The 123,512-nt window shown below is 40.8% G+C and overlaps 1 protein-coding gene across 1 annotated transcript; it reads right to left on the reverse strand.

Annotated features, from left to right (window-relative positions):
• Positions 1 to 3,948: 3,948 nt before the first annotated feature.
• Positions 3,949 to 107,611, reverse strand: maml3 (mastermind-like transcriptional coactivator 3). Its single transcript, XM_067498259.1, has 6 exons — positions 106,226 to 107,611; positions 56,419 to 57,159; positions 53,642 to 54,586; positions 11,479 to 11,739; positions 9,673 to 9,751; positions 3,949 to 8,132 (listed from the first exon to the last, which is right to left on the reverse strand). Exons 1-6 carry the CDS (start codon positions 106,601 to 106,603, stop codon positions 7,024 to 7,026), a joined length of 3,513 nt encoding a protein of 1,170 aa, XP_067354360.1. The 5' UTR covers positions 106,604 to 107,611; the 3' UTR covers positions 3,949 to 7,023.
• Positions 107,612 to 123,512: the final 15,901 nt, after the last annotated feature.

Consider the following 123,512-nt stretch of genomic DNA (forward strand, 5'->3'; position numbering starts at 1 on the left):
GAGCATTCACCCCACAGACTGATACTTCCTATTTAAATAGCTCACTGAAGCAGAAAGATAAAGCCATCCAAAGGTATTTAGAAATCTGTGTGTGTGTGTGTGTGTGTGTGTGTAAGAAAGAGAGAGAGAGAAAAGAGAAAGAGACAGAGAGATTTCCATGCTGTTTTATTCATGGCGTGAGACAGCTTAGGCCTTGCTCTGCTGTTATCTGGTGGCCTCCTACTCTTCCACCACCACAATGGCTCCTGCTACCACATTCATCAACTTGACACCACACACACACACACACACACACACACACACACACACACACACACACACACACGCATGCACACGCTTGTCTCTCTCACTCCATTCCACACTATCCCATCCCCTGCTCCCCACTTTCCCCCTCCATAAGTCTTTGCACTCCACATTTCTCCAGCTACATTTCTACACCTTATTACTCTCCAGGAAGGAGAGAGAGAGACTGAGTGATTCTTCTTCTCATCTCCCACTCTTTGTGACACATCATTTGTCGTACTGATTAGAGCCCATAACAGTGCCTCCGGAGTGTGTGCAAGGCTGATGGTGTGTGTCTGTAAGCGTTTGGCTACGGGACGAAACTGGATGTCATTAACTTGGCTGAGCACTGAGGAGCAAGGAAGACTGTTGTGTGTGTATGTTCATGATCCATCTCTACTGTGCAATATTTAAATTAGTAGAAACTCTCACTAAATGTACCGTTGGCATTCACAGCAAAAATCTCTCCCCAATGTCACATCTACACTGCAAATATTATTTTCTGAGCAACCCCAGGAGTGGTAGGTTGGTCCATTATTTTGCTCTAGATACAGATATCACAACAAGCATTGACTGGATTAAACTATGTCCAGAACAAATACTCTGAATTTGTTGATCCCCTTTACGATTTGTTTTTTAGTGAAATGTGTGAATTTATTAAGATAAAATGTGGACATTTGCTGTTATTCAGCACAAATACTTTAATAACTAACCTTTCATCGACTGTACACGATTCCGATTTTCAATTATCCAAAATGCAGAAATGACATTCCCATCAGCCTCACCCGAACTTTACATGTACTTTAATTCAGAAATATTAGCACTCTAACCTGCTCCCAGCATGTCCCAAAGTCCATACACACTAATTCTGAGCAGGGTTTGGGTGTGTTCACATTTGAAAAATTACAAATGTACTCAGCTTCAAACACTAAGCTATAGTCTATCGTTTCCTGTTAGTAGCTAAACAACCAGATATGTTTTTTAGTAAAATACTACATAACATACTATATACTACTGTATCATGTAGTTCTATATGTAATACTCTGCGTAGAATGATCCCACTCATTCTTTTAAATACGATGACCAAAACATTAGAACCACTCTTGTAATAACCTCTTCTTGTAATGCACTCCATTACGACGACACCACCCACTATGAGCTCACTAATAAACACATGGTAGAATCATAACCCTTCTTGAATGTTCCAAATTAAAAATGGGAAATAACTACCTTATAAAAGTAGAATTCATGGCAGCGCTGCATCAGATTCTATCCCGCAACTTCTTATTCCATCCTGCTGCTCTACTCATTGAGCCGCCAGGTTGTACCACAGCACAGTTGTACCTGTATCTGTGGTATCACCTCAGAGCTGCAAGCATGTAAACAAGTTAATTTCAATATTTCCATTTCAATATTCTATCGAAAGCTTAACAGAAAAGTGGGCCAAACTGAGCTCTAACTTTGAAAACATAATGCATCAAGTAAAAATACAAAAACTTACTACTGTCTCAAAATACCGTAATGATCTTTATTTTAGTTTTTTTTTGTCTGCTGGAAGAAATTCCTAGAAACTTTGGTACTATGTGATCGGCATTGGCATTATTTCTGACATTTTATACAACACATGATTAATTGAAAAGAGCAGTAGATTTAGTGATAAAGAAAATTGTTTCTTACAGCCCTGCAGCTATTCTAGTCTGATTGGATTTGTGTAGGGAACCAATGCATTTCAATCTGCCAGGCTGCTGCTACTATCAACAGTTGTTCTAGTTTTTCGCAGCACGGAGGAACACCTCGACATCACGCTCTTTGGGTTTGTTAAGGTGTGTACTGGGGGGGTTGGATTGGTGCAAACATCTCCAACTACACCCTCTCTCCTCCACTTCCTCTCCCCTCCATCACTCCCAGTCTTCCTCCTGTCCTGTCCTTCATCCTCCCTCTTCCACTCGTTTTTCTCTGTCTTAGGTGGTGTCGCTACTGAACATGAGTAATGATGTTGTCATCTCTGTAAGTCTCCATTTATCAATGTCAGATGGGAGAGAATAGGGAGGATATGTGTGCATGTGTGATGGTGGGTGGGGGGTAGAGAGCAGAGGAGAAACAAGGCAGCTAGGGAGATGGGAAAGGAAAGATGCCACAGAAATATGAGGGGAGGTAGAGGAAGGTGGCCACGATGAGGAGGACAGATGAAGAAAAGGGGCGTGGCGGACACAGGATGAGGAGGTGTGACTTTTAAAGAGATGGACTGTAAAAAAGATGAATTATAACACAACAGCGGCGCTGCGTGTGGTCTGCCTGTCGGTCTGTCTGCTGACACCAACAGGGAGCCCATGATTCATCGTCACTATTACTGCCAGACAGAATTAAGGCTCTGCTCTTTAGCATATGCAAGTCTAATTATGCAAATCAGGTCTGTTAGACAAAACATTACTCCAGCAGTTAGTCAGTCTGGTTTTAGGCGCTAAATGAATGTGTGTGCATTTGTCTTTGTCAATTTTATGACCCTAAAATGAAATGAAATTACTGCTTGTCAGCTACCAGGGTAAGTATCAGTGTTGTTGTATATACGCCCATGGTGTTGCATGGAGCCACAGACATGACTGAAACTACTCGACAATTGATACATTTCTTTAATTACCAGCTCGTTTTAGCTATACATTATGTAATTTTTCTTTTTGTTCATTATATTTACGTTTAGTCTTTAGTCCATGTTAATGAGATGAGTGTGTGCAAACATGTCCAGAGCACTGGTAGTTGCAGGGTTTGTGTTGGTTCAGCACAGCGCAGAAAACAAATATATGTATAGAGAGAAGTGGATACAGCGCCACCACTCTGCTTTCCTTCTAATGTTTGTCCCAGTATAGAAATGGCCCACGGGTAGGGCCAGAAGGAGATGTCCATAAAACTGTAGACAAGACTTGTAAATCTGAAGTTACTTTAATTTACTTTAATCTGTGTAAAGTCTGATTGGGAGCGTTTGTGTACAGCCAGCAGGAAAATCCCTCATGTGCAAGTGGAAGTCAAGCACCAGATGAACGATTCTTTGCAGGTAAAGGCAAACTAACTTTAAAGCAACTTTGTCTGCAACTAGGTGCCTCTTCCTTTTGTTACAAATAAACCAGTGCAATCTGTCTCAGAACACATTCAAGAGAAGACGTTGTGTGGAGAGGGGTTTTCCACCAGCTCTACGTTTAACTAAACTTTTGTTGTAAGACGTCCTTTATTGTGCGAAAGCAGAGCTGTATTAAAATCTCAAGGCTCACGCATTTTATCCAACATGCTGAAGAATTGTTTAGTTGCTGATACTTAAAATTTCTTACACACTATGTTTATATTTTCATAACTCACTTTCAACTGCAGGTAAATGAGAGGAAGTTGTTCTTTAACATCAAAATTTGGTGGGGGATAAATGAAAGTCTAAAAACTTTTAAGCACCAGAAGGCATTTTAACATTGTTAGTATTTGCTTGTTTGTTTAATAAACTTTTAAGTAGTTATTCATATTTTGTTATTAGTATTATTTTTCACTTGTATGTTTACTTAACCTTTGCTATATTTTGTTCCGTGTCATGGATTAATAACTGCTGTAGCAAATGAATTCACTGAACCAAAATGTTCATTTATTATGATCAGCGAGAACATTCTCTCTTTATTGTATCTTTTTGAAAAACAAACCAAAAAAAAAAAAAAAAAAAAAGTCTCTTGTATTTCTCTTTTGTTAACATTTCAGAATTCTGTACAGGATAAAAAGAAATAAGCACTGCTTAAGAACAAATCTCAAACTAGAAAAAACAAATTAAAAAATCCAAAAAAAGAGAGGAGGTTTACAATAAAAATTAGTAGTAAGACATTGTCTGAAGTGCAATGGCATAGCTCAGATGGGTTAAAGGTGAAACCAAAAGACTTCAAAATAAAAATACTTCTCCATTTTATCCAACAGTAAATTCTTTACAGAGTAGAGACTATTATCTGTGTATTTAAACCTGTAAAAACATATTTACAAATAGCCATTATCTTTTATATAATTTTTCTCATAATCACATATATGTGAGCACCAGTAAAAAAACAAACAAACAAACAAACAAACCAAGGAACATCAACAACAACAGTTTCTGATAAAATGTTGTCTACAGACTTGGTCCCGGTACATAATATTTGGAGGAAGCTTGCTTTCTCTCACTGAAGGGATTTCAAACAATGAACACTCATGAAGAAGGCAAAAGGTTCACAAGGGCTGTGACCTTAACACTATCGCAGAAGTGTTTCTCTACCTTTCTGCCTACAGTTTGAATAATGTAACTGTACACACTGCCCCCGATTCACTTGTCCAACACTCAGGAATTATATTTGAGCCGGCCTGGATGACTGGATTGGTACTGGATTGGTTAGATTTGGAAGCATGAGGTGTAGGGCACTGCACTATGTTTCCTGCACAAGGAAGCCTCAAATGATCTCCCGCTGATAAAACCGCTATAACCCCAAACATTTTGCCTGCCTTTGAGCTTTAGTCTCCACACAGTGACACGAAGGACTTCTGTTGCCCTAACATAATAATAACCAAAGTACAAAACCTCCTTGGTGAATGCTACCAATTGCAGCAACCCTTACAGCACAATGAGCATGGTGGTTAAAGTATGTATTTAAAGGGTTGGATTATACAACACTAACAACCATAAGAACAAATGCATTGATGGCAGGGAGTTCTTTAACAGAGAAGAAGGCTTTTTGGTTTGTTTATTACAGCATCATCCTCCAAAGTTTCACTGATGAGCTAAATACAAAGTGATGCACGTACAGACACACTTTCATTCATCTTTTAACTGTAAGGTGTTATCATATCAACAGCTACAGTATTAAAACCTATTCGACACATATTTATTACTCAAACATCAGGTTTAAAGAGTGGACAGCTTGCTCATGATTAGCCAAAGCCGCGGAGTAAAGCCTACAATTTACTCAGAGAAAGGGAGACACTGTTTTCAGCGGAAGCACTGGTTGTTGTAATGCTAAGTGTTGTCAGTCCGAGCAGCTGTCTGACGTTCCTGTAATCGCTGTAAAACAAATCGAGACTGGAGCAGAGGTTTGGTTTCCTAATAAAAAGCTGCAAAGGGACAACTTGTATTTCTTCACAGTAGTGTTACAGTATAGCAGAAGTACGTTCTAGTTTGGAGCGAGAATGTTTTATAAGCTGCGGTACATTAGAAGCCACAATGTAATGCAGGGCTATGGTGATTGACAAGTAGCTGTGTCACAACAGAGGGAAAGGCTCCGCGGCAACGGGAGGAGAAACAAGATTTACAAAAGACAACACAAACTAAAAGAAGACTAATTTAAACTTTTTTTTTCATTTTAATTGACAAAGACACAACCAGCATCAATGTTAGAGAGATGTGGGTGGGCTTTCGATGAGCTGTTTTTTTATGTCCTTAAAAAGAAGTCACTTGTGGTGCTTGAGTACATTCATTGCCCAGCGATCGTTTTGCTTCGTGTCAGCCTGATGCATGCGATGTGGTGTCACACAGGCAGAAAGTTTAATGTAATATTAGCTCTGGTAGCTGCCTCTCACACATCCGCTCATCCTCCCGGGCTGATGCTTGTTTATCTGTTTGTTGCTTTGTTATAATTTATATGTGTCTATAATTTATATATGTGTGTGTATACATATAAATATATATGTATGTATATATACGTATATACGTACACACATGTATGTATGTGTATATACGCATAAATACATACATACGCAGGTGTGTGTGTGTGTAAGTTTTGAATCCAAGTGCGTGCTTTAGCTGCCTGTTCTCTCGCTGTTTCTACACTTTTCACTGTTTTCTTTTACATGCATACTCGTCATCCACAACCACTCACACGGGAAATTAAAACCCCTGAAAAACAGCACCGAGGTCGGTTGCCTAGCAAAAGCACTAGAGGGCAGAGTGCGCTTGTGTGGCACAATAAAGGAACACCATTTGTTCTGCTGTGATGTTCACAATTTAAACAGAGAAAGGAGTGTTGAGAGCAAGGAAACGATTCTGGAGAGAAGGGAGGAGGATGAGAGAGGGAGAGATCAAGTGAAGAGAACAGAGTGAGAGAGACAGATTTCTGTGGCGCGCGTGTGTGTGTGTGTGTGTGTGTGTGTGTGTGTGTGTGTGTGTGTGTGTGTGTGTGTGAGAGTGTATGGGGGGCACAAATCTAAGAGAGGAAATGGGAGTGTTGAGAGTGCTTTCCACTCCCTTCAGCTCCTCACATAGTTGAGAGATCTGAAGCACTGAGCTGGGTGGCACAAACACAAATAAATTGCCATCTTGAGAACAAGTCTTCCTTCCCCTTCATCAGTCTGCAGTGTTCAATCAGCCAATACTAAAGCTTGGGCTCAAAGCCGCTGCGTGTATATGGGGCTCGCTTTCAAACACTGGAACATGAGAAAAATTCATTCGATGAAGAAAAAGGGAAACTAATGAAACACACCTCTTAATCTCTATATTGGTTTTTCATTATTATGCACGAGACTTAAGGATAGATCTCTCCATCTCTCTCTCTCTCTCTCTCTCACACACACACACACCCACACACACAGAGAACATAACACAAGAACTCATTTATAACCTTATTCATGTTTTACAAAACAAAAACATGCCAGTCAACATGGTTTCAACTCTTCTGTTGTACTTTCTCAGCTGTTAAAATTTGTCCAACACTATGTTTAGTTCATCCAGTAAAAACTCTGCTCCAGGTTCCCCGGTGGCTATTGGTTTTGGAAAAACTCCTCCATCCAACCATCGGCTGAGTCTAGCTCTGGCCCTGAGCCATCACCCAATCCAAAGGCTCCTCCACCTGAGGGCCCGCCCCCATATCCATAGGATGACATGTCCTGATTGGCTGTCCTCTGGTAGCCCTGAGGCTGACCTCCCACACCAACTCCCCCAGGTCCGTAGGGTCCACCTGCCCCTCCCCCTGCTCCTATTCCTGGACCCCCTGGGCCCGGCCCAAAACCCCCCATTCCAGTCATCCCCTGGCCCATCACCCCTTGGTTCATTCCTTGGTTCATGACCATAGGGCGGGGCTGGTTGGTCCTTGGCTGACCTCCCATATGAGGCCCCATCATAGGGCCGCCCATACTTGCTGCTGGGTTGCCCACCCTGGGGTCCATCCCTTGGTTCATCCCCTGGTTCATTCCCTGTCCTGGGCCCTGAAAGTGTTGCTTGGCCATACGTGGGGGTTGACCAGGCTGCATCCCGTAACCCTGGGCTGAGCCGAACCCCACCATGTCTCCTCCACCCCCTCCTGTAGTCCTTCCAACTCCTCCACCCATGGCCTGCAGACTCTGTCCCTGCTGTTGCGGCCAGCTACCTGCCGCCATTCCCCCTCCGCCTCCTCCTCCCAGCATGCTTTGCAGTCTCTGTGCCTGGGCTTTGGCATTAGGTGGGCCTTTGAGGGGTTGCTGGGTCATGGCGTTCATTAACATTCCTTGTCCCCCATAACCTCCAGCTCCACCACCTCCGGGGCCTGCAGGCATACCTGCAACCCCAGGACCTGCACCTGCCTGCCGGGGTGGCCCCCCCGCAGGGTTGTGCTGCGGTGTAAGACCCATGGAAGCTTGGACGCTTTGGCTCTGGTGCTGCTGCTGGTGGATCATTTGGCTCATAGAGGGGTTGAGCCCGTACAGGGAACCCTGGTTAGACCCCTGGCTGCCATAAGATAGGCCCATGTCGGTTTGGGGTCCCACAGAGCCTGCCTGCCCCTGAACAGAACTCATCTGGACCATTTGCTGCTGGTTCTGCTGCTGTTGTAGGAGGCGGGCAGCCCGAATGTTTTGGAGAGTCTGGCTCCTGGATGCCAAATCCTGAGGAGGACCTGAGAGAGAAAAAACAGCAGACTTAAAACCAAAGACAAAATTGTGCTGCAGTGAAGAAAAACAATTAAGAGTCATATGGGGGAGAGAATTCACCAAGGACCTGCACCTTTGTAAAAGAGCAATGGAACCTGTATACTAGATCCACTTAAATCACCAAATAGTGCATAAGACTGATCTAATAAATTGCTGTCGAGGGAAAGATATATGTTCTGTGACAACCTGTTTACTCTGGAAATGAATGCTTCTCTCCAAATTTCGTCTAAATCCCACCACAGTGAAAGAAAACGAACCACACTAAAAGGCTAAAACTACTTCCCCACATTTTCCTATTACAGACTCGGTAGTGTCAGAGCTGAGGGGGTCTGCTAGCATGGAATTGCCTCTAAATCCTCTAATAAACCACTTCTGACATCATTCCACTAATCCGTCACCTCACAGGTTGGACTGGAAGTGTAACAGAGGAGTGAGAATGAAGAGGATCACACACTCCAGACTGGTAAGTAAGCAGGTACTGCCAGCAGCTGGAGGTAAATGTGATACTGATAAACAGCCACAGTTATTCCTTGTATGACTTTACATATTTATGCGAAATATAAGAAAAAGCAATAACTCTATTATGCTCTGATTGCAGGTGATAGCACAAACACTGCATTCAAATCAGATGCGCTGCAGGGTGTCTGAACTTAACAGGTAGATTTCTAGGCCAGAGTTTCATGCTGAAGCCTCTTTCTCTCCACATTATGTCCTAGACTTGTAGACAGAATCTAAAAATGGGTTTTGACTTGACTCTCCTCCTCCCTCTCTGTATTATCTTCATCTCTCCATCATTCGCTCGTCTCACCCACTCATCCCTCTGTCTCTGTCTTTCTTCCCAGCCTCTCCCTTCCACCAACTAGACCATCTACCTATTCCTCTAGCTGCCCCCCCTCCCCCCTCCGCCAGCACCACCCCTCTCCCACTTCCCTCCTCTCATCCATCTCTTTGACTTCACCGGAACTCTGGGGGATCCAGGACAGACAAGTTGCCTTGGTAACAGGCAGAGCAGGAATATTCTATTTTTTTTTTTCCCAGAGAGAGCAAGTGAGAGAGAGAGAGTGAGGGGAGAAAGACAGAAACAGGCTGAAGAGCATCTTAGCACCAACTGATGTATCTGACAGAGACAGACAGAGAGGACAAGGTTTGGTTGCAGGGTGTTGTATGCTGTTTACATACACATTTGTGTGTTGGTGTGTTAATCTGTCATACGGCAGAGAGTAAACTGTAAAATCTGTTAAATGTCTAAATGTCTTGGCACTCTACCATACAGTATATACAATACTTGCTGCAGATCAAGTATGCATGTATGAGTATACGCCTGCTTTCCTTAACAATTTGGACACCTTGCAAAAAACTACATACCAATTCACCAAACACTGCTATTTTCTAATGTGGTCATAATTAAAATACTTAAGGATTGTGGTAAATTCTTGGCTTGGTATGAGTAAATGCTCTTTGCATACACTTGCACAGAAATGAACGCATGTGTTTTTTGAGTTTTACCTTGGTACTGATTGACTTGGGGGTATGGATTCCTTTGGCCCTGGCCCATCTGTCTGGGGAGATGCTGCTGCTGCTGGAGCTACACAGACATACACATTGACAAATTGTTAAGTATGGAATCTGTCATAAATTCAGGAATTGGTATGATAAAAAAACATGCTCATTTCTGAATGTAAGATTGTTACACCAAACTGATTAATTTACAGATTTAAAAAGTTTTACAAAAGGCAAACTGAAAAGAAGGCTGCACTACAGGCATTTAATGCCCGCGAGTCTATTGTCTGTCAGTCAATAGCGATGGTAAACTTGAATATAAAGTATAGAATGGGCACAATGTGAAAGTCACTTAGCATGAAAATCATGCATCAGATAGTCTGCATGGAGGGACTTGCACACCAGTGCTACCTACAATATAACAACACGTACATCAAGATGGAATTTTTGTTCCTCAAAACCTTGTTAGACTGATGAATTTGTGAGTGGTGGTGATATGAATTTGTAATTATCTGAGTCATATTCATTACAAATGGAAAAATGCAGCTTCATAATCACAGACTTTTTTGTTTTAGCTTTTCAGTTTGACAAATATTTAGCAGAATAGACAAAGATCAGAGAGACATTTGGTACATTCAATGTTAGATGGGTATGTAGTTGTGGCGAGACAGATGTTGGCACAAGGGAAGTACGACAGAATTTTGGTACAGTTTGGGTAAGACAGAGACAGTTTGCTAGAGTAGACAGATGTTGGTATATTCAAAGTTGTCAACATGTAGAGCAGAGCAGGGATAGATGCACGTACAGAATCGGTGAGACAGATGTAGAGAATAGATATATAGTTGTACAGCAGAAGTAAGAATATGATTGGTACAGTAGGAGTAAGACAAATGTTTGCCCATGTTGAAGTAAGATGGATATTTGGAATGGAAGTCAGATGTTTGGATAAGTAGACAGATGTTGGTACAGTCAAGGATAGACATATCTTTTTCAGAGGTTTCCACGGTACAGGTAGTTAGAGGTTGACAGATGTTGTGGAACAGTCTCAGGCAAATGTTTAAGTAGAGCACACGTTTTTGGTGTTTTGGTATAGCTGAGGTGAAACTGACAAATGCCTTTGTGTAGCAGAATTAGTACATTATTTGCATGATGCTCTCCACCTACAATGAAACGCAACAACTTTTTAAAAAATCATTATTAGGCAGTATCAAAAGCAGTTTGTGAATCTGTGCCTCAACAGGAGAAGGCGTTGCTCATTTAAACAGAAATATGATATCCAGTTAACAACGTACACTAAACCCCAGCAGGATGTGTTTCCTTTCAGACACCTATGTTTGTGAGTCTGTGTATGTTTTTGCAGATCCAATTAAAACCATCATAGTGGGTGGTGACTTCAAAGTTCACAACTCTTTAACACTTGATTCCCTCACAGAGAGAAAAATAAAAAGAAAACACCACATTATCACAGCAGGCGGCATGTGGCAAAGACACACATACACGTGTGCACACACAAACACGCACGAACACACACACACACAACAGATGAAAAGGAAGCAGTGAAGAGGGGGCTGGTTGGGGGTAATTATACATGCGACCAGACAACAGTAATGAAGAGGAGAGGATGAGCTTCTCTTGTTAGAACAGCAGACATGCACAAATCTACAGGTATGTCTAAACAAATAACCCACACACATTATCATTTATTGCATGACAGATAAATCACACAGGCCTTCCTGTTTTTTAATCACCACACAGACACTAACTTTATGCTATGCGCTAATGCTATTTATATGCTGACGTATAAATCCTCACCTGTTCAGCCAGTAGCTGCTGCTGTTGTCTCTGTTCTCTGAAGAGCTGCTGTTTCTGCTGCTCCATCATGTGCATGTGCACCCTCTTCTCCTGCTCCATTGCCATCATCTGCTTCATCATTGCTGCCTGCTGCTGGTTCCCCACGTAGCCTGGAGGTGGACCGGACCCCTGATTGGGGCCAACTCCCGAGGCCACGCCCCCAGCTGGGTGAGGAGGAGGGATGGCGCCCGGTGGTCTTGACATTCCCACCACACCTTGTTCCTGCACATGATAGGATGAGGGAACACTCGGTCAAATGGACTGTTAAGCACAAACTAAATTGTTCTCAAATTAAAAAAGGATCCTGTATTGATTGATATCGTTGTGATTGGTCCGTTGAATACCTAGCATACAATTAGTTAAGCTTAGCATAAACTCGGAGAAAAGCTAGCCTGCATATTTTCAAAGGTAACAGCTTTACATTACAGCTTGTTAGCCACAACTCCTGAGTTGCTAGATGCCCGATAACCATATATGATCATACATACATGAAAACTGCAAAGTCTACTTTAAAAACTAAAACTAAAAGTTATAATATCATTATCAGCATCTAACAAAACATGCCAAAATATGCAAACCCTCTTTATAACAAGTAAATACCAGATGATTTCACCAGATATATAAAGAACATATTCATTAGACTCCAAACATTGTAAATCTACAGTGAAGCCTTTACACAGTCTGTTTTAGGTATGTAACACAGCAGCCAAACATTTTGTTGCATAATACTAGCTTGCAAAGATAAGGTCCAAGTGTCTATGAATCAGAGTGAAAAACTATAAATAAAGAGAGGAGAGCCTCAAGATTTAGCACGTCAGGCCACCCTGAGTCCTCCCAACGGGGCATTGGTTGGTTCTCGCTGCATACATTATCTCTTCATTACCATATAAAGAGCACTTCCTTCTCCACTCAACCATATGCTAATCACTAATAGGATGAAAAGGCCTACTTTGGCCAATGGGTGGAGAGCATTTATGAATCTATTAAATGTTAGACAGCTGAATAAGAGTGGACATCGTTTAAGACTGCCAGTAATAAGAGGGGGGGAAGGCCTGAAGGAGAAAAAAAAGCAAAGACTGTTTGCACAAAAAAATACTACACAGCCACACACAGAGGAACAGACTGTGTACGACAAATCACATTTAACTGCAGGGCAAGAATGAAACAGCAAAAACAGGATTACAGTAGCAAACTGTAGTGTTGGCTGGAGCCTGTAACACACCACTATGCTCAATATGTTTTGAAAGACCCAAAGCCTCATAATCTGTGTTGAGGCTCTGCTCTTCTTAGAAAGGAGTTAGGTGGAGATAAACCACATATATTAGAGTGCAAAAACACCCTGTGGAGCAAACAGAATCGGCTGCTTAAGACTGGCTCACTAGACAGCCAGACTGATCAATGATCAGAGCTACGTGTCTCATCTCCGGTTGACATGTTCTTGCTGGATGGCAGCAGGGAAGTCGGACGATGCAAGAGAGGAATGGAGAGGGGAAGGAGAGGCGAAGTGGCAGGAAGTGACCAACGGGTGGCAGTGGTGATCTTTAACCGTATGTGTGTGTGTGTGTGTGTGTGTGTGTGTGTGTCTGTGTGTGTGTCACTGGCCTTCTCTCTCAGCAGATGGCTCAATCATGATGGTTCTGATCTACGATCTCTCCCCCCTTACCCTACCTCTTTTCTTCTCTCTAAACACCCCACCAAACTCCTTTTTCTACTCGTTCACTGGTTCTTTCTCTCTCTCTCTGTAGACAAGGGGCCCTAAGTCGTGTCCACATAATTGCCAGGGAAAGGAGGAATGGAAGAGAGGTAGATTACAAAGGAGAGAGGAAAGGAAAAGGCTCAGAGCATTAAAGATTTTGGTGGAGGTGGTGTGGGTGTGTGTCTGTGTTTGTGTGTGTGTTGCAAAGGGAGAAGTGGCAGCAGGGGAAAAACAGCAGCTAGCTGAAGAAATGATGGAAAAGTGTGTATAACCACTGTGGTGTTAAATAAAAACACCCAAAAAAGAAAAACACGAGGGGAAAAAGATAAAAACACAGCCGGCTAATTAGCAGTACGCTGAGTATTCTATGTTGTTAGTAGTTTTGTATAAAGGTATAGCAGGTATCCTTTTTAGAATGAAAAAGCTAATGAAATTAATTGACAGGAGCAGAAAAGAGCATGTGTGAAGAAAGGAGGAAGGCACAAGAGCAGGCCGGGAAGAAAAGCAGAGCAGATCTTGTTTGGAGAGAAAAAAACAAGAGGAAGCGAGGAGGAGATGAGCCAAAAAAGGGTGGGGGGTTGGGGTGGGGGGGGGGGGGTAGAGCAGGTACCCTGGCAACAGTTGCTGTGGCAAAGTAGCAGATGGCGCTCGGAGGAGCGGTTATGGACGCCGCGCCTGGTCACTCTCCGCAACGCCAGGCAGGACCCGAATAAGTCCTGCACGAACAGTCTGAATGCAAAGATTCTCAATTACTCTACCACTTTCTTCAACCTGTTCTTTGCCTATTCATAGGTCCATCCTCCATTCTCTCTGTCCTATCTCATGGATCTAGTTAAATAATGTAACAAAGAGCATCTCTTTTAGCTGTGCTGACCCAACTCTCAGTCTTTGCCTCTGTCTATCTCTCTCTCCACCAAGGCAACTTGGACAGTGTCGAGTCAGTCCCCAAACTCCATGCTGTTCAGGAGGGTAGGGTGAGCAGCTAATGAGAGGCAGTGGTTAGCTACTAGCCTCAAAAACAACAGTTCGGAGTCTGAGACTGCAACAGCTACTGTGAAAATGACACGAGCAAGGAAAATGGTAGAAGAGAAAAAAATGAAAGCAGAGGTGACAGTATCACAGGTTGTTCTACAGGGTGTGTGTGTGTGTGTGTGTGGTAGCGGCTGTCAGCTTTATTGAGTTAAGAGGCATGGAGCGCCCAGATTATTACATTACATGTGAAGTGAGCGGAACTGTGTGTGTGTGTGTGTGTGTGTGCATGTTTGTAAGTGAAAGAGACAAGGGGATGTTCTTTAAAGGTGTATCTGGACACACCAGTACAGCAGGGATGAAGTCACCTGCTCCCATGGTGACCATGCAGCAGTAAGATTACAGGCCGGACTCACTGCTATGAAATTACGCACATATGCGCAGTTAAATACATGCACCCACAGTTGAAAACCAGAGACAAACACGGACTACTACACCACTACACGAAGCCTTACAGCTCCTGCATGAAAGCATCAAGTGAAACACAAGCGGTGCCTTGGCAGCAGAGCACTGGCTGCCTGTGTTCTCTCTAGAGCGGCTCACATCTGTCACCCTCTTGTGTAAGAGAAGGGAAGGAGTGTGAGGAGGAGAGTGTAGCAGTAAAAGAGAGAAAACGGAGTAAGGGAGAAAAGGATGAGGAGATGCTTCATTAGACTCGGCTGAAATTATAGTGAGAAAGTGAACAGGAACTGCATCTCCCCACATTACTTTCTGCTTCTGCATGCAGATAAGCAGTAAAGCTGGATGCTGCAGCAGCTGGTGGTTAATGGTACCGATGCATGGTGTGTTGAACCTGTGGTTCTTGTTAGTGTGGCGACCTTGAAGGTCACAGGTTTGTTCTTTTCCACAGCCAGGACTTATCAGTGTCTGAATGCCCTTGAGTTTCACACTGGATGACCTTGTACATTGATCCATTCATCACCTTATAGACAAGCATTCCTGTGGCATTATTTACCTAATAACCTTTGCTCCATACGGGCTGGTAAGGCTCTATTTTATGTACTGGGACATCTTCTTGCTTACCGGTACTGCAGGCTGCTGGTACTGAGTTTGACCTGCCTGTTGAGATATGCATTCTGCGTGCAGGAGTGCAAACAGCAAAACCTCCAAATATACAATGACATATGAAATGCATGAAATCCTCACATTTGTATTTAGGAATTAAAAACATGACAATATTTTTGTTAAATGACAAATGAGATCATTATGCAACATCCTGACTAGGAAGCAAGTCCTGATCCAGTATACAACCTACATCAGCATGAAAGGGAAACATTTAATCTGCACTGGATTGTGTGAGTATGTGCAGCCTTAAGAGCCATAGTAAAATTAAGTATCCTAAAGCTGCACCTTCACCATCATCCTGCTCCTCATTGTAGTAAGTTCTCCCAAGGACTTTTATTGAGATACTGTAGCTCAGAGGGTAAAGATGGGGAGTTGGTAGGGCTAAGTGGTCCTCCTTTTGATACCCCACACAGGACATTCTACATACAGGGTTTGTGGACACGCTCATGTGTCAAAATGTAAGACAAAAAAGCAAGTTTAGCTTTGTTACTAACGCTATTAAAATACATGATCTGAAGTCTGGCTATATATCCAGTTAAGTAAACTGAAGAGTCTGTAAATAGTGATTATGGACAGTCAGCTGCTTTATCTGTTCATGTGCCAGGAATTAGGACTATTTTGTCTCTGGACTGAGCCATGTTTTATCAAACATGTTAGACATTGCCAACTTTTAAATAAAAGATAGGTGGTTATAATCTGAAAAGGCCATTTGTTATTAGTTTTTTTGTTTGGTTTTCCCACTAGATGCAGTTCATTTGGGCAGGTCTGAACGCAGCACGTGCAACTGCACTGTGGAGGGTTTAGACAAGACAATGTGATCCTACCTCAATTCGGCCCCAAGTCAGCGGGTTTGCTAAACGGCTGGTTAAATCTCCTTTTCAAAAACTGTGAGACAACTGTGAAGTGGATTCAGCATTCTGTTGACAGAGTTTCGCTTCATTTATTACCCAAATAGGCAAATGAAAAATGTAGTTTTTCGATATGGCAAGCAATTATTCACTCATAGGAATATTCCTTTCTTCCTGTGCTTATTTCCACTCCTGAATAATTTACCAATGAGTGGAGGAAACTATTCTCTTATGACTTGCTGTGATGCATTTTTATTACCTTTGATCCCTTTGTGAAAAGAAACCAAATTGAAGAATAAACAGATCAAGTTTACAAACTGGACCAAAGGTTTGAAAATTATAAACGTGCTCCCATTAGTAAGGTAAGTCACCATATAGCAAGAAAGAACAATGTGCTGCAGATGTAAACAACTGTTCCCACTTAATTTTACTTAATGTAGACAATGTAAAGTTGTAGAAATTTTACAAATGAAAAGGAAAAAAAACAAGAATGTTGTTTATCAGAGGTTAAAACTAAAGTATTATTCAGCACCTGCTGACTGATCCACATGCACATGCACATGCACATACATGCACACAAACCCTGAGCAGATGGTGGAGCCAGACCTCACAGTATTAAACTATCCCCACAGTGCCAAAGGTAAAGAAGACATCACTTTGACACACACACACACACACACACACACAGACACACACACACACACACACACACACACACACACACAAGTATGGAGCCAGTAGTTTAGCTACAAGTTTTTCATGTATAGAACACATCCACCTACCTTAACCCCACCCTCTCAAACACACACTCTTACACAGTTTCTCCCAGAAGAGAGTTATATTTAAACTGCTAGAGAGAAGTCTTGCTCCCCACAGAGGTCTGTTTAATCTGTGACATCTTTGCTATAAACCCTAACTGGCCTATTTCGGATTGTTCTCCAACTACACACACACACAATATATATATATTTAAGGGGCAGTGTCAAAGTGAAATACACACATCGCCTTACTGCAAACAACACACTGAATTAACAGGTTTTCTTTGAATCCTTTAACCATAGCCAAACCAACCTGATATCACACTGAACAACTATGAAATGCATGTAGGCATGCAGGAGTGATCAATTAAGGTAAATGAATCCCTGCAGCATGAACACTGTTTGGAAGCATTGTGCTTAACCAAGGGATTCCTCTGCACCTGCAGGATGCCACCCACAGACAGAACAGAGCCTGTCAGTTCACGCTCATTTGCAGTAGTTTAGCATTAAAATCCTTAAATTAAAATTTACCAAACAAAACTCTGATTCATTTATGAGTTTTAGACTTAGAGATAAGATATACATATTTAGATTTGACTAGATAGCTTATCTTGTACTAATGCCTAAATGATTGTACTACTTTGTGCATGCAGGTCTGTTCACATGCATATAAATATCACAGAGAATCTGCCTCCAGTTTAATTCACTGTTCCATTAATAGGATGTTATAGCTTGTGGCTGCCATGACTGACAGGTTTCCCAGCCTACACACTCAGTTGTATTGGTTTCTATGTGCTGACTTCACAACTGCTTTACCCAGTCTCCAACACCTAAGGAAGCAGCATAAATTCCAGAAATTGTACAGGTTATTTCACAGAGACTATGCACATCTCTTTAGTTTCTACCTTCTGCTCCCAATTAAGGCAGAACTCTAACCTTTTCACCTCTACAGCCCACCTACACTAAAAGTGACCAACAAGATGCTGTTGTGTGAAAGAGCAGGACAACAACTGATAAGACACTGACAGACCTCTTTTTGGATGATCCCTTTTAAGAGTTGTGCTTCAAAGTGTTTCTTGGTTCCAGACCTCCATCATAACCTGGTAAAACCAGACAGTTTTGCTCTTAATTCTGTGCAAACTTTGACTGAGAGCTCGGAATATCAACGTCTTATATAACTAGCAGAATATACATTATTTTGGCTAAGGTTTGGGGACGGTTTGAATAATACCTCAGTCAATTATAACAGCAATGTTTTTTCTGTTATAGGGAGTTTTACCTCTCCACTGTTGACTCATGTTTGGTTATTTGTTGAGTCTTTCTTTAAAATTCTGCAAGGTCTTGACCATAACATGCTAAGCGCCTTGTGATGATGATAGTTGTGATTTGGTGCCATATAAATAAACTGAATTTAATTGAAGGGTATTTCCACTGTGCCATATTTGGAGTCATTTAACAAAACAAATCAAGGATTCGGGGAAAACTTTACTCAAAATTGTATCTAGTACAGCATATAAGATACAGTCCAGAGGTGTAAGTTGGAGTTACAAAGATGAGGGTCAACTCCTCTAGTCACCACCACTTAAAACCAAATCTGTTACTTGTTTATAGATTTTTTTGTTCGAACTCTTATCACTCTTAAGCTTTTACTTGATGCCATACTCAAAGTCAGTCCATATGGCTTGGAAATGGGGTAATGAAACAGTAAAAACTTGATGCTGCAAAAACTGTGCCATTTTGGTCCCAAAGTTCATCACAGATATTTGGAGCTGCTTGACATTAAAGTACAGAGAACAACAAGAACTCAGAGCCACTGATTCTCTAGTTGTGTGGTATCGGTTTCTTATATATACACATGTTGAAAGCTGTCTGCACCAGATACATCTGGCTGAAAACTTCACCTGCCTGGATGGTGAAAATTCTGCTATCCGCCTCCTACTAAAGTGCAAAGAAAACATAGAGCTTCAAACCACCAGCTGACCTACAATCTGTCTGGGCTGTGAAAAACAGTTTTGCTGCTGTCATACTCCAATGCTTCACATAATTTAAATTACGTTTTGGGTCAGTCTGTTTTTTTTTTACAGACATTCCTGATCCTGTACAGGCTGGTGATTCCTTGAGCCTTTATTGTAGCACCTTCATCATGTCATAAAATTTGTTAATTTTAATGTTTTTTTTTTTTCCCAACCAAATATCTAGGAAAATGCCAATAAACAAATGTTAGCATGATAAAAGTCAAAGATAACATCAGAACCACCTCTTGCAGTAACATAATGCAATCCAGCAATACTCTACAACCCACTATGACTCAATAACAAACATATTATGGCATTATCACCTTTCTGACACTTTCAAATTAACAACTGGGAAATTATAACCTTGTTAGAATTCATGGCAGAGCTGCTGTACTGGATTGCATTAAATTGTACAGGTGTACCTAATGAAGTGGTCAGTGAGTGAAGTAGGTTGCTAGAGGACTGCTGCTGTTGGTATCAGATTGGGCTGAATGCTGTGATGACTTGCTGAGCGGTTGCCGTGTAATTTCGCTTGCATGAAAGCTACTAATCACTCCAAGTAGGGTCCCTTTACTTTCCTTGTCATCTCTTCCCATCTCTATCAAACTTAAACAATTTAGGCAACTTTTTGTACCCGTTCTAACTACTGTAGCAGGCACAAGTAAACAGAGCACATAGATCACCACTGTGTGTCATAGCCTCACTTTCTCTATTGAAAGTACATGTTATTCTTGAGCATGATATAAAATGCAGTACCAACAGGACTGATTTCATTCCTGCAGCCAGTGGTCATTTGACACCTGTAGAATGACACTGGAGGCTTTATACAGACACATTCAGAGAGTGACTTAAACCCAGCTAAATCCAACTTATTAAAGTGGGACATTTAATAAGGTGGCACTTACATATATTTACAATTCTACTTGAGAAATTACTGTTTTAAATAATTATTATAGGATGATTCATTGTGTCGACATTTAATCTAATCCCTGTGATAGGACAAATATCAACCCTGTGTTTATTGTTAAGCAGATTACAAGTCCCTCTTAAAAAGAAATACACTTTTGCTCTAATGAATATCATTATTGAGGTGGATAAACGGTCAGAGACAGAAGAATATGAGAAGCGCAGAGAAGACAGAAGACAGGAATAAATCATATTCATGACAACAATCCAGGAGGACGGAGAGGAGGAGGGCATGCAAGCGGAGCAAAGGGATGAGATCATTGGTGGCTGGGGAGTGATTGTGGCAAGCAGACGAGTGTACCACCCTGAGAGGGACCAGGTGCTACGGTAAATCACCCTGGAAACGGTCGCCATGGAGACTTTAAAGACACATGTGCAGACACTTGCACACGGGAAAGAGTTGAGAGGCTGTGTCTGAGAATGTGTGATGCATATGTGCATATGTGCATGTCTGCTAGTGTGTGTGTGTGTATGTGTGTGTGAGAGTGAGAGGTTGTTTCTGTGTAATCTAATCATGGCGGCTGAAAATGGTACATCTGAGTGACAACTACAGGCACAGCAGGTGGACTGCTCTTCTCTTTTTCTCTCTACAGTGTGTCACTCTCTCTTGTCTTGTGCACTTTTAAATCAAAAATCCCTGTATTACTACTGTGCATATGTGCACATATGTACTACATATGTGTACTGGGGGTAATATACAAATCTTATAGCTAGAAGTAGCAATGCACAGAGGGAGTGATGTGTGTGAATGCGAGATTATGTCGTCTCTTACCAGAGAGAATTCCCAACTAGAGGCTTTGAATTATTCACATCTGTGATCAGTGCTATTACACGGCTGTTAACGGAGGTAAAGAGAGCTTCCACACATCCGTCCATGCTCCCATCTCTATTTACCGCCCTCCCTCCTTCCCGTTATGACAGTAAACTGCCCTTTCATCCATCCAACAGCCTCCTCTTCAATTTCCTCCTTCACTGTCTTACCATACGCTGCCATTCCTTTTGCTCTCATTCAAACTATTCCTCCTTCTCTTACTTATATCATTAATTTAGTTCTTCCTTGTCATCTACATTTCTATCTTTAATTTTCTGTCTGGTTTAAGATGCCTCTATCTAGTTCCTAGTCTAGACTGCCACATGCCGTCGTTCCGCTCTTTTCTCTCTGTCCACCATTCCACTACATCCATCTTCCCCTCATTCCTTCCTTTATTCACCTCAAGGGCTGAACCTTCCTCTCCTTGCCCAGCAGCTCATCTTTTCTCCCACTTCACCCGCGCTTTCATTTGTTTTTCCTCTCTGTTTCACATTTGTTTTTCTGCGTCCTGGCTTATCCATCTGTATTCTTTCTGGTGCTAATTTAACGTCTGGATCTGTCCTCGTGTCGGTGGCTATCGTTCTGCTACGTCATCCCCCCCTCATTTACCGTTTTTCACTCTCTTCCAGTTTTCTTAGAGTCCATATTTACTGAACGGCTGTGTAACCTCCACCTCTCTTTGTTTCTCTCCAACCATCTACCTCTCTAAATCTATCTCTGCCTCTGTCATAGCCCCCTCTTTATGTCTTCTCCTCCTCTGTGCTACCTCCCTTTCCTTCTCTCCAGAGAAGCCATTAGGTGTTGCTGTAAGGCTATCACTCTTTTGCTCTCTCTCTTGCTTTTCACTCTTTTTCTCTCTCTGCCGTAGTCTCAGGGCAATAGACTCCTCATCTCTTCCCTTTTTCCCTTTGCCATTTCTCCTCAACCTCTCCATCTCTCTCATCCCAGGTTTCTTCAAGCATTCCCCTCCCTTCCTCACATCATCTGACTCCCGTCCTCTTCCATCCTCTTTGCCCTCCCACCATCTTGATTTCTCCACCCCTCTAACTACTCTCCATCTTTCCCTCTATCTTACTATATTCCAGCAAGATAATGTAGTGCTGCTGTGGGCTTATATACACTATACTGTCTACAGCTGCTACTTACAGGCTCACAGACATATTTAGACTAAGTCATAATTCTTTTCAATAATGCATTATAAAATATTGTAGACTATATGCCGATTCTCAGAAGCAGTGGCTGCAGAGAATAAACAAAACAAAACAACAAATAAATGATTAATCTACAGCTGGTCAATCAATTCACTCAGCAAATCTCTATTTGACCTAATGTTTGACTGCACACAGACAGAGGTTTAACTAATAGCTGCGTTCATAATCAATTAATCTGCAGTTCTTTATAAAGAAAGACAGAGAAAAGCAGAAAAATCTAACAATAGATCATTTGGAACCATCAAATGTTTGACTTTTTATTTTGAAAAATGACTCTCCCTGCCAAATTAGATGCTTCGAAACAAACCAACTAATTGCTAACGCTCAAAGTCGCAGGTACTGTTGTGTACACGATCGGCTCCAGGAACCTATGGTTGTGTTTTCAACCAACCGTAAGCCTTCAGGAATACATCTGCTGTGAATTCTGGCTGGCGTTTTTGCTCTGGAGAATGGATATAATGATACACAAATCCAATTTTCTTATCCACTTATTGTATTAGAAGCAAACATTCAAAAACCAGCCTGAGCACGCACACAAACACTATCTACAGAGCACAGCCTTTCCTTACTTTCCTTTGTCTCACACATTTCTACGCGCTGCACCTTCAGCTATCTCCATCGCCCCGGACTCTGCCCATCTTTGTATGCCATTAATCTTTCTCCTCCCTCCTTTACTTTCTCTGCCTCACCTCTTTTTTCTCTAACGCAGGGGAGAAAGAGCAAGGCCGAAAGATACGGAGACACAGAGAGAGAGAGCGAGAGAGAGAGAGAGAGAGGATGACCATTATCTAAGCCAGCATCTCCAATAATTCCACCGCAGCCTATTATCCACAATAGAGCCAAAATGGCCTTTGGTAATATGATGAAATCTGCCGTAAAAAGTAGAAATGGGACTAAAAGCGTCAGAGTGTAGAAAAACCTCCATTCCTCAGCTGCTTTATCACATTATTGCATTCTACTCATCTCTCTCTCTGTGTCTGCCTCCCACCCTCCCACATTCGGTGCATTACTGTGTCTTTCTCTAAATTCTCTCTATTTCAGGGATTTGGTGAGTCCCCTCCCTTCATCAATCACACACTCTGTTCCTATCTATTGCTCTTCTCATCTCTCACTTTCTCTGTCTCTTTAGCGTGCAAGTTTTGTGTCTCTCTCTCTCTCTCGCTCTGTCTATGTGACTCTCGCTGAGTGTGTGTCGATCTGTTTGTCAGATAACACCATGTTCTCCAAAAGTAGAAAATGGAAATTCCATTAAACTAAGTGTTGGTTGCAGGCTCATCCTAATGCAGCTAAATCGCTAATGCCACTACACAGACAGAGGCAGACATAGACGGGACTGTGCTTCCACATAAACACAAGAGAGAAAGGATCTTGCAATCAGTAGTGTACCACAAATAGGGACAGGAAAAACAGTTTGCAGTCATTGCTAACAGCTGCTGCTAGCGTGGGGGAGAGAGAGAGAGAGAGAGAGAGAGAGAGAGAGAGAGAGAGAGAGAGAGAGAGAGAGAGAGAGAGTTAGAGTGAGAATATGTGTACGTGTGTGAGTGAAAAACTGAACGGGAGAGAGGAGGGGAGAGAGCACACCGGCTCGATCCCCTTCCTTTTCTACCCTCCTCCACTGCTCTGTCCCAAGGGAGGATGGAGAGGTGATGTATAGACCCTCTCCTGATCACACGACTCAGCAGAACAGATGGACACAGAGAGAAAGAGACAGACAGAGAGAGGGTTACAGTGGTAGAGAGAACAAAAGGGATATGTGATTGTGTGTGTGTACAGTGTGCAAGTGCAGGTAGTGTGTGTGTATGTAGAACATGCCAACAGCTAATACATTTCACTCACTTTTGAAAATGGTATTCATTATGTTTCTCTCTCTCTCGCTCTGTGGTGGAGCATTTTCAAACAACATGCTACAGTAGTAGTACCACTACTGTGGCTGAAGAGGTTTTCCATACTCTGCTATTGGAATTATTGATCGACTTGTCAGGGCATACCTGTCACACTTGCCCTGGCTGACAGGCTAAAGCGCTGGCTCATTCTCGTTCAGCACCGAAACCAACAGCATTCACTTTATGATACCAGACTTTGATTGCTAGTATAATATTTTAGATTTTATAAAGGTTAATTCATATAAATAGCAGGACTCTGCCCAGTTAATGAAGCATTTTAGCTGCAGTGACAATCATCTCAATCACTGTACCACCAGTGGAAAGTCTGAATTTAATATTTCTTATTCTTATCCCTACCTAATTGTAGGGATGTCCTGATTAACTTGTTTTGGTCCTTATCCCAATCCAAGTCCACAATTATTATGTTAAATACTAAGGTTTACAGTATGACTTTCAATGTTAAACCCTAAAGGGCACTTAGGTCATAGATAGATTACTCAATGCCGTTGATTCTGTTGCCATGTGGTGAAATGTGTTAGGTTTATACCTGAAAGCTACACCTATTTTATGTTTCATTACAATGTTGGTTTTAAGTTACACTCACATATGGTAAGATGTACAATACTTGTATGTATCTTTGAAGCAGTTTTAAGTATTTTATGGTTCCCTTATGTCTTAATAATACATTGCAGATGCATCAGCTCAGGAAAGATCCCCCCCATTGGAGCAATAAAGTATAATGTATCATATCATTATTACTGGGTGTCTGCCAATACCAAGTCTGACCCAATAATTACATTTACCTAAATAACAACCTTAAAATGCTGTGGTTTTTCATTCTGTGAAACATTTGTCAAAAATTTGCTGCATTGTAACTCCCTTTCTGCAAGGTGAGTTATTAGCTAGCTAGTTGCTCAGAAGCAGGAGAATTTGTGTTTAAATTTCACTGGTATAGCTTGAGGGTTTGTGAGTAATTGTGAGTAGGACACATAGATGTTGGGTGTTGTCTGTGTGAGCTCTGGAGTGGACTACATTTTTTAGCAGTCATAAAAAGTGGCACTTGTAAACAAGCACTTGGTCATGGCCATGTATCTGTACATTCTCCTTTTAGCTTTGTTTTTGGTCTCTACCAGGTCTTGAGGGAAATATTTGGCTCTTTAGCACCTTTCACTGCTGAACTGCACTGACCTGCTAGTAGTTCACTTTCTTTGGTACTAGATAAGAGGTCCTTTAATACTGAGACGCTAACTGACTTTGTACAACTGGGGAAAATGTAGGTGGGTAATGATTCTCCGTGGGTTCATCCCTATGGACTTTGACCCTAGAATTCGTTGCTAAGGAAGAACACAGCACAAAGTAACAAAATGTGAAGACAGATTTCATCCTCAAAGACTGTCCAGTACATTTATAAAAGTCTACCGGTGTAGATAATAACAAACATGCAGTAAGGTTTAGTCTAACTCAACTGTGTGGGGCTCTGGGTGATGAGGCTGCCAAGCTGGACTAAACCGGAGTGCTGTCCACACAAAACTGAGCTGTAAATGCCAATTAACTTCCTTGAGACTACAGACCCTTCCTCCTGCCACCTTAGCGTTTCCACGAAACAAGAGGATTCGAGGAGTGGTTAAGAGTGGAGGAGAGAGCTGAGTGAAGGGTGGGCAGAGAAGTGACATGTAGAGAGATGGAAGGAAAGCTGTTGATAAAGAAAGGGAGCAAACAGTTCCCCTGAGGAGATGAAGAGAAGCGCCAAGGGGAGGGGGAGTATACAGGGGAAATTGTTTTATGAAGGAGTGGACAGTCGGTCAAACTTGAGGGAAAAATAGATGTGAAGACAAACACCGGCTATAGGGACAAACGACAGTGAGCCGAACAGGGGGAGAGAAGAGAAAACAGGGAGGGGAAGATGGGAGCAGAGTGGGAGGAAGGCACAGAGTGAGAAAACAAGCTCGACCATGTGTTTAAGTCAACAACGGCAGGAGAAACCTCAATAGAGAAAAAGGTGTGGGTGGGAAAACAATCCACGGGGAGAGAGGAGACAGATGTAGAGGGGAAACAGGCACTGTGAGATGTCGAAAGAGACAGAGAGTAGAAGGAGAGAGATGGCTCAAGAGACTCAAGAGGGAGATGAAGAGAAAGGAATCAAGACAAAGTGAGATATTTACAGAGATACAAGGTGGAAGAATGCAGAAACTTCCTACAGCTCAGTGATGGCGCTGACGGATGACAGGAGAAAAACTAAGGCGGAGTGGGAGGAAAGGGATGAGGTGATGGGTGGTGGTGGGAATTAAACGACAAGAAGAAAAACTAATTATTCTGTGATTCTGCTAATTAGCTCTGGCTTTACTGACAAGCTCTGCGAGGCACCAGACGTTTACCAAAGGATTCACACTACCCTGATGGCCCGGGTGGGAGGGACTGGAGGAGAACGAGAAGGAGGGAAAGATTGAGGGAAGGCGAGGTGGGAAGGAAAAGAGAGAAGGGGAGACATGGAGGTAGGCGGCAGGGGGAGGAAAGACAGATGAGCAGAGACGGATGGATGAAGAGAAGGGAGGGGTGAGGAGGTGGCAGTGATGTGGGTCTGGAGTTATCTGAAACCACTCCATCAGTGATAGAGAGAGAAGAAGAAAGCAGAGCAAACCCCAGGAGACAAACTTGTGATGTCTGTTTATCCATGCATTAAGCAGCTTTTACATAAACTAACAATTAAAAAGCCTCATTTAGTTTCTTACCACTGCAGATAATGCATATATTGGCATGTCAATGAGGGGGAGTCATCTTTAAACACTCACTGCAGTTTAATAACTGCTGCTTAGAAAAGAAACAGGGTGTTTGTGTAGTAAGTATGACGAGCGTTAGTTCATAGAAATAGGTCACATTTAATAGCCTGTCGTGAACAAAGTTTGATTTTTAAACACAAAAATGTGCATTAATTGAGCATTGTGTTTTCTTCTCATGTACGGACATTATTCTAAACAGCCAAGCCACGACTCCACTTTTAAGTGCTAGTAATTTTTTAAATAAGTGGTTCTTGATTATGAACTGTGCCTCTCTTGCTAACTGAAATGACAACTTCACATTTTGGTTAAATGTAGCTAGTTACGGTGGCTGAAAACGCCGTCTCCTTCTCACTTTTTAATGTTCTCTCTATATTTATCTAAAGCCTTCAAAAGGGTATCGATTGTGGTTTCCATTTTTTACATTAGCACCAAAAACAAGAATGAAGAAGAAGAATACAATTCTTCTTTTTAACAAAAAACTTATAATAATAAGTTCTTAAGCCCTTTTCATGGGACATGGGATTAGTCAAATTGCTGCCTTCATCAATTTATTAACGTGACAGGTTTCGGTAATTTAGACACTGAACATGTCACATTTATGTGAACGTTTGTCACAATTTATTTAGACCCACAACCATCACAGAGAATCACAATATGATTACAATATTAGCAATATGTGAAAGGTCATTTAAGTTTCAGTTTTGGTTTTAGTTATTTTAGTTAAGTGCTCTAAATAATCTGATCACAAAGATTAAACTTTTTTTAATGCTAACAACAATATATTTGTTTTAGACTGGCAAAGCCTTTGATTGCACTGTCCATGCCCACAGAGTTTGGAATTATAAATTAGAAGAAAATGTAAGAAAATATGTCTGACAAACACATCTCAATGAACAGATTGAGGGATGCTTTATAACATTATTTTGTGTCAAATAGAGTTGGTCATTCTTCCCTCATCTTTTCAGACCATCTGCTGTGGCTGCTGTATCTTGACATTTCTCTCTACATCTTTTTCCAACAACAAGTTGCAGCTATTCCCATTCATTGTGACTTTAGAAACCAACCTAAATATTTGTTGGGTTTCTACCTTCAATTTCTACTACACACCTGAAGTTACCTGAAGTGATTATGGTCAGGCTATTCAGTCTGGCCTAAGTTCTACACTTTTTTCTGGTAAAAAAAGTGACACATACAGTAAATGTTAGCAGGTCTGACCTAGTGAGATTGCCATCTAAGCCTTTATGGAAACAGGACCAGAGTACTCATTTAGACTTGAAAGCGACATTGGTCAGATGCTGTCGGATTAATAAAAAGCAGTGTGATGGCTCTTCTTCATAAGAGGGCAATAAGAACAATATGACTTTAAAAACTAATATTACTACTACAATCCCGTGCACAACACTTGTGCATGCTGTGAGATCCAAAGCCCAACAGATCTGCCATGCCAACTGACAGATGCTAAACTATGATTGGAATATTGCTGTTTGGGCAAAGCATCACATCACATCATAACAGCACTTGCACAGAGAGATAACATTTAGAAAAAGCACAATTGTTTTAGTAGATGTCCCAGTATTTAGTATGTGAACACACATGCTAAAAATCAGCGCGTCCTACGGTGAATGTGTTGTTTCAGGAAAAGGGTTCAGGAGATTTTGGCAACAATTATGTTTACTATATAGCAACAATGTGTAGATGTTTGCTTTATGTTTATGTGTGTCTGTATGAGAGAAAAAGAGAAAGACTGATGTAAAAATAAAGTGTGTGTGTGTGTGTATGTGTGTTTTAACCAATCCCCAGGATTCATTTGCAGTTGCTGCGTTTTACTCTGGCAGTGAGGGATGCCATGTGCCAGGAACGTGGCACTCGACAAAAGCATTAGTTTATGATCTCTCTCTCTCTCTCTCTCTCTCTCTCTCTCTCTCTCTCTCTCACACACACACACACACACACACACTCACGCTGCAGCTAATGGTTACTGGTAGATCCAAGCACGAGAAGGGGGTGAAATAAAAGACAGGGGTTAAGTTGGTGAATATGGAGGGATTTAGACCTCAAACAGTTAGAGGAAAAGACGAGGGGGGGGTTGCAAAAGAGAGCAGGGAATGACTTACTAAGTGTGTAAGTGTTTAACTGTGCTGTACTGGTGTTAGTGAGTGATAGGGAAGTCTACAGGGACCATCGGTGAGGGTAATGCTTACAGTGTACCAGCAACGTCTCTCTTTCACTTTGTTTCTGCTTTTCTGGTTCTGCCTGAGCCTCAAGAGAAGAACACATGGTGGAAGAGAGAATAAAGGACTCCCTGCATCTTATTTCTCTAACTTACTATCCTTCCTTCTATCCTGTGGCACAAACAGATGCTTCTTTAGAGATATCCCAGATTACTGACTCAATGTATTGATATGGTCCACATTTCTGTGTGTGTGTGTTTGTGTGCATGAAAGAGAGGGTATTTGTCCTGGGAGACTAATGTTAGGGCTTCAGTTTCTGCTGCAGAGAAATCAATGGCCCTTCCTGCTTAAAAAAACAACAACAACAACAACAACAAAAAAACAATGGGGTGGTTAGCAGCATGTGTGTATATCAGTGTGTATTTGTGTATGAGCTGAAAGCATGTGTGTTTGAAAGTTCATAAATGTTTGTATCAATGTAAACTTGCCAGCAGGTATTTGTGCATCTTCTTCTACGGAGGAATAATGATTCACTGATGGCGTTAAAATAAGCTCTACCTATCTGCTAATCCTGAGCAATGAAAATGTCTTTCTAACCTAGAGGTGTATGTTAGCGCTGTCAGCTCCTCACGGGGACCAGAGAGGGCCATTTGTGCCATGGCTGCTGAGATTGATTGGGTTTGGGCAAGAGCGGCATATTGTAGTGTTGTTAGCCTTGCTCATTGACCATATGGAGATCAATAGTTAGAGCAGCCTGAGGACAGTCAAAAACACACACAAACAGAGGTACAACAAAGCGCGCGCACACACACACACATACACACACACAATGCATGCATGGAAACATGGACAGGAGAGAAAAACACACACTCACAAACTGCCTGTGGTCTAAATAATGCTAATGATTTGACCATTAGGAGTGAGTCATGAATCAGTGGTAATGGTTCTAAGACAGGGGCTGCACTGATAAACTGCAACACATGTGTAAGCACGTACAAATACACATAGTATGGCATGGAGCAAACCATAATTAGAGCCAATCACCAACAAAACCCAGAAAGTGTTGTGCACTAACAAAGGTCAATATATGGCAGTCCTGCATGGGTAAAACCAGTACCCGCAAAGATTGATACTAAGTTGGTAACCACCTCCTTTCCCCCGACAGAATTAATTCTTAAAAGTCATGTGTGCGGGATAAGCCTTCCACCAGGACCAACAGGACAACCGATTGCTATGTTGTAATTATTTTAAGAGTAGATATAGGTACTGAAATCCATATGTTTCATTTACATAAAATATTTACATTAATTTTCAATCTGATTCAGGTTTAAACATCCTTTTGTAATACTGTATATGACAGTTACAGTCATGCGATCATAACAGCACTTCAAGTCATAATCTATACCCAGTCCCCTGATGCAGATGTTGGCATCCTGGAGAGAGGTGGAGAACCACAGAAGCGTTTAGGGCCTGAATTCCCAGGTGAGCCTCAAGACATAATGCTGGCTATTTCAGGCTCATCTGTAAGGAGGGAGAAAGGGAGGAATGGGAGGGGAGGCAAAGGAAGAACGGAAACTAAGGCTCTAAATTTAGCCCGATGCGACATTCCATAGAAGAATAATACTGCTTCCTTGTCCTGCTGCTGCTGCTGGAAGACAGAGAGCAACAGGGATCAGAGGTGAGAGATTAGGAATCAATGATGATCTCATATGTTTCACAGGCCCTAAAACAAATGTCCCACAATACTAAACTGAGTATGACACTGACTTGCTGGTCAATGTGAACACTTTTAGAGCCAGAACACGGATTCTTTGCTCTTCCTCATGTCCCCGACCTTCTGCAGTGGAGGATATAGTGAGGAGAGGAAGGCTGAACAAGAGAGGAATCGGAGGTGTTGGAAGTAAAGGGGCAGAGAGCAGGAAAGAAAGAATGAAAGGGAGGGAGAAAAGGAAAACATAAGAACAAAGACTTTACACTCACATGGTTATAAACACAGACACAAGAAATGAGTGAATGGAGTGGCTCCTGCAGTGTTCTTGCTTTTTATGAGTGTTTGTGTATGTGTTCATTTATCAAATGACCACACACAGTGTTTGGAGGTGTGTAACCCACTAGGCAATGCGGTGGTAAGTAGTGTTACACATGACCTTTATCTGTCACTAAATTGTTGTGTATTTGTGTGAATCCTGGTTGTGGCTTTGCCTATCGATAATAACACTGTACTCATATAAATTATACTTACAACAAACCAGCAACAACTCGAAGCCAAGTAGGAACGAAAACAAAGCCAACAGTTTAGCCAGATTATTTGAATCACTTACGCTCGAGCTAAAACGTAAATTGGTAATAATATTCCTTCATTGGGCACAAAGACTGTGTATTCACACACAAATATGACAAGGTCAAAGTAGGGAGTTGCCCTATAAACTGCCATGTTATTTCTGATAGTCTGGCCAGTGATTTTCCGTTTGCCTTTATTTGCCCTCCTAAATAAGTTTGGCTAACCTTGGGGTTTCCTTAAAGAAACAGTTTTATGTTTTGGGAAATACACTGACTTGCTTCTTTCTGAGTGAACACCATTACTACTGCCATGTTCATACATATGTAATGCGAGAATGTATAGTTGGTAACTTAGCATAATAACAGAACCAATGAAGCCCACTAATTAACTTGTATGTGTAACCTTTGTGTAGCAAAACAAACAAATAAGTAACATGTTAACTTACTGTTTTAGAAGCTTTAGGAGCCTTTTTAAATGATTAGCAGCTGTACAATTCAGAAGTTGCAATCAGCGATGGCATGAGCCAATGATTTGAGAGGTCATCAGCTGGGTGCGGGGGATTGTCATTGGCAAAGTGATAGTGTGACAGATGAAGAGCAGTGATGACATGGATGGACTCTTCTGTGCTTTGATTGGGGAATGGGGAACTTTTTGAAAGAAACCCTCAATTCTCCTCCATTAACTGTCAGAGTTTAGTTTGTTCAACTCAATTAATTTAAAAGGAACATACAACTCAAACTTTGTTGGAGCTGGCCCAGAGTCAAGAGCAAGAATGTGGAGCAGCGTAGGATTAGGTGCAACATGGCAGCAGCATGGTAGCCAATCCAATCTTCAGGCCAGACACCAGATGTATGGCACAGCCACTGATGGCTGCTGGAACGCGGAGGTAAGCGCACAACATCACTTATCTGGTATGACAGCTATGGTGGCTTAGCGTCTAGTCCCTGTCTCAGGCACAAGTATATCAACTACATCTACAATCTGACTTTTTTGATATTTTGATATTAATTGATAAAACCAACCCAACTTGGAAAGTGGTGGGGTGACGGAAACATAAAGCAGCCTACTCTAGTGTTTACCCAACTACTGAGTACAAGTGTGTGAGACAGTAAAGTGAGGAAAGAGAGAGTAACAGAAAGAGGAGCGCAGGAGTTCTAGGACAGGGAGGGGAAGTTTGCACAATTTCGGCAGGAACTGTTTGTGCTGTTCCAGATCGGGGTGACATGATAGTGGCGAGCGTTACGAAACGGTCGGCAGATCCAAAACATCACAATCAAACCGCTGCTCTATTAAAAAGGTATTTCTCAATACAGCCAGAGAGCATCACTGGTGGTGCTTCTTGAATGGCATGGAAAGAGAGATGTTTAAAAGTTCTGTGTGTGTATTTGTATGGGGGGTGTATTAGTGACCTCTCGTTATATGTAAACAACCCCACCCCTCCTTGTCTTGCTGTCTCTTTTGCTTTCTGTCAGGAATAGAGTGAAAGCAGGGGCCGCCCACGCTGAGGTCAAAGACAGATTTACTTCCTTATCAATTGGACCAGACAGCTGCCTATCAGAGGACAGAGAGACAGAAAGACAGAGAGATGAAAGATGGTAACATGGATGAGATGAGGGGGCTGTGATGGGCAAGGTCACATTAGTATGAAGACTCTACACTGGCACGACGTCGAAGGCAACTGTTGTGACTATCTGACACAGACGTACAGATCAAGGTCTGTGAAAGACAGGAGGGGGTAGGACAGGAGAAAGAGGGAGAGAATGAAAAATGGAAAACGAGACAGATTTGGCTTTTGCTATGGCAGGGATTGAGTGAGTAGAGAGCTCAGTGTGTGTGTGCTGCTGCAGCCCTCCTCTGCCAGATTACACAGTGACGTAGTGTTATCATTTCTCTGATAGGAGCTCCGCCACAAGTGGAGGAAGAAGAGGAGGTGGAGGGAACGGGGAGAGGGGGTGGAGGGAGAAAGGACAGAAAGGGGGAGGGGTGATGAGTCTCATTGCTGGAAAAATGGTGTGATAGCCAAGAAAAAGGCAGGGAGGGAGGGAAGGAGGTAAGGAAAGGGAAAAGTGAGGTAGAAAGAGCAGAGATAAAGACATAGTGCCACACAAAGGAACACAGCAGACACAAAGAAAAGAGAGACAGGCAGAAGAAAAGAGGGCAGGGGAAAGAGAGAGCGGCAGAAAGTGAATGAAGGGGGGGAGCTTGAAAAGAGAGGTCTTTGTGTACAGGATCAGAGGGTGCAGAAGTTAAAAAACATGCAAGGGAAAAAGGGTGGAGGGAGAAGAAAAACAAAGGTGACACAGAAGTGAGAAGACAACCCAAAAAGGAAAAAGAAAAATGAATGACAAGACAGGCTGAGGTGCCCTGAGTGACTGGTGGGTCACAGAGGGACTGTGTGTGTGTGTGTGTGTGTGTGTGTGTATGTTCTGTTTGTGCATCCACATGGCAGCAGCAAGCAACATTTACAAAGAGGCAGCTGTTCCATTAGCTACTGCCATTGTGTCTAATTACATCCTGGTCTCCTCAGACACACACTCACACTGCATATGTGCATATAAACACACAATCACTGCCTCTCCAGCCAACCAAGAAATCCCTACCATGCACGCTAACAAGAAAGGAACTCGGAGCGACACAGCCACAGTGTGTGTGTGCGTGTGTGTGCGTGTTTTCTAATCACAGTGTCATGCACACTCCTTTCCAACCCCAACCCCCTCAACACTAAAATACAAGACAGAGAAATGACACTCCACGAATGTGTGTGTATGTTAGCCCTCATCTTTCTCTTACTCTCTCTCTCACAGACACACACACACACATATACACACCTCCCCCAGTCTTTGAGAAGAGGAGGATCTGAGGCTTTGTGAAATACCAAACATACCAGAGAAGCCACATGAGAGAGAAAAAGGCAGCTTTTGAGGAGCTGTAAAAGACACACACACACACACACACACACACACACACACACACACACACACACACACACACACACACACATACACACTCCCTCAGAAACAAGGCTTGCAGTTGTTACAGGAATCAATCTTTTCACACAAACGCACACACTAAGCTAACACGATGTAAAAGCAGATACAAACAGCGCACATACATACAAATACACACACATACACATCATACACTTCCCCCCTAATCAGCTCAGTGCTGTAGCATTTGGATAAGCAGCATTCATACGACTCCTTGACAATGGTGAGACAGGGGAGCTTACATTGTATTAAACCAGACAAACCGTATACAAGCATCCTTCAAGCTAAGCACCGCTGCAAACCAGTACACCAGCACAGAAAACAAGACAGGCCAACAAAGCACAAGGTTGGATACATTCAAATTATTAAAAATACAAGGCTTTCATCGTGTGATTTGCAAACTATGTCGAATGGTCCAATGCATCGCAACATAGCCAGCGTATTTTGCACTTTATTCCCACTGTTTTCAGTTGCAGTTGATCAAACTCATGTTTTACTAGTCAGTGCACATCATGTACGCACATCTGAACCATTTCCAACCAACAGAGCCTATCTGGCTAGCTAAGCATTTTCGTGCTGATAGTGAACATATTGGTCTTCATAGAGCAATGGGCTGAACCAAGATTTGTCCTCTGTGACAACTGCAGTCACAGACGTGCACCCAACATCTTGTAAATGTTGCATGTGTGTTCTGTCCATTCCTTCTAACGTGCTAGTGGTCTAGAAATGTCAGGCTGAACTTATGACAAACAAACTGTGAAAGATAAAAGATTTCCATCCATCATCTGTAACCACGTCTCCTAACCAGGTTTAGGGTTGCAGGGGGGCTGAAGCCTATCTCAGCTGTCATGGGGCAAGAGGCAGGGTAAAGACTGGACAGGTCGCCAGTCTATCTCAGTTAAAACACAGAGACATACACAGACGGATAACCATTTAAATGCTCATTCACATCTACGACCATAAGAGTCACGCAAGCTCTTTTTTTGCGTTCAAATCTGCAAAATTGATGTGTTCTACTTCACTGTGGCTGAAGTTTTGTTGGTGGACACAGGAAGATGGTGCAATTAATGTCACCCAGACACTGGCGTCCATGCACTTATGGAAACTATAAATTGTATTTGAAGGTTGGAACCACACGTTTCACAAACACTGGAGAAAATAGTTTGAATGTTATGGATGTCAAAATTTGTACAATTTATTCCTATAGTTGTTTTTAGTCACATTGAGTTTTGCATCATCAACCTCACACTGTCAATCTGCGTGTTTTCATTTGAAGCTTCCTGAAATACAAAGTCAACAGGAAAAGAGGGACAAGCACAAAGGGAGACAGAGAGGGGAAAGATGGAAAAGACACGTCACCTGATTTGAGCTTTTCATTAGCAATACTGAACATTGTCTCTGCTTCTTACACACCCACACAGGTTTCTCTCATCTCACATTTAGGAAGGGAATAGGGAGGAGTTTACCTTATGAGTGACTGCCTTACTGTTGCTCTGAGGGCACACTGTCCATTACAGCTCATTAGTTTCCTAAATCGCTATTCATTTTCAACGACGCACCCTGTGGTCTGATCCCACCGCGAGGGGGAAATGAGAGGCCATACAGGAGGGAATGAGAAAGATCGGTCATGTCATGGACAAAGACGCCAAGACTATATTGACGTCAAACAAAGCAAATGTAACACCTGAGAAAGCACACACACCCTCCACTACCGATAGGTATGAGCTTGGTGAAAGAGCCACAAATCTACACGCATATTACACACGGTCTTCATCGTCATTTCCATGCCCCACCATGATTTATGAGCTCAACCTGGGAGATTGCTTTCTACGAGAGAGGGAAAAGCATATACGAGCCCACCATCACACACACACACACACACACACACACACTTGCACAATGTCATAAACCCATGCTGCCGTCCATGTGAAGGATAAATGGAGTAGGAAAACAAATAGATGTGCTGGTGGCAAACCACTGGTCCGGTGAGCAGTGACTCTGAATTAACTGTTGCGCACGCACACACACAATTTATTTTTTTCCCCCCATCTACATCCAGCAATCAGCAGGATGAGGATGTGGAGGTGTGGAGGTCAGCAGGTTGTACCAAACCTAAACAAGTGATTCTAAAAAAGATACTCTTCCAGAAATCCTTTCTTTGTTAATTTCTTATTTTTCTTGTTGCTGTTCAACTCTCCAGAGTTAAGGAAGTTTTCTAATCCCTTAAAATGTTAGTAGATTCTGGAAAACGTTCCTGTGGTGGTTAAAAAAAAATCTAAAACCTTAAATCCCTGTGACATTAAGGTATGTCACTTTAACCTGCTACTTTTAAATCCCCCCACATGAAACAGACCAATGCTCCAAGTGTGTTGATTAATGACCACGTTGGAGTGGCTCATCCTCAGGGGCTGGGCTAGGAAACATGGACAGGGCTCCTTAGTTTTGCAATATATTGTGGTCACTGATCCATGGTGTGAAGTTAAATGATGTGAGATCACATTTGGTGTCCACTTTTCTGTCTACAGCGTGTGTGTGTGTGTACAAGCGTGTGTGTGATGCAACCTAGTCAGCAGCTCCTCATGTCTACTTCAGGACTTTAAGGATGACATTGGGATACATGCATGTGAGTGTTTGTGATGCGACAGACCCAAAATGGGCCAAAAGACACCCAAATGCCCTTGTGTGTGACGCAAAACAGAAGTCAGCCAAGAGCCCAGGTGTCAGATGGTTACTGAAGACGGATGGTGGCTCATTAAATGTGTGTGTGTGTGTGTTGACACTCTCAAAACACAAACATATAACCTCTAATATCCAGAAATAGAGTTGTCTGAATAATACTGCCAGCATGATCTGTAGTCCATTTCTGTACACTAGCTGCATTCTTCTTATTCTAGAGGCACTAGAATAATACACAGTAAGCCTAAATATGTATAGAGCATTTCTGAATGTACAGTATTTCTACCTGCTTCTCAAATTTAGCTTTTTAAATTCAACACTATTTTACCAGCCAATCACAGCATAGATGTACTTTAATGATAATTGGTTAGCTACTGAGGCAGTTTACAAAATATTAAAATGTCCTTTTATGTTAGCATGATGCAGGTAACACACATTATATCTTAACACAACTCCATAAATGCCTACACCTGCAGTTTGCTGTGAGTACGTACATTTCTCCCCGTTCTCCACATACCCCTTCAGACATACACAACCACACACACTTTGTATGCACCAGCGCAGTGTACAGTGTTATCATAATTGCTGTTTTACTACCTGAGTATGAATCCATTACATGTTTATGCTGCATCACATGCCGGCCACTTTCAGTCTGCCGCATTACACAGTCAAACAACAAAGAATGAATTATCATCAGTGCAACAATTGTAAAAGTAGCACAGGAAAAACTAAACACTGATAATGAGCTGATTTTAAGCTATTAAGGTGTTGGTTGATTTTTATTTTTTTTTTATAATATTGACAGTTTTTTTCTTACTTTGCACTCAGTTTGAAGGCAGTCTACCAGCAGCAAACTGAAAACAGTGATAAACGTACAAAGCTAGAAGCAGACCAACCTAAAGTGTACATCACCTTCCTGTTTTACGGTCAAGCTTAGGTGGATCAGTTATAACACTGTATGTCACAGCTTCTGTCCGATGTGCTGATCCTAGGGCCGCCCACCAGAGGCGTGGGGAGCTGTCTGGGGGGGCTTACCATCGACAAAAATATGTCTCAATGAAGTTTTTTAACTTTTTTTTTGTTTATTATATTAGCTCGAAAAAGACTCCTACTATATACTGTATGTGCCTTATCTACTTCTAATTTCATGTTGCAAACTGGGCATGCAGCTCTATTATTCTACATTACAGCCCAGCCTGATGACAAAATGTATTTTCTATTGTACTCAACAATGTGAGCTGAAAGCGTATGTGAGACGGCTTTATGTAAGGACATGCTTTGTGCTGTGTTCCAAAAGCAATTTAACTGTGCTGAACTGTCAATTAACAAATTGGATCCTCAGTAAAAGGTGTTAATAGTCAATCTTCTTGTCCCCACATGTAGGTATCTGTCCTTAAGGCAGAAAGAATAACCTGCCCTTGTAAATACAGAGGCAGACCCATAAACATGTACAGGTAATGTTTACTGTACACACAAACGCACACGCACACACACACACACACACACACACACACACACAAAGAACCATGGTAGAGAATATGCACGCACATACAGAATACACATTCGTGGGCCAGCACATTCATAGACATGCACACAGGGTGCTGTTGATTGTGCAGGTAGAGCTATGCTTTCCCAAGCAGTTTGAACTTTGTGTGAGACTGGCAAACATCCATGTGTATAGGGTAAGCAGATTTTCTGCCGTCTTGCGCAAAAACTACAATAAGGGAGAGTGGGGTGGAGAGGGGAGTGAGGGAAGGAGCAAGGGAGGGGAGGAAGAAAGGAGGGCAAAGAAAGAGAGAGGGAGGGATAAGGAGAATGACAATGTGCTTTAGTGCTTACCTTCAACAAAATGATAGTAGACAAGGGGAGAAGGTCAAAAACTATGAGGAAGGTGAGATCTCTTTCCTCAACCTGCCTCACTGTGTAGAGGATGGCAGCAGCATAGTAGATGAGTTTAAACTAGTTATAGGTAGAGCTAAGTCATGTGACAGCATACCTGCACTGATCCCGAGCTGTTTACACATCTCAGCACAGCCTTGACTCAGCTCCTTCTGCTGAGATGGTGCGCAAACTACGGAAAGTAAGAAAATACTATGGAGTGTAAGCGAAGAGGGGAAACATTTCTGCCCTATCCTCTGTACTATTTCAGTGCACAGACTGGGCACATCAGGAAATGAATGTCTAAAAATATTCCTGCAAAGAAGGTGCAAGAATTGACCAGTACATCACAACATCAACATAATTTTACCAACAACTAACTTGGTTCAGCAGATTCATGTAACTGTATTTGTAATATCTGAATTAAGCCTCCATTATGTCACTGTGTGCTTTTTGTATTTCATATCAAAGTCAAAACAAGTAACTGCGATAAAATGTGATAATCTACAGGAAATTGACCTTAATTAGGTGATGAATGAATCACAGGAACATTACATTCAGCAAGTGACATATGTTACAAGGTTAAAGCTATCTACACCCTCCAAACATGTTTTCCTCTCTCAGTGTCCCTCTTGTCCTTTAGGCTTAGAAAGAAATTCACCTATAGTTTAGTATGTGAAAGTGCTCATAGCATAAAAGTCTAATTCTGTGCTTATCAAGAACTGTATCAATGTTAAGCTAACAAGCTGTCCATCCTCTTCAACAATGTATTTAAAACCAAACGTTTTGAATTTGCTGTTCACGAACATTAGAGCTTCAGTGGAGGTTCAACCATGTGAAACAAACCAGGAGAGCAGAAAAACTAACGAGGTGCTGCTGATAGATACAGCTGTTCACCCACTCCTGCAAACAAGTTGACATAAAGTGGAGTACAAACAGCCATACAGTCACATATTTGAAACAAGCATATCGAAATATGCAGAGCTCAAGACAAAAATAGCCTCTGCAAACACATTTAAACACACACGCACGCGCCAGGCAATTGGATTTTTGCTGCTGCAAAGAGCAGCACAGAGTGACATGAAGCATGTGAGACTGACGCTCAGCTCCGTCAAATTGAAACTCTGTGTCTAAAGTGAATTATCTTTGGCTCGCTGGGGCTGCCTCAGTGCTGTGTGTGTGTGTGTGTGTGTGTGTGTGTGTGTGTGTGTGTGTGTGTGTGTCACCCCCTAAAGTTATAATGTGTGGGTGTTTACGGATGTGTCCTGGGATTAGTGAGACACAGCATCTTTCCTGGTAAGGGTGTGTGTGTTTATATGTTCAATTGTGATGTTAGGAAGCTTGAGAAATAATATTATAAGGCTGGAAAACAACACACACACACACACACACACACACACACACACTGCACTGATATGGAGTAACTTGTCTGTTTCTTTTACTCTATCTACTCTACAGTTACACTGTTAAACAGATTGTGTGGCAGGGCATCCCCATTCATCTTGAAGCTACAGCTGCCACCATTACTGCAAAACATGAAATCCAGTAGTTGCAATTTACCTTCCCCATTTATACAATACCACATTTATACAGTTTATTTGTTGTCCTGCCTCTTTCTGGCTTTGAGACTGTGCAATGTGTATGTTCATCTATGCATTTGTGTCAGTCATTCAAACATGTGGTCTTCACAATCTGCTAATGACAGCTCTCTCCTTCTTCCATCTTTCAAACCTCCATACTCTCTGCATCTCTTTTAGTATCTTATCATGCCAGATGAGACAACAGGACGCCCGATAGGTATTCAGTGCCATTCCTGATACTGGAGCCTCTCTCCAATGTAGCTGACACATCAGCTGATGGATGGAACCGGTACATCACACATGTACAAACACATGGACAGGTGGGATACACATACAGAGATAGGATGTGTTTGCTGACCATGACATGAATAAAAACACAGCTACACACCGGCCTGGTCTTAATCATCACTTGTTAGTAGAGATGGAACTAATTAATAATAACTAGTAATTATGAATAAATCAGTGAAGTTAATTAAAATGACAAGGGTGTGGTTTTGTGCACGAGGAAAAAAATTATAGCCCACATACCTCATATTATAAAATGATAAAGGTAGATAAAAGTGAATTCACAGTTACATCTCATGAATGTGTTGCTAATTAATAGTTGTGACTACAGTAAATGAAGAGAGTCAAAGTTAATGCAACTTTTACATTTACTATTAGACACTGATGCTCTGCTCTGAAGATATGCAAGTAGTAGCTCCAACTGATACAAGCTGCTATCTACTGTAGCTTTAGTCAGCATTTTCCAATTAAACAAACATTTTTTCAATCTACTTTTGAAATTTTTTTGGCCAAATTATGGCTTTTGAGACTCTATAGTCCTAAACATCATAATAATATGTGCATTTGATAAATAGCTTTAAATCAGATTTACCTGCATTCATTTTCATTTTCCATTATTTAAATGGTCTGCACTTATATAGCGCTTTTCTACCTATTGGCACTCAAAGCGCTTTACACTGCTTCTTATTCACCCATTCACACTCACAATCACACACACATTCATACACCGATGGGGGAGCTGCTATGCAGCTGGCCAACACTCACCGGGAGCAACTAAGTTGGGGTTCAGTGTCTTGCTCAAGGACCCTTCGACATGTGACCAGAGGAGCCGGGGATTGAACCAACAACTGTGAAATTGGTGGACAACCGCTCTACCTTCCTGCGCCACAGTCGCCCACACATTTACCACATATTATATAAATATTTGTTTCTATTGCATCTGAATTTCCTTGGGGATACATAAAATTCATCTGATCTAATATGAAACACTCAGATAACAAAGGTGAGGCCACGCTGGGAACAGTGGGTGATGATGGTGTATATAGAGGAGTGGTTACAGAGTAGAAAACTGATTTTCTGTCTTAAGGTTATAGTCCAAATACTAAATCCTAAACTTCACCACCTCTCTTAAAGGAGAATTGGCCTACAGAAATGTGAAAAGTGTTTGAAGGTGCCAATATTTTTCTAGAAGCTTTAATAAATTTTGCATTTTTGGTACCAAAATGCAAAAGAAAAACATTTTCATTTCACCTTTAGCTATTTTTGATACTATATTACACCTGATTGCTTATTTTTTAAGTTTTACTTCATTGTGTATTGTGTAAAATAAAAACCCAATTGACATCACTTGGTTAGGAAACAAGTGTGTCCAGCCAGTGCTGTGATGCCATTTGCTCTCTGGATTTTCTGATGATCAACTTTCTGCAGCCAGTGCTGTTTTCTGTTCAGTTCATCCATGTTGGGCAATGCCACATTAAAGGGCTGGATATAGATAAACTAAAAACTATGTTATGTCAGATGGTGATCGAGAGCGTTTTTTTTTATCCATAAATGTTGTAGATCATTACCTTAACCAACTATACATAGTTTTATTATCAGAGACATCTGAAATCATTGTGCATCTTGCAGCAAACACTCCAGTACATAAAAATGACTTAGATGAACATAGCTGCATCCTGTAGACCCAAGCAATTAATCAAATTATATAAACTATGTGTGTGTGTGTGTGTGTGTGTGTGTGTGTGTGCTTTATGTATGCTCTGTGTGTGTTAATGAGAGGGAGCCACTGTGCCAATGGTAGAGAAGAGAGGGAGGTAGGGAGTGTGGGAATGAAGAGAGGGAAAAGGAAAGAGATAGAGAGTGGGAGCTTTGCGCAACCATCAATCACCTTCTTGGGTTCAAGTTTATTTGGCTTCATTTTTCTTTAAAATACACAGCACATGGGAGAGGAAGAGAAGCCGGGGGGTGGGTTGAGAGAATGAGAGGAAGAAAGGGGGGAAAAAACAGCATGGTGAGAGAGAAAAGGAGGGGAGAGGAAGCAGAGAGCAAAATTCGGATGGGGGGGGAAACTACCTGGCAGGGAGGGGATGAGGGAGGAGAGGGTAGAGAAGTTCAGAAATACAAAAGACAGGTGCATTTACCAAACCACATTATCAAGGAAAAATAAAAACGCAAGAAATCGTTACTCTCTTCCTGACACCAAGATAGAGCTTTCTGAAAAGAAATAAGAGACATATGCCTAGTACACATTTCAAGGTGTTTAGTCTCTGAGTGTGTATGTCCACAGTCGGTCTCAGAGCTCTAATGAAAGACCAGAGCTCCAACTGTCTCCATCTCCCGAATCACTGCTCAATCCCTCTCTGCCAGCATTGCTGTCACTCTTCATAGCAATTTGGATAACTGTATGTAGGTTACTCTCTCTGCCTCTATATTTCTCCTTGCCCTCTCTCTCATATGAGTATCATGTGATCTTTGTTGTGCAGTGATCAGTTCCCATTGCTTTCGCTGCACCTTCTCAGTCCTATAAAACCCATACAGTCCATGTTCTCATCCAGTTTGTTTTCCATTGTAGCTCATTTCTCCAGGCCATATGCACATTTGAATCAGATTTCCTCCCTGCCATTCAGCTCATTCATTCCTTCGGTTTTAACTTTTTTTTTTCCACCTAGCTCTGTCCTTCCCTCCTTTCAATTTGGATGGCGTGGATAAAGCAAAATGGATAATTCCTTTTAATTGTATGAAATGAATTTGCTGAATTGATGATGCACTCTTTGGGGAACAGAAAGCTTCGAAGACCAAACACCAGACACTTGTGTGTGATGTATATAAAGCAAAATGAATTTTAGACAGTTAAAAGACAATAGTGGATGGGATAAACAGTTTCACACAAATGTTAATGTACATGGAAATATACAGTACATGTACTGCCAGGGTCTCCTGCCCTGTAGTTTTTGGCACTCTGTGGGCACAACAGAGTGAGTTTTCTTACGGTCTTTCAATAATAATAAAAATTAAATGTACCATTGATACAGTGCCTCATTGTGTGTTACTTTGTATTGGACCTAAGCCACCAAAGCTTTCAAAGCAAACGCCTAATTAGTCTCCAGAAAAAAGTAAAACACTTTCTATTCCAATAAAGAGAGTACAGTGAAACAAAACAGTTAAACAAAAATCAGCTTGTAAAAATGGTTAAACAGTTTGTACCAGCAAATGCCAGAACACTTACAGCAACCTTAACTTAGAGATGCTCATGACAGAAAGAGTCACTTCCTGATGCAGATGGAATTTATATTCACGCCAAAACAAGAAGTAAAGGAGAATCAAAAAGCACTTGGGTCAAAGCTACTACCACTGACTGGCTTTTAGGAGGAGTGTGTGACAGATCTGGCTAGCCAGCTTCAAACCAGCTTCAAACTTTAGCCTGTCTGAACAGAGCAACATTTTTACTTTGTGTGGAGTACACAAAAAGTACTATACACAGCCCTCTCTCTCTTCCACACCCTCCCTCTGTTTTGTCTTCTTTCTGCCACTCTCCTTTCTCTCTTTTCTCAGTATCAGGTACATGACTGTTGGATTAGGCCCCTTTAAGAACGGATTAGCTGTGTCAGAGCCATTTGAGGTAAATTGCTCCGAGTAGTCGATCTATTCCCTCTACCACCACTAACACCACCACCTCCTCTCTGAGACGGAGTCAAAATTCTCAAGCTAATCCTCTAAGAGCCTTACCACACCTCCCCCTGTTCTATACCCCCACCTTGGGGTTTTTCTGGTTTCTGTTTTGGTTTTTCCTCCACTATTCACTCTTTCCTTCCTTCCTTCTTTCTTTATTATAGCCCACACAGAGAAGTGATTAAAAGTGGAAGTTGAACATTACAGAAATGTGGGATGTGAGGTACGGTGGGGTGGGGGGTGAGAGTAAGGGCTGGCATGTGAATGCACGGACTTCAACAGACACACACGAGTGAACCTCATGACTTTACAAGAGTAGCTGCTTTTCTTGGTATGTACATGTGTGTATACCTGCTGAAGCGTGTCACTAAACAGTTCTGAGTGGTGTTAATGGTTACTAGCAACGTGTGTGTTTGTGTGTGTGTGTGCACGCATGCCAGCATCTGACAGAGCAGATGGGGAGGATGGGGTGCGTTTTGGGGACAAGGGCGGGGTCACATCTGTGTCGTCCCTCCCGTTTGTCTTTGTGTGTGAGTGTGTGTGTTGTGTGTGTAACTTGGCATGGTGACCAAATTAAGAGCCATCAACACAAGGTGATTAGCAAGTTGGGACAAACACATTATTACTCTAAATTAATGGACTGACCTCATAGACTTCCTAACTGCCAACTGGTTTCCCTCTCATCTTCCACAACATGTCAAAAAAAAAAGTGTATTCTGTTTATTCTAGGCTTGAATCCAATTTGTATAACATTGATACTGTGCTGTTAATGCAATCTGCAGCTGAGCCTAATGCCATATTTATCACTAAACTATACACAAGTAAAACCTGCTTATAGGCCTGACTGGAACATTTGCACAGCCTGTCGTGTGTTTGCACACACACACACATGCATGCACGAGCAGACACACACACACAAACACATGCACGCACACTACCCCCGTTTACCCTCGTCTTGGAGCTGCCATTGATTTGGGCTGCAAGGTGCTGTGGGCAATGGTTGCCATAGCAACCGGCAGCCGAGCAAGGCAGCCAAAGTTTTGAGTTGGCATGAGAAGACAGTGTGTGTGCAAGTGTGTGCACGTGCCTAATGTCTGTGTGGACTGTTCTGTGAGTCCGTATAAGAGGTAGAGCAACCAAGCATGCATGTATTCTCGTGTGTGTGTGTACGTGCGAGGTGCTGGCGGGGTGACAGCAGTCTGTTTAGTATGCAGCCTTCTGACTGCATCTCCTTTCCTCCCTCCCTTTGGCCCACAGACACAGCATAAGAATGATCTACTCCACCCCTATCCCCACGAACGTATGCATACAAACACACACACAAAATTTGCAGCGGCTGCTCTTCTACATATGTACATTTATCTTACAGTCACATACACTCAGGCAGTACGTTCCCTGCAGACACACTGGGTTATGATGCTTTTTAAGACAGTAAAGCCCACAGGTCCATATAGCAGAAAAGACTAATATAATAGAGAACTTTATATCAGACACACATACATTGATGACAGTGACATTCTTCTTAAAAAAAGAATCATGTTGGTGAAGGTGAGTATTGATATTTCCTCTCCAACCCTGTATTCGCACCCTGAGGGCGTGTCAAATGTGTGGAGATGGTCTGCCACAGTGTTTTTTCGATGCTGTCAGAGCAAACCAAACAGCTTCGGTTGATTTGATTCCCCTCCTGTTATATACACATACGGATAAGGAAACAACACATGTATATCCATTATTATCTCTGTTCATCTGCATAAAAAACTCACATATCAAACAAATATTCTATACACAGTGTTCAGATGCATCCATTAAACCACTTACACACACACACACACACACACACAGACACACACACACTATTGATCAAGAGTAGTAAAGTAGAGCTCGGTGCTACCAGCTCCCTCTAAGGACAGGAGAGGCAGGGTAGTTAAGGAGGCAGAGAAAAGACTTACGAGGAAGAAGAAAATTAAAGAAACAAAAGAAGACAGAGGAGAGGACACATGAACAAAAAGGAGCAGTGACAAGGTGAGGGTAGGGCCGGGCATCAAAAAAATAAAAATTATTAGCACATAATAACTTTTCTTCATTAAAAATTTAAGACATGGTCGATACAACATTGATAGAACTTATCATGTTTTGACAGACAACACAAACAGCCAATAATGAGAATAGGGCCACACCGAACCAATCATATGGCTGGAACAGAGTTACAGCCACATCCTGTTAGGTTGACGCAAACAGCAGAGAGTGTAGGAGTAACAGCCGGTAACAGCACATGTGCTAATGTCTGGGCTAATGCAACCATGAACACAAATACGTCAGGAGTGGGAGTAAGTTAATAGAGAAAATGACAAAAGAAAAATGACAACAGAAAACAGAACTTGACCGACGGCCTTAATGACACCATAATGGACAAAGCCACTTTGTGTCAAAGGAAGTCAGTAACATGGAGACATTTTGACAATTTAAAGTCCGACAACAAACATTGCAAAAAATGTTTCACAAAGACCAGTAATACCACTAATCTTTTTTACCATATAAAGCAGTTCCATCATCATGTTTGTTTCTTTAAACCTACTTTATTTAACTGAAATTAGAGTTGGTGACTATCAATTAGGAGTTAAGCCTGAATTAAACTTCATGTCAATACATGTAAATATTGATAGGACCTACACTTAGGACCTACGCTTTTATATTCTTTTATACTTGCAGGGTAGACATACGGAAGCAGTTTAACATTTAACAAACCTCAATTTCCTGAAAATGAACATAACAATCCAGAAACTAAACCAAAAACTCTGTCTCTAAAAGTAAATCTGGATGGCCAGATGCTCTGCTGAGGTGGGGTCTACTGAACTGAACTTCACAGATGCAGAGAGCATAAAACTACACTGACAAAAGAAAGAATACAAAGCCTCTGAGCTTACCTTGTTTTTTGCAGTCAATGCTCAGATGAGGAAGTGATGTATTTGATAGAAATAGAGAAATTTAATGTATTGTCCTTTGTTATTATTGAATAAACCTATAAATATTTTGAGAGATAACAGCAGTGGTCATGTCAAAGACCAAATGGTAAATTGATTCAGTTTTGCTTAACTAAATAGTTTGTGTCCCATGGGTAGTATAGCATGCTATCAAACTATCTTTTAATTTTTTTTCCTTTAATTTTCCTATTTGAAAACAAAAAGTCATAGGTTAAAATACAAATGCTCCTAATTTTGACAATGTTCGGTAGGTGGAAAAAGGCGGTTCCAGAGATGTGACGTAAAGGACAGATCCTGGTCAAAAATTCCACTTTGCGGGTTCTTTGCAGTAGTACTGGAAGACAAAGCTACGCCATCTATACTAATGATATGGTTAGACAACAGATTTTAAGTTTTGACTGAGTTTAGAAGTAGAAAATTGTAGGGCATCCAGGGTTTTATGTCTTTTATGCATGCTACTGTGTTTAATTGATCTGTTTGTTGTTTCTTTCTCCTTCTTTCTGATTCTATTACCGTTTCTATCCTGACTCCAAACGTTATCCAATCAGCTTGTTCAAGGCACATCTCTGCAAAACGCATTGTTGAGATTTGGGAGGTGTGCACGTCAGGGTCTCTTCAAGCCTCTGACTGACTCTAACCCTTTAAGCTGGACAAAAATAGTAAAATTTATGAGATATATTGATATCAACAGTTATGAAAAAAAATAAATGTGATAAGATTTTTTTTTTCCATATTGCCAAGCCCTAGGGGTGAGGGAGGAGCCAAAGGGAACAGGTATAAGGGGGGGAAATGGACAGCCGGAGCACAGAGCGAGCTGTTTGTCTTGTGTTTGTCTTAACAGGAAGCATCTCAGAAGAGACAGAGAGAGCAAATACACACCAGAACACAGCAGCCCCCCACCCACCCACCCCCACAGTCTTCAGAGTCTCTCTACAGGATCTAAGAGCAGCTCAGCTCAAGCCCTGACACGTGTGCCTCAGAGAGGGAGAGAGATGGCAGAGTGAGAGAGTGAGCAGTACTCACTTGTGAGCGACTCAGAGAGAGAAAAAGACAGTGTAGGGGGTGACAGAAGGAGCAGGAGATAAAATGTGTGTACGTGAGTGAGGAAGGGAGGGAGGGAAGGTAATATCTCCTGCTCTAGAAATAGAAGGGGGGGAGAGAGAAAAAATTACTTGGTATTGGTCTGTGGTTCCCAATTCTCTCTCTTGCCTTTTAGGTCTCTTCTCCATCCTTCACAAATTGGTTTGTGAAAAAAAAAAAAAAAAAGGATGACAGATATTGGATTGTTGACGACAAAACAGAAGCTGATACTTAAAAAAAAGAAAAAGAAAGAAGAAAATCTATATTTAACCGAGTTGGACTAACTGATAAACTGAGAAGGCCTAACTGAGTTGGACATTTGGTAGTTGAATCAGTCAATTTACTATATCAGGTAACGTAAAACTGTATAATAACCTGTATAATTGAAAATTCTATAATCATGAATATTAAAAAAATTCTGACAATTGGAAGAATTCATCCTTGCAAGAGACTATGCTTTAACTTATTCTTCTTCAAGATATCAAATATAAATTAATGTCAGTTTTTGTAAGTGGTTGAACCCACAGAGAGAAAAATTACAAAGTAGAATTGATGTTCAACAACATTGCCTTCACTTCATTATACTGTGTCTAAGCATAAAGTATTTCAGCTAGATACTTCATCTGTCTGCTTCACAGAACACATACACTCCTATTTTAAATCAGTCGAGCTGTCCACACTGACAACTCACATTTTACTCAAGCCTTACCTGTGTGACCATGGAGAGAAAAGTAACAATTAACCAATCTTGAAAATTAACCAAACCCTAGCATTATTTTCTTGAGGCACCCATAATTACCAATTTAGAGGATGACTTTAGTTTACTTTAGTTGTAAATATGACCTCAGAACAGAACCAATTTTCTTACCCAAGTCCTAAATTTAGTAAGTCTGTGTTTGAGACTGTGCATGCAGCACGCTGCTCCGTCTCAAAATGTCGGGGATATTTAAAGCAGTCAAATGGGCATTATGATTATGTTTCAATCACTCGCCCCATGGACAGATGAGAACAAAGCAGAACATTTTGGCTTTTGGTCCAGCTCACTAATGGGGCAGCTGTAGCTCAGTTGGTAAGGCAGTCGTCCACGGCTACAGTCCCGCTCCCGGCTGCATGTCAAAGTGTCCTTGGGCAACACACTGAACCCCAAATTGCTCCCGGTGGGTCAGGTGAGCACCTTGCATGGCAACCACCAACATTGGTGTGTGAGTGTGTGTGTGAGAATGGGAATCAACATTGTAAAGCGCTTTAGATAAAAGCGCTATATACGTGGCCATTTAATAATAGCTACGAATACTGAGTTGTGCAAGCAAATTTTAGAAGTACAAGCAGTACAATATTGGTCTGGTCAATATGTTTGCTGGGTCTTTGTTGAGTGTGTGAGACACCCTATGAAATACTGGCTCTTGTGTGTCTGTATGTGTGCTACCTGAGTTTTATAGGCTGGACTGGGACACACCCAAAATAGGGTGCCACTTTTCAAAAATTATTATATATTTTATATATATGTTTTTATATTATTATATATAAAAAAGTGTTTTAACTCAAAATATAAAAACCTTTTTGGAAATAATGAACTGTATATTAATAGGCTAATGGTGTGTTTGTAAAGTGCTTCATGCCAGAAATGTCAAATACATATTTTATCTACCATTTTGTACTTCATATAGTAATAAAAAATAAATAAATAAACAGTTGGTGAAAAGCCATTGTTTCCAGGGATAATTTGAATGATTTTAAACTTCTAGAGAAATTATTTTGTAGTAAAATATATAAACAATATACAGTTTTATTGATTTATTTTAGCTTTAGATTTTGCCAGTGCTCCTTGTGCTGAAAGTTCTGTAGCAGGTATCTCCAACCTTGTCACTGGCTGGCAGAGCCACACCTTTGCATCTACCACTGTGTGTGTGTGTGTGTGTTACGCCTACCACCTCTAAGACCTTGTGAAAGTCAGGGTCCTCAGCAGAGGATAGAGAAAAAGATGGAAAAGGCGACATAGGATTCTGACAGGCTTTACCTCTGGAAAGAGAGAGGGGTGGAGAAAGTAGAAAGCAGGAAAGGTTTTAGCAAAGAGTCTGAATGCCTGTGGGCATGAGTCAAAGCCTGTTTATTTGTTGAGTGTGTGTGTACATGTGTGTTCATGTGTGAGGGGGCTGGTGTCATGACTCACAGGGCTATTAGCACTGGAGTCGGCTCTTTCCTGCACTGTGGTTGGTGTGTGACACGGATTTTGTACAGTACAATACATGACCACACACACATGCTCACTTCCAAACACAAACACACACTCTCACAAACACAGAGTCAAACATTCCGTTCCTATTTATCAAAATGACACCAGACGCCCTCCTCTGAGGCTAACACCTGTCAATCTACTCTCATCCAATCATCACTCAGGTAACCCCAGAGACCCGCCCCCACCCAGCTAGCTCCACACAGCTGCACACACACTTGTGCAACAAGCAACATCTGTCTCACAATTATTCTTACTCGCACACAAACAGGCACACACACTATGATGATGAGACAGTCACATCTTCTGTCACACGCTGACAACCTAACATCTTCCACAGACTCATGCATGCGCCTTTGCTCTCCCACTTGCTGCTTCCACTGAGACATTCACCACCGTGGCGACGGTAACCGCGACAACGGGCATAAATTAGCGTCATGGCGATATGCAAAGTGAGCGAGCAACAATTAAAGCTTGACTAACGAGCTTTTGAGGAGCGAGGCTGAAGTTTCCCCGAGCAGCTGCTAACTGGATTAGCCTACACACACACATCGACACACACACACAGAACAGGCAGAGAAACAGGGATATTTAAGCACCACCTGTGAGAAGACAACACACACACACAAAGTCAAAGGCTAATGCAGACATACGTTAATACAGACAAAGAAAACACTACCTAAGCAGAGCTAGTATCCCCACATCCAAATACAAACACCATAACCAGGTGTGTCTTTGGGAATATGAAAAGACAGTATTAGCACAAACCAATGCAACCCGGGTACATACATGCATACACATCCATATAACCCATTAACTTAGCAAGCTGTGCTTTGACAGTAATCCACAGATGTAGCAGACACTATCAGGTCTCTCTCTGTAAAGTGAACACATATAATAAATATGTATGACCATAAAGAGTGTGAAATGATCAAGGGTGTTTCCTGCTATGGCAGGAAGAAAAGGTTATTAGACAATCATATACAGCATATATGATTTAGCTTGTGATGCTAATACTGCCTGTGTATTTAAAACCTCACTCTGACCATGTGATTAAACATCTAAAGTACAGGGGGAAAGAGAACTCACACCTATATTTCTTGCTTCATTTTAGTCTATAACTGCAGCACCTCATTACTTTTTTCATTAAGCATATGTTTAAGACATTTTTAAGATTTCTCACCTTCACAATCTAAAAATGTTTGTCCAGTGTGCCAAAACTTGGGCACAGATGGTTTGAAAACTGTAATATTAACAAGCTGATTACATATGCCTCCTTAGAGCAGACAAATGTTTTCAACTGGCATTCAGTTTTTATTTGACCCACCTCTGGAGCAGTGCTTGATATTAAGCTACATCACTGTTATAATTCTTTTCCACCGAGGAGAGACTTATTAAAGGTAACATATTTTTATTATGACCTATATGACCTTTAATCTGATTCTGATATGTAAAATCAGTGAACTTTACTCAGGTAGGTTGTTCACACCCAATAAGTATGTATGTGCAGACCATTCACACCCACTACTCCATTTATCACTATAAAATAAAATAGCAATGTAATTTCATATTAAAGTTGATTTGCTAATGTTATTGGAGACCTGTGTGACTAAAATAAAATAGCTAATTATAAAGTCATTATAACTGTGCTAGATGTATGTAGAATAATGAGTATTTTGCATTTGCATCCATCCCATATCGCTCAATTATTCCTCTTACCAGACTTCCTTTTTAATATTCTCCATTCTCACTTCACAATAAAGCTCTCTCTTTCCGCATTTGCCTTTCTCCTTTAAGTTGTTCTTTTTCTTTGCACATCCCTCTTCTCGGTTTCCAATTCTCCTCTGCTCACTCAAATAAATCTCTTCAACCGCCCTTTCATCCAGCCCCCCTCTAAATCTATGAAACACACACAAACATACATGAGCAGACTCACACTAGCTCACTCACGCACACAAACACACAGCCCTTCAGGCAGCAGCCACAAAGGCCCCATATTAATAAATCTGCTCCTTTATTGGTGCTGAGTGTCTCTGGCAGAGGGGGAAAGAGAGAGGGAAAGACAGGGAAAGACAGAGAAATAGAGAGGGAGGAGAGGGGGAAGAAAGAGGAGGAGCAGGACAGAGGATGCAGAGATCACCAAAGAGGAGGAGGAGGTTGAGGTGACTGACTGTAGCCATATCATAAACACACAGAAGGCAGACTGACACCAGCTAAATGATAAAGAGAGAAGGATACTGAAGAGTGCATCAATGAGCACACACACACCAGCATGCACACTTTCTACTGCAAGGGTCCTGAGACAATGAGCACTATCAGAAGAAGCACATCAGTGAGAGGTTTAACTTGTGTAGGTGTTTGTATGTTAAGGTTGCATCCACTCACACTTCCTCAATGTCCTCTGTCCAGTGGATTATGAAGGACACCTGACACCTAGGTGAACCACTGGTGTGTTCAGAGGGGGCCTGTGCTGGTTGCTGTGCTCTGGAAACACACTGCCTGACTCGGGCTTTTGGTAATGACAGCAGCTAGCATGGCTTAGCAGTCCAATCTCAGCCATCAGTCAACTGTGACAGATTGGGGATATGAGCTAAGGACCCGTTTAGCTTTGGTGTTTGTTGTAGTGTGTGAGTGCAAGCGCTTGTGTGTCTGGAGGAGGAGGAGGAGCGGGTAAGGCTATCAGTACTGCTAGTGTTGCAGAGGCATCAATACACTCTCGACAGGCCATTTTCCTATGCCTATTCCCAGCCCTGGCTTGTTGCTGGGGCAACTACCGCCATTTTACCTTCCCTGGCTGCACCTCTGGAAGAGTTTATTAAACAGCACCGTTCCATAATCTCTCCCGGTCAACTGTTTAAATACCTCCAATTCCTCTTTTTATTTTTGAACTGATGCCACTGGGCATTCTATGTGTACAAATGAAGTCCCAGTGGAAAACCTCAACTGCACTGGAGTTAAAAATAAATAAATAATAATATTAATAAAAAAAGGATCTTTCATTCTCCTTCCAAAATCATGAACTGAGTGTTGTAAAACAAAACCACCCCTAAACATGACTTTCATCTCAACACAGGTAACTGCTCTTTGTTCTCATGTGAACAAGGACCAAGGGATCATAGATCGAGCTACAGACAAAGGAAATCCTCCCCCTGGACAAGCAGAAACAATACTACATCAGAAATGCACCAAGCAACTTCGCTGAGCCAGCTTAATTTAAATTTCAGAGAGTCACAAGTTCCCTTACCTGTCCATGAGGCTGCATGGAGCTATAGGGCATGTTCTGATTCAGCACCTTCTGCTTCATCATCAACATCCTCTTCTGCTCCTCACTCAGGTGGGCTGTCTGTCCAGGGATTGGCCCCTGGGTCTGCCCTGGCCCAGCACCCTGTCCCCCACCTCCACCACCACCCATGTAGGGAGGCATCATGGGATTCTTGACCTGATTATTCGCTCCCATGGGTGGAGTCATCCTTTGGCCTATGTGGTCGACCCCACTGCCGCTGAAGTGACTCAGCGGTTTGGTGTTGTTATAGGACAACATGGCTGCTGTTTGCTGCTGCTGTTGCTGCTGTTGTTTGGACAGGGTGTTCTGGTTGATGCTGTTTGGCTGTTGCTGGCCCATCATGCCCATGTGGTTGTGAGGGAGGTAGTTGTTCATGGGGGCTTTGGGCCCATTGTTGGGGCCTATCCCAGTCACTAGAGGGCCCTGTGGCGTGTTAAAGGCTTGTGTTGAGTACATCATGGGGCTGTTGGGTTTATCCTGGTTAAAGGGAACCGGGTTGTAGGGACTGGTTGGGGCACCTGCAGGGGACCAGTTAGCTGCTTGTTGCTGCTGCTGCTTCTGTTGCAACAGTTTAGCACGTTGCTGAGCCATTGCTTTAAGCTGCTCTGCGGGTGAAAGTTCAGGCGTCAGTGGCCCTACAGGCTGACTTCCAGGGGGGACCCCAGCGGCTCCAGGTCCTGTCCCTGCTTGACTGACGCCAGGGCCTGGGTTCATCAAGTACCCATTCCCTGGTCGAGAGACTGCTTGTGTCTGAGCCTGGGTTGGGGTTTGAGGGGAGCGAGCCACACAGTTGTGCAATGGTGAACCTGAGGCCATGGCGACAGCTGGAGACTGCTGCAAGGGTTGCTGAGGAGGAGTTCCATTGGCAGTGGTGGCAAACTGGGGGCCTGATGATGATGGTCGCACCTGCGAATAAGAGTCCAGACACAAACAAATGTGCAACATGTATTATTAACTCAAATTGTTCCACATAATTATGCAATTAACTTAGTGTAGCATCGAGACTTGAAACAGGGACAACAGCTAGCTTAGCTATTTCCAAAGTTCAAAAGTAGAACTTCAAAGCTCTCTAATTAATGGTTGCATGTTTTGTCTATACACAAACTGCATAGCAAAAACAACTACTGTGGCAAGAAAATGTAATGACACCGTATGCAATTTCCTGGTTTACTGCATAAATTGGCCATGAAATATAATCTGATCTTTACCAAAGTCACAAATAATAACAAACTTAATATTTGTTGATAAAACATAGTCATGGTTCCGAACATATCGATTAGACAAACAAAGTGATTGCAGAAAAAGTAATGTCACTGCTAGGCCTCTGATGTTACTAAACCTCAACTGGACTGGAGCCAACTCAAGAAAACAGAAATGGAGGTGTTGTTTAGAGACGCTTTGGCCAGTAAAAACACTCAAACAGTGTCAGCGTGCTATCTACAAGCACCATCAGCTGATGTGATCCCTGCCTTACAAAAAAGATATATCAGAAGACCTATGAGCAAGAGGTTTTGATTAACATCTGGCTAGAAAGAGTTACAGAAAAAGCATAACGACTATAGATACTCATAAGTCCACATACTGTCTATAAATGTAGACAATTAATTACTGTGGCTACTCTCCATACTAGTGGGCGCCCAGCAAACTCCAAAGTCACAACACAGAATGGTCAGTGAGTTAAGGAAGAACTCTAAACTTTAACGATTCGTTGAAGTTGGTTAACATCTCTATTTGTGAATCAACCATTGGACATCCATGGCAGGACATATGAAAGAAGTCACTGCTCTCCAAAAACAACAATGTAGCACACCTGAATTTTGCTAAAGCCCACCTTGACACTCCCAAACACTACTGGGAAAATGTCTTGTGGACAGATGACACAAATGTAGAACTGTATGGCAAGAACACACAGGAATATGTATCACTTATAAGGAAACTAGCAAAATGAAAACATAATCCACACAGCAGAGGGAACTTCTTGATTTGCAGCTGCTTTGCTGCCTCTATACCTGGACCACTTGCCCTTCCCACTTTGGAGGGGAAAATAAATTCCAAAGGCTATCAAGGTATTCTACAGTACAATGTCAGGGTGTCTGTCTGGAAGCAAATGTCCTATTAATATGGCTGATGGTCAAATATAGTCCAAATGTTTTTTCTGAATACTGTGCAGATCTAATCCACAGATGAAGGAAGCACTTGCTTGAGGTTGCTGGTGCCAAAGGTGGTTTAGCTGGTTATTAAAACTGTTACAATTTTTTCCTCCATGTTTACTGGGTGTGTTTAGTAAAGACATGAAAGAGAATACACATATCATCGATATTATCTAGACATTTCCCCTTTAGATACATGTTTGGAAGGATTTAACATAAATATGAATCTATTTGACAAAAATGATCTGATTGCTAAATAAAGTGGTTAAAAACACAAAGAAAAAAATATCTGAATTGTTTAAAAAAAATCTTTCAATTAAAGTAGAATCCCTGCATCCAAAGGTATCTCTAACTTTTATGTATTCTATGTGCAGGTTGTATGGCAGTTTCTATATTTAATAACTTGCTAGTTTCACAGAATGACACATCTATTTTGTCTGTTACAGTTAAGAGAAAATGCATTTAAACTGGTACTAACAGGTGAGTTACAAGCTGACAAATGTACTCTAATTCTACATAAGCCGGTCACGACTTGGAGCAGGGGTTAATAGAGTCATAGCACATCCTGCTAACCCTCTTAGCACTGACCTGTGGTGAGCCCATGGGAACCTGTGGGCCTGCCTGCGGAGGCTGAGCAGGGGGAGGCAGCGTTGCTGTGGTCGCTGCCCCACCTCCAGGTGCTGTTGTATTCCCAGCTGTGTCCTGTGGGCCCGGCGTCTGATTGTTTGACGGCCTGCCAAAGTCTGCTTCTTTCTTGTCCTCAAAGTCCTCGTTGAAGAGGTCGTGCATATCATCCTCTGGCACAGTGTTAGCCAGCTCATCTATTAGCTCCTGCCACTCCTGATCATTGAGGTTGATGTCAGAGAACAGTTTGTTCTGATTGGACAGAGACTGAGGGTCAGAAGACTCCATCCCACCTGTGTCATCCAGTGGCTCTTGTTTCAGGTCTTTGAGGAGGCCAAAGCTGTCCTCCAAGTCCAGTGAGCCATTCAGCTTCATGTCCGGGAGAAGGCTGCCACCGTTCTTCCCCAGCTCATCTGAAACCCGACCTACATGGTTGCCATTGCTGTTTGTAGTGTTGTTTCCAGTGGAAGTGTTGGGCCCACCAAGTAAAGGCTTAATGTCCATTTGGTGCAGAGGAGAGATGGGTGGTACATTGTTGTTACTGTTGTTGTTCGGCAAACCTGTTAGGGAGTCCAAACCACCGGAGATGTCCTTTCGCACCCGTTTGGTAGTCGGTGAGTAGCTGCCTCCGTCACAGATGCCGTTCTGGTCTCCATTGAGGGGCGATCGTGCACTGTCCAGTTTCCTTTTTACAGTCTCCTGGAGCTAAGACAAAAAGGAAAAAAAAATAAAAAATTGGTTAGGTCCAGAACACTAAAGATGGGGCATGTTAAAAAAATGAAAACTTTTCTCTGGTCTTCAAGGTGTTATCGATGGAAACAACATGACACCAAATCAATAAGGCAACAGGCTGCTTCTTCTCTATACATATCAAGAACTGTCATGAGAAGGCAAGAGGTGTGCTTAAAGTCAAAATCACCAAGACAAATCAATTGTTCTTACAGTACACACAGTACACTAAACTTAAAGGTCTAACTGTGTTTGCCATGGCGCAGACGAGTTAATGACAGGGTGTTAATGAACGCTGGTCGGTAGTTAAGGTAATTACTATCATAGACATGGGTGGGAGAGGCCGGGAGGTATGGAGGGACAGCAAACAATAACAGAGCAAAAGAGACACAATGCAATGTAAAGGCCAAAATCTAGGGAAGACCCCAATCATGTAAGATACGAAAAATGTTCTCCATTTTTTTATCTCAGCAAGCAGGTGTTTTCTACCACCAAAAGGTGGGTAGAAGAATTGTCACATTGGGAGATAGGATCTCTAACAAAATCTAATATTTACTCGTCAGCAAGGGGCTAACTAACTAACACAGTTATCACTTCAGTTCACTTCAGGCTTGTGGTTCAATGCATCATACTTTTATAATGCTTTGCTAAAAATGTGAAGTATTGTGGTTAGAAAATATATTGCTTAAGCATAGAATGTGTATAAATTGTATTCTCTAATGTACTACACTGTAATCCAACTACTATGAGGGTGTTAATTACACTCAGGAAATGGAACATGAATTCCTTTGAAACGCCAATGCAAAGCACTAGTAGAACAGAAAAAGCTGATGACTTCATGCATACATCAAAAGCTCCCAATGTGTGGTCTTCACCCTTGTGATAATAGTTGCACCAACTGGCTGTGAAGTAGACTCAGGTAAAACAATTGGAGCTGCCAAAAACTAAACTATGATGTAAAAAAAGGGGAGGGAAATGCATCAAAATTGAAGAGTCTGTGCAATTTATTAAAACTCTCTATCTCAATTTTACTACTAACTCACATTAATTTTAAACCCTAATGAAGTTGGCAGAGGAATAGTAGAAGCTATTAAAAAGACAGATTGGGGGCAGGGAGCTCATTTATGAAAAGTTCCATGGGTACAGATTTGGTGCTCCAACCTAAAGTTTAAATCACAAACGATAAGATGATCTTCATCTCAAAAAGTTAAATGCTCACATTACAGAACATTATTTGCACAAAACATTGATGGAAAAACATTAGTATGTCACTAGTATTTAATACACTAGTATGATCAATTAGAGCTATTACAGAAAACGTTCATTAAATATTTTAGAAGGCAGCGGAATTTGTAAATTGGGTGAAAATTATTAAAGATGTTTAATCTACCCAACAACTAGTCATGTGAAAAAAAAACAATATACATTTACAGAAAAGGACAAAGTATTAAAGTAATGTTATTGAAAAATGATTTTAATTGCACCACTTGACTAAATCCTCCCTACAATAAAACTTAAACTAATAATAAATAATAAACTCATTCCATACAGTCGCTATACATGTGCTCAAACAACAAATACAATTGCCTAGACTCACAAATTCACAATAATATGACCGATTTACAAGTTGCATTACCAGTACACATCTACATTTCAGTCTTTTGTTTTAAAGAGCTCAGAAGCAGTAAAGGATTTTCTAAAATCCATGCTGTCAGCTTTTAACGTGTCACACACAGAAACACAAACACACACACAAAGAGAGCACCACTGACACATGCATGTGTGTAAATGCATGCTTACCTCTTTGTTATTCAGATGGAACAACAGACAAATATATTCAGATTGTATTCTGACCCTGAGGTAGACCCACTCAAGCTGTAAGAAACACACACACACACACACACACACACACACACACACACACACACACCATCTTTTGTTTTTGACTTTTCTTGGTTTACTGGCATGTGAATGTGTTTGCTGGTTTCCCTTCTCTCCTCAACCATGCCTGACAGCCTAATTATCTGTATGGCATGATAAACATTATTAGTATTGACAGCCAATTTAATTTTTAAAATTGTGACAATGTGTGTGTTTGTATGCGCATGTGCATTTGTGTGTGTGCGTGTGGGTGGTGGAGTGGCCTGAACTCTCATGCTGGTGTAACCATAAGAGGAACAACTGAGAAAAACATAAGAAAACACACATCTCCTCTGTCATGAAACAGCTTTATCAACTCTCTGAGTGTGTGTGTGTATGTGTCCCACAATCGGGACTCCTGTGTGCAAGTTTGGCTGTGTGTGTTTGTGTGTGTATTATAGGCTTGCCCTAAATGCCAGTGACTCATGTTGATAATAACAGACTCTGCTCTAAAAGCCCACCTATAAAAAATCCCATAATTATCCAGGTGGTGTGAACTATAGCACCCTCCCACACAGATGCATGCATGTGCATACACAAATGCAAACACACACACGCACACACACATGCACACACCCATCTATGATTTATTTTTTTTAAATCAGTTTAAGCTTCTTTGTAAAACACTGAATAGGAATTGGAAACAAAGAAAAAGGAAAATAGGTTCATACAGAAAGAGAAAAGCGGACTGTGGATCTGCCTGCTCAGTACTGTATGAGTCAGCATGCCATAGCCTGAGGGAACGTGACAGGATGAATGACAAAACTGCGAGTCGGTGCAAAATAGTTTATATTAACTGTGGTTAATTAATCATTTGTTTCTTTTTGCACAATTAGCAACCTAATTACACCTTTGAATTACAGCAATATACAGCCTGTCACACACCGCAAACACAACCTGACAATATTATTCTTCGTTTGACAATCACAGCTATAAAACAGCTTGGAAGGAATTGAGAGGAGTGAGCATGTGCATGCACAAGAGGGAGAAGATATAGAGAGTCAGAGACAAAGAATTTTGAAGTAGTTTAATCAAGCTGGAGTGCTTAGCGAGGGAGGGTTACAGTGGAGTAACAAAAAAAAAGAAAAAGGACAAGAGGATGCAAAAGAGCAAAGACAGCAGAGTGAGAGAGAAAAGGGAAGATAGTGCCGCTCATTTCCTCTCCTGCGTGTCTCTCTGTATTCTTTGACATAAACACCTGCTGACTGCTCCTCTGTCTGCTCCCACAACAGACAAACACACACACACACACACAAAGAATGACAAAGATGCAGAGAGACAAAGGTAAGAAAGAAACACACATGCACAGAAGGAGGAAGAAGGGATTTATTTGTCAGGCAGATGGTCTTTTTCCTTTGAGTGGAGGAAGCTACAAGAACATGACGATGAAGAAGAGGAGGAGAGAGGGTGAAGGAGAGAAGAGGTGGGGGGTAAGGAAGGAGGAGATTGGTTGCTTGATGGAAAAGCATAGCGCGCCAAATGACAGCAGGGAGCAAACGATGAGAGGGTGATCAGAGAGAGAGAGGGAGAGGGAGAGAAGAGAGACAGAGATGGAACCACCAAGGTGCTGTTGTTATAGCAACCTGCTGCTCTGGTGCTTTGTGCACTGTATCCTCTTTCTCCAGCCTGCTCTCCCTCTCTCTTCCTCTCTCTCTCTCTCCCTCATCCATCTCTCTGCCTCCTCACCTCTTCTTCTTTACAGGTTGAGCATCATATTGAATTTCAACCAAAGTCTCAACATGAAAAGGCATGTGCCTGTTCAGCTCCACAACAGAGGGATTTTATAATTTTGTTTATAGTAATTTTATAATTTTTACACAAAACTAAATGTATAGGTATATGCTTACAGCATATGTCCAGAGGTCATAAATGCAACCCTTTTGTCTCCAGGATTATACTTGTGCAGCTGTATTTCTACTGCTGTTAGTCACCGAAGATGATGTAAACCTAATCAAAAGCCAGGGAGCAGTCGCATCTTCTGTGACAATAATTGCAACATATTTCATCCATACTGTGCAACAATTCCTCTCACCCGCCTGCGCTTTTCTGGTTTACCTCTACCAATCCTTCCTCTCACTCTAGCCACATCTTATCTCGGTTCTAGCTGCAGGGGACAGTACTTCCAATAATAGGCAGAATATGGCCACATGACACAGACACACAAACACACACACTCAGTAGCTACAGGGTAATGGTTACTGTACAAGAGAAAGAGATAGAGTTAACCAGACACATGTGTAAGCGCTCATGTTAAACATCCAGCTGCCTTTTCAGCTAGACATTTGATGATAAAGAAATAAATATATAAGTAGCATCACTTTCATTTCAGTATGTTGGATCCATGAGATTCTTGCTGAGAACTTAGCAGCAGAAATGTTTTCCAGATAGTCAATTCTGATATCAGCATCACAAAGCAGCAAACAGCTTTTTTGTTAAACTACTAAGCGCTGTGCACTGATCAGCGATCAGCAGTTTTAGAGCAAGTGAAACACATGAAAATCTATGATCGGAGGGACTGAGGCACTGTCTACCTTGATGAACATACCCCAGAATATAAAGAAAAAAGTTAAAAATTCAGATGAAAACTACATTAATCAGGTAGACACGCTGACAAGCCGGAGCATTCTGACCACCTGGTGGAACAACTGTACTGGACAGGAGTCAGCATGGGAAAAATGTAATGCTGGTCGTGATCGACAGGTGTCAGAACACACAATGCACTGCAGCTTGCTGAGGATGCGGCTGTGTAGCTGCAGACCAGTCAGAATGCTCATGTTGACCTCTTTTCCCCACAATATTTAAACATTTTTAACATTATTAATGATGTGGCTGATCAGTGTATAAGAAATTGTAGTTGTTTTATAATCAATGAACCTCTATCCATTACTGTGTCGTAATCTGTCATCATTACTGTGTCTGGTACAAGCCAGTATGGACTTTGCTTGTCTAGTCTTTAATAAGTAAACTTGTTTGCAGGTATGTGTGTCCGTTAGAGAGGTGATGATAGAATAAAAAAGCTACTTTGGCATGGGTCCACCTATTCTGATTCATAACCTGTGTGCAAATATGGTTGTATTGGGAAATCATTTCAAGGACAGGGCTAAAAGAGGCTGCACAGACTAAAATGAAAAAGCTCCTCTGCTACAGTACCATTAAGCTCTCCCTCAATTGCTTGTTGGGTGCATCAGCATCTAAACAAGCTACAGCAGGCTCCATGTCCCATTAACCTCAATTCTTCTATGGAAAAGTGACTTCGGTGACAAAATGACAGACCAATAATCGATTGCCACAATGCTTTCACACCTGTTGTATGTGACCAGAGGAGGAGTGAAAAAAAAAAGATGATCTTGTCTTACAGTGAGACAGAGATATCTGCCTTTATTTTAAAAATGTTTCTGAGTGTTAAATGTCAGTTGGCTTTAATTCTATACAGTCATTTTAGGTCATTACAGTCAAAAAGGGAGGAAGATATGAGGACAAAACAAAAATCCAAAACAGGTATAAGAGTCAGAGAATCTGTCCGTCAACTCAAGGACACTGGTTCAAGCACATGTCAGCAAGTATTCATCCTGCCCACGTGCCCTTGAGCAAGACACTGAAACAGAGCATTTTAGGCCCGTGCCTAAAAGCATTTATTGGTAAGATTTGGGTAAGATCCAGACCTTAAAGGAACAGTATGCTTATTTGCTTTTTTGCTAAGGGTTAGATAACGAGATAACTACGACGCTGATGTCAGTATAGTAAATTTGACGCTGAGCATAAGGACTGGAAAAAGAGAGAAACCACTAATGTTCCACTGTGTTTTTATGTTAAGGCAAAGTTTTGAGTGTAAAATATCCAATTTAGGCTACTAAGCTGAAGATATTTGATACTCCACACTGGCACCATCACATTCATGTGATTACTGTTAAGACTGTCTTCCTGAATGTCAGCTTTTTCAAACACAAAGTGTGTAGTTGTCCTGCCCAGATCCCTGAGCATTGAGCAATAGATGGACAGAACACACACAAAAGGAGTCTGTGGGAGTGAAGGACAGAAAACTCCAAGTGGCAAGAGGAAGGTACAAACAAAAGCACCATTTGGCTACCATCCCAGAGAAGGGTGTATCCATATATGTGCGAGTGTGTGTGCGTGCATGTGAGTGAGAGAGAGAGCCAGAGAGAGAGAGAGAGAGCGAGAGAGAGAGAGCGCCTGCCAGTCTGCCTCCTGTACACAGGGGGCCTATACACCCGATTAGAAAAAATAAATGAAAAAAAAAAAAGAACAAACAAAACACACAACACACACTTTTAATGTTCTAAACAATACTGCTTTAAGTGTTAGAGTTTCCAGTTCTGCGCTTGAATCGTGGTTTATGCTTCTTTTTCCTACAGCCAAGATTACATAAAACATTATGACTATGTATTATCTCTAACTATTCTTGGAATTTGTAGTGTCGTTAATGCTATTTAAAGTTGCATTTCAAATTCAAAATATTCATCAAAACAGTAGGGCTGTCCCAACATTTTTGGGCTCTGCAGCTTTGGTAGTATTTTGAGCTTTGACAAGCTCTGATTGGACAGCCATTTGTGTGACAGCTCAATGATAAGCTGATCAAACAGCTGATTGGATAGTTCTTTGTACCTATAACTCTGTAGTCAGGATGAATATTTCCTCCCTTCTTATATTAAGTGGAGCTTTCCTTTGCCGTTGTACAGAGGTTTGATATTAAGCATACATTAAGCTCATGATGCATTCATGGAGTGAACAGAGTGTAGGTCATTTGGATTTCAGAAACTTAAAATGGTATTTTACATCTAGATAGATAGATAGATAGATAGATAGATAGAGAGATGGAGAGAGAGAGAGAGAGAGAGAGATACACCAAAATTAAAACTGAATAAACAAATATCCAAATAGTTAATTATTTCTAGCTTTACAAAAAAAGGGGAAAACTGCTGATTTTAAAGGTGTTACTAAAAAAACACAACTTAACACTGTAGTCTAGTAATCAAATCAGATCTAAATTTAAATTTTCATTCAACCCAACAGAGGCAGGTAAGATAGGAACCCAAACCATTAACATAATTTGTCTCATGTTTATTATACAGTGTGTGTGTGTGTGTGTGTGTGTGTGTGTGTGTAGTAAGCAAGAGTCTCTGCATGTAGGTGTGTCATAAGCACTTCAAAACCTGCTGACCTGACATAAAAAAACCTGTTGGCGACAAAAAACTATCACTTCTCCCCTTCCTGCTTTTAGCGGGTCAATTCCAGAACCCCCAACCCCCTAACTCAATAACAGAGACCTTGGTGTGTGTGTGTGTGTGTGTGTGTGTGTGTGTGTGTGTGTGTGTACTCATTAGTTAGAGAGAGACCAAACGAGTGAAACAAAAAAAGGGAGTAAGCTAGGGAGCACTGTGTGTTAAGAGACACATTTACAAACCATTAGCATTGAACGCACAACTAATTATCATCTAAGTCAAGGAGTGCGTGCCTGTAAGCATATGTGTGTGTGTGTGTCTGTGTGTGTGTCTGTGTGCGCGAACGCACATCTTTGCATGTGTGTGTTTACATTTTAGAGATAAAGTGTAAGTAAGAAAGAGGGCAAGCAGAGGGAGCAGAGAAGCAACAGAGAGATAGAGAGAGAAAATGAGGGGATGAGAGAGGGCAAACTGTGTGTGTGTGTGTGTGTGTGTGTGTGTGTGTGTGTGTGTGTGTGCGTGTACGTGTGTGTGTGCGTGTGTGTACGTGTGCGTGTGTGGTTCCTGGCTGAGCAGCTCCTCTCTATTTATAGAGCTGCGGCTCCTTCCTGGAGCTGTACCATCACGCCAGGAGGGGGTGGGGGTGAGAGAGAGCGAGAGACAGATAGAGAAAGAGAGGGAAAGGGAGAGACGAGGAGAGAGAGGAAGTGTGAGTGGGTGTGTGGGAGGGGAGACTGGTCGTGTTTGAGTCTTTAGTAAATCAACAGATCCACCCCCTCTCTTTTTTCCTCCCTCTCTCTCTCCATCCCTCTCTCTCTCTCTTTCCTTTTCTCCCCTCCCACCCCATCCCTTCTTCTCTTACTCAACATGGACTCAGCCAGCAGCTACGAATGAAACTACACACCAGAGAAGCAAAAACAGTGGAAAGAAACAAACAAAACTAAACAGCACTAGAGGATGATTTGTGGGATATTTTTACATCTGATTGTGAAACTACAGAGTTCTGTTGCACAATGTGGATACTAATGATCTGTAAAACCATTTAAGAGAAGACACGAGAGTTCACGTGAAATAATAAACACAATAAAACTGTTGTAACCTATTAGCTTTAGGAATTTGTGTAAAATAATCTCATCTATTGTTCTCCCTGATATGATTGTAGCAAAGCCAATTGGGATTCAAAGTTTGCTTCAAAAGGACATAAAGAAAATCACCCCGAGTGTTACAGTCTCTGAGCTTGGCAATACAACCGGGACCCCTCTTTAGTCGTAGAATAGATGCACTAAGAAAGCTAGCAGGCATATTCACTTTGATGCTTTGGGCAACGCTGCCATTCATGTAGATGTTTACTTTGACGTGTACAAACTACCTAAACATTGTTGCAGATGAAATCCAACCCTTTCATGGTTATCTTATTCCCTGATGGCAGCGGGATAATGCAAAATCATTCAGCAATGGTTTGAGGAACATAAGCAAGAGTTCAAGGTCTTGCCTTGGACTCCTTATTCCCCAGATCTCAATTCAATCAAGCTTCTGTGGTATGTGCTGGAAAAACAAGTCAGATTAATACAGGCTCCACCTGACAACGTAGAAGACATAAAGAACACGCTGCTGACATGATGGTGCTACATACCAAAGAGAGAGCTTCAGACGCCTTGTGGAGTCCATGCCTTAATCAATAAGAGCAGGTTTTGGCAGCACGGGGGAAGTTTTACTTTTTTCTTTGTGATATCCAGTCCCTCTGGGATTTAGCAGACCTTTTTTGTGGCTCTTGTGTCCTAAAATGCCCAACTTCATGACAGCTTCTCCAAAAGAATGTGATACATGTTGCAATCTAAACACTGTGAAATCCCGGAGGGACCTAATATCTCAGTCTAATAAATATCTAAAATGTTGAAATGTTGGTAAAACATTATTTAACAGATGTCCAGTAATGAGTTCCCTGGGAACTAAATTGTTTGTCTACTTGTTTACATCCAATTCTAATTTAGACTTGCTAATTAGCAAATATTTTGGAATACTGCATAAAAATAAATGGAAACAATGCAAGGTTTTCCTATTATTTCAAAGGTCCCACTGTTTTCCAAAAATCACATATTTACCAATACGGAAACTCAATTACCACCAACGAAAGACCTTTACAAGATTATTTCATTAAATAATGACATTTGTGAAAAGTCACTTAGGGTTATGTCCTCGTTACAATTACATTTAATCATTAGGCAGATGCTTTTACCCATAGGAAACGTAACAGGGGCAGCTAGGGGTTCAGTGCCCAAGCATACTTCACCACTACCACCGAGAGCATTGTGTTGGGATACGGAAGGCTGCAGGTTTGAATCCCACCCCACCAGGTGTGGCCCCACCCTTGGTGCACAAAATGGGAGGTTTGCAGCAGGAAGGGCATCCGATGTAAAAACAGATCCAAGATCAACGTGTGGAACACGTTCCACTGTGGCTACCTCTAAAGAAATAGGACTTTGCTTTGATGTTTTCTCCTTGACTTAGATTCTTGCTGCCTTGTATCTCACTTGTAAGTCGCTTTGGATAAAAGCATCTGCTAAATGTAAATGTAAATGTAAAGGGACAGGACGAAAGCCGTTGATATTTGGCATATTTTAGAGTGGCCAAACTGTTTAACACATTACAATATGCTGGATCAAACGCGGCACAAAATGATTTCTACATATCTGTCCAAACCAGACCCACCCTCTTTTGGGTGAAATCCAGCAGGAGGTATGGACATAATAGACTGTACAGTCTATGGAGGAAAGAAAAGCAAAGCGAACTTTACCTAAGGTTATATAACATAAAATGTTTAAAATAATATTGAAAATTATGAGACTGTCTGGATTTAAGACTTTGGCAGAGCATACAGTAGCTTGAAGTTGGCTCTACATTTGTCATTATCACTTATCTTTAAACACCTCCAAACCACAGACATCATTTCATGGCCACCACCTGCTCAACCATTGTGAGGTTAAAACGGTAAAAGATGCAGCATCTGAGAAGTTTGACAGAAGTACAGAAGAGCTGTCTTAGACCCAATACCTGATGCTGATATTAATACCACTACTTGTAGAGACACTTTTGTTAATTGTTCAATAGAAAATTTGAGTTTGTGAGTTATAGCCTACTGCTTTTGAGTCCTTACTGTAGATGTGAAATAAAAAAGATTAGTACAACAAGCGAGAAAAGAAAGAGTGAAGGGAGGACTGGCTTCATGGCCAGATGGTCACCAGGAGGGGCCTGACAGCTGTGTGTGTGTGTGTGTGTGTGTGTGTGTGTGTAAGAGAGAGAGAGAGAGAGAGAGAGAGAGAAAGAGAGAGAAAGAGAGAGAGAGAGAGAGAGAGAGAGAACACCTGTCCTTCCTGGACACAACAACAAAAGGGAAAGCAAGAATGCCCAGCTAAGCTCAACACGGGCAAGCAAATGAACAGAGACGCAGGAGGAAGGTGTGAGAAGGAGAGGAAGTAAAAAGTAAGACAGAGTGCTGACAAGAGAAGGTTGAAAAACAGAGACTTGGAAATTAGTGGGAACCTATGCTTCTTCATATGGAGCCATTTCCATTTTCACATATGGTGGATGACATCTGCAACCAAAAACAAAGTATGTTCATGTGTAATATTGGCCTGTGGTTGTGTGTATGAGTGTACACACAACTACAGTATGTGTATATATGTGCTTTATAGGGGCTCCTCTGATTGGCTTGGTTGGGCGATGTGCCACAGAAGGCAAGCGTACCATTGGCTACATCCAAACCAAGTCTGCCTCTGCCAGAGCCTGTCGTGAGGGCAGACTGGTACACATCTACACACAGTCAAACATGCACACACACAGATTTATGGATGCTCTAGTAGCAGGAACAACAGTTTTTTCCCCTCCTTTTTTTTTTAACCAGTTTTCCCTCTCGACACTGTTGCCTCTGAGCTGAGGGAGGAAAGAGCAAGGAAGAGAGAGCACAGGCTACAGTGAGGGAGAGAGGCTGCTATGGTAACAGATCACTGTGGCAGAGAGTGGAGGGGCCCTGATGGCTACTTGGCAGCAATGCCTGAATCTCACTGGCTGCACATACGTGTCAGTGTGAATGAGTGTGTGATAAGTGTGTGTAGAGCAGAAGACATGTTGAATGAGGAAGCATTTGCATGTTCATGTGTATGCGTCTTTCTGGGGAGGAATGAACCCACTGAGCTGGTATGTGAGCATGTGTGCTCTGTTCTCCAGATGTCCTTAGTCGTGCAGATCGATGGTCACACGAGAGCAACCTAAAGTCACGACACCCGTCTCCTTATGCCTCTTCGCTTTCTCTCGCTGATCTCCTATATCTAGCCTGCAGGACTCTTCGACTTCTTGGTTCAAAATCAAATCTTTTCCTGCGGATGGACCAATCAGCTGGTCAGCTAGCCTCATCACCTCAGCCACAATAAATCACCCGATGAGACTCAAGCAGGCTGTTGTTTGTTCCACTCCTCTCTTCCTGGCTGCCTTCACTTTCTTCTCTCTCGAATCTTTCTGTGTGAATAACTAGGTCATGCTGTAGTAGTGTGCCGTTGCCTCGCTAATGTGTGATTCTTTGAATGTGTGTGTATACACATGTGTTTACACAGCTTAAACACACATTCCAAATAAAAAGATCAAAGTCCTACCCAGTATGTGTAGATTCAGAAAACAATTGCAAGATCCTATTATGTACACACAATGAAGCACACTTTACGTATCAAATGGATCACCATGTGGAGGACGTAGTACATTTGTGAGGCCACATTTGTAAGTACTGCATTACAGATATCCTACAGATATCAGCAAAGAAAAAGATGATGATGTACACAAAAGTGCAACTCAAACATATCAGCTTCGACCTTCCAAAATCAACAAAACAAGTAAAAAAAATTATTACTAGTTGTAGACAGATATTCCTTTGTCTAAATCTTTACCCTCTGCCAAGCAGTAGAGGAATTTTTTTGATAACTTGAGAGGTGCTTGGCCTCAGCTGTTACTCCTTTTCTGTGACCTGTCAAGACCATGTACATCACAGTAAATCAACATATTTACAGTATATTTTAGATAATATTTTAAAGCCCCTAGGCATTTTTCTGTCTTTTTTGATGAAGTCAACTTTCTCTTTTAAAGTCAGCGCCAAACTAGACCAGCATTAATTTCCCACTTGGACATGGAAGACAACTCTTTCATTTAACTATAGATAAATTCCACAAACTAGTTTTAACTATGCTGACCTTTGAGGGAATGGAAAACCTCTGGGTTCAAAATGGGAATCTGTGTCACACCATTTTATTTTAAATAACCCCGCTCTGCTGAAGCACAGTCTGTTGAGTGGCATGTTCTTCAGTAGTAAGGCATGAGTCACAAGACCAATATGTCTCTTGGGCAAGCTACACTTGTTAACTCATGCACAGTGGTAAATGCTAGCACATTACTTATTAGCTCACCAGCTAACATTTATTTCCCCCTCTATAGTGAACAGAAACGAAATTAAATTCAGAAACTACAAGCTGGTATTTCTTTGCTCTGCATTGTTACTAATAAGTGAAGAGTTGTATGACGTTTTAGGTATTGTGCACAAATTGCTAGTTAATAGATGCAACTTATTACAGATGAAGTATTAATAGTACTGCAAATACAACAGTTAATATTACATTACTGTAATGATAAATATATAAATAATAATATATGTAAATATAATATATATAAATATTTCACAGGCATGGCTTTTAACAATCACTTAATGTGGTACTACAACTTTAATTAGTACAAACTGTGCATTGTGAAAGGATGTCTATGTCCATACCTGGTGTATGTTGTTCACCATGGGGCCCCTGGGGAGGCCAGAAGACTGAAAGGCTAATCTATCAGGACCTCAACAACACAACCCTCCACCTTACCCTCTCAACCCCCTGATCCCATCTCATGGGATCTTCATTTAATGCAACAACAACTTAGTGCTGTGTTTTTTGTTGCTGTGCATTTGCTGTATTTATACATGTATATGTGGTCCCCTGCACCAAACAAGACCCTCTCTTTATGCCCACCTTCTAAAACATTATCTCTCTCATTCTCTGGTCACTTTTCTTCCCTCTTTCTCTCCCTCCATCTTTCCTATTCTGTGTAATGCATCATCTCTTTCATCTGTGCAGAGCAGGGAGACCCATCATTACCCCAGCATGTAAGTATTGATCCACTGCCCCAGTGTGTGTGTGTTATTTTAAGATGCTCAGACCTGTAATCAGCGTGTTAATGATAGTTATTGCCAAAGCGACAAGCTCTGTGTGGTTATTCCAGGCCTGTGGATACCAACGAAAAGGGCTGGCAGCCCTGGACACACAAACAAACATACACATATATACGTAAGATGAGTGGGGGCATGCTGCAGTGAGTGTTGCTCTGATGCTTGTTTGGTCAAGTCTGAAGTGAGGATTGCTTCCTGCTGTATGTTCAACATAAAAATCAGGGCTTTTTATGTTAGCTTACACACATCTTCATTAACTCCACAGTAGGTTTGTGTTTCTGTGTATTGTCTACCAAATACAGTGTATACACTGTGGCTGCCATATACTGAGGTCACTAAGAAAGTAAACACCTGCAGGATAGTCTGGGATTGTTTTTTACCTGTTTAGATCATCTTTAATTTTCTTTGCACCTAATATAAGTGTGTGTAAGTGTGTGTGTGCGTGTGTGTGTGTGTGTGTGTTTGTGTGTGTGTGTGTGTGTTTGTGTGTGTGTGGTATGGCTTTGCACATGTATGCCTGCTATTGCCCATCAACTAAAGGGAAGTGAGGATGTGGAGCTGCAGCCTTTGACTCACTCTGGACAAATGACTTCTGCATTTCTTTCAAAACAGCAATTTCACATTCCTATCAACTTAAGGTAACCAAACCACTGTGCCCCCCACCCCCACGTGCCTTGTACACACGTGCTTTGGTACAGGCACAAAGACACACATGCAGATACAATTCATCTTTATATATTATATGATACAGCTGGTGCACCCCCCACGCTATCCTCCCAAACCAAATCATATTCACACACAAACACATGCACACACAGCTTGGCCAGTATGGATAAACCCTATTTGGCAGTGTTGAGGAAGATGCATTTCAGAGGTAAATGACATCATTATCATATAAATGACTTCTAGCCAAACACATCTGCTAATGTAGCCACACATTTTAACACACACAAACACACAAACAAATAGGATATGAGTTACACATACTTTCAGTGCAGCAGACTAGTACATAGTGTACACGATCAAAACTAAAACTCAGCTTTAACCTCAAGCATCATCCACACACATACACACACACACACACACACACACACACACACACAGAACAATTTCAAAATAGATACACACTGTAGGCTCTGATGGGGTTTAATGTTCCAGGATGGGAAGGGCAACTCTGACCTACACCCACAAATAACACATACCAAATGTAACACAACACCACAATAGTAGTTAATTGACAGGTGAGTCAAAAGCCCAAATCAAGCCACACTCCACATAATTGCTGTTGCTAACGCTTACTGATGTGGAGAAACCTTTAGTGTGTTTACTTATTTAGTGTGCCCTTTAACATTCCTGTTCTGCTTCACATTCATATATTTACTGTAAACACATTCACACCTTTGAGTTGCTCAGAATTAGATCTATTTTTCTACAAGTGAAAGGTCTACACTGCACCTCTGTGCTGCGTGTTTGTTAAGGAGTTATTTATTGCTTTTCCTTCTATTTTCCTGCACACGTTTTAAAGAGCTGTAGTGTTTAATTGTGTTAACTGCTAACTGCTGGATGAATGACATTATGGTGACAATTTTCTGTTTAATATTCACCGGCAATTTGCTGTAGTCAGCACACAGTAGATTTAAGTGCATCTTTTTCTCTGGCTTAGTAAAGACAAGTGATGTAATAGTGCAAGGTAATAGATTTATCTTTAATCCCACGGGGAAACTACTCGAAGAAAAAAGGTAAAGAACCACACCAACATAAAATAACTTCCACCAACATCCACCAACTGATTGATTAATAAATAAATACTATATGTGAGTGAGTGAGTGAGTGAGTGTGTTCTATATGTGTTTTTACGCCAGATGCCATTCCTGATGCAACCCTCCCCAATTTCTATCGGGCTTGGTACCGGCACTGCACAGCTGGGGTTTGGGAATAACAATAATAATACCTGTACAATTCAGGCTAGACAGGACATATAATGCAGTTCATTACATGTACAAACATTAACATGTTTGCACATTGCAAATATTGATAGATACATTATGTATTGTGCTTTGTTTCATTGCAAAGGATATGGTGACAATTTGCATGCTTGAAAATAAAGAATTTACTGTGACTTACTGGCAATGTTGGTGATTTTTTGGTTATTCTGGAGCAATAAACTTCCCTACAGAACTGTATGCTTAAGAGGTTGGTTAATCATAGTTAAAGCTACAGCGTGCAACTTAAGGCTAGAACTAGCATGACACTACAAGAAAGTTGAAGCTACTCAGGTCGGTCATCTAGACTTGCTCGGCTATGCTATTCTATCAGTTGCTATGCTCTGCCATGATCTGTAGCTATTAATCATTATAAAACTGTAAAAAACAGAGAATGCTGTGAAATTAACTAACCAAGAAGTAACACTTCAAATTCTCTGATTGTTTACAAGGATCAGCTTGAAAACTTTTACAAGCAAATATCTCTGCACTTCTGCCTTTGCTGGTCTGTGAGTGTAGGTCACAGGAGGCTTCCAAGTTGAGAATACGGCAGCACATTGGCACAGACATTTAAGGCCAAATTATTCAATGGATGCTACATCCTCAGATTTTACACACTGGAGTGAGCAGACAGTGTTGTTTTTACAACGATTTTACTCGGGTGGCTTCAACCGCTCCTCTCTACAAAAATATCTGAAATATATAAAAAAATACTAAAATACTGTAGCTTTAAGTGATATCATGACATACACTGACAATGAATCACATGAAAACCTTTGTCATACAATATTGTCTTTGGTCTGTTTGGCAGTGTTAGGTATTGGTAGTTTTGGACAGCATGTGTGAGAATTCACAACCCTCTTCTTCTGTGGAATCCTATCTTTTCCACTTGCAAGTAAGGGAAGAGACTCAGAAAAGAGTTTTTTCTTTATAGAACGGTACTTGACCTGATGTTTCTCAGAACCTTCTACTAAACCCGATATTATAGCTGCATGCGTGAACGGAGAGTATGTGCCAATAGAGTAGAAAGGTTTGGTGAAACAAGGCTTTAGTCTATAGATGTAAACACGAGAGAACCACAGCATCAGCCTAATGTTACAGAAGCCAAGATAAAGCTAGAGCTGGAGAGACTTTGTCACGCTACAAAGACAAGAGGAAGCAAGTAGGCGACGCTGACTGCAGCAAAGCTGTGATGGCCGTTATTGTCCTCAAGACTACGACAGCTTTAATCTGCTCTCCAGGCTCACAAAGAGGAGCAGGAGAGAGAAAGAGAGGGGTGGTGAGTGGGTGGGGTGAGGTGGGGAGGAGGGGGTAAAGAGAGAGAGAGACACACAGACTGCCTGCGGCTCGCTTTCAACATCTCAATGACTACACACACTCGTCTCTCGCTCCACTTTTCACCAGCTTCTCCTCACTGGTCCACCCCTCCCTCCCTACCTGTAGTTCTGCCTTTTTCTCCTCCTACTCGCTCTGCCCCCAGGCCATAAACATCCGCATGTCACACACATGCCATGAAACACAATGACTACACTCTCTCTCTCTCTCGCTCACACACACACACACACACACACACACACACCACCAACACTGAGAAACATCGGTGGTAGGCTTTGTTCCAGTGCACTGGTTCTAAGGTCCCAAGGATCCGTTCATGCCAAAAATAAGAGTGTGTGTGTGTCTGTGTGTGTGTTTGTGTGTGGATGCACACAGAAACACACACACACACTGTACACCCTTAACCCCTACTGCCTGACCACCCTCCCACCCAGACTGTCGCTTCTTAACACCATCACTTATTCATGGGAGTGAATATTAGAACAGGACTTTCCTTCTCTGTGTCCCTCCATCTCACTACAGTGTGTGTCTATGTATGTGTTTTTAAAAGGAGGGGGGGGGGGGGGTTTGTTAGGAATGCACGAGGAGATATAGGTTACAGTATGTTGTAGTATGTGTGTGTTTGCGTAATGTGAGTTTTTAGGGAGGGTTTTTAATTTGAAAAGAGCAACAGAATATGCCAGAGAAGTAGTTAGCCCTGTATTATCTGTTTACTTACCAGTGTGTTTAAATATGTGCAATGTCTGTGTGTCGGAAAGATGGAGTCAATGTTTGCTTCTGTTTGCTTGTGAGTTACAGAGATAGAGGGGTAAAAAAGGAAAGCAACAGAGGGACTTATTAATCATTTTAGCTCCTATTAGGGGGAACACTTAGTCAGGACCCCTGGAGACGTGTCATGAACGCCCCTTATTGTTCTCTAGCTGACATATGCTGCTCTTCTTCTCTGCCTCTCTATCCTTCCACAGTCACATGCACTCTTCCTCTTCTGCCTTCCGTTTATTCTGGCTGTGACAAGCACATCTCTCCTCCTACCTCCCTCATTTTTTAAGGCTTTTTTTTTTTTTGCATTTCCTCCAGCACCACATGTCCTCTGCCTCAACCTTTTCGCTCTCATTTCCCATCTCTGCTCAATCCTTCATAGCTCCAATTTCCCTCCCTTATGTCTTGCTCTCATCTCTCATTATTCCTCTCATCTCTCACTCCTTTTCTCCTTATGATATTGACTTCCTGCCTTGAGCTTTTCCTCCAAGCTATTCCACCCCTCTCTCTGTTTCTATTCCACATCCACTTACTCCCCCCTGCTCACCCACACAGACGTACTCAGTTAAACTGTCATTTTTCTTGTTTGCATGTATGTGTGTGCATGTGTATGGCTTTGTGAGATCAACTGGAAACTAGCAGTTTGCATCGGCTCAGGAGCTATCTTTGCTTTTATTGCCGGCTCAGTTGCAATGTCTTTAACCCGCCCACAGCCTACTAAAGCATCCAATGAGAATATAGCAGAGTACTTCCTTATATCAAATGGCATGTGGTTAAAAGAGCCAATGGACAATCACACAGAGAGAGACGAAAACAGACACAGAGAGAAAGAGACAAAGAAAACGGAAATCCCAATTTTTACTACATAAATACAGTAAAATTCTGTTTGCTGCTGCTATAAATGGGTCAACAAGGGTTCATCCAATTAGACTCTGTAAGCCTGGAAACCTATACTATTCTTGAACCCATAATAATTCAAAAGTGTACTGTACCTCTATAACATATTAACTAAGTGGAATGCATTAAGTTGAATGCTGTGTGACAAATGGCAATCAGCAAGCTAATCAAACAGCTGATTGCATGTTCAGTTTTCTTCTTAACTTGGGATGGTAGCCCGCATGGACATTTCATCTTTCTTCTTGACTGTTGGACTGCTGTAAGTCTGCTGCATCTTGCAGACGAGGTGGATTCAGGGACACTACATGACCTACACCGATAGACTGTTATCTGTCTTTTATCACAAAGTGGCTATGTGCGAAGTGTTTAGGCAGTTCAGGGACACTGCTTAAAAATATTGTACTTCACCGATTTTAGGAGGTACAGTGTTGAAAAGGTGAAAAGGGTTTCTTTGGAGTTTTCTATGCTAATAACCTCTAATAATCTCTATCGAAACAAAATTGTGGCCAGCAAAAATGCTGACTGGCTAAAAAATTTGTAAAACAACTAGCTACAAAGTTCAAAAAAGTTCATGTCATGCTCTGAATGGGAAGTATTTGTTATATTTCACATTTTTGTTTGGATTGATCACAGTATGACCCAGATTCAAGAACATTATTGCAAGCTGAACAAAACTGTATTTGGGTCAGCAACATTAAATATTAAATGCCCACAATAAACAAGCTAAAAACACAATCAAAATACAATTAGCAGTAAGATATCACTAAATATGCAACAAACAAGGGTGCAGTCTGGTTAGAACTTAAAAAACGGTTGGTCACAGATTCAAACAGTGCAGTGTTGTGGAGTCTTTTGACTAGCTGATTATACACATGTGGTGTACTGGTGAATGATTAAAGCAGTAGAACTATGTATATAGGATAGGATTCATTCAGAATAAACTAGAATGGCGGCGCTGCCGGTGATAAATAAACATGTCAGCTAAGTAGAAATGTTTTTAAGCAGACCATACTTTTTAGCACCATCAATTCAGTGATGGTTTTGACCTTCTCATGCTATTAGCAGCAACAAGAAAATAAAGAATTCACCTGATTTATTCCCCACTTGTATTGAATCTAGATTAAAACTAAGGTAGGCAAGAATCACAGTGGCAATGTTCTAAAGTTCTAATTAAATGCAACAGCACTGAATAGACTAATTTACTAACATCTAGCTAGTAAACTGGCAGTCAACAAGTCAACACAGAAAGATCTTTGACCTTGGTGTCTGTTTGGTGGCACTGGTCAAACACACAAATGAGACACTAATTATCTGTGTCCACATATCCAGACCCACGTCATTAATATGTTCACGCATGCACATGATGTAGCACAAAAGCAGAACCATCCACACATGATATCTTTGAACATGGATGTGCACCCACACATGCATACACACAGCTATCTATTGTCCTTCAGACAAAGATGGGAGTGCATCCCTGTGAAAGTGCCCCTGGGGTAGACCTGATTCTGCCCCCACCCCTTAACCCCCACATGAATGCAAACACACACAGATATTAACCAACCCCCATGCTTGAAGGGCCAATTTTAGCAGTAACAAACAAGCTAGCAGACAGAAGTGGGGGGTGGGGCAAAGGGGTCCCTCTATGGTAACAAGGACATTACAAGCCAATTAGGAGTGCCGCCTGAGTGACTGACAGACAGGGTGGAGAGCGACACGACTCACTGTCTGATGTGGAGCAGGTGTGTGTGTTTCTTTGTATCAAATTGCACTTGCCTCTCTTTTAGCTAAAGCTTTGGGATAAAGGGCTCTAACACGTGCACATAAACAGAGCCACACACACACATAGCAAACATCCACACGATCCCCTCCCTAGAGGTCCACCTCCTACACGCGAAGGCATTCAAAAGATCTCTTTGTCTCTCTATCATGCCAGAGAAATAAGATGAGAGAAAGGGAGAGGGAAAGCGAAGAAGACTGCAGCAGGGGGGAAAAAAGAGCAGGAAAGAAAAAAAAGACTAAAAAAGGGGAAAGGGTCTGTCTGCAGGAAAGGAAAGAGGGAGACCTAAACAGTGGGGTGGAGGGCAGATAGAAAACATGGAACAGGAGATAGAGGAATAGGAGAGGCAGCACAGAGGACAACGAGGAGAGAACAGTCGAAGAGATGGAAGCTGGGAGAGAGCAAGAGACAGCCGGGCTCCAGTGCTGCTCTGAACTCGTTTGATCCAGTTCGTCTCGCCAGGCGTTCCTCGAGATACATTCCTGTGGCTGGCTGGGTGCAGAGCAAGGGAGAGATAGAGACAAAGTGAGAAAGAGAGAGAGAGACTGTGAGAGTGGGAGAGCGAGACGGTGAGAGAGACTGAGAAAGAGACACAGAGAGAGACTGAGAAAGAGACACAGAGAGTGAGAGAGAATGAGAAAGAGACAGAGAGAGTGAGAGAGACTGAGATTGAGAATTAGAAGCAGGGAAAGCTTGTAGGTAATTTGGGAAAAGAGTTACTAGAGACAAAGACAGAGAGAAACCTAGAGAGATGTATTAGAACGACAGAGAGAGAGAGAAACCATAGCTAAAGTTCCCAAAGTGCCAAATTTTCCATGCTACTAAAGTTCAACCTTTGAACCCACCCTCTCTCCTGCTTTAGTTTTTTGTCTTCTGACTGCCAAGAAACAAAAAGAAAACACCAAACCCTGGATAAAGAGGGGAGAGAAGAGTAGAGGAATACACCAGCACAGAGAAAGGCAGAAAGAAGTCCACAATATAAGCAAAAAGCAAATGAGAGCAGATGTGTGTGTGTGAGAGAGAAAAACAGACTTCAATGTTGTACAGACGAGTGAAAAAAAGAGACTTCACGAGAAGGAATGGAAACCCAAAGAGAAATGATTTATGAATTCTGTCATCACAAGCACTTAGCAGAAGAAATTCAAGCCCCTTTTTTCAGTTCCATGCTAAAATTATGGAGAGTATTTCTATTAGATGAATTAAGAGCAGTAATACTCTGACATTAGACAATAGCAGTCATGTATGACACAGATTTTTTTGTGAGCTCTGTATTACTTAATGGGTTGTATTGTATCTTATTTGCTAACCACGAGGTCACCCAAATACAGAGGTGGTGCTTCCTGCCTGCAGGAGGTGCCACAGATTCAGTGTTTCCAATGACACGGGTGATATTTAACTGTTCTGTTCTGTTATATGTTCGTGCTGGTTGAACGGGAAGATTTTGTTCCATGTTTGAACTAACCAGTGGTTCAAACAAAAGCATGGTGAGCAGGCTATGCTTTTATGCAGAGACAGAGTAACCTAAGATTGTGCAGTTATATGTGTATATGTGAAAATGTGAACCATTAGTCATTTTTCTGTAGATTTTCTCAACATTTCCGACTGTTTCATCTACACACAGTTTTGTTTACTCTACACTAAACCAACGGGCACCACTGGCTGCCACAGTGTTGGTGACTGACCATTGCCACTAACTAACTCTTTTCATTTCCATGGTGTTTCCCCACGCTGATGGATCGAGCTGGCCTTTATCAGTGGGAGCTCAGCTGAATCAGTATGTTTAAATCCACGTCACATAGGAGACAGTCCAATGTTCCAAACCCATTAAAAGTGAATTCTGCTTTTTTTTTTTTTTTTTTTTTTTTTTTTTTTTTTTTTTTACTTGTATCTTACACCCTAGCCATATGATAAGTAATAATGATATGATAAGTAAGTGTTGAAATCTGAGAACAAAGCAGAATCATTGTTTCTAACGGGATAAAAAACTCAACATGTCAGATGATCAGAAAGGCTGTAAACAAGGAATAAAGTCAGTGAGGCCAGTTGAGGTGGCTAGAAGCTTCAGTTAGACAGCCCAGTGTTTCTGAGCTCAAACAAAGTGGAAGAACACCATTCAACAAGACATTAACAGCTATTTTATATAGTAGTTAAAGTTGAAAATAGAAAGAGGAAGAATGGGGCTGTTAAGCCATGTACATGGAAACAAGCATTATGTTTAGATTTTTTTATTACAGTCTATGACACTAAAATATGTAAACTTTTTACATTCAAATAACCATTTCACAATCATTGTGATGGCACAATGACTTGTAATAAGATGATTGGCTTCTCTGCCTTTGCCATAGTGCACCCTAGATTGTCTCATACTCCTCTATGGAATCTTGTCCTTGAGACAGTTTTGTATTATTGTGTTTGCTCGATATGTGGTTTTGTTTGTAGAGTTTTAGTTTTTGATCATCCATCCATGTCGACAGATTCAGTCACTAGCTAAACATCTTGCGGTTAGCAAATGTGGCAAATTTTCTAATGGGCTCACTAGGACATGGGAACTGGAAGGACATGTACATCCTCTTGCGTTGGTTGCTGCATAGCTATGTTGATTAGCTCGCCACCCAAGTTTCACTTTGTGTCAAGTTAATCCAAGTTTTGTAAGGTTATTTTAGTTGGCTAGCTGCTCTGTTTCTGTTTGTGCAAACTGTTTATGCACAAGATTAGTGCTTAGGAAGAAAACTGTCTGAGTATGCATATTTACTTCAAGATATAACTTTGTAATACTACAGGTGAGTTTATTTTGTAATTGCCATGCACATTGGAGAACATTGTAACAAAAACTGTATAATTACATCATAGTGTCACTGACGTGCATTTAAAATCCTGTAATATTAGTTTGTAATGTCAGTCAACATCATTGTTTGGCTTCTGAGTCGTTCTTTGCCATTTCAGTAACTATCGGAGCCAAAAAGCACAAGTACCATATCCTGCTTATTTGGGCTTTAGTTAAGGTGGGATCATTTAACACATCATTAAGAGTTGTCAGTCAAATCAATATTCAACCTTTACAATCACAAAGGTATGAAAATGGGTTTGATAACAATGGCAATGACAACACTTGTACTGTATGTCTTCTTCTGTCTGTGCACCATTGCAGATAGTCTAATTGAGGGGATAAAGAAGAGAGGCACGGGCCAGTTACTCCAGGAAAAATAAGCATGTAAAATCGTATGTGTGTGAGAGTGACAGGTGGGGGGAAAGTTTAGTCTGTTATTACTTCCTTCCTTCAAGGTCCATTTTTATGCATCTATGAAACAGCTGAGCTGCTCTTAGGGCTCCTTGACTGACGCTGTTGTGTTGCTTTCCCACTTAGCCACTCTCTGTCCCATTCCCAAACTACTTTCCTTGACCCCTGTAATCATAAAAAATACACACACACACACACACACACACACACACACACACACACACACAACATATGAGATACTATTGGTGTGGTTTGTGCAGCCCTGCTAACTTCTCACCCAGTCCGCTGTGCAATGCACCAACAACAGCTGGACATACTCAAGTGGATTTACAGTATGCCGATAATCAAAAGTTGTAAAACAATCTGCCACACACAGACACAAATATACACACACACAGCCAGTAATGATTTACTTGCATTTCTTCAAAAACAACAGCCTTTTTTTGCCCTAAGAGGCAAAAAAAAAAAATACAAACAATACCTAAAAATGCTTTTGAAAATGTACTCAATGTTTCCATAGATAGTGATGACTCAGTAAAAGCCAAGCCAACAAACAACAAAACACACACGTGTACGCTTACAATACCAATGTCTGTTACTCTTGTTGCCAAAGATGCTATAGCTCAAATCACATCTTTGCTGCCTCCCTTTAATGCCTCAACCTGTTCCCAAAAGACCAGGGAGTGAGGAGAGAAGGATGACTCCAATTAAACAAGTTCAGAGGTAACCATGGTGATAATAACTAACCATATGAGCATAAAGGCAGAAAAACTAGCCTTTAAATTTAAAACTCCTTGGAAAGTTTTTGACCACAAGTGAAGCTGCAGAGCAATATTTTATTAAGAGATTTATAGCTTTGTGGATTTGTGGCACGTGAATACGAACTGAAGTTTGCCTCCTGAACAACAAACAAGCAAGATGTAAAGTCCAATGTTGCATAAAGCCAAAGGCAACCAAAGGTATTCAGAATATGCTACAGGGTCCTTGTTTCTCTTTGTATCTATATCATTTGAGCATTGTGTGGGACTCTCTGTGGAACACTGCTGGTTGAGGGGCTGGTGACACTCAATTTATGACAAATGTCTACGCAGATACATTTTGTTGCATGTATCGAGTGTTGTCAGGTAAAATACAACCTCCTCTATGCTCTACAGTTTGTGTGGTGTCCATGTCTGTGGACCAGTGTCTTTAGTAGACTTGGTAATCCTCTTAGTGTATGCTGCTTGAAGCTCAGAGCGCATTATGTAACCCCTATAATCCAGCACCACGTCGAGACAGCAAAAGACCACAACCCGTGCTCCCTTAAACACACGTGCTCCTAGAGTTCCAAAACGCACAATGCCATTGTAAGTTAAACCTCAGGGTGTGTGTCAAATTATGATGAAGAGTCTACTCAAACTCTAAATACCTAGATGTAAAATATGTGCTGGACAGAACAGAATCTACACAGTGCAGCGTAGACACTAGTTAAAGTGTGCTATGTCCAGACCGAGGCTACAGGAAAAATAAAGCACTGACGGCTTGTCTTTGTGTGTCACTCCGGCCATCTTCACATATTCTCTCCATCTCCCCAATAACCTGAACATCCAACCAAATAGGGGGAAAAAATTCCTCTCACTCTCTCCTCCCACTCTCCATTCTGTTGCCAGGGCAACAGCGGCCATCTTGCTGTGCCCCATTGGTCTTGGGTACACATCACAGGTCGGTCATAAATGTGGGCTGATAATCGGAGAGTGAAAACAGAGCAAATGAAACAGAAGAGAGGAAAATTGAATGATGAAGATGGAGGATGAATACTGTAAAAAGAATCTTAGCTTCATTATGTCTTTTCCTACCACCACTTCATGATAGCATATAGAATATTAATCTTCTTTGATTAGGGCTTGGTTTCATTTAAAAATGTTCTATACCTATATAATGCTGAACATTTCTTCTTCTACGTTTTACTTATGGAAATATATATGTTGTTCCATAAAACTGTTAATTTGGTCAGGGTAAAGTATGACAAAAATGTTCAATAACAAATGTTTCATGACTGAAACTAATTAAAAGCAAAAACATTAACATTTTTCATCAATATAAATTTAATAATAACCAAATCGACATGGACCAATAAGCATTTTCATGCACAGTCTTATTCAACTACCTTTTAGCTGCTAGACCTGTTGCACTACTTTTAATAAGAAGCATCCATGTCATGTTACGTTTTCTTTGAGAACAGGTTTATAAACTAAATTAATTTAAAATCCACTGAGAATTGAACAAGAAGACAGAATGAGTTTCTGAAGAAAACTATGAAAAAGCACAAAAAGGGAGATAATTTAACATTTACCTAGTGCTGTGTTCACTAAACAAATCAAAAGGTACCATTTGCAACTTAAGCTACTATGACACTTGAAATCAATGCACTTTGCTCTACCCAACACTCCCTTTCCCTGGTCTGCTACACTCTGCCCAGTGTTACTCATTATAAAATTACTGAACTTACATGAACTAACTAAACGAAAAGAAATAATTGAAACTTGAAAACTTAAAAACTTTTAGAAGTGACTATTTCTTTACTGCTGCAACTGCTGTTCAATGAGTCACAGCATATAGTATGTTTCTAATCACAAAATACTCGTGTTTTTTTACAGTATCTTGTAAAAGTTGATTAATATATAAGTAATTCCAACTTCTAAATTATTAAATGTTCTGCAGAGCTGACAGATACACTGTTTTAATGAATAAACAGGTATTTATACACATCCTATAATAGATAAAAACAATCCATGCACCCTTGGTTACAGTATACAACCCAGCGCCAGACAACTGTTGCCTGTATGTGTATACAGTACATTTATATTATGTAAATACACAAATTTTAGAAAATACAAAACTACATGATAGTGTATTTAGTTTTTGTTAAATCTAGACAAAAACATCAAAATAGTAAAGTGATTAAAGCCCTTTTCATAAAAGAAATCCACATTTAACTCTAAAAACTATTTCATTTAATTAAAGTTCTCAGATGTTTACTAAACAAATCATTGCATCTTGCTCTTCATTATAAACAAAAATACCGATCTGACCCAGCATCTTTTAGCACTTCCTCAGTGTTACAAACACATTTAAGTCTTGACCTCAAAAGTATTGTTATCTGATCCCTTGCCACACCTGTAACTGACAAGCTCAGTTCAAATACCACAAATGATTCAAAACATGCTCATCTAAGGCCTAAAATGTCCCTGAAAACTGTCTCTTGCTAGCCTATTAAAATCACAAACTAAACATCGTCTATGTTATAACAATAGTCATAGTCAAATAGTCATCTATGATATAATAATATAATTTCATGGTATAATTTAATCAATTTAAAGCTGCAGTAGCGTTTTATAGTTAAAACACACAAAATGAAAGCACAGTAAGAGTTGTGGCCTAAGATCATTTACAAAAAAATGTTTATTTTCTATTTAATTGTTCATTTTATTAACACTTTGCTTTAGGTCTTTTACTCATCTATGTTATCCCTCTCTGCCTTCTCTTTTTATACGGAAATAACAGCTGATAGTGACAGATGATCTCACTTGTTTTTCAAGAGTTGTAACTTAAAAAGGTAGGATGGTTCACACATTTGTTGTGAGAATCAAACCTATAAGGTAATTCACTTCACATAGTGCATAGAACAGACAGCTACATTCTCACATTTGCTGTGGTTCAGTGTTGGAACCACAGAGGATGTTGAGTGTGACCCTACATGACCTGAAGTTCAGGGCCGTAGTGACAAGGTGGTTTCACTCTGCCTGTGATGAAACTGAGACAAAATCCTCTTCTTGTTAATAGGAACTTAATAGCAAGTGAGAAAGTAAAAATTAGTGTGAACGGCCAAATACAGAGGGAAAAACTAATTTGTAAACTGGACAGAAAAAAGATGGACACACATAAGTAAAATGCAAGAAGTGACCACTCATAACAAGAGAAAGAAAAAAACCCTCAAGAATTGTGTGTAACTCTGGTCCGTCAGTGGGTTGGGTGTTGGGCTATTGTATGCATACAAATGATGAGTCACTTTCTACAAACACACAGGCACAAGCACGTAAACACACATCTTTAAATGTAGGACTCTCAAATTTACACTTACATCCACCACTCTGTGTAACTAGCCAGCCAGTTCCTTTGAGCCCTGACCAACACATAGACATGTACTAATTTATAAGAAATTATCGCCTGTTTTTTCCACTGTGACCTTTCTCCCAAAGCTCTGAGAGCAAAGAAGATTTTTTTTAGAGAGAACTGAACTGCATCTCCCTCCCTTTGCTCGCTCCTCTCTACTGGCCTTATGTGCATGTTCACGCACACGCCTGGGCCTGCTCTTTTAACATTTTGTCAGAATTTTTGTCATCCTAAAGAGCACTAATTACAGGCTTTAACATGTGGGTAACTTTAGAGTACACACACACACACACACACACACACACACACACACACACTCCCACCCTCCCAACTCACTCTGCAAGTGAACATAATTAGAGACTTGAGAAAGCTATGAATGAGTGGGGAGAAAGAGGGGAAAGAGGAGATTAGATGACATGAAAAAGTTTATCTTAAGAGTTTAAGATCGGGGGGAACTTCACACTGAGTTCTTGAACAGTTTTTACTTGTGCAACAATGGTTCTTCACTAGATATGAAGCTTTTAATCAACGTCAGCAATCATTCTTAACCAGCACAGTGTGACTTGTAGAGACACAACACTTGAGACAGTAAATCCATCACAATAAACATCTAATTATTATCATTATCTGAGATATGTCATCAAGCAGCAGCCATTTAAAAACCCTTTAGTGTATCGTAGCGCACTGATTAGCCGCCTTTTAACCTCACCTATCGAAGTTTGTTTATAAAAGGTAGAACAAATTTAGTTAATACGATTACTGTCGTTGCAAACATGTTCGGTTTTGAGGCATCTCATTGATTGTTGTCCATAAACTATGAATACAGACATCTCTATTTAGTAAACATATTGTTTCTATAATACTGCACCAATTAAAATATTATCACTGTGGAAGCGATACTTTGTAGTGCTCTTGTACTATTGTATAGCGACCAGTGGTTGTATTATTTTGTCCACTGAATACTGTATATACCAATGAAGGCATAGTTCTTCCCTGTACCTTATAATTCCTAATACTAATGACTCACCTGGGTTTAATTTCCAACAAGAGCCATAAAATCAATGATGCATAGAGGGACAAAACGGTAACATAATTCAGACGTATTTCATAAGCACTAATATTTGACTGACTACATTTTGTAAAAACTGAGCTCTCCATCTTGAGACCCAAAGTTATTTGGGGAATACTCGACAGATGAAGATTCTACATCTGTATCTCTGCTGGACTGAGACTGGGAAAAAAAGACCACTCATTAAAGTTTGTGTGGCAAAATCTTGGATACTCCACGTTATTCCATGCATTCTTCTTTTCCTTCAAACACCTGACGCATGCATTACTCATAAAGCCACTGTGCAAAGTTAAGTTCTACAGTATCATTAATAAGCACCTTCTGGTTGTCTGGTAGGTGCTGCTTGCGCTTTCTGATGCACAATTATTGAGGCGTTGATCACAGATAATGCCCACTGAATGACGTGATAACATTCAAAGTTGATAGCTTCAACTCATGTTAACTTCCCTAGAGGCAAATTTAGGCAAACTTTTTTTAATTTCACCTTTATTTCCTTCTATGCTGCAGTAATTGTCCACACCTGTAATAAGAGTTTAATGGTTTAAACAATTTTGTTAAATAAGTACCAAACATAAAAAAAAAAAAAAAAAAAAAAAAAAAACTTAGTGACTGTCATTGGAAGGTGTATTTGATCTAACTGGTACTTTAGTACAAGGTTTATATCTATTTCATTATTCTTCCCTGAAACTGAAAAATTAACGTTTTTAATGTTTTAATGTTTGGTGTTACAAGTTGTAGCGCTGTAATGTTTTGTAGAAAAGGCAAATACAGTCACATTGCATCGAACTGTTCTAAGAAGGTGATGTGTCATCTGTGTTGGCTGACAAATCTGAAATTGTATACTTTAAAAGCTACAGGATGTTTTAAAATTGGCAAGCAGTAAGGTATTCACTTTGTAGGAAATGCAAGTTGACTATGAATACAGGTGTGAATCAAAACTGAGCGACTCTTCCTGTTTTTTAAATCTCCAGAGTTTTGACATTGTCTTTTTTTAAAACTGCCGGTTTCTTTTTTACATGGTGCCTGACTTTTGAGAACTTTCCTGCTCAGTTCACAAATTTATGTGATCAAACTGCTCATCACTACCACTCTTGATCGCCCCCTCTCTCCTTGTTTGCCTCTCTCTATTTTTAGCTCTCTCTTTCAAAGATTAGGGGCCTATTTATAGACCCCCTTATGTTGTCCAATAAGAGGGCTCTCTGCTGGAAAATGGCCTGTCACAAGGATTCACACACCACCCACTTGGCACACAGCCCAACTTACCCCCCCTCCTCCCCATCAAGTTCATCCCACCCTCTCCCTTTACTCTTTTGCTTTCCCCACCCATCCCATCTCTGTGTTCTCCTCCTCCTTTCCGCCCCTTTCCCCTCCCTCATCTTCTCGCTCCATCTATAGAGGGTGGCTCCTGGCATGGAGCCCAAAGCTTCAGTGGAAACTTTACACACAGGAAAGAGTCTCACGTCAGCCCCCCACCCCCCCACAGCCTGACAGTTTGTGTGTGTTTAAAACTTGCATCCTACTTACAAAAGAAATCTAAAGACAACGTATCTACACGGAGATACCTAGGCATACTAAAAAACCATGCCTTGAGATACACAGCAAGCAATAACACTACAGTCTCCTAGTATAGAAGAAGTAGACAGTCCGAGACACATACAGTTGGACAGATAGGATTTTTCTTTTTCCTTACCCCCCCTTAAAAAAGAGGACCTTACATAATTCTTCAAACACCTTATTTCTAAGACGAGAGCACTCTGGCATTTTATCACGCACGCACATGCACACACACACACACTTGACATATCCAAGTAGACAGGCAGCCTGTTCGAGCTGTCTGCATCACAGTCGCTATGACAACGCCGGCAGAACAATCCACAAAAACAGCCACTCAGGAGAAGGAGGGGGAGACAGAGTGAGAGAGACAGACGGAGACAAAAACAGGGACAGACAGAGAGCGCGAAAGCGAGAGAGAGCAAGAGAGCTAATGCGAAGCTCATGTGTACGTGCAGCTGTACCAACTCAGGCTCTGTGCCATTTCTTTGCCGGATTCCGAACTCTGTTTCCTTTACCTGCCTTTTCAGGAACAGAAAAGTCTCACAAACAGAAGAATCACATTTCAATTTCATTTTTTTCGGTTTCTTTGTGGAGTTACCATGACTCTGTCTTAGACACATTGCCAAACACCTTAGCTCAGTATCGCAGAAAAACATCTTCAGAGAGAAAAATATCACAAAAACCAACATGCTGACATTGCTTCTCTACCACAAACACTATAACTTATTCTGGATACTGCCGGTTTAGGTCACAGTCTATACTAGTTTTCTAAAGTACACACCTCAGCTGAATCATTTTGATGCTCAGGGTATTCAAGTTTGATAATCAGTACAGATTATGCTGCAAAATGAAAAGGCTCAAGAACATTTTAATTCTTAGCTGTCAAAAATGTTGTAACTGGGCCCATGTTGACTGTCCTTTAGGCTCAAGGGATAAGGCTGATTTATCTGTGTCAAAGTGTTGTGGGTATACACCGGACATGAGGCAGCATCTTCTCACTTCTAATAATTGCATAATTTGAACTCCATGCTATGAAATGAATGCACCGAAACATGGTTACATCACATGGATTGTTTGTGACAGACAAAAGGTAAAGTGTGTTGTAACACCTTAACAATGATGTATAATTCAGCCACTGTCCACTTTGAAATCTGGTCATAATGCTGTATAGAGTCAAAAGGAACTGTCAGCTTCCCCTCACAGAGAATTTGATCACCGTTCACATCACTGTGTGTATGCATGTGTGTATGTATGCATGTATGTATATATACTTATGTAATGCAATGAGAAAAATGAACTAGGAACCTGTTTATGTTTACAACAAGACTAAGAGTCAGCCATGATATTCTCTTATTGACATATTTGAGAATGGAATAAAGTACAATGACCTGATGGCCACTGTGTTGTCAGTAATGCACTTTCAATAACAAATTTTATTACTGATTGCAATTTGAATTTAAGTAATATTAAAGTTAGTATTTCCGTTAACGCTGCATTACTTTTGTGTTGGCTAGTTTGTTGTAGTAAGTAACAAGAAATAGAATCCATTACTTTTGCTATAAAATAATTAATTAGTCTCCAAGTAACTTGTTACACAAGATAATTTCAAATGACACAATGTATTTTTGTAAATATAGAGCTTATATGTTAGCTCAAATGTCTTATTGGGTTATGGGCACAAATAGTAATTTCATCCATCTAAAACGATATATACAAAACAATGACGTCTGCAAAAAACAAAGCCCCCATATTTTGGGCAGCGCATTCAACTAAATTAATGACCACCCATTTAAGTGTTCATATATTTTAACAGCAGCAAAGTAAAAAAAAAAAAAAAAAAAAAAAAACAATTTCTGAAGATTCAAGCCACAGTACACAGAGCAAACACCATCTTGTACAGCTGACAATCCAGGAAGTAAAACAGGTGGCTGTGTTGTCAGCAGGCCAAGACACAAAATAATGGTTGCTGAGCAAACATCACTGTCAGTCAGTGAACTTTCATTATCTAAGTCTGAAATTTTCTCATATTCCTTCCTTTGGTATTTTGGAATTTAGATCAGGAACCTAATCTATTCCTTTCATATAAACTGGTTGAGAAATGGAGAACGCTTTGGGGATTCAGGATTAAGTACTGGAGCTAGTAAATCAGGAGAATAATAAATGTTAACATATAGTGTAGTTTAGTAACAGGACCACAAACTGCTTTTAGATTAAAACAAAAACTAATCCTGTTTTTTAATCAGCAGTGACCAAATTGTCCACTGTATGGTTCTGTATATTTGTGACTCCTTCTATTTACATTGACACCACAGCAAGGATTTAGTCCAAACTGTCCCGATTGTATAGGTGTTAAACAGTCCTGTCATTTAGGTAGGAGCTTGATGCCAGCACAGCTTAAGAGTTTTAAAGTAAGACAATATCTTTTTATATGTCTCTTTCTGAAAGCTGAAAGCAGCTTACATTTGCAAAGACTTTATTGTTGCTTTTTCCATTCCCATTTGCTTAGCACACAGGTGTAATGAAGTGGAAAAGCAATGATGTGGAAAGTATACTGTTAATGTTCCAAAATATTTGGTGTATGTGCACAACAAAGATTAGGACTTTTCCATCTCTCCAGGGACCTTTGTTGGCTGACAGTTTGGGTCCTCAAGGGGCTTTGTTATGTTTTCTGTGGCATCATTAAGTATCCATTAAAAACTCAATGGCTCCTTAACTGTCAACAAGCCAAAAATAAAACAAGAATCCCAGACTTGCCATTTTCACAAACAGGGACAACTGACAATTACAAAGCTTGAAAAGAGCATAATCACAGCTCCTTCCTGTGTTCAGTGGAAGTGCTGCATTTTAAAACATCCTACAACTTTTCAGAAATAAAAAGATGTTCAGGGTATTATCACTAAAGAGTCTAGTTTGAGCTTTAACCCACTAACTCCACAAAGCTCGCTTAACAAAAATGATACTCCTTCTGACCCAGATCTGTTCAAAATCTTCAGGGAAATGTAGTTTTTCTCTGTAGGCTATTTTTACTACCCCGCATTCATCCTGTGACTTCCCCCTGCATTGCGTGATACAGTGAAGTGAACAGTTTGTGACAGCAGAGAGCAGAGTAAACATCTGCCGATCTTGTCTCCTCAGTAGAGTCCAAAGTCTCTACCTGGGGAGACATGAAGGCAGCGTTAGACAGAAAAGGAGAGAGATGGGCATAGAGAGCGGGGGTTGAAAGCTGAAAGACTGAGCTGAGGACGGGGCATGAACATGTGCGCCTGAATTGTAAAAGACAGGAAAAGCAGAGCCACACCATATCAAGAGGAAGGAACAAGGACTAAAGTCAAGGGAACAGAGAATAGACATACTATACTACAACCACTTCACACTGTTATATTCAGTATTATTAGGCCACACAATAATATTATAGGCATCTCCACTACAGTCCAGTTTGTGAGAGGAATGCAGCGATGCAACAGTCAATGCTGTCTGTTTACATTCTCTGCATTGCAATGATGTCAAAGCAGTTAAAGCATCTGAAGGTCCAAGCAAACTTTATGAAAACATAACTATTATGATTAAAAGAGCAATAGAATCCATCTCAAGAAAGAAAAATGTAATGCAGGCCTCGTAATAAATACAATCCCTTAAAGGAAAGGTTTGACATTTTAGGAAATATGACTCTTTGCTTTCATTCAAAAAGAGTTAGATCATATTACACCAGTTGTTGTTTGAATGGTCTGCAATAGATCCTTCATAAACTAACTGCAGGATTCAGTGTTTATTTCTTCACTAAGGAGACCACTTCATATTTTACACATTTTTGTGCTTGACATTGAAATTTAAATAGATTGAAAAGCCTTTTTGGCAGTAATGATAAAATGAAACCCAAATTTTTGTTTCAATTAAATGAAAATCAACAACTGATTTAAATGACTACATCCAGCGGGATCTTAGCTTAGCATAGCATAAAAGAAGGAAAACACTTAAAATCAGCCTGTCAGCTTCAATAACCAATATTTTGCTTTGTAAAATGGGGTAAACACTATAAAATATATTAACTGAAAACATTTTTGAACATTTTTATAAAAATCCTGACCTGGCTTGTCTTTATGCTAAACCAACCTGCTAACCAGAAGCTGTATGTGCTTTTACTGTATATTTTCTATACAACAAAAGAAGTGGTATCAATCTTCTCATCCAATTTTAGGTAAAACAGGGTATTTGGGAAAATTTAAAATTATTAACTTACTACACGAATAAGTTTAATGATATAGTTATTGAATTTCTGTTCACCTATAACATTTGACATCCTGCATATTTCTTGGTGTTTTGAAACAGAATCTATATAAATTTGAGTTTTCCACAGCCTGTTTAAAGTTAATGAGCTACTAACAGCAAACAAAAGGGTGCTTTATTTGCATACTTGAACTACAGCAGGTTTGCTGCAACATAAGAGTCACATTTAACACATGAGGGATCTTGCAAATTTACAGGGAACTAGAAACTTTCAAACAATTCTCTTAAACTTATCTGTTGCTCATGTTTTTTTGTTTTTTTCTTATAAATGATAGGAGGAACATTTGTAATAGAATTAAAAATTCTAAACTAACCTCACCAACTTTTGGCTGACAGTGTGTAATAATGGCACTGGTATTATAAAATCCAGTTCACACCCAGCCATAGGGAGATAGGGCAGAAAGTGAGTGTGGTTTTGAAAAGAGCAGCTGGCGCGTTTCCTTGGTTGTGATCGTTGTTGCTGCTATTTTAGGAACTGTTCAGGAAGTGATCTACAGACAGGCAGCTGATGGAGTATTCAGTTCAAGCAAACACAGCTCATCTCATCACGCACCAAAACAAGTGAACCTCAACATAACTGGGAGAGAGAAAAAAATAACCACGAGGAATTGATCATCTGTATGGACATTTAATATCTCTTTATGTTCTACATTGCCTTCATATGTTTTATTTGGTTAGTGGAGCAGGTTAGCATTAATTGCTTGATACAAGATTGATTAAAACAGTTTAGGCTTTAGTATATTAATTATTAAAAATATGGTAGTATACCTTCTGTAAACCTGGATTACTCTACCATCTACCATAATATTTAACAAATACAATGACTTGGTGGGACAACAATCTCCAAATTATCTATATTTGGGATAGCCACATCCAATGTGGTTAAAAGCATCCTTATTACATCACTATCCTGTGTTCAGGAAGGCCAAAAACAGAACTAATAATGTGCAACATCCATAATTAATTTGGACATGACCAACATACTTAAAGGTTGATCAAAATCTTAAGGTCTACATTTCAACTGCATCTCCCATCTCTATGAGTAAAAGTAGGTTGCTAAGGGCAAGCAGAGACTATAAAAGTTTGAAAATCGGAGTAGCTGTGCTGTTTAAACTCCAGAACATTTTTGGTACATGACTGTTCTCATATAGATACAGAACTGTACGGACCACACAACTGATAGTGACTGATTGAAAAGCTGTATTGATTACAAGATTATTCTAGTTACAGACAACTGCAACAAATCACAAAAGTAGCCAAAAAAATGTGAGATGTTACTCAGTGGATACCATTTATTTTTTTTGTGCTCAGGGCAGGTTTTAAAACTACTTGACCTACAAGACAAGGGCATGAGCTCAACAGTGGGTATTTGTTCGTAGAAATTTGTGTCTGTAAGTAGATTTTCTGTTATTAATTATTTTTAACTCAAACTACTGTTAAGCTGCAATGTTTATTGTTAGCTAAACAGTCTTGAACCAAAAATGCGAGACCTGTTTAAATGAGCAATCAAATAAACTAATTTAGACCTAATGTAAATCTAAAAAGAGACTCCAAGCTTTTGTTTCAGCCACATGTGTTGACTTCTTCTCTCCTTTCAGGGAACATTAACAGCCCTCAGATAATTGCTGACAACTGTTGTAGGTCCCACTGCTGCATTACCATAGCACTTCCTGCCTGCAATCACCTGGTATAAATCAGTTATCAGACAGCAGTATAGCAACCATGTCGCTAAGTGTCTGACAACATGGATAATATCCTCCCTCACACTGTCCTGCTCTGCCCCACTGTGTCCTCGCTCCATCATTTTCCTCCCTATTGCCCTCTGCAGTATTATCTGATAATGTGTCCCCCCCATCCACACCCCCTTCCTCCACTGCAGCCACTGTGGCACAATTACCCCGGCTGCTGCACTAATGGCTATTGATGCAGCTGAGGGCCCACACACACACACACACACACACACACACACACACACACACACACGCAAACATTCATAAAAAATTCATGATGCTGGCTCAAAAAGGTGTGGGGGGTCTGGCCAGCCCAGAACAACAAATGTCATTTAACAAAAGGAAGGAAGAGGCAGATGATACAGGTCTCAGCATCATCAAGTGTGAAAACAAACATATGTGCGTGTGTTGACTGTACAAAGAATTATCAGGTTAAATTCTAATAGACCTGTTAAATACAACTGAGCAGATATCTACATATATATATAAAGTATATATGCTTTTACATCTGTGGGTATATAGTAACAGCCTGTGTATCTGTGCGTTTTAGGAGTCCATGTGGTAGGTAATTCCCTCTTAGTGCGGGATTTCTCCCAGCTACCAACCTGTGCTGTGAGGGCTTTAGACCGCTTAGCCTGCTAGCTGCACTGAATCAGGGATCACCAGAGACAAGGAGCAAAGAGATGAAGGGAGGGATAGAGAGAGAAGAAAAGCAAGATTGGATGTGTGCAATCAAAAGGAAAGATGTGGGAGGGGGTGGTGGGTGGGGTTTAAAGCAAGGGTTTAAACCAGAAAGGAACACAGGAAAAAGATACAAACTAAAGACAAAGCAGAAGCCCTGGTGTGATTGGTGTATGTAGAAAGAAAGAACCGAAAAAGGAAGGATGGAGGAGGGATTAGCTGCAATTTAGCATGAGTTTTCAGGGGGAGGGGTTTAACTGATTTCAACTGACCCTAAGTTTGAACAGAGAAACTGGTAACAGGAAGGTCACAGAGTTGTCTGCTGGTAGGACATTGAAATCAGATGCCAGAGGAAAGGTGATATTTTTTCAGGATTCACCTGCATGCATCACAATCCTGAGTTTGTCCAGATATTACTCAATGTGCGGCTGTATGTGAGAACGCAAAAGTCCAAGTTAGCTGGCTCGGACATTATATGGATTTTACCCAGGCAGATCCTTAGTACAAAGTCTGGATAATATTTAAATGAGCTCTTGTGTGAATAGATCATGCAATTATCCAGAGAATTCGCCCCTGGCAAGTGGGCATGTTGATGACGCTTATGTCTTGCGATGGCTGTAAATAAGAACAAATACAGACACCTGATGGTGAATAACACTCATTTGTACGAAGACGATAACAAAAATGTCCACATGGAGGGATGACAAATTCATGAACTTCATGACATTGAGGTTGTGAAGCAAATTCTTTAATATACAAAACAAAACACTGCGATTTTCACCGCATACCTAATGTATAATATTCTGCCCCCTACACGCCTTAATCAGACACCACCCCTTGCCCAGCAATTGAAAACATGACTCACACAGACTATTTTGTGATATATATGTGAAAGAGCACCTCCGGAGAACATCCTAAATGGATTCTGCAGACATTCTACAAAGTTCAGTGTATTCACTCCTTTAGTATACATACGTGCATGCATAAAGTAGGAGCCAGATGTTACATTGCATACATGTGCATCCATTTTGTTGAAAGACATTTAGTCTTTGCACAATGTGTCCACACAACCATCACTACATTCAGTAGTGATAGTATATTTATATTTACTCAAGTACTATGCTTAAGAACAATTGCAAGGGTGCTTGTCTGAGGTATTTCCATTTTAGCTCCTTTATAAATCTAAAAAGTAGTAGCCCTCAGATTTATCTTGTGTCCCTTTAGGGGGGTCTGACCCCTAGGTTGAGAATTATTGGACTGAACTTCTTAATTATATACATGACAATTTAGTATCCATCCATCCATCCATTTTCCTGTTCAGGGTCGTGGGGGACTGGAGCCTATCAGAGCTGTCATTGAGTAAGAGGCACGGTACACCCTGGACTGGTCACCAGTGTACCTCCGGGCAAACACAGATCTACAGGTAATTTAGAATCATAAATTAACCAAACATGCATGTCTTTGGACTGTGGGAGGAAACCTGCCAAAGCTCATTTAAAATGGTCAGAGGCAAAATGGAAAACTGTTCTGTGGTCAGATGACTCAAAATTTGAAATTCTTTTTAGAAACCATGGGCGTCATGCCCTGCGGACTAAAGAGGAGAGTGACCATCAACCTTGTTATCAGCAGACCATTCAAAAGCCAGCGTCTCTGATGGTATGGGGGTGCATTAGTGTCTATGGTGTGGGCAGCTTACACATCTGGAAAGGCTCCATCAATGCTGAAATGTACAAAGAGGTTTTAGAGCAACATATGCTCCCATCCAGACAATGTCTGCAATGTGACCTTGCGTATTTTAGCAACACATGCTAAACCACAACTGCATCATTACAACAGCATGGCTTTGCAGGAGAAAAGTCCAGGTGCTGAACTGGCCTGCCTGCAGTCCAGACCTTTCACCAATAGAAAACATTTTGTGCATCATAAAACAAAAGATCCAGCAACAAACGCCCAGTACTGTTGAGCAGCTAGAATCCTGCATCAGACAAGAATGGGAGAATATTCCTCACTAAAACTCCTGCAACTGGTCTCCTCACTTCCCATATGTTTACAGACAGCTGTTAAAAAAAAAGGTCATCAACATCACCCTGTTCCAAATTTTTGGAGATGTGCTGCTGCCATCAAATTCCAAATGAGCTAATATTTTCCATCAATTGGTAAAACGTCTCAGTTTCAACATCTGATATGTAGTTTATGTTCTATTGTGAATAAAATATGGGTTGATGAGATTTGCAAATCATTGCATTATGTTTTCATTTATGTTTTACACATCATTCAAAATGTTTGGGAATTAGCGTTGTACAATGAAACAGGTTAGTATCACAATAGCATCAGTTTTACAGTAGATTCCACTCCGGTTTTATTTTTCCATAACTTTTTCAGGGAGAAAAAAAACAAAAAACAATAGGACAATAGTGACACCCAAAATGATTACACTAAGACCTTGTTTAAAAGGCCATCACCCAGAAGGTACATTTCCTATCTAGGTTTTGTTTGGAGAGAGGCCTTTTTTAAAAAAGACAAAATAGTGTTGGAGGAAATACTCAAAAGCAAGGACACTGAAGACTTTCTGTCAACAACCACTATTGGTATTAACTTCCTAAATGCATTAGACCCTGTACTATTATTAAGAAATGACTACTGCTTATGGAACAGGAGGAAGCTAAACATCACAATCTTCTGCATCTTCGTGCCAATGTTACACAATATAGATAATGTGTACATACCGTTCATTCTCTGTTATTATGTTAAATATTTACTGCTAGTCATATCGATGACAGTATTGTTTGGAATAATGTTTTTTTTTAGAGTGGGTGGTCAAATTTAGGACTTGCACACCATAGTCATTATTTTAGAGACCCTGCTTAGTTATAATATAGCTTCCTAATTTGTGGTCACAGGCTTAGCCAAAATTAACAGGCACTTGGCTAAGGCTGTTTTTAATTTAGCTCTGCAGTGCTTTGTGTATGTGTGTGTGGGGTGGGCATATCAAATTAACATGTCAGGTGTTACATGCTGGATGATTAAAATGAAAAGTGTCTGTGGGAGCAAAAACCACATTTGTCCACTCTACTCTCACATTTATGAGGAATGCAATGCAAATATGTACATAAGATCTCTCACACACACACACACACGCGCATGCTCACTCTGATATGTGTGTACCACAGTGGACCCAAGCATCTCTGATAACAAATTCATGCATATTTTACCATTATACTGTTGCTGTGTGCGAGAGTACATGAGGGGTAAAAGGAACACAGATGAGTTCTCTCTACTATCAATAATGTAAAAACTACCATGCCATGCTTCTTGAAGACTCTACTAGCTATTGTGTGCAGACAAGCATGCAAGCATGGTTCTAACCTAGTCCAAACAAAAGGAGAGTAGCAACACACACACCAGAGAGATAGGAGAGTAGCACTGAAGATACAAGAGACCTTCTTTGTTTACTTAGCCCCAATTTTAAAAGCACTTAAATCTCTGAGTATACAACTATCTTTGTATTGTGCTTAGTGGTCATAGTAACATTTAGTATTTGCTGTAGCTCAGTTGGTAAAAGCAGTCGTCCACGGGCCACAGGGTCAGTGGTCCCGACTATATGTCGAAGTGTCTCTGGGCCAGACATTGAACCCCTAACAGCCCATTCCCATCCCCAGCTGTGCAGTGCTGGTCCAAGCCCAGTAGAAATTGGGGAGGGTTGCGTCAGGAAGGGCATCCGGCGTAAAGACTGGGCCAAATCAACATGCGGACAATGACCTGCTGTGGCGACCCTGAACTCACGGGATAAGCCGAAAGGACAAAAATAAATAAATAAATAAAGTATTTCATAACAAAAAATTACCAAATAATTGTTTAAGTATAAAAACTTCAATGTACTTTAAAAAAAACAATCTGTGTAACATTTAATGTAAACACAACGTACAGCGTGTATGTGTGTATGCCCTCAGCTGTGTCAATGTAATGATCATTTGAAAAACCCTGGGCCATTTATAGATTTGAAATACTATAAAGACAACGAATCAAATGTTGAAATTGAAAAAAGTTGAATGTGATGCATTATATTTCCGTTAGGACAGGGGCTGGAGAAGACTGGAAGTCTGTAAAAGTTGTGTGATGCTGGAAAAGAAAAGCACATTATGGAACTAATAGGATTAATTGACAGGTTAGTATCACAAATCAGTATAAAAAAAAAAAGAGCATCCCAGACCCTGAGTGTTTTAGAACTAAAGAGAAAGTTAGGTTCATCACGGTGAAAATAATTCAACAACTTTAGAACAAACTTTCTCTTGCTGATATTAAATATCAATATTAGAAATCCAGCATAGGTTGACCTCTTCATACTATATGTGCCAGATCACCACTGGGCAGCAACTAGGGGTTATTTTGATATTGAATCTGCTTTTTCAATTATTCAATTAATGATTTGGTCTATGAAATGTCAGCTAGAGGCAAACTGCCTGACTAATCGGACCAAACGTCCAAAATCTAGTTTTTCAGTTTAATATTACATATGACAAAGGGAAACAGGAAGCAGGAAATCCTGCCATTTGAGAAGCTAGAACCTGAAAATTTGTAGCATGTCTTCACTCTTTTTGTTTGAAAATGAGTCAAATGATTATTGGATTATCAGCCCACAATGCAGCCTAACTCTTTAAACATGACAAAAGAACCATTCACCAAAATCATGTATTTCAACAGGTGAAGTTATTCCAATTTACCTGAAAGGGCTGCTCGAATGCTATCTCTGAAAAATACAGCAAGGTCCTTTGAGACTGAGAATAATTGTGCTTTGCAAATCAATTACTGTATATAATCCATTGACACACGAAAAAAATGTGATAATGTTGAATAAAAGAAAATTCCTTGATCCGTAAAAACTATCAGCAAAGAAGTGGTAAAGCGCTGGTTGCTCTAACAGTGTGAACTTGTCTCATCACCTCATTCTCTAATTCACCCCTCCATCTTCTCTTACATTACTGTAGAACCCATGGGGGAAATGAATAAACTACACAACTAAAGTTGTTGTGTGCACAGAGCAGAAGAGTTCTTTTACTGGGCAACAGCAGAATGTGAATATGTTTAAATCTTATAATCATAAAACAGGAATACACCTTTAAACCACACATACTGAACCTTTAACAAGGACATATAATACACAGTTGTCAAGAAAAGAGAAACTAAAGGGAATGTGAAACTAGTTGAGTAAATATTTGAAGACTGAAAATTGAACAAGGGCTCTTGCCATACCCTGCTGAACCATCACTGATTGTGGATAAATTGAACAGGTACACTAAGCCTGTAAGTATGTGTTTGCGTGGCACCAGAAGTACTGCTAACTAATACTTATTAGTAATGTGCTTAATATTAAGCTTTATTTTAAAAATCTTTACTTACATTCCAAGAAAATTTCTGAACAGGACATGGAGTATATAATTGCTCCAACAGCCCTAAGTGAGGAAAAACTGCTCCCTCACTTATTCAAGGGTCTGTGCTGAGTGTGTGTATATGGGTGTTCGTGTATAACATGTGAACAAGCGTGGGTGGAAGGGAATGTGGTCACAGCCGCCCCAAAATCAAAAACATCCAGAGTATGCGTGTGTGTGTGTGTGTGTGTGTGTGTGTGTGTGTGCAGCAGAACAGATAAAAGGGAGAGTTTAAAAGACCGTTAACAAGAGAATAACAGGTAATGAGTAAAATTACTGTTCGATGAGTAAAAAAAACAGCACGTCTGTGATGTCACTGGGGGGTTTATTGCCGTCACACTCTGCATCTGTGCATGTACGTAATGTGGAGTGTCAGCTCTGTGCCAGCTCACTAGTTTAAATATAGCACTCGGGCAACAGTCACAGCTGACATGAACAATGCTATAGCCACCAGGACGCATGTACACTACATTAGCACTGCACCAACACTGAAACCAGATAAGTGGTGAACAGAGAGAGGGAGGAAAGGGAAGGAGAGGAAGGGAGGGAAGAGGGAAGGCCTCGGATTCATGAAACTCAGCCGCCCACACTCTGGCCTCCACTGCCAAGAGCTGAGCAGGACAACTCTTTGTGTGTGTGTGTGTGTGTGTGTGTGTGTGTGTGTGTGTGTGTGTGAGAGACATTCCTTGGTGAGGTGGATGCCAAGGAGTGAGCAGAGTTGAAGACAGACTGTCCTGAGCTTCTGTGTTTTAGTGGAACTAACGAGGCCCTCTGCGTGCACCTCAGCCTCGCAGCTGTAAACTTGTTAGCTATTTTGTTATCCGTTGTGACTGGACATTTTTGGAAAAAAAAAGAAAAAAAAAGTATGGGTCACGATTCTCCTTTTAAGCTCATCGAGGCCTGCTGGTTCAGAGACGCGTGCCTGTAAATGAAAGGTCACGGGTTAGATCCTCGCAACAGCCCATTTGCTTCCATCAGCATCTCAGCAAGATGCCTGCCTGCTCATAAAACCCTGTGAAAACATGACAGCCATCAGTAAACATGTTTGTCGTGTGTCTGGGCCATTAGATAACCAGCCAAAAGTAAAAGCACCACTTTATGTTAAAGCGAATGTAGATACAGTAAAGTTTCACAGAACATTTCTTTTCACTGATAGAAAATGTCACATTTTGTTGTCACTCACTCAGGATCAACAAGCTAGTTTCATTTTAGGGCTGTGAATTCTTTCTTAACATTTAACAATCATGCAAAGACAAAAACAGAATGAATACAGACTAATGCAACATAGCCAGACGACAGGGCTTTTTTTGTGGTACTAAGTTACTGTCTACTACTGAAGCATGATTTTTATCCAGATTTGCCCTCTGATGGTCAAATTCTACTTTCTACATTGCCATGAAGGTCCCTGTGATGCAAATGTACGCTGCAAAATGTACATGCAGATACAGTGCCTATAAACATTGACTGCCCTTGGACGTTTTCCTCTCTTTTCTATTATTTCATGTCAAAGTGAGAACAGACATTGACAAAGCTATGTCAATTTTGTGGCAATATTTAACAACAAATGAGCGAATAGGAATTCAGTCAGTAGATGCACCTTTAGCAGCAATGACACCATTGAGTCCGTGTGGATTGATTATAATCAGCCTTGAACATCTGGACACTGACAATTTTCCCCATTGTTCTTTGCAAACAAGCTCAAGCATTGTGAATCATAAGTGAACAACACTTTTTCGAGTGCAGCCCCAAATTTTCATTTGGATTAAGGTTTTGGTCCCCCTAGAACATTAGCCTTGTTGCCTTTGAACTATTTCTGTTTACTTTGGGTTTGACTTAAGGTCTCATTGTCTTGTTGGAAGACAAATCTTTTCCCAAGTCACTGTTCTCTTGCAGACTACATCAGGTTTTTCTTCAGGATTTCCTTATATATTGCTGCATTTATTTTACCATTTACCTTCACAGGGCCTGCTACAGAGAAGCATCCCAACAGCATAATGCTGCCATCACCATGCTTCACAGTGAGAATGGTGTCTTGGGATGATGTGCATGTTTGGTTTCCACCAGACACAGTGGCTACACTGATGGTAATAAGCTCAATTTTATCTCAGAAGACCAAACAACCTTCTTCCACTTAACTTCAGGCCTGGCAAACTCTGGTCGAGATTTATTATGAGTCAGTCTCTCATAAAGCTTCAGCTGGTGAAGAACACAGGGCACTGTTATTGTATGCAGAGTCCTGTTCATCTCAGCCGGTAAAGGTGGTAACCTTCTTCATGGTACTCAAAGGTGTCTAGGAGGCCTTCCTCACTAGATTCCTTCTTGTGGAGTCACTTAATTTTTTACATGGCATATTTTTTCCATTTCCTAGTGATGAATTTAACAGTACTACACAAGATATTTAATGACTTTTGTGTATCCATCCTATGTCTTATTTTGTTTATAAGCCTTTTCACTTAGTTGCTTGGAGCGTTCTTTTGTCTTCATGGTGTAAATTTTGGCCAGGATACTGATTCACCATTAACTGGTCTTTCCAGACACATCTACTGTTTATTGATACTACACCCACCTGAAACACATTCACTGCATTCAGGCTATCTCAATTTCTCTAGTTGTGTCTTCTAAAAGCCTTTGTCGCACCAGTGATGATATAGATGAGTCCCTTTAAACAGGTTTAATACCTACGTAACGACTTATTCTATATTTAATTAGGGCAGCACGGTGGTGGAGTGGTTAGGGCTTTCGCAACCTTCACAGCTAAAGGGTTGCGGGTTCGCGGTGCAGCCGGCTGTGGGCTTTCTGTGTGAAGTTTGCATGTTCTCCCCGTGCTGGCGTGGGTTTCTTTTGGGTACACAGATTTCTTCCCCCAGTCCAAAAATATGCACTTTAGGTTAATTGGTGAATCAAAAAATTGCCCGTAGGTGTGAATGTTAGTGTGAATAGTTGTCTGTCGGTGTATGTGGCCCTGCGATCTGTTGGGGGTGTACCCTGCCCCTCGCACAATGACTGCTGGGATAGGTTTCCCCCCCAAACCAATAATAGGATAACCGGTGAAAGATAATGGATGGATGGATGGATATATTTAATTCATTGACATTACTTTGTAGGAATGCATTTTTACTTTAAACATGTTTTTTTTAAATTTACGTCATAAAAGCCAAAATAAATGGAACATGATACAATAAGCATTGATGAGGTCACACAATGTTTTTGACTTGAATATTTTGGGTCCATAACCACTGACAGCCAAAGGAAAAAAAAAAATCAGTTTTGTTTGGGGGTATAATGAAGTTACATCACAGGTTAGTACTTAAGAATTGCTTGTAGCTTTGATGAGTTCAGCTGTGTGTGTATCAGAACCTGGGACTGACTAACAATCTGTGCAGGGTGTAACCTGCCAAGTGTAAGCTGGGATCAGCCTAACAGCATAAGCATTGTAGATAATTGTGTATAGATTAAGGATTTTTTAGTCATCAAACAGCTCATTATATTCCTAATGAATTAATTAATTGTTTGGGCCACAAAATACCAAAGATTCCATCTTCCCAGAGCCAAAATGGCACAAACTGCTTAATTTTCCAACCAACAACCCACAGATGTTTCATCACTATCAAAAATATGAAATGCACAAAGAACATTGTCTAACTGTTGCACTTGTAATTTTACTGTCAGTCCACTAAGGACTTGGTAAGTACAAAACAAAACTACAAACAACATAGATCTCCACAACCACAACATAGTTTTTGATAAACTAATGTGGATAAATTGTCAGCCACAGAGACATTTTCAAATAGGAATGATTCCACAGTTGAGCTAATTTTAGTGCAACATGATGCCTGGTTGTCCATGATACCTTTTGTGTAGCAAAAAAATAAGAAAGAAAATTCATTCTAATTAACAGAGAGTTACTACTGTCCTTCCTGTGAGGGTGAACATTAGCAATGAACTCCACCAGTGGCTGTTTCCAGTCTAACTTCCTGACCTAGAGAAAGTTTTATGTACTAATTACACAGATACAGACAAAGAAACATGAAATTATTATAAATAAGCTGTAAGCTACATTATGTGGCTACACTGGAAATATCCTATCCTGGTCCTCTTTACCAATTGATTTGGATGTTTTGCAGATCACCAACACACTCATCCAATTAGGGGAATACTGCCAAAAAAAGGTGGGGAAAAGAACATGCTCCCAGTGTCTTTCTTCTACTTTCTTACTAATAGTCAGACCATAAACACACACATTTCATAATTATAAGCTTGCCCCTACCCTGTCTGAGAACCACTAGACCAAAGCAGAGTGTACTGGGATGCACTCATGAGGACACAGAATCCTCATGAGTTTTACTCTTATACAGTTTGAACCACAGAACTACTAGTCTATTATTTACAATTTATAGCTACAATCTACCATAACATCTTTACCCATTTGTCGAAGATTTCCATATATTGAATCACAATCTGACTTTTGAACATATCTTTCCATACTGACAAATCAAACCACATTACACAAACTTTAAAACCCCTGAGTCATTTGTGCTGTCTGAGCTTTGTGTTGTAAAGTCTTCCTAACCAACTATGACATAAAAATATCTGCTGCTGTGCTCATCCCTAGCTGCTGGTGTAAATATATTAAAAACACACCTTCTATGTGTAATATACTTCCAAGAAGAGTGTGTAACAAACCCCCTGCAGATTAAGGCCCTCTGGGTATTTGTGTATGCATGTGTGCATGCGACATATGTAGTCACATCAACAGCATACTTGGTTTTCCTAGAATGACTGCTTCTGCAGTGACTACATACAGCCATCTAGCTGCAGCTCTGTTCTTCTGAGGAAAAAAGGGAGAGGGAAAGCAGACTTTGCTCTAATTTCCTTCCACCTACTTTACAGATCATGCTCAAACAATACCAAAAACTTACAATGTGGCATTAAAAACAAGACACCAATACCTAGATATGTATAATTCAGCTGTGTTTAAATAAAAGCTGTCACTATCGGTGGGTGGGAGTAGGGGGACTGTTGGCTCAGTGGCAGAGCTTTTGGTCGGGATGCAAAGGCCACGGGTTTGAATCACACCCCACCAGGTGTGGCCCAGCCCAGCCACCAGGGCCACCCTGGTGCCGGTCCAGAGCCTGGATACAATGGGAGGATTGCAGCAGGAAGGGCGTCCGGCCTAAAAACTTATGCCAAGTCAACGCATGGGACTTGTTCCGCTGTGGCGACCCTTGAAGGGACAGGCTGAAAGCCGTTGATCTACTATCAGTGACTGGGAGGGGAGAAGAGAGGGACGGGGCAGAGGGATACCACTGTGTCTTTAAAAAGTAATCCCTCCATTCACAGAGCATTTTTGCAGGCCATCTAATGGGCGGTTCGTTTTAATGTCCACAAAGGCCACTGGGAGGTCCTGCACTATTAAAATCACCGTTGCTCTCGCACACTGTAGCTGGTCGGGCTTATGTGGCTCCTAAATAATGACTGAGGCTGCCACAGAAATTAAAAACATTCTGAGTTTGCATTTCAAAAGGGGAGGAACTGTGTTCTCATTGCAGCAACAAAAGGGATAACAATGTTGACATTCCCAACGTGTGTCCTTTGTAGTAGTTCTAAAAGAAACTGGAGCTTGTCTGCAGGAGATTTGGTGCGAACAGGAGACACTACTAAATAGTTTGCCAGTGGCTGTCTACATCTCCCTCATAAAGGCAACAAGAGTCAAACATCAGGATATAACTTTGACAATGAAGTCACAGAGAGATCTATACAATATACTGCTCACAAAGTAATAATTCTCATAGGGTGTCCATAAGTAACTGACTAATACTCCATATGTTACCACTGCCCCCTACCAACAGGAAGTCATTGTAGCATTCCTATAAAACTCTTTCATACAGGCTCCTTGTTACATAGTTACTGTGATAGAAGCAGATCATCCTTGTAATTTGTGTCATGTGATCATGTTTTTTGGTGTGAGGCTCTACAGTTGGATATAATATTACCATAAAAAGTTACATGTAGTATTCAAATTTTGAGTAACTACTGTGGCAGCCACCCGAAGTCATGTCTGTGTCTGATGGCAGATTACCTTCAGTGAGGAGGTGGCTGTGATTAGGTGTTTGCAACACTGTGGATTTGACTGTTGATTTTGAGAGTATGTTACAAAGGTTACAGAACAAGCCGGAGCACAAACTGCTGCTACTAAGTGCAAGGAAGCAATATGTTGCAACGCCAAAGCTTGCCTGGCTTGCAGAACCATTTGCACCCAAAAAACAAAGAACAAGAAAGGAGAAGTTGTTTTCATGCAGAAAAGCAGCCATCCTCCACAATTTAGTTTGAAGTTTCTGAGCCTGAAAAATCAGAACTTGACAATTAGCAGTGGCTTCCAAACTTTCAGCCTTCCTTTGAGCATAAAGCAGTACTGATCTCGTAAAAGATCAAATATTAGCTGTCAGACTCGTCATTTCCAAAATCCTGCAGCATTCAAGCCCTAGCAGCCTGTTTTCTTCAACAGGGGGGTTTCTTTGTCAACAAAAGCACTAGTTGGCACTCTGGTTCGAAAAAGTGAAGTGTGTGTTTCCAAAGCAACTGCCAGCGATCGGTGAACGTGTTTTCAACAAGTTGAAAGTTCACAGTGCTGAACAAGTAGTTGTAGTTGTGCAGCTTGCAGCTTGACGGGGGTCCAGGAATTTGGGGGAAAGACAGATGGAGAGGGAAATGAGATAGAGGGAGTGTTTACGAAGTGTGCGCTGTGTTTAAGTGCATGAATGTGAGGGGTGTCTCGGGGCAGTCTCGGCCGTGATTGAGAGCTCGTCCTTACCGCTATGAGCGTGTTATTCCGCTGTTCCGTGGAGGAGGCAGAGTCCGGGTCCTGCTGCTTGCTCTGCGGCTGTTTGCTGCTGCCGCTGCCTCCGGCGGACTTCTTGGCTCTCTGCTCCAGACTGCGCTGGTACAGGCTGACCGTCTCCCTTCGCTCGATCTCCAGCTGCTCGGCGTGGGCTTGCTGGTACCTGTTCTCGCAGGTGACGTGGTGTCTCCGGCAGCCCTCGATCCGCTGCCTTAGCCTCTCCACCACGGTGCTGTGCTTAGGTATGCCCACTGCCCCGGCAGGCACCACGCTCCCGGCGGCCGGGTTCATGCTGTTGTTGATACAGATACTGCCGTTGGGTCCGGCAGCGGGGGAGGCGAAGTCCCCCATCTCTGGCCCGAGTGGCTGCTATTTTGGAAGAACTTTCTTCACCGCCACAGCCGCCACCACCTCCTCCTCCGGCCACCTCCACCACCTAGTGTCCTTTTCCTCCCTGTCCCCCCCCCGGTGAATGGTCCCAAGCAGCCGGACAGCGGACACAAGGTTCGACCGACAACAGCCGCGGAAGAGAGCAACAACGGGGCAGGTTTAAAGAGCTGCGAGCCCAGCAGTCATATGGTTATATGGCTCGCGAGTGACCGTTTCTTCTTCTTCTTTCCTCGCTGCTGTTCCCAAACCAGCCGCTCCAGCAAACACAAATAACACCCGAGCGAGCCCCAAACTGAATTCAACAGAAAGCCGCTGCCACGCTGTTGAACAACAACAACTCCGCCGGAGAAAACAACAATAAAGCGAGAAGGTACGAACGTTAGCAGGCACTCAGTGGTCATACACACACAAACCGTCCCGCGGAGAAGCAGCGGCGGCGGCGGCGGCAGCAGCGACGGTCCACTCGCCGTTTTACGGTGTTGTCCTTTGAGAAAAAGTTTTGCTGCCTGAACCGAAGGGGCTCCGGAGTTTCCCAGTGAACTTGCATCTCATATGGTTTTGGTTTGAAAGAAATCCCGGTGAAGATGTTGTTGAGTTAGGGAAAAGAGCACCAGCGCCCTCGGTAGTCCGGTTATGAGGCGACTAGAGTAGCCCAGACAGCGCAAAACGCGGATATGGGAGGCAGTGGCGGAAGTGTGTAGTCAGTGGCTGCCGCCTGCCACCATCACAATAATCAGGTCCGCTCCTCCACCATGCCAGCGGAGTGATATCAGGACAAGAGTTGAGTAAAAACCAGCTAGAGGCTGCGAGGAGCCCGTTGATGGACGCCCGGAAAATACGGAATGGAAGTTTGTCCCGGAGAGGAGCGGTCTGGTCCCGACCTACTCTCCTGTGCTGCGTTCAAAGGTTAAACCGTCTTTACGCCAAGTCGACTACGCGCGGCAAAAATCTGTTGGCGCTTGGTCAACTAGTTCGCCGGCGAGTAGGCCAATTAGCTAACTTCTTAGATAATTTATTACTTCTTTACCACATTGTCCACAAGGGTTTGACTTAGAAAATAACAATCAATTAGTTTTTTTTATATGTTGCTGTTGCATAAATTCATACACAGTCACAGAGGCTTTATATTCAATTAACACAAGAAACAAATGAAAACCTAACAGGTCAGCGACACCTGAACTTAGATTAAAATGAAAAATGCCAAATAATATACAATTAATGCTAAAAGAAATAAAATAAAGGGTAGCATATTAACACTAGCAGAAAGGTTACAGAAGGATGTAGGACAGCGATGTACATTTTTTTGAAATAACTAACAGAACAAGATTCTGCACATGTAGATGATCTGATTCTAGACTAAAGGATTTATAGGCTGACTATAAAAACAAGACATTCTGTTGCACCACCTATAGGCTAAATACCGTAGGTTACACAGTTTTAAAATGGCTAAGCTGCACCAATCAGCCTAAACGGTGCACACAGGTGAAGTTAATAACAACAGCGTTACCCGAGAGAACTGCATCATTCCAAAAATAATCAAAACACTTTTGCATCTATGACGACATGTAGGCCTATATTAAACTCTTGGGTTGGGGGCATAGTGAAAATCATTGATGGTCGATCTCTGCCCCGTATACTCAAAAATCTCATGTTGTTATGTTGGTTAGGTTTGATCAAAAGCCTTTCTTTTCATTACAAACTACCAACATAGTATTTCTTCAAAACAAGATAACTTAAAATCTGACACTAATGTCCCTGATCAGCTATAACATTAATACCGGCTGCCAATGTCACCGTGGGTGGTCTGACTAGTGCAGCTAAAAAGCTCTGTACAACGGTAAGCTGGGATGGGAAGTGGTCTGGTGGACCCCCGTTCACCACAACGTTAACACCACCAGGTGGTGTTAACGTTGTGGTTAATCCGTGTAGTTCAAGGCATATATACATTATATAAACAGTTAAGCGTTTGAAATACATTAAATGGGATAATATTGCTAATTACTACAGTATTATTACTATTATTTTTTGCAACTATTTGATAAATTACCCGTATTATAAGGAAGTAATCATGGATTTAGCAGGAAGTGTCCCAAACTGCATTTTTCACTTCCTAAATCATACATATAAATCACAATCTATGGAAATGAAAGTGATAAGAGTGATGATAAAATGGACGTGTCAACATGACAACAAACAAATGCTTGCTTCACACACAAACTTCACATAGGCCCTCATTGCATGTTAGGGTAAAATGTGGCATTGACAATACACTAAATTAAATGCATCAAGATGGGTTGAGTGTAAAATTAGAGTTTGTTATTAGCCTGTAGCTGCATAGTGCAGCATGACATTTTCTCTGGCTGATCAATCATGGCTTAAACAGTTTTAGCAGGAACTGATTTTCATATTTATTTATTAATTCTGAGGCTGTAAACTATAGGTTAAGTTGGTCATGTTCTGAATTGTTTGGGTCTTACCCCATAGTTTCATAAAAACACATCATCTGCTGAGTGTGCACTTTATAATAGTGTATAATATGTATTATGTAGTATCTAAATGCAGCTGCGGGCTGCAGTTTACATGTCTATTTTCCTATGTTTTTAAAAATCTAAAATTATTAACATCTCGGGGTTTTATATTTTGTTGCCATGGGAAACCTACTTATATCTTTTCTCCCAAGACTTCTTGTCTTAAAATTCAAATAAGGAAAAATCCTATCTGAATTATTCCATATATAAATCTACAGATGATTAAAATGACCAAGCTCCAGTGGCAAAACTAGTTGTGTACCCTCTCGGTTAATCATAGCTTCTAATATAACAGAGAACAGATAATGATTGTTTAAAAGGCTGATATAATTACACGTTGTGTAAGGAGAAAAAAGAATCAGAGGCAGAGAGGCAACAGGTGCAAACTCCATTCAAATCTGTTGCACAGCGGAAGAATACAGATTTAGTTTGAAACATTTAAACAACGGATTGTTAAGACAAAATAGGTCTGAGTTACATAGTTTATAGCTTTAGGACATTTGAATTCATGGCAGACAAACGGTTCAGCAATAGGTTTCAGTTCCATATAAAATGACCCCAGTAGGAAGAAGTCCAGAACAATTGTGTATCTTAGAATAAGTGTATCTTATTCTTTAGATTAGAGCACTTGACAGACAACATGTTTTGCATCTTTCCGTTAACTTTCAGGATTTAACATTTGAATAATAGTTTCACCTTCAGAGCAGTGAACATGTGGCTGGTGATAGCAGCTTGTAATTTCTGGATGACTGGCACTTGTACAGTGCATAGTGCTAACCAATAACTATACACACTATAAGTCAATACTATGATCTCAGCTCCAAATTCCTTTGCTCCAATTGAAAAAATTGTGAATCTTCATTAAACCTGTGTACATAATTCTCTCTCTCTCTCTCTCTCTCTCTCTCTCTCTCTCGCTCTGTCTGTGTGTGTCTCTCTCTCTTTTATTTTTATCTGCCATGTCATGTGGGAGTTCTGAGTTCCATCCCTGACTGTTCAAGCCATATGTGCTCCCATGTCTCTTTCTAACCATCCCACTGAAACACACACACACACACACACACACACACACACACACAAACACACACACACACACACACACACACACACACTCTGCATGGCAATTAATATGGACTGCCTGTGTTTCTGCTTCCACTCCATTGGGTCTTGTTCATTTTAGTTTCCTCTTTCAGTTTTAAAAGGTTATTAACAGACACCAGTGATCAAGATTACGTAACACACAACATCTTTTTTTTAACAAGTCCTTCAGTTTCTGATGTAAATACATGACAGTAAAGTTTTGGTCAAGTATGAAATACAAGACTTAGTTGAGTTTAGAGAAAAATCATAGTTTGGGTTAAAATTGGGGGTTAGAGGAGCTTCATGGCTACAATAAGGATTGACCACAGTTGTTAACTGTTTCTAGGAAACAGCAGCGACACTGAAAATTTATGGTGATTGGAGAATAGTGTAAGAAAGATAAACTGGAGGGTTAATAATGATTATTGAAGCAAAAAACAAGAACCTTATTACACAAAGTGTCCTTTTCTATAATGTTTACTAATTTTGTGACATATTGGACAGTTTTACTTCTTTAGGTCTCGAACAGCTTTTAAGTGGGACCATCTGAAAAGGTAAAATTAGAGTAAAGTTCTCTTTGGTGAAACGTTTAAATTACGACAAATTGCCCTGTCAGACATACAGTTGTTTGTTTGTTTGTTTTTGTGTAAAAACTAATTAAAATCATCTGATTATAGCAGGTCTTAATATTAAGGCAAATACAACTTCAGACAGACAACAGATGATTTTTTCACCCAGCATAATTAATTTAACAAAAAATAAAGTTAAAAAAAAAAGCATGTGGGCAATACAAAGTACCTCCTTGCAGCCAGTTGATTAACTAATCATCAGCAGGTCTGCAGGCTTCTAAAAAAGCAGACGTTGTGGCAGTTTTGGAAATTGTCTTGGAGAGACAATTGTTGCTGCAAATCAGTTTGAACAAGTACAGTTTGTTTGGAAGGGTTTCCAGGAGAAAGCGTCTAAAGCGTCTTCGTCTAAAAAGAACATGAAAGCATGACTGAGGTTCACAAGACTGCCACTGAACAAACCACAAGACTTCTGGAACAATGTTGTATGGACAGATTGAGACCAAAGTGGACTTTTTTGGCCTTAATGTCCAGCGCCATGTTTTTCCGAAGCCACACACAGGATTGGAACAGAAACACCTCATACCCGCTGTCAAAAGCACGTCGCTGGAGGGGTGATGATTTGGACTTGTTTATGCAGGAACAGGACCTGTGCACCTTGCAGTCCCAGGTCCCCGACCGTTATCTCCTCTCTATTAGTATCTATTAGTATTCTTGATGCAGATGAGAGGCCATCAGTCTGATAGCTGAAGCTTGGTCATAATTGGGTCATGCAACAGGACAATGATTGGGAGCACACCAGTACATCTACATCAGAATGGCTAAAAAATTAAAGAAACAGGGTTATGGATGAATATGAGGTTGTGGAGGGGCCTTGAGAGAACTGGGCATAAGCAAATGCCCCAAAAGCTCAATGAACTGAAGCAATGTTATAAGGAATAATGGACAAAATTCCTCCACAACAATGTGAGAGACAGATAAAGATAAAGTCATACAGCAAATTATTGCTTCATGTTATTGCTGCTGATAAATAATGGCATGGTGGAAAATTTTTTTATATTTTGTTATTCTTCTGAGGTTGTATTTGCCAAATACGAAGACCCACTACGATCAGATGATTTTAATAATAAAAAAACCCCCATAGGATTAAAAGAGGGGTACTAACTTTTCCATGTGGCTGTATTTGGATATGAGGGGTCATAAACTGGTAAACATTGGTAAAGTGCCAAGAAATATGTCAAAAAAATGTGGAAGTACCACATTTTTCCTTAAATGTGTGTGCAAATATTAGGAAGCATGTCCAGGTGATGTCATCTGACGGACTCATCTGTAGGAGTAGTGAGAACCAGGTCAACCAATGCAACGAACCTCCATAGTAAGAGCAACTAGATTTATCTGTATTTGAAATCAGTTCTTCAGTTTTTCAGCTAGAGGCAGAGATATATTTTATTGTATGAAAGACTAAGAGAAGTTTACTATTCACATTCATATAAATGTAGGCTTTTTCCTTTGCAGAGTAAAATCATGCCGAGCAAAGGTCACAGCAGGAACAGAGTAAACAGAAGATAGACTAACCAGAGAGTCAAGACTGAATGGACCATGAAAAATGTATACAAATATTCAAATGTCATCAAATGAACATCATGTAAAAATACTGGAAGGCATCATTTGTTTAATGTAAAACTGCAGCATCGAAATGTAAAAACAGGGATGTCACGGCCCATGACAATGGTATGGAAGGAATAACGGTGATAGAGGTAAATTATAACTAAACCATTTCTGACTATTTCATCACCCCCCATCTGCCAGACCTGAAGCCATGAGGATTTTCTTGGAACATCTTGGCTTTCTCTTCGCTTTGTAGATTGAGGAAAGGCTTTGGTTCACTGGTTGTTGTTCTGGGTTCAGCAGCGAGCTCTCCCTGCTGGCCCTGGGCGAAACATTGGCTCAAATAACTCTTGCTGGTGCTTCTTTTTACATACTTACAATGCACCGCACTTCAGAAGAGCACGATCCTTTGACTGAGAGAACGTGATAGAGAGAGTGAGAGCACCTTTCACATTTTAGACAATGTCTTTGGAAATGAAATTCAACTGTTGATTCACCTTGGACCAGTGATTCTTCTGCCTGTGTCAGTACAAAGCACATGTAGCCGTTGGCCATTTGGCCACAACTACACGAACATGCCCTCTAGACCTACTTTGTCTATAAACCCATGAAATGTCAAATATAATGATATGGTTATCCTGCAAATAACTGTCAAAAGCTATGTTGTTGTCTACTTATCATAATACTGGCAAAGAGCTTTGTTATACAGTTCTGTGCTGTAGCCGCTACAGACAGGACGAGCTGTTCCACAGTTCACAGGCCTGAGTCCAAGAGGACGCGTTTCATAACTTTGACAATGATAATCTTAAAGCAATCATATAATTACTGTATTTAAAAATGTAACGGAGATACCAGCGGTTTATCACGAGGAGCTAGTGGATAGTATTACTGGTCTAAAAACGGAGGCGATTAGTTTGATTCTTTATCTACAGAAATATTTACCACATTGACGGGCAGTTCACTCTACCTTCTCAATCAAACAGAATAGTACAGACATCAGCATGGTAGAAACAAATTATATGACAACAGCTCGGAGTTTTAGCTTGTAATTGGGCCAACGAGGAAGTATTGATAGTAAATGTGCAGGACAGGCATTGTATGAAACACTGGGAACTATATACTAAATGATTCTTTCAAACCTTGTAGTAATATTGTTAAAATGTGATAAAGCATGGTTAAAATAATGGTGCTTATGATTTTAAACATGCATTCTCTTAAATTTCACCTTCAATTTAAAATATCTGAATCGTGCTGCCATACTGCAAACACACTATAAACGGGTTGCTGTAAATGTAGTGTGTGTGTTTACAGGATCCCACACTGCTAGTGTTCTGCTGCTCCGATTCGTTAGGCTGTACAGTGCCTTGCAAAAGTATTCATACCCACATTTCCAATTTTTTTTTTAAGTTACAACCACAAATGTAAATGTATTTTTTTGGGACTTTATGTGATAGGCCAACACAAAGTGGAACATAATTGTGAAGTAAAAAATGTTTACAAAGACGTATCTGAAAAGCTCTGGTGTTGCTGCCTAGTCTGGTCAGCTTCTACCTTTAGGAATGAATGGAATGTTGTTTAACACACAAACACACACAAACACAAACACACACACACACACACACACACAAACACACAGTATCACTTTCTCAATTACTGGGTTTCACTTAGGTCTGTCTCTCTCTTCGACTCATGTGCTTGCGAGAAACTGAAAATTTTTTTTCAGTTTTTTTCAGCATTTTCGTTTTATTTATTTTGAGATGGTTTCACTTTCCATCCATTTTGCTGTCAGCACTGACTATGTGGGAGTGGGTGGTTGTGGATGTTTGCACTACTTTGGAGAGGGGGAGTGTCCAACTGGATGTTGCCTCTGCAACAGCCATTGTTAAGTTAGAAAACTGGTTTCCCTCCATAAAGACATACAGCTCTCTTGCTATAGACTACACTGACACTAAACTGTGCAAAGGTATATGTTTTGGCAGTTAGCCAGTCATAACTATTAACAAAGAGAGTTGCTGAGTACTTGAAGTGGTTATTAAGAGTTGCTAATAGCTGTTTTCACTGGATCGGCACTCACACAAAAGCACAAAAGATCATTTGTTGTTCTGTCTCAAACGAGGCAAAGAAGTATTTCTTTTCTCATTACTGTCATGCAAGTTTATCGGCTCACGACTTCCAGTGTGGGAGGTAAAGAATGACTTTATGTAAAAGGTATGGACATGCACACGCAGAGACACACAAGGGGTTGTGAACTGGGAGCTGGCAGGAAGCACTGAGAGCTGTAAAAATCAGCAGGGCACAACAATGTCTGTGTATCAGTCTGGCTGATGGCTAATGGCTGTCACATTATGAACCTATCAAACAAATTCAAACCAAATACACATATCTGCAAAGAAAACAGAAGGGAAATGTGCTGAACCTAATTGGAGGATTTCCTCCCACGCTGACACCACATACTGAATCTCCTCCTCCTCTTGTTTTTCCATGTGGCCTTTTCTGGCTCCCTCTACTTTCGCTGCATTGACTTCCAGTGCGTTTTGACATTCACCCTGTGCTGACCCCCGACACACGCTCCCTGATACCCAGGGGGTGAATGGGGCTCTCCTACCCTTTGGGCTCTTTTGGAAAATCCCCTCTCTAGAGTGGGAAAGAGGAAGAGAGAGGTCCTGGCTAACATTGCCTGTCTCTGTCTCTCTCTCTCTTTCTTTCAGTGGAGAGGTCGGTGGGCTGTTGCACTAGACCGTCTGTCTCTAAATATTTAATGTACACAGCACCGCCTCAGAGAACGAGATAAAGAGAGAACTGGGGTGGCTGATATATCGATGAGCAACAGAGAGGGAAGAGAATTGGATGGAAGGAAGGAGGAGGGGCAAAAAAATTGAGGAATAAAAGGATGTGGGTGAACAGGAGGCTGGGAAAGACAACATTGCTGAAAGGCACAGTGATAGTAGGTAGTAAGGAAATAGAGTGAATTGCTTGTCTGCCATCCAAAGGCAGATTTTATTTCCTCCCAACACATCCATGCTAATACAAAGATATTTTAAATTGCTGCAATCATGTTTTAACATGAATCTTTCAATTTTCCTCCAAACCTGACGATGATGCTCAATGTAAGAAGATCAGCAAAGCCAATAGAAACTATCATTCGGAGGACATGATTGTTTGTCACATTTAACAGCAGCTCATTCAACAGCTGTCTAGTTCTTTCTTGTCGCGCCAAAAATGTCCAGGTCATGGAGGTGCTGAAGGACAAGTCAAGAAGTCTCTGAAGTCGTTAGTAGTCAACAGAATGTCATGACAATCCATCCAATTTATATGTCAAGATATTTAAGTTTGGACCTAAGCAGATGACCAACCACACACCAGAGCTGTGCAGAGTGACCAAAAACCCGTTCTTAACCAGAAATGAAAGGGAAACTCCATCACTTGTCACACATCTGAGGGCTACTGAATATGTGAAAATGTGTTTTGAAAATGTGTAGCTGCACACTCGAGTCTCAGACTGAAGCAGGGTGCATTGTGGGTACTGTAGACAAAGAAAGCAACTAAAATGTTAAAAATGAAATCTGAAAGGAAGTTAATGCTGGTGGCATTAGGGGTGTAACACTGCACAGTCACACATTATTCTGCGATTCAAAATGTGACAATGTGCACTGAAAAGTGAAAAATGTGTCACAATATCACTTGTCTATTAAATTGTGACTCCCAGATTTAGCTGCTTTTTTTCAGCATGAAGGCAAGAAATTGGTTGTACACAGCTGCATACCAAACAAAGACTGTTTTCAAGATCTGTCAATGCATTATGATTTACTTCAAAAATGTTCAATGTTCAAAAATCCTCATTTACAGACAGTAGGTAAAAGAAGAGGGGAAGCTTCACAATGTTAAACATCACCCTCATCCAACTTTTTTGAGATGTGCGGCTGCCATCAAATTGAAAAAGAGCTAATATTTTCGATGAAACGGTAAAACGTCTCAGTTTCAACATCTGATATGTTGTTTATGTTCTATTGTTAATAAAATATGGCTTGATAATATTTGCAAATCACTGCATTCTGTTTTTATTTAGATTTTACACATCGTCCCAACTTTTTTGGAATTGGGGTTGTACAATATGAAGATTGTGGTGTAGATTTTTTTCACAGTTATTTTTAGGAAGGCAGAGATCTGGTGCCTTGAAAACCCGGAATTTAGGTTAAGAGGTTCTGAGATTTGATTATGTGATCTGTACTCTGCATAAAAAGGGAATCAATAAGAAACCAACAATTGAAACTAGGTTTTAGCTTAATTCCGATACCTAATGTGGAATAAATGATCAAAATCTCTTATTCTTACTTTGTTAACTGAGGGTTTCGAACCACGAGCCTCGTATGACGTATCAAATTGTGAGCTGGCTGGATCATTACACCCCTAGGTGTCATACACAGAGTTACAGTATGTAGAAGTTACATTTGATTCATCTAACGCAAACTATTGAAGCCTCATATTAGCTTGGCCTGATATGATTTACTCACATTGTGTTCTGATTCAATTATAGATCAATAATTGATCTATAATAATTGATATTATTACAGGTGCAAAAATTGACTTTTTAAACTTCAAAAATAGTTGTAAATTATGACCTGGTTTATTCGTTTACATTCTGTAGCATAATTAGTTGTAGCCATCTTTTCAAGTATATATTTCAAGGTTGTTATATTGTGTATTTTAAGCTGTAAAGAATTTCTAGTTAATTACAGATATGCCTGTGCATGTTGGGTCTGGGTCGTCTATCTGCTTTAGAAAATCAATTATTATAAATGTAAGCAAGTTGCCATACAACTCAACCAAGCACAGTTTTTCCTTTTTCAAAGAGATGTGGTCTTTTCAGAGCAAACGTAGAAGTAGACTGACCCAGCAGGTCGACATTTTCTACAATCCAAATACATCACACCAAAATCTTGTTACTGTTGTATGAGAGTTTCTAATGAGAGTAATTTTCCCGTAGGGGGTTGGAGGTCACAACAAACAGACGATGAGAAAAAGAGTTGAATAGCGTGTAATCGAACTGATTAAAACTGCTCTTAAATCTTAATTTGTTCAATATGTGAATTACTTGATAAATCTTATTGTAATTCGGCCTTTTACTGTTCGCCGGCACGTGAGCACTTACATATAATCATTCTGCATATTATCGAAGAATGTATGAAGCCAGCATGCAGTTGGTTTTTGTGGTATAAACTTCACCCTGCACCATCATGACAAGCTAGCAGCCTTCATTTTAAGTTTGATGTCTCACATCATGTTACATGCGGCCTCATGGGAAATGGAGACAAAGACTTAGCAGAACAAAAAAAAAAAAAAAAAGCCCTGCTTCACTTGTCAAACTTTAAAAAAAAAAACGGTCTGACTAAGTATATTATTAGAAAATCAGATTTAACCACTGTACATTATATTATATGAGCATATGTGTATGCATGTGCACATTTACACTATCTGCAGTGTGTCCATGGTCTGACATCAGATTGAGGTGCTGCTGCTCATACAGGAATGCTATTGTTACCCAGACCTCCACACACACCTTACCACAGTGTTTACTCTCTGTGCACAGTGCCGCGACAGTCTGAAATCTCTGGCTGGGAAACAAGAAGAGGTGACCACACTCGCCGTGAAGGCTGGAGAGGAGAATTATAGTTTTCTGCACCATCAGCTGTTTCAGAAGAATACAAAGCAAAACAGAGCGGAGTTGTGAAACAAACTGTTTGAAACCAGACATCTACTGCAAAAGATGGATTTTAGAAGACAAAGTTGAAATATTTAAGTATTATTACTGCTGTATCTTTAAAAGAAATAGAATTTACAGAAAGCAAAACTATAAAAGAAGCATTAATAAAGAAATATGAGAAGGGTATGAGACAGGGAACGTGGGGGTGGACTGTTAATGACAACAAAATGGGAGAGGAATAATCTGCCCTGTAAACAATACACACACACACACACACACACACACACACTTATACACACTCCCACATGTGTGTGTCATGATCACAAAGGATGCTGGGTAATTATGCTAATAATGTCATAATAAGATGCATATGCACTCTCTCATTAAGAAACAACATTTTCTTTCCTTTCAAAATATGTTAATTTCTTAAGTACCATGCACACAGCACTGAGACATACCAGGAGACACACACATGACTGAAACATCTCTGTTTAGAGTTGACTACAGCTTAACCCTGTATACAAACACACAGACACACACACACATACACCCTTTTGCAAACACAAATGCTATAAACACACAGGCACTATTTGCATATCAAACTGCTTTATTGATGGATTTCTAAAAATCTTATGTCACTATTGTCACATAGGACTTTATAGAAAACAAATAAACATGCACAAAAATATACACACACATGCATGTCTCAAACAGATGAAGACACATTTGCGCGCAGACACATGCATACACACACACATGTGAAAACAAAATCTACATTTGAATTAATTTAATAGTCATTCATGTCAGTCTCAAAACAATGAGGGTTTTGGACATACGCACACACATACACACACACACACCCTGAAACACACACTGACACATAACAATGTGACAGTCTACCTGCTAAACTTAGATTATAATTTGTATTTATAACTTCACGGGCGCGTTTATGACTTCATGACACCATCGAGACATTCCGTGTCCAACTAGGGCAGCTGCAGATGCACCACCACTGACTGATGTCAATAACTTGACCACACACACGCACATACACACACATATGCACACACACCTTCCTTCCCACACACACACAGTGAGTCACTGAATACTCACTGAATATCCCTTAATGACTGTTATTTGGCACTTTCTTGCTTTGTCATGGTGACGCAAGGCAAAGAGAGCAATTAAATACGACTGCTTTGTCTATGCAAAAACAGAAAAACAGAAACAAACCTGCTGCTCCGATGCCAAAATCTTCTATGAAGGTTTTTAAATTAAATTTAAAAAACAACTTAATACCACAGTACAAAAAACAAATTGCTGTACAAAGAGAAGACAACAGGAGCTACTGAGGTTTAAAAGATTAGTTTTAAAAAGTCTTAGCCCACACGTACTTCAGTGTGACTCACGTTAGCGTGGTTGAAATCCAGTTTCCCTATTTCACATGTGATATAAGGAAACTGAATTGAAACAATTTGAAAAACATAACTATGAGGCTTATATTCGGATTCTTTATGTAGCACAGCGTGGGTCACCGACTTAAATCCCAATGAAATTTGTCATTTTGAATTGTTGAGTGTACAGTCCAAATCAGCTGGCTTCAGTCTGATGTATGTATGATGTATGTATGTATTTATCCAGAGTGGAGTTGCATGTTAGATTTTATTACTATTTCTGCTTCTGTGTGGTCAAGTGTAGTTTTGAGGTACATGTGCATTAATGTACCGGCAGTGTTGTCACATTAAACACTGGCCATAACCTGGCGAAACTAACAGAGGCTTTTCTATTTTTTCTATTTTTGTAGAACAAGAGAATCCATTAAAACAATAAGACAAAAAAATGCCTTAACTCATTTACTGTGTTTTTTCTTACACTTTTCTGTGTGGCAACAGTATGTGAACCTTTACCATTCTAAATTCAATTGAAGGAGAAAATTAGGTCAGATATTTCAGTCAATGGGATAAAAATCAAGTGTTGCTCTGGGAGCCCCTGTCTTAAAGATGAGAAAACTGGTCTTCTCTGTCAAAAGCTGATCTTGACACAAGTCTGAAGAATTGTGTCTTGGCTGAACAAAAGAGATTTCTGAAGACCTTGGGGGAATTGTTAATGCTCACCAGCCTGAAAAGGGTTAGAAAAAACTTTCCTAAGAGTTTGGACTCCACCAGTTGACTGTCAGGCAGATCAGATATACATGGAGAACACTTAACACCACTGTTACCCTCCCCAGGAGTTGTCACCTAACAAAGATCACACCCCAAACAAAAGGTGTAATAGTCTGGGAAGTCATGAGGAAGCTACAGTGAGAGGAATGGCCTTGAATTAGAAGTGTTGTGTTTGGCAATGACCATTCCAGCATAAAGTAGCTCAAATTTTGTCACATATAAATATTCAACATCAGATCATTTTACATTATCAGTAATTTGTGATTTTTGTGTCATTTGTTTCATTGGGTTCTATTTCTCTAGCTTTAGGAGCAGAGTAAAAATCGGGTCATTTTTTAGAGAAACTTCAATCCAACCACCTTCTTCTCTGGCCCTTTTTAAAGCCAGTATGAACAAATGGATGGTTGTGGATGGTGTGCACCCCCCTGCAGGGGGAGCTTGTAGACAATCCTCTGCAGCGAGTTTGGAATGTTTGGTCCTTAAGGGTCCAAACACCCTATATCCTACACTTCCCAGAGAGCAACCTAATGGTGTTTGTTTTGCTAGATGCACAAAGTAAATTCCTGTCTTGCAAACTCCACATCAAGTTGCATCAAAGAACAAAACAAAACTCCCCCATGACCCTGCAAAGACACGCTGCCCCCTATAAGAAGCCAATTTATTTTGATGTGACAAGTTGAATTTGTTTCTGTACATTAGTTTTTTTCTTGAAAAAGTTTTTGAAAAAGTTGAGTGTTTTCCCTTTGATGGAAGGATGCGCAGGGTCTTCTTCAACATCAAACTACTTTTTTAATAACTCTTTGGCTCATTGAAGCTCCTCACAAGTCAGGGGAAAACCTAATAAGACATGTTGGATGTTTCATTACTTAAAAAGGTGGCATTTAGAAAGCACAAAGCATACTGCGCGCAGCACAAAGGCGCCATTTGGGCCCCCTGTGAGTGAGGGGCCCGGGGCTTAATCCACCCACCACCACTGGCTGCGTGACTTCAGCCAACTAACACTTTATCTCGCAGCGTGACTGAACCAACACTGATGTGCTTAAAAACGTATCTAAAAGTACTTTGACTTTTAGGTAAAGTGCATTGTGTTCAGTAAGCAAATATGCACTCAGACTGAGAGTCAAACAAACATGTACACACTGATGCTAACTTACACACAAACACAATAATTAATTCACATGCAGACCCCCCCCCCCCCCCCCAAAAAAGTCCCCAAATAATGAAGTTTTCTGCATCTCTGCCAGAGTTTGCTTTAACCAAAGCTTATTTTTTTCCCCCACAAAAGATAGAATAGTTGCCAATGTGTCAAGATATAAAATCCTGTCTACAAGTTTTACAACCTGTTGTCTTTCGGCATCTGTTCAGCCTTTAAACTCAATAATCTCTTGCTCCAACTGGACTTCCTGGATTGTATTTCACTGGCTTAAAGATACCTTTAACCAACATTCCCCTATCGACACAACTCCCCATGATGTTCAGGAACTTGGTGATTATAGTAGCACACGTTTACACTTTAATTTCTCTTTATGAAAGTGCAATGCTAAATTACTGGAGTACCAATTATCACTGAATTATTTGGCATAGGACTTTTAAAAGTAAAATAAATCATACAGCAAGTGCAGTGGACAAAAACTGCGAAAATATCCATTGTGCTTTTAAAATCTTGTTAAGATCTGCCACATGCAGACACACTGACAAAGAGGCAGTGTGGTTATAAGTTATTGTTAACCATGATTATGGAGCAGGTGAAGCTGCTGCTGATTGAGCTGCAGCTTTGCACTGTCCTGTGGTTTCTGGCAGACAGAGAGCAAAAAGAAATGGCAGTTCAGAGTGCAGGCAACTACTCCACACACTCCAAGTATTCTTGCATGAGTCTGTATGTGTGTTTGTATATGTCCTCCCCCAACAGAGTATGTGTGAGTGGGATGGGATTGAGGCAGGAAGAATAGAGTGGGGGAGGGGGGGTTGGTGGCAAGGAGAGGAGAGGTGAAGGGGGGGAAACATGTATGGTGGAGATCGTAAATTAACACTGTAGCCTTCTATGGCTGCCTGCAAACCCTGGAGTGGATTTTAACTGGAGGAAGATAGATAGATAGATAGATAGATAGATAGATAGATAGATAGATAGATAGATAGATAGATAGATAGATAGATAGATAGATAGATAGATAGATAGATAGATAGATAGATAGATAGATAGATAGATAGACAGACAGATAGATAGATAGCTAGACAGAGGGACAGACAGGTAAACAAACAGACAGACAGACAGACAGACTGATAGAGAGACAGACAGGTAAACAGATAGACAGACAGACAGACAGAAGGACAATACTGACAATTCCTGCAAGCTGCTGAATATTTTAGAGAAATTCCTTTAGTCTGTGGATAAAGCTACAACAGCAGACTAACACACACATTTAGCATAACAGCGACTGTAATTGCCACACACACGGACACACATGGACACACACATTTGCACATTGACAAGTGAAGCTTGATTACCTCTATTAGTTGGTGACTGGTGACATCGGCACAAAAAGTGTCAGAGGTTCCTGTGTGTGTGTGTGTGTGTGTGTGTGTGTGTGTGTGCGCGCAACAATAAACTTCACATATCCTCAGTACGCAGTGAATGTTTCAGAAATAATGTCTAAAGATCAAAGACGTGATTTCTTGTTTTTCCTTTCTTCCTCTTTCTTTCTTTTTGCTTTTCTTAATCTGTCCATTTTCCTTACTAGAATTTTGGTATAACTTTTTTCTAAATAATAAATGTTTCTCTTTTTCTTTGTCTGCCTTTTCCACTTTCACTAAAGGCCAAATCATAGTAATTTCCCCCTCGACAGATCTGTAACCACACTACAGACATGCACATGTTATTAATCAGTTTTGGCCAACACAAAGTTAATGCAGCATTAACAAACAAGCTAATACTGGATGATGACTGATGAACATCAGCCTGAGAATCAAGATTCAACTTTATTGATCCCATAGGGAAATTGTGTAATTCATTGTTGGTTTTAGTTTCTGCATTGGGATTGTTGAAAATATAAGTCATTTTGAAAATTATTTAGAAAATGACTAAAGTTATCCTTTATTTAAATCAGTACTAGAAACTATAAATGTGTAAAAAATAAAAGGGTCTTAAAACATTCTGTACTATGATACAGTAAATATGACATTTTGCAACTTATGTAGCCGAAAGACAAATTTCATGACAGCGTTTCC

This window comes from Channa argus, chromosome 3 (genome assembly GCF_033026475.1).
Source record: "Channa argus isolate prfri chromosome 3, Channa argus male v1.0, whole genome shotgun sequence".
Lineage (NCBI taxonomy): Eukaryota > Metazoa > Chordata > Actinopteri > Anabantiformes > Channidae > Channa > Channa argus.

What these genes read in the sequence shown, in the direction of transcription:
- maml3 (XM_067498259.1), bottom strand. Translation starts at nt 106,603, where the DNA reads ATGGGGGACTTCGCCTCCCCCGCTGCCGGACCCAACGGCAGTATCTGT. An exon ending in GGAATAACACGCTCATAGCG is followed by an intron (nt 57,160 to 106,225) that starts GTAAGGACGAGC and finishes TTTTTGTCTTAG; the next exon opens with CTCCAGGAGACTGTAAAAAG. An exon ending in TTCCCATGGGCTCACCACAG is followed by an intron (nt 54,587 to 56,418) that starts GTCAGTGCTAAG and finishes TCTTATTCGCAG; the next exon opens with GTGCGACCATCATCATCAGG.